This window comes from Siphateles boraxobius, unplaced genomic scaffold, assembly GCF_051911475.1.
Source record: "Siphateles boraxobius isolate OS27281-9 unplaced genomic scaffold, OSU_SipBor_1 66, whole genome shotgun sequence".
Classification (NCBI taxonomy): Eukaryota; Metazoa; Chordata; class Actinopteri; order Cypriniformes; family Leuciscidae; genus Siphateles; species Siphateles boraxobius.
The window spans coordinates 5,450,275-5,573,248 of NW_027509193.1; the positions used below are offsets into that span (position 1 = coordinate 5,450,275).

Consider the following 122,974-nt stretch of genomic DNA (forward strand, 5'->3'; position numbering starts at 1 on the left):
TCAATCAATCAGAGTTTGTCAACCGTGGAAAGAGGCCAATAAAACAGCCTAGAGAACAATGTCACATAACGTTACATTTACCTCAGGAAAGCCATTTGATAGCACGTTAGTTGGCTAGACAAATTATATATAGAGGAGTTTTTTGCTAAATATGTGCACTATATTAAATATGCATTATATTTGTACTTATATCATTAAAATATTGTAACATTGAAGCCTAGAAAAAAACACATATTTAATTTGAGTTGTGGTTTTTAACCTTCAATAATACCATCTGACAGGGCTCTCTGTATTTTTACAGCATTTCTTGAGAAAAATTAACATATCTATTGTACCTAATATTTATCCAAATGAATCGATATTGAATCAAGATCCGAATCAAATCATAAGATTTGAATTGAAATCGTGCAATGTGTGTCAAGCAATAATAAAAACAGTAGCCTACCAGTCATTGTACCAAACATTGTAACATGTCACTAAACTTAACAAAATTCTGTTTAGTTACCAAATGTTTTGACAATCACAATACACTTATTTATTGTTATATTTAGTTTATACTATTGTACTATTGAGACAATAACAAGTTTGCAGTAATGCAAAGATTACATTATTTAATTTAGTAAAAAATATTATTTTAATTTGAAAACACTGTGCATTTAGTTGTTGTTGCTAGTTTGAGTTGAGAAATACACATTTCAGCTTTATCACTAATCTGTGTGCATTTTCCTTGAGAACCAAGCAAATTTACTCATGAAACCATTTGTTTATTATATCGCAATCGCAATATTGACCTCAGTAATCGCAATATAACAATTTCCCCAAATCGTGCAGCCCTAGCTGAAACTAGCAAAAAACACGTGCGTCCGGATGTATGATAGGGCCAAAAGTTTCCGAAACCTGTGTTGCAATTTAAATTCACCCTTTTTCTCCCTCATGCATTCATACCCCCCCTCAAAATGTGGATATTGGTCAATGAGCTGCCAATCTATATTTGTTTTGGAGTATGGTCCCTCTGGATGTGTTTGAGTGATTTTTATGCTCCTGTTAATCTGTTTGCATTGTTTTTGATGGCTTTCCAAAAGCACTTGCCTCCAAATTCTGCTCCTGGTGGATGAGCACACATCTGTTTCTCAAGCAAACACCGTTCACGCAGAAACCAAAGAATCGCTGCATACCATACTTAATGGGCTTGTATGCTCACACAGCCCTTTTTATGATACGTGAGCATGGTGCACTTGTGTTGTTAGAATTGCATCTGTGCTATAGTAGAGGTGACTGGATCAATGTTATCGGCGTATCTATGCAATGAAGAGAACTCGTGTAAAAAAAAAAAAAAACACACTCGTTGGGACTCTATGGTGTTATCGACTGTAAAAGGCCCTTTCATACGACTACAACAAGCGCTTGGCCTTCACATGAAAAGCAATGCAGATAGAATCACAGAGAGGTGATTTTACAGGGTTGCTAGGTTGCAAGAACTTTACCAGAGATCAGTAATCTAAGCTAATCAATGGAATGTGAGATACAAAAACAGAGATAATATTTTATTTAGTTGAGTATTTTAGAATTTACAATTGTCAGTGGAAATCAACTTCCAACTTAGTTCTGCCAACGCTTTGTTGGGTTTAGACGCACGTTATATTTGTAGAAATGAAGCTGAGGGCTGTTTGCAGTCATGAAGACTCAAGTGGTCAGTCTCCAATGGCCATTGCGGCTTTAGAGTTTGGAGAGCCATCATGGAGTCCCCATTGTCTTCAATACACTTTTTGATTTTTGGCACAGCACATCTTTCTTTAGGGATGCGATTGTGTTACGCTGGGGAAATCTCTTACCAGCACTCTATGGTTTCGGCGAGATGCATTAAACGCCTGTTGTGTTCTCTCCAGACTGAGCCATTTTACACCACCCTCACACCCACAGGCAACTTATCTGTGTGTTTGTGTGTGTCTCTCTGTCTCACATGCACACAAACACTCGCTCTCTTTTCCTCATCGGTCCCTCGCCTCAACCCTCCACTTTTTCCCTCCATCACTTTAGTGACATTCAGCACTGGGCCGTGACGTTACAGAAAAACAGAGGGCAAATCGACAACGAAGGCAAGACAGAGGAGAGAAAGAGATGATGTGGGTGAAAGGGCTTCTGTGAAGGAAACGTTGAAGAGATGAACAACAACAAGGGGAGAGAGAGACAATGAACGAGTGAATTTTCAGTGAAAAAAAATCATTTTAGAAAAGGTTGTTAGCTACATCAAGCTACAAAAATTGTCCTGAAAATTACCATATTTACCGAAATGAATCAGACTTCCCAGCGCTCCATTTGAGAGAGAGGATACCAAAGACTTTAGATACGTTGACTTAGTGAACTTGACTATGAATGGTAGAAATGCAAAAAATGTGCGGAATAAGTCCCGCCTTCTAAATAAAAGAGCCTATAACCAGTAGTAAAGTCATTGCGTCACTGCAGCTGCCGTTAGAAGCTTCATTTGCTATAGAAACCATCAGTGTTCTGAGATGCGCGCTTAGCACTGCGCATGTGTATTAGCTGGTCCAGCCTGAAACATGCTTTTTTTTTTGTCAAGATTTGAACGTTTAGAAAGAAAATTTATGAGACAGCTGTTGTAGGCGATTTTAAATATGAAATTTAATCATAAGCTTGGTGAACACCCATTCAAAGAGATAGGAGCTGCACTTGCGTGACTGAAATGACTTGCCTTAAAGGCACTTTGGAGGGGACATAGGCACCGTGTATAATTATGTAGCATTTTGTCACAATATACTGGTACTTAATGGAAATAAAATGAGCCTGTTACTAGAAAAGCTACTGTTTTAAAAACAGCTGAGCTTTTGACCGGCTACTGAAAAATGTGGTTAAGTTAGTAGCATTGCAGATTTTATTTAATTACGGTCCTTGCCAGCACTGATGAAATGACTGTATGCCAAGAACAGGAAAAAGGTAAGAGAGTGTACACTGTGCGTGTGTGTGTGCACGGGCCGTGTTATGAGCGATTTCATGTCTGTCAGGAGGTGACGTTGCGAGTGTTGGTGCTTGAGGTGAAAGAGCGGTGAAGCAGATGAGATGGCCTACAGATCTGATGAGAGACGGATTCCCTCCGAAAGAATGACAGAGCTTAATAATTCAGAGAGTGATGCAACGGAGGAGGGAAAACGAGAGACGGAGAGAGAGCGATAAAAAGAGAGAAGGGCGATAGGTGATGGCCTGGGGTGCAATAGTGTGAAATCACCAGCGTTTGGTTTTTAGGGCAATAAAAGAGTCGCATTTCTTACAGACTCTACACTGCATGTAAGCGGCACAGCATGATGCAAATAAACTAGATTGCTCTTATTATAGTAATCAAGTACAACCTCATTGTTAATACTGGGGACAATCCAGATGCATTGCATATACTTACTATAACATTCAGGGGGGTCAATGTTTAGCTAGTAGCTGGCCCCTGCTGGTAGACACTTTACATTTAGAAGTTCAGTTAAAAATCGATCTATGACAGGGTTGTGTATTCAAGCTAAAGCGTAGTTTTCATTTGCTGCGGTTCATATGAATACTCCTTTTGTGTGATCACATCCAGTTTGGCCAAGCCAACTAAAGAGAGACACACAGCCTGCTCTAATAATTATCACGTTTTACTACCAGCCCCTCATTATGTTTAAGTATCAGGGCTCTCCATATACTATAATACCCATAATCCCAATTCCTTTCAAATAAATAGCAGCATTGCCATTTTGACTGTAACAAGTTTTCTTTAAACTCATTAATTTCATGCATGGAGCCTAATTAGGAAGGTCCTGCCGAAGCATATGCACTGCCAAAATGCAGCCAGTGAATTAGTAGCATAAGAAAATCATGTTTGTTTGTCATATACCACTGAATAGCAACAGAGAGTCAGTGTTATTGCTGAAGTTGTACATTGAAGTGTAATAAACAGAAGTTATTCCCTTGTGTTTGGAAACACATCATGTTCATTTCAGCCCAGTTGTTGCGGTCTAATGCTGAGAGGATGGGGGCACAGCAGCACCAAGTGGTTACTTATAACAACAGACAATTTAATTCTCTCTGCTTGTCTTTGTGTTAAGTAGTGGTATTTAGAATTAGGACAGTATGCTATGGCCAGATTATACTACCATGTTACATGGCAGTTCAGTTCAAGTTTTGTTCTCTCTCTCTCTCTCTCATCTAACTCCACTGTTACCTTCAAATGATTGCTTTATTTTTTTTTTGTATTTTCAAATGACAAATTACTTGTATTTTAATTAAATACATTTTTCACAGCAGTATTTTGTATTTTATTTAAATACATTTAATAAGTAAGTATTTGTAAATTGTAATTAAATACTTTTTGATGTATTTGTGCCCATCTCTGACTTTACTACTGTGTTTAACTTGGTCGATTGTTTTGTAGGTTGTAGTGAGATCAGATCAAGGAGCTTTTCGATATGTTTTTCGATGATTCGCTATTTCAAAACGTTCGAAACTCCACGCACTGGCGACACCTACTGGCCAAGAAATGCAGCCAAACATGTAAAATGACAATTAATTTACAACCCAATTGCAAATTATTTGATGAAATCATGCGATCAATTAAACGCTTTATGTCTAAACGTCATTAAATGCCATTAAATGTGAAGTGTGTAAATTAGTTATTTTATTAATTTGTAGTTTTGTGTGTTTTTAGTGTTGATTAGGGCCAAGACAATTAACAAAACAAATTCTCCTTTTTTTATACACACTTTATGTTTGTCCTGCATTACCTAAAAGAGTTTAAGGGATCATAACATGAGAAATCAGATTTGCCTTTATCTTTTGAATAAAGTTAAATAAATCCTGAAAAGTGAAGCCAAAACTTTTCGATCGCCTCCATGTCGCTGGATGCAGTACATGTCATAAACCCAGCACTCTCCATGTTTATTTTTTCATTAGACATTAAGACAAACATGAAACATTTACAGCTATATCAAGACATCCAAAAAGATAGCAACTAAAAAGGTTTACAATACATACAAAAAGAAAAGAAAGAGGAAAAATAGGCAATATATACAATACTATTGGTTTAAAAATCAAGAAAATAAACAAATAAATCATGAATTAGTACTTAACATAGCATATACAATTTCAAATTTCCTGCCATCTCCATGTAATTTAATAGAGTGGTGCAGGTATGACATCTCTTTGTAGGGCAAAACGCGGAAATGAGTTAGCATTTTAGCACTTCTGGTTCAATCCTCCTGAAGACAATGGTTTTTTTTTAATGGGGTTATGGTTAAATGGCTGAACTACGTTCTATGGTGTACACAAGCTCAAGACTTTCACCTTTTATTCTGCAACATAAAATACATCCGTATTCCCCCACTCCTAATTTTTTAAGCTGTTACATGTCTAAATGGGACTACCTAGGCTGTCGAGGACATTAGACGTCATCACGCCGAACAGGAAAATTGTGCTCTTATAAACTATTCTAACTCAAACTCTCTGGGAAAATGTTTTATATAAAAAATGAAAGAGTTGTGAAGATTAGTGACGTTAAATGGGACTGTGGTGTAGTTTGTTTATACCCATCTTTTTACTTCTGGCGACAGCAAAATTCACAAAAGTTGTGTTCATTAGTAAAACAATAAATAAATAAAAAGTAGCTTTTTTGCGAAACCAAAAGCCTATGGAGCAATCCTATTGTGTTTTTGTTAAGGAACCAGTGTGACGCTAACTGCCAGTTGGCCTACAAAGTGACGTCATACCTGCACCAATCTATTGGGCGTAAGACAAACCAAACAATCAAATTACACTTAAACATTTTTTTCCAAAGATGGTTTGTCAAGTCATTTTTTTCACACTCTTTTTTTTTAATATAAATAATTTTGGTTTTAGTTATTTATTTATTTGATGCTATAACAAAACGGGGGAGGTCTCTCGTCCCACCTGTTGCTAAAGCACTCCACCTGCTGGCGGTCACCACTCCTTCCTCGAGGAAGGAGTCCCTTTGGGGTCATAATTCGAATTTTGTTCCCCACGCACACTAAATTGTCCAGTGGTAAACATACAACACTAGACTGGCAATTAGCGATTTAGCATTGTAATAGTTCAAAATGCTGCTCTTTATCATTTATTAAACGTTACTGTCTATATAGTCGGCCTACAAAAGTTTTTTAAGATTTAGGGTAAAATAAAAAATACATTTAAATTCTGTTTCCTGTACACTCATTGACTTGACTTGGCAGAGTGAAAAACTGGCAAAAAGTGACTTCCGTTCTTGGCTCCCTCTTACTTTTCCTGATTTTCCCTTGCTTTTTTTAAGATTATATATATATATATATATTACTTAGACTTTCAAAAAAATAGCTAACATTGAGTTTGTTAATGAATCAGAATTAGTAAATATACAAACTATGATGAGTTTAAGAGAGTTTTAGGACCATGGCTACTGTAATCCCTCACTGGTGAGGATTCTTGAACACTTATGAACTCTGTGTCTCCTGATGTAATCACAGCTGTACTGTTAGCAAGCATGCTCAGCCGGGAATGAACTGATTTTCACTTCAAAATGTCACCCTCAGTTGAAGTACCGGCTGTACAGTGCCTCATTTCTGCTCAAAAGGAGTTACTTCGCAAGAGCTCTCACAGAGGGGAAGTCATTGACGTAGATGAATGCATCTCAGGGATGAAACACTCATAGTTCGGTCTAGATGAGCCCGGTACCACTGGCATCGCACCAAGTTGTAGTGCATTGTAAAGTTTCTTGGTAATGTTGTCTTTGTGCTGTATATTTGCAAAGGTAAGAAAAATCTATAGCTATAGACAATTTCCTGATAACTCTCTTCAGAAACAGGCAAGTTAAAGGAGGTGCCAGTGAGTGGATAAATTGCTCTTGCATGTCTCATAACAAATGGGATGCAACCAATTTGAATATGTGGAAGTAAATAATGTATTCATTCATCTATTCATTACATATGTAACATTTAAAAAAAAAGCTTAAATCATTAAACTTCACAGACATGCTTGTCTATGGCTACGTTTACACAACAACGATATGCTTAAAACTGAGAAGTTTTTCCTTTGAGTTCTCCACGTACAGACGACACCATTGTCAAAACGATCCCCATTCAAAAGGATCCGCGAAAACGACAAAAAACGCTTTATTCTGCTATCAGGCCATTAGATGGCGATGAAACACTAGACTGAACACGTAATATGCATGTGCATGACGTCATCGTCTTCAGAGATTCACGTTTTCGTTGTTTATACGGAGACTGATTTCAAAAGCTTGCACTTTGAAATCCATTTTCAAAACTTTGCGTTTTCAGGCACCCAAAACACCGTTGTCGTGTACACGAAGGGCCAAAACGCAACGCAAAAAAACGCAAGTTTTAAGTTTTCAGTTGAAAACGGTGTCGTGTAAACAGCAAGACAGGGGTTTCCAAACCTGCTCTTTGAGGGCCACTGCCCAGCAGAGTTTAGCTCCAACCTGTAAGCCCGTCTATAGGTCCAATGTCTGTACCAGCACTGAGACATTTCAAATGATACCAAACATGTATAATACTGTATGATAATTTTTCACATTAAATTCACACCCCTGGTCCAAGAGAATGGCTGCCTTCCACTCCAAATTTGTATGCCCTTCACTCACAAACTTCCCTACATCTTGGGGACTCGGATGGGCGTCATTGCTTACGTTGCACGAGTGCCCACTACTGGAGGAACTTTTGTGTTTAAATGAAGTCACTAAGGGCCATATCATACATCTGGCACAATGTGGCGCCAGGCGCGAAACAAGTGTTTTTTGCTAGTTTCAGCCCGACACAGTTATCATTTTCACATCCTGCGCCACATTGTTTAAATAGCAAATGCATTTGCGCCAATTTGTGCGCCCATGGGTGTTCTGGTCTGAAAACGAGGTGTGTTCAGGCGCATTGTTGGCACATTGCTATTTTGAGGCAACTGAAATAGACTGCGCCATTGACCAACTGAAACCTGAAACCCCAATGCGTACACTTTGTACCGTAGATGCTCTGCGCGCGCGCTTTAACCTCGCACATGAGCAGATCCGTTTCCTTACTAGAGAAGCGTTCCGTTTTTCTGTCTATGTAAACTTCCCTCATCCACTTCATGAAGTAGTTTGCACTTCAAAATGGCGGCGGGGATTCACCCGAGGGGAAGTGCTTAGGGAAGTTTGCGAGTGCGTGTCTAAAAGTGGAGTAGAACGCAGCCAGTGTCTAAGTGCTTCTCCTGATCCCCCAGATCAGATTAGCATTATTCTGAACTAGAAATTGAGGCATTGAGAAAGGTCACATGTGACCGAAACATTTGCCACTTTTTCATTAACCCATAAGAACCCGCTGTGACGTGGGTGTCACAAACACTGGTGATTATCTGGAAAGGTCTTTTTAAAGCATTATACCTCACTTTCAACCCAGGAAGTCCCTGAGGGACATTTAAGGAACACCCAGGTTCAGTCATGTGACAATGTGTGCACTGTTGTTGCCATGGTAACATTTCCAAAATGGTGGCCTGTCCGGTGTGCACATGTTGCAGTGTCAGCAATTTTTTAAAACACTTTTTTTGGTTATTGAAGGTATGTTTCAACCCATGCAACAATTATAATGTTTTAATAACATATCCTAGATTACACTTGACCTGATTTTAAAACATGTTTTGAACAAATTGATATAAAACAAGTTTTGAAAATGTTGTGGTGACATTTGTGTCACATCAGGCTTTTAACCTTAAAACAGTAGGTGGAATTTTGATTTGACGTATGTGTCACATTAAGAAAAATGGTAATGAGCTGCTCAAATAATTTAGCTGATTCAATTATTTTAGTGTTATATATATTCTGCTGCTCAATTCAAAGCATATTTTAACATATGTAAACAAAAAAATGTCAAATTAATAACATTGTTAAAGGGTAACTAAACACCTGGTCAGAGCCTGACTCCACCCACTCGCAATATTTGAAAAATGCTGTAAAAGTGGGCAGAGCCCAGCGGAGGGGGGGCGTGCACCTGCGACACATCTCTCTGTAGGCAAGGGTGTGATTAGCTGGTACCCTCTGACGTCAGAGGGTACCACAACTTCCAATTGGAAAATTCAACTGCAGTAGCCACCGTTCAACCTGAAGAGGGCAGCACTCAGACGTTTTTACACCATATATTGTAGAATTAAAACACTTTATACCCACATGTCCAAAAATTACTTGAATCAATGAACAGCAATAATAAAGCCCCAGTCTTACAGATCATTAACTAAAATAAGTTGGTTTAGGGTTTACCCTTTAATGAAATGTATTTTGAAAATATTTTGCATACCTGTAAATAAAACAGGTATGCAACATCTGGTATAAAACACCATATTTATTTTTATTCAGTTTGCACATTTTCGAATTGTGAAAAAATAATAAAAAAATGTATTTCTGGTTAAACCGTATACCTGAAAAGGTAGAATTTTGCAATGGTATTGCACTACTTGCATGTTCAACATGTTGACCTCCAGTGTGAGGTAGTTATTTATTTTTATTCAGTTTGCACATTTTCGAGTTGTGAAAAAATAATCTAAAAATGTATTTCTAATTAAACCGTATACCTGAAAAGGTCACAGTTATGTGTTTTTGAAATATATGGCAAAGCAAATAAAATGCAAAAACTATTGCTTCTCATAACCTTCTGAAAAAAGGTTTTATTTTTATTTATCTTCCCAGAAAAGTTATAATTTGAAAATGTTGTGGAAAAGAAAATAAACAGAAAAAAATGTTATTTAGCAAGAAAACTGACAAAAAATGTTTTTTTCCAAATGAGAAATAAAAGCCCAATGTGACATATATGTAACATTAAAAATGTATCATAAATGCCCAATGTGACATATATGTAACAGATCTTTGACAAGGAGTGGTTGTATTTAAAAAACAACGGCAGAAACATGTTTTAAGTGGTCCATTTAGTCTGTTTTATATGCCCCATAATTTTCCTATAAGGGGAAATTGGTCTGGGTTCTTATGGGTTAAAGCTGTGTTTTTTATCTTGCATTTGTTGTTTCACTTTCATTGTTACTTTTCATTGAGTGTGCAATATTCGTTTGAAGTGTTTCCCTAATTTGAGGTTTTGGTCTATGCACCTCATTTGGAATAATTTTTAAGTTATGGTGAGTTCCTGGATTTTCGTCATTCTGAACTCAAATTACCTCATCATACTTAATGCACTATACCTTTACACACTTCTCTGCCACCTCCTTTCTAATTGTACATTTCCCTCTCCCACAGCAGAACTGAAGAAAACCCATTTCTCTATATAGGGAGTCTGTCAGTGTGAAGTCTTACTTTCTCTCTCTACAGGGAGCAGGAAACATGTAATTGTGTTCCTCCCTTGATAATGACACTGCAGTAGTCTACTTTAATGCATACATCACTGTCATAATAACAATCAGGATCAAATCATGCTTAGAAGGTGAATGAATGTCTTTAATGCTGCTTTTTAATTCAATAGTTCTCAACCTTTGTAACACCAAGGCTCAATTATTTAAGACATATCAAAGGCTCCTCTTTTATTTCATGTTGTGCTTCAGCTGCAAAGATGACAAATGTGCTTTTTTTTCAATCTACAATGAATAAATAAATAAACGTAATCTGGATGTTTTTAATATTTAACTCATTCAGTTCATTGTGGAGAGAGGAAACAAAAATAATATATAATATATATATATATAATTTGTTGCTTGAAATAAAGTGTCAGAGATCTGAAAACTCTTAGATGTCATCCTAGCAAAAGCAGCTACCTTTTGCTATAGCATGGCTAAACCAAATGAATATTTCATATTTATAGTCTGTACAAAGGAATCATCGGATATCTGTATCTATATATTTTGACATTTTTGTATGTGCTCTCAATATTTCTGGCCTTTTTATGCATACGGGACTGGTGTTTATTGCAGTAAATCATTCACATAAAAAATTTAATCTAATAATGTGAAATATTTGATGAGAGTGTATCCGCTCCAAAATTCAGATGGCCTGGTACTTGTAGTGACAGTCAGCAGGTGAGCCCCATCCCAGAAATGAAACATCTGATGGTCAGTTTCCAGTGTTGCGCAAGTCAGTTAGATAAAGAGTAAGCCAGTGCAAAGAATTAACCCAGGTTGACCCAACATCGCAAAGGCCTGTTTAGTAACAACAAAAGAATGACCACAGCTTATGGATCATTTGTGAGGGAATGAGTGCTTTGAACAATGAGATTGCTGCAGTGAAGCACAGGGCTTGCACCTGGTAATTGAAAAAAAAAATCATACAAGTTTAAAACTGCAAAAACCGGTATGTAAATGTTCACAGTTTACATTTTAGGATGAACTTTTTTTTTTATCTGAATTTGTGTAAGTTTAATAAAAATAAAAAAAAGCAAAATTTTGAAGAAAAAGCCGAGAAAATCATGGAAGATTCCAAAATCGCCCCCTAAACCCGCAATCACTATTCTGGGAATAGTAGCTATTCCCTTTGTTAGTCCACTAATAGGCCTACAGTTGAATGAAAATGAGTTAGCGAATTCGGACAGCGGTTGAACGCATATCGGCTATACAGTCGTTACGATGCAAGGATAGAATGATTAAATAGCCTACTCAATAATGTCCACTATGGTTTCGGACACCACTACAAATGGCTGTAGCCTACAATGCCCTATTTGAGGGTATATGGGGTGGGAAAGGACAAAACAGGAATGGTTCTTGGGTTGAAGTAGGTAGACATAATAGAAGACTCTTTGGATGATGGTAATCAAGATATGGAGTTCCAAGAAGTACGATATAATAAAAGGAAAAACAACTGTAACGCCGATTATTACGTTTGTACCATATTCTCATAGCCTGGTCCTAACAGACTCTCGTACATTTCATTTGTACAGAGAGTCTGGCCACTCTCTATTGACAAGTGTTAACTTCCTTGAAGGCGGGTACTCTGTTGAACTATTGGATCTGCCATAATCAATCACTAACGTGTGGTCGTAGCGCACAACCTCAACATCATTGTTCTCAGCCACTCCCTCTGTTCGCTAATTTGGACCGGTAAAAAATTGACCGGAGAAAACCCACAAATAGACCGCAAACCCAGACGTAGTCTAAAGGAAAATGAAAAATTGTGCGGAAGTACGTAGGAGGGCGCAGCCAGGCTAATATTCTCAGGCATACACTCTAAATTGAGAATTAATCATTCCTTAGACAAATCATTGTTTCATTACAAAATTAAACTTTGCATGTTGATAGAACAACAAACTGTTTATTTAATGCACCCTTGAGCATGGCAGAGAAAGGCTGCACTGAAAAATTCCCTAAAAAAATGAGTGCAGAATTGTTAGAATATGCTCAAAATTTGGATTGTGTTTTGTGTATCAAGCCTTCCCAGACAGCAACATAGTCTTGGCCCAGATCTGGGCCTGGTACATGTGGATTCAAGGCGTATCAGATATGTGTCGATCTGTGACGAAACTATATTGCTGTCTGAGTTTGTATTTAGTTGATGTGTTTACATCAGTATACTTGTAATGTTGTTACAACAGGGCTAAAGGCACAGCCTAAGAAAAAAAATGTCACAACCCCAAGAGGGTATGAATGCAGAACAATATATATATATATATATATATATATATATATATATATATATATATATGTTTTTATTGAACATTGATGGAGCAACAGATTTTGTGTGAAAATAAATCAACTTTGCATTGCTGTCCGTGATCGCGTCAAGGGTCAGTCATATTTCCATGTGTAGCATCAAAAGCGTTTGTTAAGCAAAGTGCTAAGCTGAATTTTTGTGCCATAGTGGTTTAAAAGAGAATTCACTTGCAAGGACCACGCCACAACTATGCAGACAAAAGACTTTATTAGAATGAAGATGAGTTTAAGGGACAGGTAGGGAAAGGATGTTATTGTTCTCCAGTCTGGCTGATGGGAAAGCCTTGTCCGGGGAGACTCAGTGGGCCCCCAAACACCCCCCACCCCCTCGAATAATGCCTGTGGAGATAAATAGTGGATATTAGAGGTTTGAAGAGAGGAGAGGTTTAGAGAGGGGGGCGGGATAAATGGATGAGTTAGAAGGGAAGGGGTGGGTTGGATCAAGAAACTGAGACAAACGGTGCTGTAAAGGTTGGTTCGGTATAAGTATACAGACGGGACTTTTACTCTGGTGCCACTTTAGCCCCGTTGTACCTATTCTGCAGACACCTCTTCGACAGCCAGCCATTGAGTGGTGACAGTCTGTTGAAGTTGGACATCATTAGTGCCGACATGAATAATAATCTTAGGGTGGGTTGCACCAATAAGGATTAAATTTAGCAAAGTTAAGAGCTAATCAAGGATTTGTTAAAAAAAGGTGAAAAACATGAGGTGAAACATCAAGACACGCAAACAGTTTCTGAACATCCATTTATTTTTATTCTTCCCTATACAACTCTCTCTACAACCTTTACTCAACTAGAGTCAAGTCAAGTCACCTTCATTTATATAGCGCTTTTAACAATATGGACTGTTTCAAAGCAGTTTTACAGTGATAATAGGAAATTAATGTAACAGAGATTGTTTAGGCTTTAAAACAGCTCTAGAATAAAGTTATTGTCCAGCTAAAGTTAGTTTTGATTGATTCACTTCCGTCGCAACGATCACTAGTTATTACCTTAGGGGCCACTAACACGACACCGTTCTAACAGAAAATTATTTCATGCGATCCGGGCCACTCATTTGCATAAAATAGTCCCTGGTGGCTCTGAGAATTTTTTTTATCATTTCGGCGTAGCCACGTGAATCGGAATTATCCTGACAACGTTTTATCAGTACAGAGGTAAAATGAAGGAGGCCTTCACAAGGGAGAGACTAGTTGACACTTCAAGACTGCGTTGTCGTTGTGTCCAGGCGCAGGTCCTTCATCAGATCCGGATACGGCCTGGATCTGGCGGACTGCAGTAGACCTCAGGATAAACAGAGAGACAAATATTAGCGTAGACGCCATCCTTCTTATGATGTACAAAGTACATCAGGATTTATGGGTCATGTTCCCGGTTGTGACTGATCTAAACTATGCAGCCTAACATTGAATTATAGAAGTCTATAATGTGTTATGTGTATGCTAAGCCAAAGAGATGTGTTTTTAGTCTAGATTTGATCTGACAGACTGTGTCTGCTTCCCGGACAATGTTAGGAAGATTGTTCCAAAGTTTTGGTGCTAAATAGGAAAAGAATCTACCGCCAGCAGTCGATTTTGATATTCTAGGTCAGTGGTTCTCAACTCCAGTCCTCGGGACCCACTGCTCTGCACATTTTTTATGTCTCCTTATTTAACACACCTGATTCAGATCACCAGCTCGTTAGGAGAGACTCCTTGATCTGAACTGAGTGTGTCAGATAAGAGATGCATACATAATGTGCAGAGCAGTGGGTCCCGAGGACTGGAGTTGAGAACCGCTGTTATAGGTATTTTCAAACTGGGCGGAATTTTGAGATCGCAATAGACGTGAAGGAGTATAATGCGGTAATAGATTGCTCAAGTACTGCGGAGCTAAACCATTTAGTGCTTTGTAAGTAATCAGCAATATTTTAAAATGTATACGATGTTTAATAGGGAGCCAATGCAGTGTTGACAGAACCGGGCTAATATGGTCATACTTCCTGGTTCTGGTAAGAACTCTAGCTGCTGCATTCTGGACCAGCTGTAATTTGTTTATTAAGCATGCAGGGCAACCACCCATAAGAGCATTACAATAATCTACTGTAGCCTTGATGTCATGAACGCATGAACTAATTGTTCTGCATTTGTTATTGAGAGCATATGACGTAATTTAGATATATTTTTTAGATGGATTAATGCGGTTTTACAGATACTTATTCACGTGACTATTAAATGAAAGATTGCTATCAAAGAGCACACCCAGGTTCCTAACCGACAACGAAGACTTGACAGAGCAGCCATCAAGTGTTAGACAGTATTCTAGGTTATTACGTGAGGAAGTTTTTTGTCCAATAATTAGAATCTCTGTTTTTTCAGAATTAAGTAGTAGGAAATTACTAGTCATAATTTTTTGTATATCAGCTAGGCATTCCGTTAATTTGGTGAATTGGTAAGTTTCGTCAGGGCTTGAAGAAATATAGAGCTGAGTATCATCAGCATAACAGTGAAAAAGGGTAAGGGTAGCATGTACAGAGTGAACAGCAACAGTCCTAGTTATGAGCCTTGTGGTACGCCATATTGAACTTTTGATCAATAAGACATCTCTTCATTTACTGCTACAAACTGATAACGGTCACAGAAGTATGATTTAAACCATGCTAATGCAATTCCACTAATGCCAACATAATTTTCAAGTCTATTTAAAAGAATGTTGTTGTCAATAGTATCAAATGCAACACTAAGATTGAGTAACACCAATGGCGAGATACAGCCACGATCGGAGGATAAGAGCAAATCATTTGTGACTCTAATGAGAGCGGTCTCAGTACTATGATACGGTCTAAATCCGGACTGAAAATCCTTGCAGATACCATTTCTTTCTAAAAAGGAACAGTTGTGAGGATACTGCCTTTTCTAGTATCTTTGACAGAAAAGGTAGATTTGAGATCGGCCTGTAATTGACTAATTCTGTAGGATCAAGTTGCGTTTTTTTAACTAGTAGTTTAATCATAGCCAGATTAAACGTTTTCGGTACGTATCCTAGTGACAAAGATGAATTAATGATATTGAGAAGAGGATCTATGACCTCTGGAAGCATCTCTTTCAATAGTTTAGTCGGTATAGGGTCTAACATGTTGTCGATTTAGATTATTTGACGAGTTTGGAAAATTTTTCCTCTCCTATAGCAATGAATGAATCGAATTTTTCATCAGTGAGACTACAATGCACTGATGCGATACTGTAGTAGACGGTTGCATAGTTATAATTTTGTCCCTGATATTATCAATCTTATAAGTGAAGAAGGTCATAAAGCCATTACTGTTGTGCTGCTTGCAAACTTCTGGGCTTGAAACTTTATTTTTCATCAGTTTAGCAACTGTTTCGAATAAATACCTAGGGTTTTATTTAAATTTCTTCTAATAGGGTTGAAAAATAAGCAGATCTAGCAGTTTTTAAGGACTCTCTGTATGCAACCGAGCTATCCTTCCATGAAATGCGAAATACCTCTAGTTTTGTTTTCTTCCAGTTTCACTCCATTTTTCTGGCTGCTCTCTTAAGGGCCTGAGTGTGCTCGTTGTACCACGGCGTTGGAATATTTTCTTTGATCTTCTTCAAGCGCAACGGAGCAACTATGTCTAAAGTGCTGGAAAAGAGAGAGTTAAAAGTTTCTGTCGCAATATCAAGTTCTTCTAAGCCAGAGGTCTTCAATCCTGCTCCTGGAGGGCCACTGTCCTGGAGAGTTTAGTTCCAACCTGCTTCAGCACACCTGCCTTTGTATATTCAAGCGATCCTGAAGAGCTTGATGAGCTGATTCAGGTGTGTTTGATTAGGGTTGGAACTAAACTCTGCAGGACAGCGGCCCTCCAGGAGCAGGATTGAAGATCTCCGTTCTAAGCTATCTGGGATGCTGAGATGACGAAACTGATCAAGACGATTATTAATAAAGCAATCTTCAGCGGCAGAAGTGATAGGTCTAACATATTTGTAACACGGAGTCGGCCGTGTTGGCTAAATTAAGTTTACACGAGACTAAATAATGATCTGAGATGTCATCACTCTTCTGCAGAATTTCAACAGCATCAACATTGTTTCCATGTGATAATATTAGATCTAGACTATGAGTACGACAATGATTAACTCCAATAGAGTTTCAAGATCTTTTTTATTATCTACATGTATATTAAAATCACCAACAATTAGGACTTTATCTGCAGCCAGTACTAACTCTGATAGAAAGTCAACAAATTCTTTGATAAAGTCTGTATGGTGGCCTGGTGGCCTGTATACAGTAGCCAGCACAAATCTTAAATGTGATTTATCATTTGCACTATATATTGTTACATTAAGCACCAACACTTCAAAAGAATTATATTTGAATCTAGACTTCTTAGTAATTTTGAAAATATTACTATAAATTACAGCAACACCTCCCCTTTGCCTTTCAGACGAGGTTCATGTTTATAACAGTAATCTTGCGGGGTGCACTCCTTTAAAGTAATGTAATCGTTTGGTTTTAGCCAGGTTTCTGTCATACACAGCACATCTAGGTTATAGTCTGTAATCATATCATTAACAATAAGTGCTTTTGAAGTAAGGGATTGAATATTCAGCAACCCAAGCTGTATCATTTGTTCATTTGTATGATTTCTGTTTTTTTATTTGTTGAACTTCAATTAAATTTTTACCCTTAGATGGGTTTGGAAGTTTTTTGTATTTCCTAATTCGGGGAACAGACACAGTCTCTATATGATGATATCTAGGTGAAAGAGCATCTATGTGATGGGATTTATCTGACCTTGGTGACGTGAGACAGCTGGCAGACGGTCGGTTTAGCCAGTTTGTCTGCTTCCTGACCCGAGCCCCAGATTGACATGTTTGAGCTCTAAGACTATGTGCCATATTACTAGAGAGAAGAGCAGCACCATCCCAGGAGGGATGAATACCATCTCTTTTCAACAGGTCAGGTCTGCCCCAAAAACTTCCAATTGTCTATGAATTCTATATTATTTTGCAGACACCACTTAGACAACCAGCCATTGAGTGATGATAATCTTCTAACTATCTCATCACTCCTTTGAACAGGAAGGGGGCCAGAGCAAATTACAGTGCCTGACATCGTACTTGCGAGTTCACACACCTGTTTAACATTAATTTTAGTGATCTCCGATTGGCGAAGTCAAACATCATTAGTTCCGACGTGAATAATAATCTTAGAGAATTTACGATTAGCATTAGCCAGCACTTTTAAATTTGCTTTGATGTCAGGCGCTCTGCCTCCCGGCAAACATGTGACTATGGTGGCTGGTGTCTCCATTTTCACGTTCCGTGTAACAGAATCGCCAATAACTAGGGCACATTCAACAGGATTCTCAGTGGGTGTTTCACTGAGTGGGGAGAATCTATTTGATGCTGTAATCGGAACGGAAGAGCTGTGTTTTGTCCCGCGACTACAGCGCCTCACCGTCACCCAATTGCCCTGCTGCACAGGCTCTAGCCGGAACCGAACAATGTTCTCTAAGCTAGTCGCATTCAAAGCAGTCTCTAAAGCCCTTGCACTCTTACAATTAACCTCAATTAAATTTGGATGCATGTATCTAGTTCTGAAATCTTCTCCGCCAGCCTGACTATCTCCCTGCATTTATCACATGTAAATGCTGTGCAAACGGAGAAGGCTATACTATACATGTTACATGAAGTGCAAGTGACAATAAGAGGAGAAGATGACATGACTTACCGTGTTTGTTGACTGATTCTACTTACCACAGCTTTGATGGATTTGTAAAAGGCGCGAGGGGGCGAGCTAAATAAATAAATAAAGAGCGCACGGATGGCACGCTAAAAGGCTAGCGAATTAGTAGCTTGTTGTGCTAGCAACGATTTAGATTTAAGCTAGCGATGTCAAGTTAATATGTGATGTTGAGTAAGTTGTATTCAGCAGTATGAACAACAGGGAATGGTAGTAAATAATGCCCTCTAGTGTCCAGTTGGTTACACTACATCCCCCCTTTTAGTCCAACATCTCTTATTATTATTCGGCATAATTATATTCCCATGGTTGCATATTTTCTTTTGTCAGGGAACAAACATCTCAATAACATATGACATTTAACTTTCTTTCCTAAGCTGGAAGCCAGGGTAGACTGCCTGGACATTCCTGATTCTGATTAAGGGATTATTCTGCCCTTTTCTTGACAGCAGGTCTTCCTATGCTGATTCAGCTTATACGTCCATTCTTTCTGGTGGTCGGGAAATCCTACCCGACCTTGTCACTGTACCATTGATAACTTGCTGAGTTGGTTCTGTTAGAACTGTAAGATGAGCTCTATTCCTTCTCAGTGTTCCCATCTCAGTTTTTACCTGATACGATCTGGGCGTTGATGCTTCTCCCAGACCATTCCAGTGGTCTTCGATATCCTGATCCACACTCTCTGTCCAGGTATGATGACTGGTAGATTATTCGCTCTGTGTCTAAATCTGAATGTTTCCTGTTGTTTCTCTTTTAACATCCTATCTTTCCTTCTGAACACTTTCAGGTCAGGCCATCTTGGCGTGAGAGATTTAGGTGGAACTTGGACTGTTGACCTTATTCTCCTCCCCATCAGGAGTTCAGGTGAGATCCCTCTCAGTTGCTCTGAGGGTATCGTGGACTGCTTGTGACGTGTTCAAAGTCATAGTCTTGAGAAAACTCTGCAAACTCACAAGATGCAAACAGTGGACCGTTATCTGTCACCAGTGTTTCAGGGATTCCAAACCTGGCAAAAATGACCTTCAGCTTCTCCTCTATTGTTGCTGTTATGGGTTTTGGCAAGAAATAGTCAACCACCACCAGATAATGGCCTCCTTCCCATTGTAAGATATCAGCTGCGCCTCGTTGCCAGGGTCTCGCTGTTAAAGGTGTTGGCATCAATTGCTCCGTTTTCTGCTGTGAATGCTGACAGCAGATGTCGCATCTCTCCACTAACTCTCTTACGTCTCTTATTACACCTGGCCACCATATAGATTGCTGTGCTCTTGCAATGCACTTCGTCATTCCTTGATGACCTTGATGAAGTCTTTCGAGCATCTCTCTCTGCATGGGTTTTGGAATCAGAATCTGTTCTCCTTTCAGTAGAATCCCATTCGCTACGTGGATATCTGCTCTATGAGACCAGTATGGCATGAAATGTTCCGACACCATTTTCTGATGTTCTGGCCAGACATTTTTTAGTTGTTGGCAGGTTAGATCCTCATTCTGCATTTCCTGAATTTGTTTCAGTTTTGTTCAATTTGTTGAACTACGAGATCCACGAAACTCTGCACATCCTCCAATGTTTAGTTTTCTGTTGATTTTTCAGGTCCCGATAGCAGTTGTTTTCCTGGGACATAGGGTCAAGTTGTACTTGAAACTGAACAGCCTCAGTCTGAACCGAAGAATTCTTGGAGGTAAATCATCAATTGGTCTGTTGCCCAACAGTGATATTTGTGGTTTATGGTCAGTATGCACCGTAAATTCCAATCCAAGCAAAGTTGGTCACATGCCCATGTTGTCGCAAGAGCTTCTTTTTCGATCTGTGCATATCGTGTCTCTGTGGGTGTTTGATGTCTTGAGATATATATGACCGGCCCCCAATAACTGTTTTTTTTTGTTTCTGCATGAGCACCCCGCCAAGACCATAGGATGAAGCATCGGCTGAAACTACAGTCTAATTGTTCGGACTATACTGTGCCAGTATAGCTGGTGAGCTGAGTTCTTTCTTTACTTTTGCAAATGCTTCATTCTGCTGTGCATCCCATGTCCAGGTGTTGTCATTCCTTAATAGGTCTCTCAGTGGATTTATGAGAGTCGGCAGATGAGGTTAAATCTTCCCCGACGTAGTTAACCATTCTCATGAAACGTCTCACTCCTTCCACATTCTGTGGCTCAGGCATGTTGAGAATGGCTTTAATCTTGTCCTGGTCTGCTTCAATCCCTTGAGCGCTTATTGTATGACCTAGGAACTTCACTCGATCGACAGTGAAGACACACTTATCATTCAGCATCAGTCCTGCTTTTTCAAATTTCTTCAGCACTTCACACAGTCTCTCATTGTGTTCTTTTTTTTCTTTTCCTAACACTTCTGCATGGAAAAGAGCTCCAGTTGTTCCTGCAATGATCTGCGAGATTCTAGCCTGGAAATGCTCCGGGGCCGAAGATATCCCAAAAGGAAGACGCCGGAAGCAGTATCTCCCAAAGGGTGTAATGGATCTTGTTAGTGGCTCGGAGTCTTCATGTAAGGGTATTTGCCAGAATCCAGATGTGGCATCTAATTTCGAGAACACAGCTGCTCCCTCTAGCTGCACTAAAGTCTCATCCAGAGCTGGCAGTATTTGTCTTTCTCTGCACACATTCTCGTTCAATCAGTTACTTTAGGCTTTGGATTGCAGGCATCCCAACAGCGGCATCACTAAATCTGTTGCAACATATATATCCTGCCGGATTCTCCTTTTGTCCTTCTGCAGGCATGCGCTGAACGTACCCATCACTTTCAAAGAAGTACCGTTAGGTCCCAAGATCATCTTTTTGGAATCTTTGAGTTTTCCTTGCTTTTCAGCTGAATACACAGATGCTGGAATCACTGTGACTGCTGCACTTGTATCTATTTTAAAGGTTGTTGGTTATTTATTGATCAGGATTTTCTGTTGCCACATATTCTCTTGGTTTTGAAACTGGATTGTTCCCAAGAAAGCAGACTCATATGAACTATCGCTTCAAGTCTTTGAACTGACTGGCATACTGCAGCAAAATTACCTTTCTTTCTACATTTTCTGCATTCCGATTCTCTGGCTGGACACGTTTTCCAAGGTTGCTGTGGACTTTTCCCGCATCTCTTGCAGGAATCCATCTGTTTTATTTTATGAGCTGTGTAGATTTGAAAATCATGCTTTCCCCATTATTGTTGAATCATGGAAGCAACACAAGTAACTTTTGCCAAGAGATTTCTATTTATTATGTATCATGTGTGAGACAGAGAAACAGGCATATAAAAATATGCCTATAGGTGAGGAGGTCTTCATTCCAGATTTCTCTGTTCCCCATTTCTCTGTCAGTCTTGGTCAGTTCTCCGTTGTAGTAAGTGTGTGTGAAACTTCTGCCCATCTGCAATGTACCTTTATGATTTGTATTGTAAGTAAAAGTTTGCATTGGAAGTTCGGACTCCTCTTCGTCTTCTTCTGCCTGCACCACACCGTGACAGCGCCATAGGCCAACAGGCTATGCCATTTGGGGAGGTGCCGCTCCCTGATCCCCCTATATTTTTGAAAATCCTAGACATGGTTGGACCTGCACTTTGTTAGTGCTTTCTGACTAGCCTGTGTTTCTATTGAAATAAGAGGCTGCTGCAGCCCGCCCTACGGTTGAGCAGAGAGGCTGCACAGTTTGACCAGCAGGCAGCGGCCGCACACCAGGCTATCTATCTACATTAAAAAGGCAAAGAAAACAACAATGTACCATGGGAGAGGTAGAGCTGTAGAATGTAAAAATGAAAAATCAAGCCAGATTCTTGTTTTGTTTTTTTAGAATTTTAGAAATTTTTCTAATTATTCTGATTTCTATAAAAAAACGAATGATCGGAAGATACCCTGATTATGGATATAAAGTATTTTTTTTTTCTTGTCATAAGGAATTTGGGCTACAAGTGAGCAGCAGTCAGGTTAGAATAGAACAAGGGCCTCTGAAGTTGGCCTATATATATATTTATCACCATCATTTTATCACCCCCCTAATATTGAAATCCTAGAATCGCCCCTGTTTGTATAGCCTACATGTTATAACTTAATTGTAACAACAATTTTAGAATGATAACGTTACTTTTAATCTTACAATTCAAAAATATTCTCATATTTGTTCATTGTTAAAATTACTACAGGCATGGAATCAAAGCCCATGGAAGTGGCAGCACTAGGAAGACCGCTGTTTCCTGGTATGCTTTATGACTGTCGCAACGATTGCTTCATTCCAGGTAGTGTACCCAATGAATTTTTTTTTTTAGAATGTTTGTTGTTCCCCTAAAAAACAGTACATGTGGGGTACAATAAGATGAAGCACACACATTTTTTATTAGTTTAAAACTGTCCTGGAGATACTAAATCTGTACATTTACTTCAGTTCATTGTGTCCTTATTCAGTAACTGTTAAAGCCACTTCTCATTTCAGGTGTTACTCTGTGGGATAAGAAATCACTGAGTGAAGATTTGGACACCCATCCAAAGCCCCAGACAGACTTGAAGTTCTGTACCTCTGACTCTCTCTCTAGTAAGTCCAGTCTCATGGATATAAGTGCTTCCCTGAAGGCCAGTTTCTTGGGGGGGGGCTGGTGGAGGGTGAAGGATCTGCCAAGTTCCTGCATTATTCCAAATCCTCAAACCAACAGTCCAGAGTAGGGGAGAGCCGGGACGGTTGAAACACTTTTCAGATAAACGTCGTTTTCTAATATAAGGTTACAGATAGATTTTTTTTTGTGTATGTGATCAACAACTCACATATGTGTTCTCTTAGTATAATGTGTTATTCGGTAGAAACATAGAATGATTTACGTAAAAATTTACTTTGAACGGGAGTTGGGTTTTGTTTCAATCGTCCCCCCACAGCGGGACGATTTAAACACAGGGGTGGGAAGGATTGAAACATAACAGTTTAAACGGTAACTATTCATCTAATTCTTGTTTTTATGAACAGTACCTGACAAGTAACTTATGTACATATTGTTACAAACATATTTTGTCATTTATTTTCATTTTAAAGTTCATATTAACATTTTTGTTCTGTCGCCCAATAAACAATCGGCGATAAGGCTTTGTGCATTTTGCGTAATCTTTCTAATAGGCTATTTTGAAGAAGACAGACAAATCCGTTTACAATTAATTCTTACATTTATTCCTTGAGTCATATTGAGTGATTTAGTCATATTGAGTGTTTTCCTATGACCAGGTTTAACTGGCACGAGTTGCTGTTTCAACCGTCCCGACAGCGCCTCCAGCCATTTAAACCTGTTTTGTCCGTAAACTAAAAAACTCTGATATTATACACTTAAGGGTGTGATGCAGTACTAATACACCAGCCATATTATTATTACAATGGCACATGAAACAATAAATACAACTTGTCAGTCAAAAAAAAGTACCGCACAAAAGATTTCACTAACCACAATCAAAAACAGCTTTCCGGCTCTAACCTTAAAACGGCAAGACGTAAAGAAGAAATGTTTTCGCGGGTCTGATAGGCATTGCGTGCTGTACGTGCTGACGAAATTTGACGTACATAACATGAGTGGTTTTCAAGGAAATCTCAATGTTTCATCCGTCCCGCGTTTCAATCGTCCCGGCTCTCCCCTAACAATGTATTGTGGTGAAACCCCCAGATTTGAACAGCTCACTATGACTCAGCTGGGCAAGATCACCTACCCTCAGGTGTTTGACTAGAAACTCATGTAGTCACAGCTGTACTGTACGGAGCTCAGGCTTTAATGGTGTTTGATCGGACATTTTCAGAAGATGAAAACAAACAGAAGATTGAGGGGGATCTGAATGTCATGGTCAAGAACATTCCTAAATTTTCAATTGAAGGAAAGGGTGCTGTACAAATGATAGATGGTGAAAAGGCAATGTCTGAGAAGATTTCCTGCTCATTCCATGGTGACTTCCATCTTGAGCAAAACGCCACTACATACATGGAGGACCTTGATTTGTACAAGAAGCTCCCCTCTATGCTGAAGGAGAAACCCAAGAATGCAGTTCCAGTAAAAGTCTCGCTATATCCTCTTCATCTCCTGAATACAAAAGCAGCTCAGTTAAGCCCCTTTCACACAGAGATTCCGGAAAATACTCGGATAAAGTGACCTGGAATTTGACCCGGGTTCGTTTGACTTTGGTTCATTCACACTGCCAGTGATTTTCTGGAATCAGAGAGTGCGTTCACACACAACCCGTAAAAATCCCGTAAAGACACGTGACATTGATGTGACGTAATGTCTCAGCAGCGTCTATAGTTTGCTTATGAGCTGCGATTTCTCTCTAACAAACCACGCTTGTGCATTTTTTTCTCTGATTTGAACATAAACTAGCGCATTACGTACCGTTTCATGCTGGCGAACGATCCCGGCTTCATCGCCATCATTAGGACACGGCATTGATTACGACTTTTGTTCACACAACGCACGTTCCGGGGCTGAACACGGCAATGTTACTAGGTCCCCAACCCGGCATCGATTCCGGCATCAATCCCGGGTCGTGTTTGCGTTCACACAGAAGGTGTTCTGGCAATTTCCTGGCAATTTCCCTGGATCAACACGCTGTGTGAAAGGGGCTTTAGTGAGAGAAATCAGCACAATCTGCTTTCCACAACTGAAGGTATAATGGAGGGACTGGAGAAGGCAGAGAGGATATGCAATGACCTCATCGGAAATCGTCATGTTAATGATTTCAGTGACGTCAAAGAGAGGCTGCGCTCATTTCAGGAATCATTTAACATTTACAAGACAGTGTTTCAGAAAGCTGTCAGCAAGGTCTTGCCTGCTATTCAAGGAGAGGAAGGAAACAAGGAGAAGTCACTAGCAGACATCCTGAAGATTCACCATGACTCCCCTTTTACAGTTTTTCTCAGTCAATTTGGTGCATTTGTCCGATCAGAAATAATTCTCAAAAGTACTTGTTCAACCACATCATCTAATCACTTGTGAACATCATAAAAGCAGGTTTTCATTCTTTTGAACAAGTTGCGATTGCTTTAGTACATTCATGCAATTGATTATGTACAATTGTCTGCGGTTTCCTACATTATCAGTTGCTAATGCCATGTTGCTCAAAATGTATTAAATAGTCCTCTGTGCAATAGTCTTACCCTTCAAAACATCTGGTCATTAGTTCATTGTATAAGTCATTAAATGCAAAATGGTTGATCTAGTTGTCATAAACTGTCAAGCATATTTTCTACATATTTCTATTAGACTTTTTGTAAGTGTGCCATGAATTTATGAATTGTGCAGGATAATCTTGACTTTCTTGAGAATGTAGATCAAACAATGAGAAACCAGTTCTCTGAAATAGCTCAAAGTTGCATCTCATGAACCTTCAATTGGCAAGCATAGCCTATATACAGTGTTGCGTGCAAAAGCAAAGTTCTGTCAAAGGGGTCTTTCCTTTACCTTCCTAATGTTGTATTGTTTAACAGCTGACAGCTATTCAACCTAATTCATTTTTGAGACACTCTAACAGAAGGATGGCCCTGCATGACATATCAACTGATTTGATAACTCTGAGTTCTTGTCATATTTTATCACCATTATCTATAGCGAATAAACTGTGATAACGTGAGAAATGTTATAGGTGTCTGAATAAATTTTTAATAAATATAGTAGTATTAATACATATAGTAATTAACTTTGAGCTATTGAAAGCTGGAGATTCAATTCAACCTTTGTTGGAATGCATCAGGGACATTAAAGTAACACTATGTAGTTTTTCAACCTTCATAATATATTTCCAAGACCCTTGTGATGGTACATCGACTTACAATAGGTTAAAGGGTTAGTTCGCCCATTTAAGACATGAAGTTGTATGGAATCCTTACCAGCACTATAGTGCATACACACTGACCCACTCTGTAGTCACCTCCCTGGTCAGAGTTTTGGCCGCTGGAAGTTTTTCAAGAAAGTATTCCCGGGTATTTTAGTATTTTAGTATTTTAGTCTCCGGGGCCTCAAAACTGTGCGTTTTTACGTGAAAAAATTATTTGCGTTTCAAAGCTTGATTAATTAAACACACAAAAAACACGCCGGTCAAAATTCATACCTCAGTTTTAATCGGCACTATTTTCTTTCCATTTCTATCAATCAGCGCTGCTGTCAACGTCAACGTTCCGATCATATAGTTTTCTCAGCAAATTGTACCTATATCCCTATATACTGTTTTTATATTAGACATCTTTTCACGTGTTTTCCACTGGAGTCTAAACATCAGCTTGTTAAACGGTACAGTTTAGACATGGGATCATAAAGTTAGTAAATAGAGCGTACCCGTGGTACTGGTACAGCAAAACTCTTTAAAATCAGTTTTTTTTCTTGGTTGGGGATGTAATCGTCTTCGCTGTAGTGAGCACTACACACACGATAATCCTTGATTCTGGATATTTTAGCTCCCGCAGAGTAGCCGATGGCAACCAGCCAAAGATGTCTCGTAGCTATATCCGAAACAGGAAAACGATGGGATCTGAACGGTGATCCCGGTACATTCTTGTGGTCACAGCCTGGAAATTTACAAGTTCGCACCATCGTTCATTTTCTACTTTGTACGTCGTTTCGTAATCGATTGTGTAAACACTATGGAACAGCTGATCGGAACGTGCGCACTGTTGACGTTACAGCAGCGCGGATTGATAGAAATGGAAAGAAAATATTGCCGATTAAAACTGAGATATGAATTTTGACCGGCGTGTTTTTTGTGTGTTAAATTAATCAAGCTTTGAAACGCAAATAATTTTTTCACGTAAAAACGCACAGTTTTGAGGCCCCGGAGACTAACCGGGAGTACTTTCTTGAAAAACTTCCAGCGGCCAGAACTCTGACCAGGGAGGTGACTACAGAGTGGGTCAGTGTGTATGCACTATAGTGCTGGTAAGGATTCCATACAACTTCATGTCTTAAATGGGCGAACTAACCCTTTAAATGATACGTCTGCCATAGCCTGACGTGGTCTGTATCGCTTTTACTGGCACTATGTAACTTCGGGTTTCGGGTAGTAACCGGAGCACAAAGAGAACTACAAAATTCTACTGCTTTACGGCATACATAGTTTTTCTTTGTTTGTGATGTCTTTCATAAAATCATACATCATACTTTACCTTGTCTGTGGCCATTGTTGATTCCAAAGCCGGTGCTGGATAAACATCGTAGGCTAAATTATTTACGACAGCGGTAATGGACAATTCCGCTTCCAACCTGTAGGGCGACCGCAGAGGATAAGTTCCTTGGTGTTGCTTTAAGAATTGGTTAGCGCTTAACTTTCTCCAAATTAATGATGACAAAACGGAAACTATTGTTTTTGGTTCCCCAAAATTAAGGAATAGTACTATTAGGGAGCTAAGCAATTATTTTCCCTCTGTTTCTTCCCAGGTTAGGAACCTTGGCGTTATCATGGACTCAGAATTGTGCTTAACTAAACAAATTAATTCTGTTGCTAGGAATAGTTTTTATCAATTGCAGATTATTTCAAATATTAAATTAAAATTCTTCAGTCATCACTTGGTCGCCTCCAGTTGGTACAAAATGCAGCTGCAAGGCTGCTGACTGGGACAAATAAATTTGATCATGTCACCCCAATTTTAGCGTCCCTTCATTGGCTTCCGATTCATTTTAGAATTCCGTTTAAGATCTTGTTGTTTGTTTTTAAGAGCTTTAATGATCAAGATCTATTTTACCTAACAGATCTTAGTTAAAGCCACCTTCCAGATTAAGATCTTCAGACAAGGCTCTATTATCTATCCCCCTCTCCCGTTTAAAAACTAAGGGAGATAGAGCTTTCTCAGTTGCCGCCCCCCCGTCTATGAAATCAATTGCCTTTGGACATAGGCTACGCCTTGCACCTTCCATTTACATTTTTAAATCAAAATAGAAAACATATCTCTATTCTCTGGCATTTTGATACTTAATATCCCTGTTTCAATGTTTGTTTTTGTTTGGTTTTATGTTTCTGTGTTTTTATTTTTTATTACTATGTTCAACACTTTGGATAGCTGCTATGTTTAAATGTGTTTTATAAATAAAATGTACTTACTTACTTGCTAATTAAACTGCACTACATTATATTTGCTCTATGTGTATTTTAACCCTACAAATCTGAAACGCGCTTTATTGTATTAGGACAATGCAGATGCGATTGAAAAGAAAACCGGGGAGCATCTGACCTACACGGACCCAAGACTTTTATTTTGACATCTCAACAGTGAGTAATCCTGCTCACCAGGGCTCTGCTGCTCACGCATTACCAACTCAATGAGCAAATGTAATCATCCAGAGATATTTACTCAGCACTTGTAAGTAGGCTAGAGCAATATGAACCAGTTTTGAAGAAACGCATTGTTTTTGTATTTATTTTATGGTTGTGCAGTGAGATGGAGGTGTTGTTGAAGAAAGAGCTGGCCACATCTGTTTTGAAGAGCACGGGTCATTCAGGAGGAGGATGCATCAGTGAAGGCCAGAGCTTTGACACTGACTCTGGCAGAGTGTTCGTCAAGATCAACCACAAGACGGAGGTGCGCGCGCACACATACACAACTCGACGCTTTGGATTTGCTTTGCAATCTTGTATGTGTCCGTGTCATCGAATTTGGAATAATAATGTGATTTGGTATAGTAAAGTAAATGCTTTCACAGACATCTTAAGGCTAGTTTTAACTGTTTAACTGGCTAGTTTTAAAGAATATCTTAGTGCCATTGTTTTGTCTCAAGATAAATAAATATGAACATGCAGGATAAACCAAACTGTTTTTGAGTAAATATTTGCAACATTTTCTAATTGTCTTTAGTATTTTAATTGGTAACACTTTATTTTACAGTGTCCATATATATATATATACGTTACATGGACTTACTACTAGTAATGACAGTAAATTGTGCATAATTACATGCAACTAACCCTCAACCAAACCCTAATCCTACCCTAACCCTATGTTATTAATTAATATTTCTCGGTACTTAAATATATCATTACACTGTAACAATGACACCTTAAAATAAAGTGTAACCTTTTTATTTTCACAAATTGTGAATAGCAATACTGCTTCCATTCGTTACAACTTTGTCTGACAGTCTTTATTTTGGAAGTACATCAACTAATGATCTTTATGCATTGTAATTATACATGTTAATATGTAGCTTATAAATATATTACTGATTCTTTACCTTTATGATGTTATTTCTGTTTTATATTTGAAAGTACATTATCAGTTAATGATCAGTTGCACATTATGCAATGGCATTTTATATAAAATATTTATAACGGTAACTCTTTACAACCAGGTTTAATTAGCTAACATTAGTTAACTACATTCGTTAACAAGTTACCAATGAACAACACTTAAACTTATGAAACCTTATTGTAAAGTTTTAGCTTTATAACTATTTGAAAGTCCACAAATCAATGATTTGTTTAGCATTATATCATGTAATAGTATATGACTGCATTATAAAGTATCAATATATAATGTAAACGGTCTCTCTTTCTTTAGGCTAGGAGGATGTTTGATGGAGAGATGGCAAGCTTGGAAGCGATCCTGTCCACGAACACAGTGAAAGTGCCCAGGCCTGTGAAGGTCTTGGACCTCGAGAGAAGTGGAGCTCTTCTCGTAATGGAACATGTGGATATGAGGAGCTTAAATAAGTAATCATGTGAACACATAGAGCTTGTTTAGGATCATGTAATAGGACTGAGAATTGGGTCAATGTCACATTAACATTATGGGCATTGTTGGAAAGTGCTTCTTTTAAAATATTTAATGTTTATGTAGATACTCATCACAACTGGGGGAACAACTAGCTGACCTGCATCTTTACAACAAGAGACAGATAGAGACAAAAAACAAGGAGCAGCAGACTGTTGGTAATGTTTTTTTTAAATATTGCATTGATAGAGACTTTTCAGTGCCATTATTATTTATCATAATTTCTGTATTTAAAAAAGGGAAAGGACCAGGACAGTGTGAGGTTGAAACAGCAAACAGGTTTGGGTTTCACGTGAACACATGCTGTGGTTATATCCCTCAGGTCAGCATCTCTGCTCTGTATGCTGTCTGATCATAATAAATGGAGTGATTTATATTCAAACATACTTTGCTATCTCTCCTTTCGGTTTTCAGGTAAATGACTGGCAGGATGATTGGGTGTCCTTTTACTCCCAGCAAAGGTTGCAGCATCAACTCGGCTTGGTGGAGCAGTCGTACGGAGACAGAGAGGCCAGGGAATTGTGGTCCAAACTCCAAGTAAACCAAACAGCTCAGATTTTTATTCCAGCAAAATATCATGCAAACACAAAAAAGATATTGGGTCTCATTTACTAATAATTGCGTACACTATTCGTATATATAAGCACATTTGAACTTCTCACAAAAACTTTTACGCACATTCATTCGTTCTTAACCTCGTTCTAATGTTGTTGAATTCGGAGTATTCCTTTTATTCCTTCCACACATCCTTTTCCCTCACATCAACACGACACTCTCTACAGACGCGTTCTCGCGTTCCCAGAGCAATGCCAAGAGTGCCATCCTCAAAACAAGTTCAAATGCATTAAACGGCTTCTATACAGACATTACAGACGTCTGTTTTTCCAGCTGTACGTACGTGTACCTGCGTCTTTATGCAGAGCTACCACAAAGCATGAGCTATAACGCACCTTTTCTTAATCTCTTACTGATAGGTTTATATGATATCTATATATCTATCTATGTTGAAGATTTAATCTTAATATGTTTATAAGGCCACCAAGACTATGTAGTTTTTGTGTACAAGTGGTTTCAGTTGTTCCTATATTTTTTTCGTAATTTAGAATATACATTTTAGAATGAAAGTTGATGAATCGTGATTTGTTCATTAAAATGTTTGTACGCAGATTTCACGCACACATTTGTTCGTACACATGCTTAGTGAATAAGACCCATTGTCTCCAGTTTTTTTAAACGGAATAAAGATGGGTAAAACTATTTTTAATGTAAACATTAAAATATACATTAATGTAATATAATAGACTAGACATTATATTAATTATATAAAAATCTAACTATTTTGGTCCTATTGTGAATAACTTATTAGTGCATGTTATTCCAAAAACAAACAAACAAACAAACAAAAAACTTCTTTGTATTCATAATCTTTCCTTGAGGTGTTATAACTTTCTGTGCCTCTAAAACGACTTTCCAACCCTTCCACTCCAGTCACCTGACTACATTCTGGTATAAAATGACCACTTTTCAAATCAAATCAATTTCTGATTGAATCCCAAATCATCATTATCATTTTAAATAGTATATTGTTCTTTTTATGTTTGATATATGATGTAATTTAACGGTACAGTAGTAAAATGAAGTGTAAAAGTACACAACTTAAATTAGAAATTTGATATGCATCAATAATGTTTATCCAACATTTGCTCAAATATATTTCAAAACAGAAAGTTCACATTATCAATAGACAGGGACAAACAAAATAATGTTTTTCTTAATGTAACTTTATCTTAAAGGCGATGTAGTTACATGTTACGTCATGTACTTAATACTGCAATAACAGTAAATTATGCATAATTACTAAACCAAACCCTAACCGTAACTCTATTGTAAGTACATTAGGTTAATTAATATTCCCCAGTACTAATTTGAGCAAGTATCATATAACTACAGCACCTTAAAATAAAGTGTAAACGGAAATTATTATAAAGCATCTTTTATTTATAAAAATATTTTTTTTCCAATTTGGTCTTTGTCTCAAAAGTGTAAATGTTCACCCACAAATGACAATTCTTTCATCATTTACTCCCCCTCATGTTGATCCAAACATGTAGGACTTTCTTTCTTCTGTGGAACATAAAAGAATACATTTTAAAGAACGTTGGTAACCATGGAGTTTCGGTTCCCATTGAATTGAATTGTATGGACAAAAAGTCAATGGATGCCAAAACTGTTTGGTTACCAACATTCTTCAAATTGTCTTTGATGTTTTATAGAAGAAAGAATTGCAAACATGTTTGGATCAGCATGAGGGTGCGTAATTAATGACAGGATTTTCATTTGTGGGTGAACTAGATTTTATTTAAAGAATGACAAGCTAATGGTGCAGTCTATAAGTCTTCATACAGTGCTGCATATGTACTTTTCTTTGTTTAGCTGAAGATCCCTCAGCTGTTCACAGATGTAGATGTGGTTCCAGCTCTGCTGCATGGAGACCTCTGGGGAGGAAATGTGGCCGAATGCACTGATGGTCCCATCATCTTTGACCCAGCATCGTTTTATGGCCATTCGGAGTTTGACCTGGCTATTGGCGGCATATTTTCTGGTTTTGGGAGCTCGTTTTACAACGCTTACCATGAGAAGATCCCCAAGACAGCTCGGTTTGCAAAGAGGCAGCAACTATACCAGCTGTTCCACTATCTGAACCACTGGAATCATTTTGGTGGGGGTTACAGGGGCTCTTCTCTACGGATCATGAAGGATCTAACAAAGTAGATGCTCTTCATTATAGGATCCTTCTCAAGTCTTCATTTATGAAGGTGGATGATAAACTAACTTGAAGTTAGTCACGCACTTTGAATTGAACATTACCTGTCTGATGGAAATGCATTGACAAGATGAAAATAATTTGCACAGATTGAAAATATCTTATATATAATATATATATATGTTAAAATTTAAAACCATGAATACATGTGTTTCCATGCAGTGGCTAAGAAATAAATTGTCTAAAATGCATCATTCCCATTTTGCAAATTGCACTTTAACTTGACTTGAGTTGGAAACGTCTCGAAAAAAAAAAAAAAAATCCACAAATTTTGTATGTAATATTCAAATTGTATAATGTCCAAAGTACACATTTCTAGTAATTTTGCAGTTAATTATCATATTGTATTTTCAGAAAGTTTTGGAATATTTTTCCTCTCCCCAAATTTGTCACTACCGAAACACAATAATAAATTATTAAATAAGAAGGCTTATATTGACCTATTGATATTTTGTTTACATCTACCTTCTAAATATATATTTTTTTGCTATTTAAAAAAAAGTTTTCACAAGTAAATCAATAACAATTAAAATTAACAATATTTCGGGTGTAGTTCTTTGTTAAAGGCATTAAGTTAATCACTGATTTCCAAGTTAACGATTCATTATTTTGAATATACATTGAACCAAACACTATAATAACATCTTAGTTGATAATTCAATATATTTCATTTTATCGGTCGTGATGGCACATTTTCGCTAGTGACAGTAATGTTTTTGTAGCTATCACATTACAGAATTTTAGGTCACATACTAAAACACTACTAAAACATACTAAGATACAGATGATTTGCTTAACTGTACTAAAATTTTGTTTATTTCATCCAGATAAATGATTATATGTTCCCTTTTGTCACTACCAAAACAATGATGACATGTTTCGGTAGTGACAATTTTAGATACGTTTGAGCCTAGTTCAAAGATGCTAATCAGCACATGGTTAATTAGCACAGTTAAAAACTCAATTTTTATTGAATAACACTCAAAAAAACATGATGTCACAACCGAAACTTCTCCACATGTTTCGGTAGTGACTGTTTCGGTAGTGACACTTTTATGGAATAACACCCAAAAAAGTTTGCTTAATTGCAGAAAAAAGGTGTTTGGTAGTGAAAGTTACACAGATTTTCAGACTTTCTAAGACATTTCCCTCAAAATGATGGTACCTATCTACAATGAAAGAGAGGCTATGAGAGAGAGAGGGACACAGGAATATTTCCTAATAAAAAATGTGGCTAAAATCAGTCTCAGTCAATGGACTAAAACCACATCTGAATAAGGTTTATTTTAACTGCTAGTGATCTTGCTATACTGCTTGCAGGAGTAACAGGATGCTTAATGGATGTATGGACATTCAAATAAAGCTTTAAAAATAACTTTGTGTTGTGTTTTTGATTGCCATGTAGTTTCGGAACTATGTATGCATTTACAAATATGACCATAGTTTATATGCTTTAAACATTGCCAATCTGTTCAAAGAGAGAACACAAAAAACATGGATTTGAATAACAATAATGATGTTGGTGTCGTTATTATTATTTTATAAATTAATACAAAATCCTGCGACCTCACATTTTGATTTTGAAAGTTGGGTGGATGATAAAACTTAATCATTAAGTCTTTTTTAAAATGTATTTATTTATTTTATTACTGCTGGCTATCAAGATAAATTAGGACAAGTTTTCTTATTAACTGATATTTTGGCTGGGGGGGGGTGGGAACTATGAAAGGGAATATTAAGCTTTAAAACATATGCGAAATAAATGAAAAGGTGCGAATTTATCGCATATAAAATTGAATAATGAGTTTCTTTGCAAAATTCCCTTCAAGTTGTAAAGACTTTAAACTTGAAGTAAAAAAATAAACGCGTTTTTGATTTATTTTGATCCTCGCGACGTGCCGTTAACATGCAGCCAGGGCGAGCATCATAATAATACGCGGGGTGCATTTATAAGCCTTTACTGTCTTTTCTGATTGTGTCATATGTTAGACGATTTGTAAGTCTTTTGAAGAAGACAACAGCCGTTGCTTTTAATGCATGTTTTGCCGCGTATTAAAGAAATTGAGAAGTGATGAGCTGGAGTTTGAAGAGACTTGAGTGCGTCATTGTGAGGAGCGGTTGAGACTTCATCTTGGATCAGTCAGATCCTCTAGTCTGAGAAACTCTAAACAAACCTTTAGCGCATCTCTAGTCTGGTCGGTCAGATACAGCAGTGATAGATGATGTCGGGGATGGAGGGAGTGAGTAACGTTAATGGAGATCCTGAGGAGCCGGAGGTGACGGCTCAGGCGTGTGTGCTGTCCGAGTTCAGTGAGGGAGCAGAGGCTCGAGCTCTCATCAGCAGCTTGCCGGACATCCATCACGACACGGTTGGCAGAGAGACCACCATCGAGAAATTTGTGGGTAAGAATGATTTTCATGTACACTATGTCTTGCTAGTGTACATGAGTTACATGTACATGTTACATGAGTTACATGAGCTAGCTAGCTAGCACTCTCTCTCTCTCTCTCTCTCTCTCTCTCTCTCTCTCTCTCTCTCTCTGTGTGTCTTATTTGTGGTATCTAGCTGTCTGTCTGGCTGTTTGTTTACCTGTCTGTATGTCTCTCTCTTTAAGTTATTAGCATATCTATCTATCTAGCAGTATCTATGTATTTATCGATCTGACTACAGTAACGTTTAACGTTAGTTAACATTTGAAGTGGATCAAAACCTTTCATCAAAGTTTTACAGTGCGTGCAGAATTATTAGGCTCATCGATTTTCTGATCATTTTTTCGGTCACTTTTTACCAATTCCAAACCACATTAATCTTAATAACTACTATTTATTTTATATTTAATAATTTATAAGTGATATATAATTGTTAATATAGGCTGGAAATTAAAAACGCCTTATATTCAGGTGTGCATAATTATTAAGCACGTTTTCTTTTACAGATACAATATGCCACGAAAGAGATAACTTAGACTGAAATGCAAAAATTATTAAATGCAAATGAGAAGGATGCAATACTAGAAATTGCAGTTAAACAAAATCAGTTGGTAAAGAATAGAGGTAAGAATCACAAGCTGAAGTGTAGTAAAATACATGAAAAATACTTTTTAAAAAAATTTTTTATAGGCTTTATAGACAGGCAGATGCGTGACTCTTGAAGAACCAGCACCACATCCTCTTGTACTATATATATATATATATATATATATGTATAAATAAATAAATAAAAAACAGTCCTTGTGTATTTTACTACTCTTCAGCTTGTGATTCTTACCTCTATTCTGTACCACCTGTTTTTGTCTGACCCTCAGATATCTATCTATCTATCTATCTATCTATCTATCTATCTATCTATCTATCTATCTATCTATCTATCTATCTATCTATCTATCTATCTATCATCGGCCTGTTTACCTGTCTGCGTCGGTCTATCTCTTTAAACATATCTGTCTGTCTATGCTAGTATTGCATCCTTCTCATGGGCATTTCATATTTTTTGACTTTTCAGTCTGAGTTAAATCTCTTTTGTGGCTTATTTTATCTGAAAAAGAAAACATGCCTAATAATTATGCACACCTGAATATAAGGCGTTTTTAATTTCCAGCCTTCATGAACAATTATATATCACTTATAAATGATTAAATACAAAATGAATAGTAGTTATTTAAATTAATGTGGTTTGGAATTGGTAAAATGTGAATGGAAAAAAAAATATGATCAGAAAATGATCATGCCTAATAATTCTGCACACAGTAGTCTATATTAATTTTTTAACAATATCCGTTCTTGTCTTAGGACAACTTCGATTAACTTTTTTTGATCCACTTCAAATGTTGACTATCTATCTATCTATCTATCTATCTATCTATCTATCTATCTATCTATCTATCATCGGCCTGTTTACCTGTCTGCGTCAGTCTATCTCTTTAAACATATCTGTCTGTCTATGCTATTGTGTATTGTAATGCAAAGGTGAAGTATAACATAAAATATATGACAAAAATGTCAAGTCATGCTTTGGGTTGCTGTTGCAGTTATGATGGATCGGTACCAGGAGCAGCCACATCTTCTGGACCCTCACCTGGGTAAGAGGAAGTATGATGGATGTGTTGGACATTATGATTTTGTTCTGTGTTTGAAGGCTGTTAGTAACGCTGTATTTTCCGTTGTTCAGAGTGGATGCTGACTATGCTGTTAGAGATGATCCGCAATGAGAAGTCACCACCTCTTCTGGTCCATCTGTGTTTCAAATTCCTCTATATCATATCAAAGGTAAGATGGTTCTCTAAGTTGGACTGATCATCTCTATAAAAAGTAGATTTGTGACTGAATTTCTGGTGCTTTCGTAGGTCAGAGGCTACAAGATTTTCATGCAGCTGTTCCCCCACGAGGTGTCGGACGTTCAGCCAGTTCTGGACCTTTTATGCAGACAGGACCAAAAAGACACTGAGGTGAGCTGATCCCACAGTTTATAGCATGAGTCTGCATGTAACTTTGGCATCGGGCCCAAAAATTTTTTTGCCACTAGATGGCGGGCCAGAACATAGTCAAATGAATTGATGAAAAATGCAACTAGAATTGCCAGTGACGGACTGTTACAGTGTCTTTTGTAAATGGTAGTGAGCTGTTACTCTATATTAAATCCTTTAGTAGGACAGTCATTAACAAAAAGCCACATTTGTGTGGCAGTGTCAGGGTTTTACCCTGGATAAGTTAATAGAGCAGTAGTGACACGTAACCTGGCAAGTATCTTCATTCTCTAACTTGCAACACAGACTGCCTTGCTAAAAAACACATATGTTTATAGACACGGAACTCAAAAAATAAAAGAGGCATTAATGGCATGTTTGAGTCATGCACTTCACAAACTATATTTTATTTCCTCTTTCCATATTGTGAATAATAAATGTCTAATTTGAATTTGCTTGTTACACAATGGAGTCTAACTTATTGTAATAATTATTTGACACAGCCTACTTTTACACTCAAAATTATTCCTTGGCATCCTCACGTACTAAAGTGCATTTTTTAAGTTGTTTGCGTGATGGTGGTACGCTATTACGTCGTGTGCAGAGTGATGTTAATATTTAAGCTGGCTGGTGAGAGAAAATGGTAGTATCAAAGTTGACTGTGAAAATAGGGCATTCAAAGAATGGGAAGACAACTATGCGTTCATCCTACCTAGTTTTGTGAATGCAAAGCCGGTGTGTCTTATCTGCAACGATCCACAGACTCTTTTGAATGTCTTTCAGAACTTTTCAAATTAAAAGCTCTCAATTCATCTGAAAATAAAACATTGCTGCAAAAATGTTCTTGTACTTTTATTTTGAAGGCAAAATGTGAGTATGACGGCATAATGTTTTGAAGATGAAGTGATTGTGAGTAACTGTTGCTGTCATGACAGATCTATTTCTTCAAAATAATTTGGCTGCGGGTTTTGGCCCACGGGCCGCCTGTTGCCGACCCCTGGTTTATAGGCTCTTTTTTTATTTTAATTTATACATTTCCTTTTTGTCTGTGTCCATTTTGCACATTCTCAATGATCCTTATAATTTCACAAGACATTATTTGCAACTGTGAATTAATGCAAACTACGTACACAAATTGTAGTAATTACACTACATACTTATCGATTGAAGAAGCTTTCTCAGCATCATGTTGTTCAGACATTTTGTTTGAAGACCATTTTAATATAAAATGTTTACTTTTTGTGCATTACCAAAGTTTATTACCAAAGATTGATAAATGTCGGTGGTTACTTGTAAAGTAATTGTAAAGTGGGGATTTTTTTTTTTTTGCCTAACAGAAATATGGTTAGATTCATCAGTAAGTAATAATGAAATTGGTGTTGAAAACTATAACATAATTAGGAAGGATAACATCAGACAACGAGGGGGGTGTTTGTATTTGTATTAGATCGTACATTCATTTTAAGGTGTTAGATATTGAACATGAGTTATTGTTTTTGGACTTGTTAATACCTGCGACTAAACCAATATTGTTTGGAGTTTTTCTTCCACCTAGGGGGGACTTTAAATAATCATAATGCTCTGACTAAAGAATGTATTATTATGGGGAATTTAATACTGATGTGCATGTGCGTAAAAGAATAGGGGATAATTATAATGCTCTGCAGTCATTATGTAAATTATTTAGTTTAACCTAAATTATTAACAAATCTACTAGTTTGGAAAGTTTGGGAAGCTGGGGAAAGTGCCATAAACCTGATTTTGATGTCTGATGTAAATAATATTTCTCAAAAAGGAGTAATATAATATGGAATTAGCGATCACTATATTATCTTCTGTACTAAGGAAGCGTAGTATAAAAGTATAGCATTGAAGTATTTAAAGACCAACTTAAAAGAGAGTTAAATTACATTTGTAATACCTCAATAGTTGATGATGCTTGGATACATAAAGCTTTATTTCTTAAAGTATTGGATGGAATTGCCCCCCTTAAGCAGGTGAGAGTGAAGCAGAGATCAAGTCCTTGGATTAATCAGGAAATATGGAAATTACTAAAAAGCAGAAATAAGGCTCTTTCAATTTATAGGAGAACTAAGAGACCAGATGGCTATGAGACATTTTAAGCACTTAGAAATTTAGGTCAGAAGTCTATAAAGGACGCAAAAAGGAATTTTATAAAGGAACAAATTCAAGTAAATAAGGAAGATCTGAAATCTTTGTGGAAGGTTCTGAGCAGGCTCCAATCGATTGGTAAATCAAAGTATACTGCATCAAAATTAGGATTAGATATAATGGTGAGATTGGATTTGATAAAAGTAGAGTTGCAAATACGTTTACGTTATTATTTTTTATCAATTACAAAGAGCTTAGTAGATAAGCTCCTTCCGTCTAAGGGGATGTATGGAAATGATTTTGTTAAGAAATTTTTATCAAAAAAAGGAGTGTTGCATAACTCTTTCGTTTTTACTAAAGAAACAGTAGATGAAATTACTAATATGTTATTCACGGGTGTCTGTCAACTGGGCTATATGGTATTCCAGCTAAATGTTTAAGAGATGCAGCAGATTATTATATCTCCAACTGTCACATTTATTGTGAATCTTCCTTTAGAAAAGGGTATAGTCCCATCTGACATGAAGATAGCCAAGGTTATTCCATTTTACAAGAAAGGAAATTGATATGATCCTGGAAATTACCATCCAATCTTCATTCTTAGTGTGGCTTCAACATTTTTAGAAAAGATTATGCATAAACAAATGTATCAGTATGTATGCAAGGACAGTTTAATTTATGATTTCCAATCAGGTTTTAGAAGATCTTATTCGACTGATGCTACTTTACTTTATTTAACAGATTTTATAAGGAAGAAAATTGATGGAGGTAAAATGTGTGGAGTGGTATACTTAGATCTTCAAAAATCTTTTGACACCTTGAATCATTCAATACTGTTAGAAGTACGGTGAAAGCCTGTTTGAACTCTTATTTAACTGGGAGAATTCAAAGGGTATAAATTAATGGGATTCTCTCTGAGGAAACAATTATTAATAATGGAGTTCCTCAGGGAAGTGTCTTAGGCCCTCTTTTATTCCTCCTATACATAAATGATATGCAAGCAGTTTGTGACTCTAATGCTGATGACTCTACTGGTTTCAGACTAGGATGTTGGTAAAATCCAAGTGATGTTAACTGAGGATTTATGTAAGTAAGAGAGTGGCTCACTGAAAATAAACTCTATTGCAATTAGGTAAAACAGAATCCATATTGTTTGGGTCTAAAAGTTCCTAAAATGTCTATCAAGGTAGGGGATTGTGTTATATGAAACAGAAATAGTGTTAATTATCTTGGCTGTGTCCTTGACATTGATTTAAGTGGTGCAACTTAACTATGGCTATGAAAACTTTAGGTAAGGTTAATGCTCGGACAAAATTTCTTCCTAGATATGTTAGTTTTATGGATAAACAAAATTTAAAACTACTTGCATCATGTTTAGTGCAATGCCATTTCGAGTATGCATGCATTTCTTGGATGTCAGATCTGTCTCGTGTATGGTTGGATAAGTTACACAAATCGCAGAATAATTTGATAAGGTTGGTTTTAGGTTTTAATCGTTTGCCACATGTTGATGTATCCCATTTTAGACATCTGGTTTGGTTACCTATAGAAAGCAGAGTAACACATTTTAAGATAAAAATGGTACACAAGATAATCAATAAAAGAGCTACATATTTTAAGATATTTCTCTAGGGTAAGTGAGAGACATCTTTATAATACTAGGCAAAGTCTCATGGATATTACATTATATCGTTATTCTACAGGGGCTCAATTGTGGAATTCCTTGCCTCTGGATATCAAAAGTAATTCTAATATGGTTGGTTTTAGTGTGAATGTTAAAAGTTGGTTATTAGACAGGTTGTTTTAGTGATCAATCTGTATTAGTGTATTGTGTGGAATGTGGATGTTTAATTATGAACTTTGTAAATGTGAAAACTTATTGTAGCTTTGTATTTATAATAGTATGCAATGCCAAAGTAACCTTTCACTATGAGTGAAGTCTGTGCTTTACATCAAGGACCGCAATGGAAACAAGTTTTTAGCTTTATTGCGTTATCCTTGACAATGAGTGTATTTCACTACTTTCTTTGTCTAATAAATCAGATCAAATCAAAATGCATTCATCTGTCTAAGGTTGAAATAAAGTTGCAGAATTCAGAAGGGTTTTTTTTTTTTTACAGCTCGGTTTCAGTAAATGCTCTTTTTGTCCTAGGAAGGAAGTTTTGAGTTCTAAAGTATATGCTTTCATAATGCTACAAGCTCTTTTATCTAAAAAAATAAATAAAGAAATGTAACTTTTTCTGTTATAACTACATGATTTCTTTATCTGCATTTTGGTCAAAGAGTCACATTTATCTGAGGAAATATTGTAGGTTAATGAGGTTATGAACTTAAGGTACTTGATGACAACAGACAAAAATTGTAATTTGTTTTCGGTGCACTTAGAAGAGCGTTCAGAAGTGCGGGTCCCAAGTTAAATCTGTGCTTGACACTACCGATACTACACGCATTTCTTAACTTTTGAGCCCACCACTTTTCTCTTATTTCATACTTTATGCCCTAACAATGATCAATCATGCAATTTATTTATTGTTATTTGCATTTATTAAGTAAGAAACGACCACTGAATAGCTTCAGGCAGTAACTAGTGGAGCAGGTCAACATTTGTCATGTCTGGAATAATGCAATCCATGTGTTTTTTTTGTAATTTATCCTTCTCAAAGCACAAAAGTTGTACATCATCTAGTTATTGACTGTATGTTTCTGTATTAGACCTGGGAAACGCGCTACATACTCCTCCTCTGGCTCTCCATGACGTGTCTCATTCCCTTTGACTTGTCCCGTCTGGACGGCCACATGTCTGCTGACCCCGGGCTGAACAGAGAGACCATAATGGATCGTATTCTGGCTGTTGCCAAGGTGACACCCACAATCACAGACCACCATAGACAACAACTGTATCATTAATTAATAATTGTACTATTAAATATATATATATTTCTATATTTGCAGTCCTTTCTCAGAGTCAGTGACAAATCTCGAGATGCTGCATCAGTCCTTGTATCAAAGTAAGTTGCATGTTATTTGTTATTCCTCTATATGTGTGTTTATTATCTGGGTAGAGCTGGGCTTACAGTGCTGGTCAGAATTATTTGCTCCTTGGTAAATAGTCAAAGATGGCTGTGAAAAATAAATCTGCATTGTTAATCCTTTTGATATTTTATTAAAAAAATAGCAAAAATCGAACCTTCCATTGAAGTAAAAGAATTGAAAGTGGGGGGGAAAATCACATTATGAAATAAATTTTTTCTCCAAAATACTTTGGGAACAATTATTTGCCCCCTTTTATTAAATACCTTGTTTGTATTTTATCTGTTGATTTTTTGAATACTTTCTTACCAGCACTGTAAATATTTAGATATCATTTTGATGAGTTTGTTTTTAATAGGCTTTTATTTTTTTTATTTTTTAAAGATTCTAATTATACAAAATTCACCATGCCTCTGTGTATGAGACAGTTAAGGCGGATTTAATCGTGACCCTCATTTACAATTTAGTACTCAGCCTTTGAGCTGGTAAGTTCATGTCAGACGGTTAATTTCAATGACTTTATTCCAAACACTGATTGCGCAATCCTTTCTAAGTGTCCATATATTAAAACATTTAAGTACACTATATAAGCATGTATATGTTGCTGTTTATTACTTTGGTCTAATAATGTACAATGTATTATGCATATTAATTAAAATTATTAAATATCATTCATTCTAGCATTCATTTACTGAAAAGAAGTCTGAAAACATGCTTTATTTAAAAAAAAAAAAAAATAATAATAATATATATATATTATATATATATATATATATATATATATATATATATATATATATATATATATATATATATATATATAATGTTATCTTTAAGCATTTTGAACCGCCTTGTGTAAATGGCTGTTTGGTTTAAATGATAATGTGTAGTAAAATAAGGTGTAATAAAAATGATTTCTTATGTCACTCTTATAATATCCAAAAGTAGCAAAATATTGCCAGCTACTCACTGAGCAGTAGAGGGCACTGTTTAAACACTTGTAGATGTTCTCTTTGCTTGAGCGATTTGTATTATCTGCACAGGTTTGTGACCCGTCCAGATGTGAAGCAGAAGCGTTTGGGTGATTTTCTGGACTGGTGTCTGACCACCATATCTCAGACCAGTGAAATGACCATGGAGGGAACTGTGGCCCTTGATGGAGCTTTGCAGTCCCTGGTGAGCCTCCAATCCACTGTTTATCTCACATACAGGACTGTTTACATCCACCACTTCCTCATAAAAAAAGAAGAGAGAGAAATAACTCTCTTTCTTTTCATGAGAATTAAACAATTATCAATTCATGAGAAATCGAACATGCAATTGTTTTTGTTGTAGTTATTGGTGTAAACGACCCTTAAAGCTTATACTGTAATTCCTGCAGTGGTTTAATAGCTGCTCATACTATGAAGCCGTTACCTGCCAGATGTCACATGCCCTCCTACCTGTATTTTTACAGTGCTCTATTAAAACACTCATTGCTCATTTTAGTGACTGATTGGTATCAGAATTTTTTTTTTGTTGTTCCTTGTTGCAATGGGACATCTTACATTGTTTAAAGTCCAGAGATCTGTGAAAACAATCCTGCAGTTGTTATTATTTTGTGAAGCATGTCTCTATTGCCCGAGGTGCTCAAAACTGGCTCTGTGTGTTGGGAATGCCTGAGGTACTAAAACTGCCATCAACGATTTGCATATAAGCTTCAAGTGCTACAAGGCAGGGAGCAGGAACATGTGCTGTGCACACTTGATAATTATAAGATACTGCTGCTGGCATTAAGCGTTACTATATTCAGCATTTTATAAGACATTTTGCAAATGGGTTTAGTTAATTTTAATAAATTTGACTCCACATCAACCTAATTATATAGCTAAAGTGTTGCTCAAAGATTTTTAATGAGTAGTTTGGTATTTCCCTACCAGGGGTAGACCTATGTGTACCACAAGACTTTAAGCAGACTTACTATGATTTTGTTTTGAAAAGTTAAATGCATGACAAAAAAATGTTAGGAAACACTGAATCCATCCTAATCAAGTAATAATTTCTCACCAGGCCCAGCTCTTCAAGCACGGGAAACGTGATGACTTCCTGCAGTATGGTGTGTATATGTCTTCTAGGTCTTTTCTTTGGTCTCTTTAAATCCAAAACATACAAATAGATAAATGTTCGCTAATCTTTACCTTACCCTTCGTTCACAGCCCCCACAGTGCTTCAGTGCCTAAACCAGAAGAGAATAGCTGAAAGTAACCAAGCCACGTTGCGTAAGCTGGGAGTAAAAGTTGTCCAGAGACTTGGCTTGACCTGTCTAAAACCACGTTTGGCCAAATGGAGGTAAAATGGACTGACCGACTGACAAAAACATAAAAATGAAACAATTCTCAAAAGTGTCAGCTTGTTTGTAAGCATTTTGTATGACTGCATCCAGATACCAGAGAGGAAGTCGATCACTCGCAGTGAACCTGGCCCTTTCTTCTGTCACCGGAAGTGTTGAGGATACAAAACCTGATCTAGAGTCTGTCAGTCAGGAGGAAGACTATGACATACCTCAGGAGGTAGAGAATGTCATTGGTAAGTATCCAGGCATATTTCCATTTCTGTTTGCTAAATATTTAAATGCTATCTTGTTACTACCAATTTTCTTAATCATTTTTGCAGAACAACTGTTGGTGGGACTGAAGGACAAAGAGACAATAGTGCGATGGTCTTCTGCAAAGGGGTGAGAACAGTCAAGTTGATCAAATACACTTTGTTTGATTTTGTCTGTCTTGGCTTGGCTTGGCAAAAATCTGCTGTTTGTTGACAGTGCCATATTTTAGTGCCACATTTCTCTGTAATAATCTCTAAAGTACTAAAAAATGTATTTATAACTGGTCTTTTTTTTAACCACCTGCAGGATTGGAAGGGTGACTGGTAGACTACCTAAAGAGCTCGCAGATGAAGTGGTTGAATCTGTTTTGGAGTGTTTCAGGTGTGACATTATATAACAGGAGGCGATTATGTGATGTGATTATGTGAATCTCATCAAATACTTAGTAAGGTATTTTTTCTGCATATTGCAGTTTCCAGGAAACAGATAATGCATGGCACGGGGGCTGCCTGGCTCTTGCGGAGCTAGGCCGGAGAGGACTCCTGCTTCCTTCGCGTCTTTCAGATGGTTGGTTTGTATTCTCTTTTTTATTCTCTATTGTATTAAATTTGAAAACTATTGTTTTTAAGTTTACGCACTGACATCGATTATTGCTATAATCTTAATCTAAACATTGTAACTCCCCATGATCGTACTCAGTACAAAACATTCATAAGCAAACATACTTCACTTTATGCAAACACTTTATTCAAATACTGCAAGTTCGACAAGCTTCTTTATTAAAAAAAAAAAGAAAAGAAATAAATGCCACCACCCAGCTCCCTTTAATGAATTGATACATACTTTTGTAAGTCTGTCAAAGAGCAGAAGATTTTCAGTATACAATCTGTGGTGCCTTCTTTTTCCAAATTAGTGCATAATGTTGTATTTTGGAAGTATTTACATTTGCATGCATTAGCCAGACGCTTTTATCCAAAGCAACTTGCATTGGATTAAATGTATACATTTTTACCAATTATGCAGTCTTTGAATTGATCCCATGATGGCTGAAAGATGTTGACCATCTCTTCCTGTAAAGTCTCTTCAGTATTGATCTTTTCACTGGAACTCCTTTCTATCAAATATTTGAATTGCAGCGGTCCATTCTTTGAAATCTCTGTATCAGCAGTTTTGCGACCTCTTTCTTTGAGTTCGGGACGGTTCTTTTACCTTTGCTCTTTTGGTATTGTGCCTCAGAGGTCTGTTGTTTGCCCGTTTTTGTCCCAGCACCTGTGTGTTCTGTTTGGGTATGTCTGGAGTGTCTTTTACTGGGCAGTTGTCTGAGGGAGGAAGGTGATTGCTGTTCTGGCCCTTGGCCATTTCTTGTTGATCAATAGAGGAGTCCTTGATAATGTCCCTTGAGCTAGCCAGCTGACACAGAGCAAAGGCTGCTGAGTGCCTCTGGTCACATGGGTCCAGGTCTTGTTTTTTGGGTGAAGCAATTGTAGATTCCTCAACGTTTATGATGGTTTGTCTTTCTGGAGTTTCAGAACCTGTGGTGTTGGGCGAGGCTTGGTTGTTGGACTGTCCCCTGAGGCAGAGGTTGAGCGGTGCCTCTTGACTATTTTCTGAATCATAATGGAGCTCTCGGTCAGAGTAGTGGTGTGTCATGTGACTGGATACAGCCTGGTCCCTCTTTGAAAGGTTAAGAGGACCTTGCTCCTCCTCAATTTCTTCGTCGTCTTCCTTTTCTGATGAAATCTCCCTACTTCTTGCAGAATCTGTGGTTTGTGGGTCATTCCTAGAAAGACAAAACAAGATACCAATGTTAAGATTAAGGAAACCATTAACTTGCTTTATTTGACTGTCATACAAAGTGTATTTGGGGTCTTTATGTCTCACATAGTTTACCTACCTCTCTCTCTTGTGTAACATGTTCTCTTGAGGTTGTCCATTTGATTTCTTGGTTAAGTTGTCGGTTGCTGTAGTTGCCCCTTGTAAGACATGCTGTGATTGACTGACTGGGAGTGACTCCCCATGGGAAGCGAGCCTAATTGTAACAGGGATACGCTGCATGACATCTGCGGTACTGGGCCTGTCTGGCGACCCAGAGGCGGCACATCCTGCTAAAGGACTCTGGCGAGTACCTTTGTCTCCTGGACTGTGCTCTTGGACAGCCCTGTCCTCAGGAAGTCTGCTGTAAGAATCCGGATGAGAAATGGGCACCGGGTGTCCTCCGTACTCTCGAGGATAAAATCTGTTGCTGTATACATCCAGAGGAAGATACCTAGTTCTCTGTAAGGACATGGATAGTTCAGGGTGTTGGTAGACGCTGTAGGGTAGAGGTGGACCTGGTATAATAGAATGAGCATATCTATAGTGATAAGGGTGGAGAAGAGAAGGACTAGGCGGGACCAAAGGTGATGGCACCAGAGGTCTCTGGGTCTCCCGAGGTGTGAGTTGGTAGGCAGAGGTGTTTGCTTGGTTGTGTGGGTAAGGCGTGTAGAGGGAGTGCAAGGGCCTCTCAGGTACCATGTATGAAGGATAGTCTTGTATTAAAGGAAGAAGAGGTGCTGTGGAAGCAGGTGGGACCCAAGGTGCCATTTGATTGTAGAACGGAGGAATGGATGAAGATGTTTGATCGTCTTTGCGTGGAGACCGAGTTTCCCTTTCACCTGTTCGTGCAACTGGTGAGAAAGCCGAAGATAATTTGTTCTGTGCAATGTCTATATCTGTACTTCTGTCCCTAATCTCACAGACTGCCTCTGGGACTTGCTTGCTGACCTCCTTGATGGGACTTTCAGGCTTTTGTCTTGTTTCTTTGACCATCTCCTCTTGTTCAACCTTTTCACTGACCCTTTCTATAGGTTTGCTGGCTTCAGCTTCCATGGGTGGCTCTTTACTGTTGTGGTTGAAAGGAAGATTATTCTGGGAAACTCTGTTTGTTTTTCCTGTCTGTTCCATGCGCTGAGATACCAGAGAGATGGAGTTCTTGCAAAGGTTGTACTTCATGTGGTTGAAGAGATGAGACTTGATGTTGCAGGTGAAGGGACATTGGAAGCACTGATACTTGAATGGTTTGCCAGGAGGGCGTGGAATGTAATGGGGTTTCTTCGGTTTTCTCCCCTGGAGAATGTCCATACTTGTGCAGTTGTTCCAATCCAACGCTGTGCGGTTTGTCAGCCTTATCTGGCAACAGAAGAAAAAGAAATCATTAACAGTTCTGCCACACACTGAACCAGAGCATCTGCTGTTTGTTGGGTCACTACTTAAGGTTTATATAAAGGGAGCTTGCATGTTACAGCCCCTTAATCTTTTCAACTAGTTTGTAGCAGTTCTGTATTGTTTGCTGGCCTGCGTTTTAGCATAGCATGCTCTATCTGCACTAGTGAAGCCAGGGTAGGCCTGTAGAAACATGCTCCCCTTCATCAAAACCTGATGGCGTGGGAAACCACATACACCTGTTTCCCATGACATTGCTTGCAAGATACAAACTCCAGACATTTAAAAGTTGATCTCACTTGCACTGTAAATGTAGAGAAGCTACCAGAAGTATTAGAATGGAATTGCATCTGTTATAACATTAGTAATCTATTGGACTGCTTCCGTGATTGAAAGAATTGGCTTCTACAATTCTTCACTACAATGAGGATACATAATGGTCTGGTAAGTGTGCTAAGATTTTGAGGCCTGAAGGTTTGTATTGGGAAGCAGAATATTGAAGAACGAGATTGCCAGGCAAGTTTTGCAGAAAATGACTCCGCCTTAAGGAACCTGTTTGTCACACGCTGTCGCAAGAAGTGGTGGCTCAGGTTTTGACTCCCGTGTTTCATATCAAGCCGCTCCCTCCTTAAGGCACAAATTAAAAGAACGTTTCTGTATTGTGAAATTTTATTTTGCTGTATTATGCGTTGTTTCCTGGTTCTTAATCACTCTTCTATGGGTACACCGAAATCTTGTGATATTAGCGTAAAACGATAATTGTTGTAAATTTTTGACTGTTTAGACACTTTGTATATGTGTACAACCACATGGCAAATACAAAAGAGTATTTTCTGCCAGATGTGGTCTAACAGGTGCATATGTAGTCAGCTATTTAGATCTACCCCTGAAACACCTGCTACAAAGAACATCCGTCTTAACAATTGCTAGAAGTACATACAAACAGCAGTAAGAACAGTTGCCATTAAAAATCTTAGTGATTTAGCTTTTACAGCCTTACCTGTTATCAGATTCCACGTGATGTTGGAAGTATCGTCAATGTATTTTGTCCACAGCAGACCTCTTGAAGTTTATGACAGTCCCACAGTAGAACAGTTTGGCTAATATGATTGTCCTTGAACGCAGGTGTCTGCTCTTTAGGTGTTCTGTCACGTTTCTGATGAGTCTGATGAGTCTCTTGCTTTCTGAGGTGTTGACTCTGTGGGGTGGAGTCTATGCCCAAGCAGTAGAGCCCTGAGGCAGCATCAATATGCCTAATATTAGGCAAGCCCCAAGCCACGATACATTGCAAGTTTGCCTCCTGTCTCACCTGTTAGTGAGCGTCCACATGGACTAGAAGCCAGACAAGACTGTTTTTTGCTTTTGTTTGGCTAAATGGTTGAATTAGCCCAGGAGTGGTAGAGTTAGGTGTGAAGCAGGTTTGAGGATGTTGTCAGAGGGGTGTGGAGATATTGAGGACAACCTGTGAGATTTGCATGGAGCCAAATGTGTGCTGCACCTGATGTGTCTTTACAGCATGATTATGAAAATTTTTGTTCTGAGCAGTTATTTACGCTGGATCTCAGTTTGTATAATGTTAATGGTAAAGCTTTGTGTTTTGAAAAAAAAATTTCATTGATTTGCGCATATAGCATGAATCATAAACTCTTAATACTTCAAATTCTGGCCCCACCTAAGTTTTAGGAAGAGAGTTCCTTGTAATATGGGACCTTCCAAAAGTCAACTATCAATACTCTCTTCTTCGTTGGTGTGTGTCTGTGTATATTTATGCATCACACACATTATATTATGAATATGTTATATTCTAGTTATATAATTATATAAAAAAGTTCAAAAGTTTGTTGTCAGTAAGATTATTTTTAAGAATGTAATTCTTTTGTTCAGCAAAATGCTTTAAATTAATCAAAAGTTACTGTAAAGACATTTATAATGTTACAACATTTTTATATTTAAAAAATGCTGTTCTTTTGAACTTTCTATTTATCTAAGAAACCTTGTAAAAAGTATCAGTTTTCACAAAAATATTAAGCAGTAAACTGTTTTCAACATTGATAATAATGAGAAATTGTTATTGAGCAGCAGATTTTGTATTGCTGCTCAATAAAAATTTCTCATTATCAATGATTTCTGAAGGATCACGTGACACTGAAGACTGGAGTAATTATGCTGACAATTCAGCTTCACAGAAAACATTTATTAAAAATTATAACAGTATTTCACAATTTTATGTTATTGTTACTGTTTAAAGTTTGTGTGCGTGCGTGTGTGTGTGTGTGTGTGTGTGTGTGTGTGTGTGTGTGTATATGTATAATATATAAATAAATATAATATACATGTATTATATATATATATATATATGTATATATAATATTATATATATATATATATATTATTTATATGTATGTTAGAACAGTTGTCAACTGTTCAAATACAAGTTTAAAATTCACGTATAACTTTTATGAAAGGTTTTGATCCACTTCAAATGTTGACTACTGTATATGCATGTATGTAAATGTATTTAAATATGTTGGATTGCAAAATTAATGATTTTTGGGTACTAATGTTATGTCTCTGAATCCTACAGTGGTGCCTCTGGTTCTAAAAGCTCTGATATATGATGAAAAAAGGGGAGCGTGCAGTTTGGGATCAAATGTACGTGATGCAGCCTGCTACGTGTGCTGGGCTTTCGCCCGTGCCTATGAACCAAACGAACTAAAGCCTTATGTCAACCAGATTGCCAGGTACGATCCCAACACCACCACTGACTGAGAGATGCATGTTATTTATGCCATTCATTAAATTTGCTAATTAAGTTACGATTAAGTATCAAACTTTGGTTAATATCTCTTCCCATAACGTGTGCTACAGACCTACATTTCGCCCTGAAAAAAAATCGATTTAATAAATTACTCTTGGCTCTTAATTCACAGAGCTAACTTTACTATGTTATTTATTCTTTTAAATAATCCAACTCAATAGATTTCCTGCCTGGCAGGCATATGGATCAGATCTAGAGTAATTCATCTTAAATATGAATAAATGAAAATAAATTCTTTCTCAGCTCTGGATAGCAAACTAACTCCTTGTTCGCCCACTATTTTTACAAGCATTTGGCGTGACCTTTCTTAGATCTCTGTGAAGGTGTTTTTGGATGTTCTCCAGTATGAAAGCTCTTTGCACCACAACCAACTGTGATGAGAGCTGATCTGGTGTCAGTGACGGGTGAAAATGACAGCTCAACTTGGGTGGCTCTGTTGACAATAAGGTTACACTTTCTCTCCAATGAAAATATTTTTTTTGTAAGTGAGGTTAGGCTGTGGAATTTGATTAGTGAGGCTGGGCAGCAGATCTGCAGCACACATACTGAGGGCTATTTGTTCTTTAGTCAGCAAGCCCTACAGTGTGTGGCAAGATGAATGGGCATTTTTTTCACCTCACTACCTGATAATTATTTTCAGAAAATTCTGTCACAGCAAATTATTTTTGAAAGAAGTTTGCGGTTTGATATTCTATAAAAATGCTTAAAATTCTATTTTTTTATTCTATTCTATATATTGACATATATAGAGAAAGTTTTAGTGAGATTTGAAGGACAAGGATTATAAGAGCCTCCTCTCATACCTGTTCTCCTGGCTGTAGTTATTTACCGCCTTAAAACCAGTTTATACACCTATTACAGCTAAAAACCTCTCCCTACTGAGGAAGTACAGTTCAATCGTTTGGTCTATACATCTGCTAGAACATTAAAGTACTCAGTATGAGGAGCAACGACAATGAACTGTAACGTACAATTAGCTTTTTCAGCAATTATGATATAAGAAAATTTTTTTTAGCAAGGCCATGCTGCTACTTAAATCTGTTTCGTACCTTTATAATATACTGACAAACGGCATAATAATACGGGAGGTAAAGAGAAGTCCACATGATGAATCAAAATTCATCACAAGTAGCTTTTTTCACATGCTGAAGTAAATGCTAATCTATAGAAGGTGTGCTCAGTGTCATACGAAAAAAAAAAATCATGGTAACACTAAAATAATGCAAATAAACTATAATTTAATAACATAAGACCCTAATGTGCACAACTGATAACAAAAAAATGAAATATTAGAATGAAAAACCATCAATTGTAAAGTGTCACACAGCTATGATTATCAGATGATTTGTTCTTTTTTATTTCCAACAACTGTTAAACAGTATTTTACTGTAAAATTTAAGTCATTTTGGAATGTAAGGTTAGATATAGATCTATTACAGTTTGTTTCCTGTATATAGTAAGGCTTATAGTAAGCATTCAAACGGCCAAATACACACACAAGTTATGTCAGAAGGCCCATCTTTGCAAGTATCCTCATAAACCCTGTCCGGTAAGTGAACGTAAACAGTTGAGAAAGAAAACGTGCAACAGTATATTGGATTCATGCATTCGATCTTAAAGGGACAGCAGCCTAATAATCCTTCTGCCGTCTGTGTCATTAATGTTAATCAAACAAAAGACAAAGAAATTCACTCTGCTCTTGACTGAATACTATTTGTAAATTTAATTTTAAGGATTCATCTTTTTAATTTAGTTGATTCAATGTAGTATTTATGTACCTGAATACAACTTTCATTTGTTTCTTTATTCTGTTGTTTTTATTTGTGCTACTATTACTATATATTATCTATTTTTTTATTATTATTATTATTATTTTTATTGATAATGTTGGTTAAACAAATTACAATGCTTAGCACTCAGGCATTCAGTTATGTGACGTTATGTTCTCTGCATGGAGGAACGTCTGGCACACTCACAGCTTGTACTTTTTATTAAAACAAATAGCATTAATAGTCATTAATTTTAGTTAAGATATGCTATGATACATTTTAACATTTTATTCTTATTTTACATATGTATTGTACATAGACTTTTAATGGAACATTAGATCATAAATATTTGCCTCAAAAGTCCTGGATAAGTGATAAAAATGTAAAGGAAAAAATGTGATGAACCTGACAAAAGATGACAAACTTCCCAAAGTTGATCATTTAGACCAGTGTTTCTCAACCCGTCTCCAGAATGACCCCAACACTGCACGTTTTCTTTGTTTCCCTAATCAAACACATCTGATTCAACTCAACAGCTCATTATTACAGATATCCTCATGTGATAATGAGCTGATGAGTTGAATCAGGTGTGTTTGATTAGGGAGACAAGGAAAACGTGCAGTGTTGGGGGTCCTTCAGGAGCAGGGTTGGAAACACTGATTTAGACAGACAATTACAGGAATATTTCACCCTACGCTGTCATATTACAAACAGGGATGCAAACCTGAAATGAAAACCATTAACCAATGACAACCACTCCCTTTGATTTGTCAAAAAACAAAAGAACACAAAGTTACCAAAAGAATTTGAAGAATCTTCATATGGCTTTTTTACAGTTTAAGCTCCAAAAATTACAACAACAACAAAGTCTTCTGAAGTCATATGGTTGTTTTGTGTGACAGTGAAACCAAAATAATTACTTAAAAGTCTTCACTTCTGCCAAAGCTCTAAAATGGACTACAAGTTTTTGTGGACTACAACAGTTGCACACCTGCTTCAAGATTCTTCAGAAATGAAGTAATGCTTCGATACGCATGATTGATGAGATGGTTTTATACGGCTTTTCAGAGAAAATCTGCAGAATGAATTTAGTAATGGTAAAATGTGTTAACCAATGCTGAGGGTACTGAATAAATACTGAATAAAAGAACAAGGAAGGGGTCGAGGCTGTGTAGACCTAGTTGATTCTTTGGAAATCTGCACAGATTCCATGTGGTTGACGTATGAAAGAAAATTTGTTTGTGTTGTTCTTTCATATTTCACTGTCGCATTAGATGTGATTGATCATTGTATTCTGAAATGAAATGTCATGGTTTTTGGACCAGGTTCAGATCTTTCTTAGAAAAAAAAAAAAAAGTTTGTGACCTCATGTTTATGATTTTTGTTTTGTAGCTTTAGGTTCAGTGTTAAAATTGACATCAAAGCAGCCAGTGTTTCATTTTTGGTTTGGACCAAAAGAACCAAGAGAACCGAACTACAAGTGTGAACACACCCTTAGGGCTAACAATTATTGTGGGAATCGCATAATCTGTAAAAAAAAAATATATATATTGAAACACGAACTCAGTGTTAACAGATTAGAGGAATGTTCTGCAGGAACACACACATTCACTCTGGACACAGTAACCTGTTACTGTCATTTCTTTATCCTGTAAATGTAAGAAACGTCTTACATATACAGGTGCTGGTCATATAATTAGAATATCATCAAAAAGTTGATTTTATTTCAGTAATTCCATTCAAAAAGTGAAATTTGGATATTATATTCATTCATTACACACATACTGATATATTTCAAATGTTTATTTCATTTAATTGTGATGATTAACACTGACAATGAATGAAAATTCCAAATTCAGTATCTCCGAAAATTAGAATATTACTTAAGACCAATAAAAAAATTATGAAAAGTATGAGGATGTACAGCACTCAATACTTAGTTGGGGCTCCTTTTGCCTGAATAACTGCAGCGTGGCATGGCACGGTGTGGCATGGAGTCGATCAGTCTGTGGCACTGCTCAGGTGTTATGAGAGCCCAGGTTGCTCTGATAGTGGCCTTCAGCTCTTCTGTATTGTTGGGTCTGGCGTATCGCATCTTCCTCTTCACAATACCCCATAGATTTTCTATAGGGTTAAGGTCAGGCGAGTTTGCTGGCCAATTAAGAACAGGGATACCATGGTCCTTAAACCAGGTACTGGTAGCTTTGGCACTGTGTGCAGGTGCCAAGTCCTGTTGGAAAATAAAATCTGCATCTCCATAAAGTTGGTCAGCAGCAGGAAGCATGAAGTGCTCTAAAACTTCCTGGTAGACGGCTGCGTTAACCTTGGACCTCAGAAAACACAGTGGAACAACACCAGCAGATGACATGGCACCCCAAACCATCACTGACTGTGGAAACCTTACACTGGACTTCAAGCAACGTGGATTCTGTGCCTCTCCTCTCTTCCTCCAGACTCTGGGACCTTGATTTCCAAAGGAAATGCAAAATGTACTTTCATCAGCGAACATAACTTTGGACCACTCAGCAGCAGTCCTGTCCTTTTTGTCTTTAGACTCTTCTGATGCCGTGTCTTGTTCAAGAGTGGCTTGACACAAGGAATGCGACAGCTGAAACCCATGTCTTGCATACGTCTGTGCGTGGTGGTTCTTGAAGCACTGACTCCAGCTGCAGTCCACTCTTTGTGAATATCCCCCACATTTTTTAATGGGTTTTGTTTCACAATCCTCTCCAGGGTGCGGTTATCCCTATTGCTTGTACACCTTTTTTCTACCAGGTGTCTTCAATATTGAACCTTTTCACAATATTCAAAATTTCGGAGATACTGATTTTGGGGTTTTCATTAATGTCAGTTATAATCATCAAAATTAAAAGGAATAAACACTTGAAATATATCAGTATGTGTGTAATGAATGAATATAATATCCAAATTTCACTTTTTGAATGGAATTACTGAAATAAATCAACCTTTTGATGATATTCTAATTATATGACCAGCACCTGTATATTAAATTGCATGCTGTTATTCCTTTACAGTTACTACTCTCATAAAATACTTGAATTACTAGTAGACTTTTAAACCTACATTTTACGTCCAACAATAGCTATTTCAGCAAAATTACTTTTTTTGCGCTGTATATGAATTGTCTCTTTCTTTAATACGTCGGCGCTCATTCGGTAAAGTCTGAAGTTTTACGCAGAAGTTTTTTTCAGAAAGCTAAGGTTTTTTTCTGCGGTGACCCACAAGGAAGTTGTGTATTTGCTTTAACTGTGGTGCTTGCTATTATTACTCAGACTTATGGTTAGGGGTTTGCTGTGTAACTGTATTCTTTAATTCTTCTAGCCATTCTGCCATGTTCGGTTTGTGTGGTGATGTAGTGGTGAATCAGCTCAGCGAAACAGTTTCATCAGCAGAAAGCATATTTTTTTCCCTCCCAAGGTTCAACAGTAAGCCTTTCAGTCACCGTAAAAACATAATGATATTACGAGAATGACAGCTGAAAGATGCTCCGCTACTCCCCCTCTCAGTGTTTAGGACAAGTGCGGGCCTGCATGTAACTGACTGTGCTTTTTCATTGCTCCTTCAGTTTGTTGGCCCTCCCCGCAACTTCCCTCCTCCCTACCACCAACGGTACTGCCAGGTTTCGTCTGTTGTCGTGGGTTTCGGTCACCATTTGGCACCCAGTCTGAAGGCCTGTCGAGTCCTGTTCTAATTTCATCAGCAGTCATAGGCTGTTTCCTTGAGCTTACTGACGCTTTCAGAAACTGTGTCATTGCTTGAAACTACGCTATTTTTATTTTTTCCTCAAATCTTTTTTTCTATATATACATTACCATACAAAAGTTTGGGGTTTTTCCTAAAAGAAAACTACTGCAAACTTTTGAACAGTAGTGTGTGTGTATATATACAAAAATGTTTTCTTTTTTAAAAACCAAACAGATTTAAAACGATCTATGGTCGTCTCTGTTTTTCACAGCATGTACATTTTTATTTTTTGGACACTTAATTTAAAGGAAACGTTCACTCAGATATGATAAGTCTATCTTTATTTATTCTAACTAAATCTTGTTCCAAATATTTATGACTTTCTTCAGGGGAATAAAAGGAGAAATTGGAAGCAGTTGTACTGGTCGCTCTGGTTTGTTCTTCACACAAACATATATTGTATGGCTTAGAAAGATTTGAAATATAAAATTTTTTTTATAGAAATATAGAAAAAGTTGTATGAAGCACATTAACGTAGGAAGCACATTAAAGTCCTGTTTGAATTTTAAAAGCATCAGTCTCCATTCACTGTAAGTGCATTTTTGTAGTGTGACCAGCACAATTATTCTTCCTTTTTGTGTTCCTTTTTTTGGAAGAAAATAAGGAAGAAGTATCTCTTAAAGTCAACTACACTGCACATTGCACAAGCAGAAGTTTTCAATGGTTTCCGTAAGGCGTTATAATAAAACAATAGCAGTGACGCGTCTAGCTCTGCAAGCATGTTCAGTCCCTGTCCATTTTATGCTGCTCCAGGCCACTATCAGTTGTTCACCGAAACCAGCACGGCCGCGTTAAGCCCGTAGGCTTGTGCGTGTGTACTGTGTATGTTTGTGTACTTCATTCTCCCGGGCTGTGAGTGACGGTGGGAATACCTCGCGGGCACGTTCACACAGCTCGATTGAGGAGGAGGAGTGGTGGAATAAAGGGAAAAGAGCGCAACAGGTTTATGGGGGCACTGAAATGATAGATGAGTTTTGAGATGAGAACTACACGCTTGTTTTTTAATAATATGCCTCATCACTAGGGGTGAAAGATGTGAAGGTTAAGAAGAGCTGTACGTGTTTGAGTGAAAGCGGTAAATGTGCGTCACCTCAGGCTGCCAAACTAACAAAATCAAGAGATAGGATGCATGATATATAATAACAGTTGTCCTAGTTTATATAGATGGATAGATAGATGTCATTCTATCTATGATGTTTCATTTGTTTCTGCCTTTACAGTGCGCTGGTCATCGCAACTTTGTTTGACAGGAACATCACCTGCAGAAAGGCCGCATCTGTGAGTTTATCCTGAAATTCTTTTTAAAGCTGCTTTAAAAACAATTCCACAATAAAAAAAAAAAGCTAATACAGATAAGAGATGAACATAAAGGGGTATATTCAATTCTAATATGCATTCCCTTTTTTGTAACTGGAAGTGTTTCTGAAGTATTAGCGTTTTTGACAAGGAGTTTGGTAAATGACCGAAAATGTTTGCTTAATGTAACACCTGGATAGGAGAAATTATTGTAACAGGGGGAAAAAATACACACTTTTGCATACAATAAGACATTTTTGAAAATGTAATGTTTGCTTCCTTTTCTTTTAGGCTGCTTTCCAAGAGAATGTGGGCAGACAGGTACAACAAAAAGAAAATACACTTACACTAAGACTATTCAGATCCATTACACTTACACTAAGACTATTCAGATCCATTATTAACACCTGCACTGATTTGTAGTGCATCTGTGAAGCCTGCTGAATCTGTGTGTCTAATCTGATCCCGTGAGATATCCTGTCTCCACAGGGCACTTTCCCCCATGGCATAGACATTGTCACAGCGGCGGACTACTTCACGGTCGGTAACCTGAATAACTGCTACTTGACTATTAGGTAAGGATTAAGGAGGTGACAATGTGTGACTAAGAGCTGTTTTGGTGTGTTTAATTGAGCTCCATTGTTCCTCAGTGTACATGCCTCAGGTAGATCAATCATACACCCCATTTTTCAAAACATTCAGACAAATCAAAACATAATCACGGTATGTATTGAATGCATCTATGAGGGAAGCAGTGGTTACGCTGTCGTCTCTGTCTTGTCCCTTTCTTGTGTCCCACCCTTCCAAAAAATGCCACCATTTGACTGTCATCTCAATGTAGTGAAAAAGCAATGTGAAAAATGCTAGCCTTAGGGAGCAAAGAGCCATACTCGAGCCTTACCGCTGAAAAGATGTCCTCTTTCCAACGAACTCTGGTGCAGTGACATATGAAAGCAACAAAAACAGGACATGATGTCACAAGATGCAACCCTAAAAAGGACAGAATTCTCAAGCATACCTGTTTTTTCTCGTCATAGTCACGATGTTGCCCATCACAGTTGGGTACAGGCATCAGAACTAAGTGTCCTCGCACCAGATCTTTGTGTGTGTGTGACGGGGATTCCTGCTGCTGTTTTGACTCCTTTACACATTTTATAAGCTCTTCACAAGTTCTCAAAAACCATCTTATTTAGGCTATGCACACTCAACGAGCGCATTTAGCCCAGAACACAGCATTGTTTCCAATGTTCGCAAAATATACATCATAAAAGCCTTTTTTTGCTTTGTATCTTGTGTGTAAGGTTGTGTGTTAAAAATGACAGTAATGAACGCAAAGCGAACCAGAAATAAATGTGTTTTCTTTTTTGGTCTTGACCAAAGGAACCGAGAGAACCAAACTACAAGTGTTAACACAACCTTAAAGGCGACATATCATGGAAAACAGGATTTTCGTGGCCCCCTAGCAGTCTGGACAAACCTTTTTTTAGTAAACATATGCTACATATGTTTATATAACGTACATGCATACATAGTACATGCATACATAGTAAACAGTAAAACTAGGCCGTTCAGAAACTGTTGACATCAGAACAATAAGCATGCTAAAGGTCTTTTCAGACCTACTGTAAAGATCTTTTGTTTTGGGACTTATTTTCTTGGTTCGATTTACTTTCACAAAGCAACTTTTCAAAACATTCCAAAATGTGTTTATGGAAGTCACATGCTAGTGAATCTGACCTCTCAACGCACCTGTTTGTTCTACATAGCTTCATTCATCAAGATGGATTGACGTGTTTGTTTTGTTGAGTAGCTGTCCTTGCACACACACATATACAAATGCATATACGCTATTATTCTTCCTCAAACTGATACATTTTATCAGTTAGAGAGGGAATCGAGGCTTCGTCACACACACATGCATATAAACAAATCATAATCCTGGTCATTTACATTTGTGGCCTTAAGTACAGTAGCAAAATTCACCTCTTGAATACTAACAGTCAAAAATGTCTGTGTAAAACTAATTTACGATTTTTTTCAGTGTCTACATTGCTGGTTTTGAGGAATACACCAAACCCTTAATTGACCACTTGGTGGCTCTGAAAATCAATCACTGGGACGGGTACGTAATTGTACTGTTTCATTTGGATTTTTTTGGTTTTTATAATTTTAACTAAAGCTGTATTCGCATTTATTAGGGTGATCAGAGAGCTGGCCACGAAAGCACTGCACAATCTAACGGCCCAGGCTCCTGAATACATGGCCAACACAGGTGAGAAGAGTGTTCATTTTGTCAGCTATTTTTGTTTAGTCAAGTGCTAGTTGTCTAAATGTCTAGGCATTTTAGCCAAGTTTTAGTCAATGAAAACTGTTCACATTTTCTCCATGCTGCATAATGGTTAAACTGATAATAACAATTAGTTTGCCCAAGCTCATAATCGCAACGATTGTTGTCATTTGCAAAATGTATTTTTACATGTCATCAGAATATATGTACTTTCCCCTATAAGTACAAATCAAGAGAATGGCATGGTTTACCATGGTTTTCCTTATTTTAATTTCTGATTTATCATAGGTCATTTATCATATAAATGAACACACTCTCTACATTATGAAAACTGGTAAAACACGAAACGTCTCTCAAAAATTAAAACAATGAAATTCCTAATAGTAATTCCAATAATTCCAGATTACTCTCATGTTTTTATATTATATTTTATTGTTGGGTTTAAAACAACAGCTAAGAAAGCGTTTTCAATTAATTCATATGGAAGTTGAGCAACCGCCGCGTAAAGCTCAGCTCACTGCTCCGCACCAGTGGACACTCATTTTACTTTTCGAATTAGCGGCAATTCGGGGAAGGCAATTGCCTAATTGGTGGGTTCATTATTATTCATACTGAAAACCACATTTTCAGGTTCCTATTAGCATTGGGTTTAATCCAAAATATTGCCGAATAGGCACTTTTTCATTTTGCTTTGAAACCAAATCTTCCGCCATTGTCTTGTTAGTCAACTGAGCTCGCCTCACTCTTGTCGCGTGATAAATTAAATGTTACTCCTGCTGCTGATCTGTGCTACGACTCGTTCGGCTCACGCTGAATTGAGCAGACATGTTCAGTTTTTAATTGTAGCGACTGATCTCTAACTGAACTAAATGAGTTTTATTACTATAAAAAATCAAAACGACCGGTGATGTAATCGGTGTTCGACTGAACACCGCATTACATGGGTAACATTGACTATATCAACAGGCTTGCTGCTATAGTCAGTTATCATTTAATTACCTTGGTGTCATCTCGTCTTAGTCATGGGAATAAAGCTTGTTGATGAACATTTTCCGCCATAGTTTTCGTCTGTACACATACAGCAAACCCAATCCTTCAACAAATCTTTTTCACCTCTATGCAGATGCCTGAAATTTTGTGCCATCTTACCTTTATTTTTGATTTCAGTTTTACCCCAGCTGCTGCCCATGGCGACAGGAATGGATTTACACCGCCGACACGGCGCTATCCTGGCGTGTGCTGAGATCACTCATGCTCTCTATGAGCTGGCCACCCAGAACAATAGGTTACACCTGCTTTTCTTTATTACAGCTTCGCCTAACCATACGTTTATTTTATTTAATGCATTTGTTTTCTTTTGTAGGTCAGTGACTGACTTCCTGTCGACTGACACCATTGAAGGCCTTAAAGACATTCATCAAAAGGTCTGCAGAATTAGTCTCTTGTGTTATTTCGTGAAATAAAAAGCAGTTTTTTTGCAACTGATCCTCCATATGTTTGTTCACTTTAGCTCTCTGACAGAAAGCAGTACAGGTAAGCACTTGACATCAAGCTTTTCAGGGGCACTCATTTTTCTGTAGCTTGTAACTGATATTTTATTTTGGTTTTACCCTAGGGGATTTGGTGGAGAGCTAATGAGACCAGCTGGTAAGAAATAATATTTCTGTAGAATTGATTGACGTGTTGAAATTATAAACGAATGTATAAGTGTGTGTGACATAAAGAAAGCCTCATTACTATTATATAGCTCATACAAATGGTTAGTGGTTTGAACAAATCATTAGCTTTCTGATACAGACATGAATAATACCTCAAATTAAGGAGAGGTGTGTACCACTTATAATTTTGCTCTGGCAGACCATGAACAGGGTGCAGAAATTTCTTGAAGGTGGAAGGCGGGACCTACGCCATATAGGAGCCAGAATATCAATAAGACTTAGGGTGGGCTATTTTGACTTTGGCTAGTACAAAAATCCCCTAGCAAACCACCAGAACATTTTCTTTAGAAGAAAATTACAGGCTTTAGTGTCATCCGATTATATGGTGGTTTTAATGAAGACTCCGATCAACTCAATGAAAAACACCTTAAAAATCATCTTTATGCGCCGCCTACAAGTTATCGTAATAATCATAAAAAGCATACGCTGATTTTCAATCATGATAGGCTTGACAGGTGTTCAGCACTTGGATTTACTTTTTTTTTTTTTTAAGTGCTGCATGTTTTTAGGTCTGCAACTAACGATTATTTTGATAATCGATTAATCGGACTATTATTTTTCCGATTAATCGGATAGAAATTAAATTAGATTTTTTTTTATTATAACTAAATAAAACCGTAAATCAGGGTATTTATGTGTAAAAGTGTACTTTAAAAAGTGCAAAAGCCACACATTGAGTTTTACTAATATCAATATTTGCATTGTTTTTAATGATAATTGCTGATGGCAAGTTGCATAAACTGCCTTTATATTTAGTGCTTCGCTTTGTAAAGACCGTTTTAATTTAACCTATTTCTGCGGTAGCGCTATTTTAATCCATCACTTACGTTGCGAGCGAACTGATTGCGCAACCTGATGCTCGAGACAAAATACAGACATCCCAAGATCCCGGAAGTCCCGGGAGTCTCCCGCATATTGATTGCGGCTCCCTGATGCCCGCGAATTAGTTCAAACTCCCGAAATCTAGAGCGCGCAAGCAAGAGCGCGCAAGCGAGACAGAAGAGACTGCTCCAAACCGTGTAGCGCGCGCGCTCGGCAGAGCGCCTGAGGGAGAGAGACCTTGCGTGTGTGTGCGTACCAGTAAACGCTCCCCGTGACGTAAGCAGACCAACTAATCGATAATGACATTCGTTGACAACGATTTTCATAATCGATTATAATCGATTTTATCGATTAGTTGTTGCAGCCCTACATGTTTTAAATAGTTAAAGTCCCTGTAAAGTCAAAATTAAGTATGTGTTTCTGAGTTTGTCACACCACAGAAAAATGTGTTATTAGCCACCCAGCCAAATTTGAATGAAAAAAAAAGCCGGCAAGTACATAAAATAAGCTATCAAAATCTTGAAAAAATGAGCAGTAGTCTCTGCTCTCAAACGGTGGGGGCGTGTCCGCTGGCTGCGCTGAAACCACGCCCACTCGCGGCAAGTATAACACTCACCAGTTGTCGGAGCGACGGGAGGATGAAGGCCGAGGCGGGAGATAGTCGGTTCGGCCCTATTCACCAGTACAAGCGGATTATCAGTGAATCCCAGTTGTCTCCGACGAAAGTTTATAAAACTATCCCGTGTAAAATGATCACTACAGAGGCGGGTGTTAGCGGTGATCCTCAGCTCTCCATCAAGAATTAATCCACCTCTTCTTGATGTGATCGTTTTTTGGAAATGTAAATAAGGACACCGATCTGTTTTGATTGATGATTGTTTGAGCTGTTTTTGAAGCTGTTGTAAATTACTCTACAAACATACATCTGTGACCGGATAACATAAGTATTACTGCGCCACTGCGCCTGTGGGCTGTGTACAAAATCGCCCCATATACCCTTAAATATCGCTCTATTTGAAGGGACAGCCATTTGTAGTGGTGTCCGAAACCATAGTGGACGTTATCGAGTGCACTCATTCAATCCCATAATGCACCCAGAGAACGAGTGTACAACCGATGTACACTTAGCGGCTAGAGAATACCCATAATGTATTGTGAGGGTCTCGCCGAATGAATTACCGCGTCTGCCAGAATATGTCGCCCGCAGCTGAATCATCCATCCATCCATCAATTTTCCAAATCGCTGGTCCAATGTGGGCACAGCTTAATATCATACAGGTATAAAATCATTTTTAATCGATTATTGTATTGTTTAATTAAGGTTTATACATGCCAGTTTATCTTTTCATCTTACTACTGGAGCTGCCAGCTTGTTAAGTTTCAAATGATTATTAAACAAGAAGCACAAACGATGCAAAAGCGGCAGCCTTTCCTGCACTCGTTTTCAATCACTCCTTCAAATGGACTATAAAAATAGAGTAATGTAGGGAATAGTGAATGAGGGTATAGAGGACGGTTTCAAACACAGTTTATGTGTTGCAGCGTCTGTGTGTTGCTTGGCAAGGATTCCGCTTCTAAAGAACTACATTGCTTGGTGGGAGGATAACATTTTTTTAGCAATAGCATTACATTTTTGTGTTTTTGTGTTTATTTATGAAACCTTGACAGGTATGTGGAAAAACTGTTTTATAAAAGCAATAATCCCAGTGGAGCTGTGATTTACAGTGAATTTAGTACAGCTAAAGGGGCTTTTAGGCACTGTAAAAAAAAATCAAGCAAATTCTGGTATGATAACAGGCGGTTTAAGGGGATGTGCATGAGATTTTGATCAAATTAAAGATAAAATCAAGTTAAATGTTACACAGCATTTATGTAACACATTTCATTGGAAAAAGTCATTTGATTCAAAGTGGAATTGCTGCCAAAAATCAATGGCACATAAAGTTGAGGGACGTGTTTTGTCCCATATCTTAAGAATGTTGTATCTTAAATGTATCTTAAAGTGATTAACAGTTCAGAAAATAGAAGTGTTAGACATTGCAGATGGCCCAGTTACTTTAAAAAAAAATGTACACCCTTTTCCTTTGTCTTTTTTTCTTTCAGTCTGTGGCCTCATTGAAAAGCTCTCTCTCTCCAAGATGCCTTTTAAAGATGACCCAGTTATCAGTGAGTCAACCACACCTCTTTACAGTTGCATTATTTAAATATGTTTGACCACAAATATCTCACGGAGGAGTAATTGTTTGATGGATTTGTTGTTGACTTGTTGGTGATTGTGAGTTAATGTGTATTCTGATTTCTTTCAGCTGGTTGGCAATGGCTAATAGACGACTGCTTGAAGAACCTTCACCTGTTCTCCAGCGGTGCCAGACGGGGTATACAGGTACAGGCCCCACCTCAACACCCAGAAGGCCTTACAACTTTACCGAATGTGGTCGTTATGAGACTATAATCTGTTTTCTGTAGGATGCCGCAGTCTCAGCATTGGCAGCGTTGTGTCGGCAGTGTTATCAGGTTGAACCCGGGGTAGCCGACCTGAAAATGCAAGGTACAGGAAACTAATTGTATTAAAACAATAGCAGGTTGTGGTTATGAATATGATATTAACTCTTTCCCTGCCAATGTCCTATACCTTTACTTGGGTCGACATTTCATTCGGTAACGTTAGGCAGTTTAGAATTATATCCTGTTGAATATTTGGTGATCACATTAGCTTACTTGTGTGTAAGCAATGCTTCTACCTCTCTTTCTGGTTTACGCATATCATCTTCGTCGCTTGTTTTTGGATCCGGAGACGCTTTACTATTTCAGAAGATCTGTAACAGCGCCCCCTACCATATAACAGTGAAAAGACAGAATGCCAGAAAAACGTGTAAATGGCGGGAAAGTTGTTGTGTCAAAAATGATGGAAAATCTCGTCAATTGCGGGGAACGAGTTAGATGTTGAACGAGTACTTATGGGTGTGGTTATTGGGTGTCCACATAGTTTTGTCCATTTATTGTTTGTTTACATCCATTTGTTGCCACACAGATCAGTTGGTTAGTCAATACCTGTCAGCCCTGGAGAGTCCCGAGGTTCTGACACGCTGTGGCTGCGCTCTCGCCTTGGGCTCACTGCCTCCGTTCATGATCCATGGCAAACTACAGCAGGTCGCACCTCATAACGCCTCTTGTTTTCAGCTCAAGTGTGAATCTGAGCCATTAGGCTGAGTATGCATACTCTTACGTGTTCCCTAGATCTTGCCTGGGCTCCAGGCTGCCTGCAGAGTTGCTCAGAAACAGGAGAGTCGAACTGAAGCCAGGAGGGATGCGGCCACAGCCATGTCTCAGTGAGTAACACCTTCTCCTGTCTCCTCTGCGCTTGAAGAACCAGTCTGCCAGAGTTTAGCGTGAGCCAGCTTGGTCAACGCCTGCTCCTTCCTGCAGGACCTGAAATTCATGTCTAGTTTCACTGCTTTGTCCCGTCTTGCATTGCATGTCCATGTGTCCTGTGCTTTCTTGTCTTCTCAGGGTGTGTGCAGCTGTAGGAGTGTGTGCACAAGGAAGCCCGGACCGCTTCCTGTGTGAGGGCAACATAAGGCCTGTGTATGAAGCCTTGCTGGGCTGTATGAACGACTACAGCACGGACAGCAGGGGGGATGTAGGGGCCTGGTAAGTTCACATGCTGCTTTGTGTTGCACAGTATACAAGTGCAACAATAAAGGTACTGCCTCGGGTCACAGTAAATGCTCCTCCCCATGAACTACATCTGCTACATCTCCCTGCGGTTTTCTGCCAAAAATAAAAGTTCTATGGTTTAACGTTTACAAGCAAGCTATTGTTAGCTATTAGTCTTGTAATTTTACTGTTGCTCTATTAAATAAATGTATTATTTATTTAAAATCTACTTTTATTTTACAGTGCCATAGCATTACTGTAGTAATACATGTCTTTGTTAGTTTGTTAAATTATTATAATTTAGTGAAATTAAAATATTTTAATGATAGTAACAACTATTATTATTATGTATTATTATTATTATTAAAAAACTATTTTACAGTAAAATTGTATTAATCTAGTAATACATTTTTGTATTGGTTTAATTATTATTTAGTGAAATAAAAATATTCAAAAAATAATAACATCAGTACAATACAGCAGTATTGTATTGCTACGCAATGTGTTTTATTTTTATAATTTAATAAAATAAAAAATAACTATTATAAAAAATAAAAAGTTTTAAAAAATAGAGACTCTTGGGTGAGTTTTTCCTTATATCCTCATTATATAACAATGATCAGTTGAATCATTTAATGTAGTCATTTAGTTTGAATAAAATAATGCAATAAAATTTAAGCAATTAGATCATTTGAATTCAATTTTTTGAATCCTTTATTTAAATCATTATTTGTCATTTAATGTAAATAATTGTGTATAGCCCTGGTGTATTAATTTAATTAATTTTGCTTTTAAATTTAAAAATTTTAGCTTTCACTTAATTTGGCCAATTTAAAATTTTACTTAATTTGACCAGAACTTAAACTTAAAGTAGCAGCTATTGCAATTCTACACTATATTGTCTAAAAATATAACGCTGAACATATGTATTGTGCTTCTCTGTCCCCGGCCTGCATTCCTCAAAATCCCCACAGGTGCCTCCAGGGATAGCAAAACCTCAATGTGACGCTGAAAATGTCAACAATCAACATGTACAATTGTCATAATGCCTTCATGACTAACAAAGCATCAACAAATATTTGAAGCATCTCATGTGTAGTTGCGGTTCTCTGACAGTCACAGTGTAACTCAGATTCTTCACTCTCGTTCTGTTTCAGGGTGAGGGCGGCAGCTATGAGCAGTCTCATGGACGTGACCCTGCTGGTGGTGGCGTCTGCTCCAGAGCTCCTCTCCTCTGACCTGTGAGGCACTATCAGTATCCCTTAACTTCAGTCATAGCTAACCAAGTGCACATTGCAGACTGCTCACAGACATTTTTCGCATTTTTTGTAGTGTTCAGCGTATGATGTGTTGCCTGGCCCAGCAGGCAGCAGAGAAGATCGACCGCTACCGAGCCCATGCTGGCACCGTTTTCCTGCGGCTGCTCCATAGCACAGAGCCTGCAGTACCACACATTCCACACCGGGTGGAGCTATTGAGCATCTTCCCTCCGTGAGTGCCACACATGCTCGGGAACATTAATATAGTCCAGTTGTACAAACAGACCTACTGCTTGCTCACAAATCGCCATATTTGTGATGTGCGAAAAATGTATACGAAAACACTTGAACCCAGATAATTGCTGCTTGCAGCTATATTTATTATTATTTTATTTTTTTTCGCTACACTGATCGTGTAGACAAAACCGTAAGGTCTCAAGATGTGAAACTTGGCCAAATGGTAATACTATTGCCCGCTACTCAGGTGCAAAGTCACCCTGATCGGCCTATAGGGGGCGCTACAGTGATGAAAAATGCTAAATGGCTCATAACTCCTAGACTGTTCGTCTCAAGTGTCGTATGTCATTGGAATCCTTGGGTCAAGACAAACAAAATGAAGATCACCAATTTCGTTTCCGTCATTAACTATTCCACCATATTGGATTTTGGTCAAAACTTACTTTTCGGAACATAGCAAACAAATTAATCCGATCTGATCAAAAGATGGTTTACACTTGATGCATCCACAAAAGCATGAGGGCGCACTCTCTAAAAAAATTCTGCAAATTCTCAATCTCCGTTCCTTGCAGTTTTGCACTGACCGCTTTATTACCAACGTTTCAATTGGATGATATGAGGAAAATAGCCTTTATACCAAATACTTTCTGCGGCAGGCAATCACAGGTAATGTTTTTTGCCTAAATTGTTTGCTAAAGCTTATCAGTTTCATTGAAAAACTTGACTGAGCTGTGATGCACTGAAATTTTGGCAGCAGAAAATTTTTGGCTGAACATTTTCAGATTAGACTGAAACAGGACGAGATAATTGATTAAACTATGACATTTTACAAACTATGATTGTTTTAATAAGGTAAGTTAAAAATGTCTATTGATTTGAAGAAGATAAAATTAAAAAAAAAAATGACAATCAACCAATATTTTCAATTTAATCAGTCTTTTCAATGATGAACCAAGAACTTTTAGCCTATACTGTTTTCAGTTGAAACATTATTTGTAGCATTCGTACCATTCAATAATTGCAACAAGTTTTGTACTTTGACAGAATTGAAAGCCCAGACTTTCTTTCATATCAAAAGTTACAATGTCATTTTGACAGTCAATAATTTGGTTTGACGGATTGCTGTAGTGCCTCACTTCAAGCGGCACCTGAACCGATCATCTCTTCTACTTTACTACTAGTTATAGCACCAAATAAACATGAAACACTGATGAGTGGTCACATGAGACATGACATGTTCATTCAATTGTGGAGAGATGTCAATAAAATTTCTGTTTCCATAAACTCGATATTCAGATAGAACAAAAATAGTATTAAAGAGGAGCTTTTTGCTGATTATACGCACGGTATTACATATTCAACTATTTTATTTAACCTCGTCTTCATTATTTAATGTATGTTCGAATAAATCTGTCATAAAAATAATTTTTTATTACAACCACCATTTAAATGTTTGTGTCAACAACAAATCATTAAAATGTTGGTATAAAAACTGCCTTATGTGCAATAAAGATTTTTATATACATAATTTGCGGGTTGATTATTATATAAATGTGCTTAATTAGTAGATTTTTAAATAAAAAAATCAACTAATTTTTAATAAATTAATATTTAATATTTTTAATAAACTTTAGTTTTCGCTGTATCACCACTTAATAGTGCAAGAGGAATGAGGAAGTTTATGTTTATCTTTGGGTCAATTGTAGCTATAATTTCATAATATTTTTAGGTCACTTGTATTTTTGGTGCATATACTACATTATATAGTATTTTAGTGTGTATGGTCTTTATTACAAACACTACATTGAACTAGTGAAACAAATATCCTAGTTTAAAGTAGAATTAAGGGCTTTAAATCTTGGTTCTCCATGACTTTGGCTCAAACTGTCCGTTTTCTTTATTGTATTCTCTCTGATTGTAGAAAAAACTTGTCTGCCTTCAGATATTGCTAGACATGCGTTCAATTATTAAGAGCTGTTCTAGTTTATGGCATTGAGCAAAAATAAATGCTTTTTTTTTGGCCTCGATACTGGCTTAGCTGTCTTAGTTTTCTACCTGCACTTTTTTGTACCTCTGATTTGCATGCAACGGATGCGTCAGGCATTAACACAGCTTACATTATGTCATTAAATTTGGGAGGTGCACTTTTGCATTGAAGTTTCTGGGAAGCACATCTTTTTATTTTCATTGCTTACAATTTTCGCTGAAGCTCAATTAAAAAGTCCCATCCCAAATGCTTTATTCATGTTTATCTCTGACCTCTGGTGTTTTTTTTTACATGTACCCTAGAGAGGCAGGAAACTCCCTCAACTGGAACGCCGCGGCACAGGCCTTTCCTCACATCACGCAGCTGCTGCGTCTGCCTCAGTACCAGTACCACACACTCCTGGGCCTCTCTGTGTCTGTGGGTGGCCTCACCGAATCTACAGTAGGTCACCACATAAACACAACCATTAAAACACAATTCACTCTCAGCCACCTCTTTTTCCCTTGTGAGGCGGCTGAGTATAATTTGTTAAAAAACAGGGGATTTTAACCTTTCTAAAGGTTAAAACACAGAGTATAAAAAAGGTTCACAGCAAAGAATGCAAGAGAAGTGCTACACAGGGTGTGAAATCTCAGTGCTCTTTGGTTGCTTGGGATAATTATGCTCAAAAACAAAAAATACTCCAAGGTACTCGAATAGTGTAGAAAAAAGTATAAAAAGCCTTCATTGAATCATGGCTTTTAACAATAAAATTGGTGACAGATACACCTACGCGCTTCGTCAGGGTGTGTGTAACAAACAGAGTCACAGGTACATTTTAAGTAGCAGTTAATTAATCAAATAGCAAACACCTGGTCACACTATGCAAGGCAACCTGAAGGGAGAAAAGTTCAAAGAATGAAATAGTATCTCACACATTATGAAGTTAAATCTTTCATAATGTGTGAGATACTATTTCATTCTTTGAACTTTATATATCACATAGCCCCAACGCGTAGGTGTATCTGTCACCAATTTTATTGTTAAAAGCCATGATTCAATAAAGGCTTTTTATACTTTTTTCTACACTATTAGAGTCCCTTGGAGTATTTTTTGTTTTCGAGTACAAAAACGGTTGTTTTTTTTCAGTCATACTTTCATCATTTTAGTTCTGTAGATTAATAAGGTAACACTTTACAATGAGGTTTAATTAGTTAACATTAGTTCACTACATTAGACTTCTTCAGCATTTATTATTCTTGTTAAATTTATATCTTAACATGTACTAATACATTTTTAAGATCAAAATATGTATCTGTTATACAGTTTATACAACACAGTTATATAGTTAATGCACTGTAAACTTACATAAACATTTCATTAACTAACAGTAACTAAGGTTAATAAAAGTAGTAAAAATGGGTTGCTCATTGTTAGTTCACTTTAGTTAATGCATTTTCTAATAGTAAAAAATGAGAACTTATTGTAAAGTGTTACCATTAATACTTAACTAGGTTAGTTAATTCAGATTACATTTTTAATCAATTGACTGTATTTCAAGTATTTTTAGAACGATAACCAACATTACCATATTGCATTATGCTTATGAGTTAATAAATAACTAGTTCTTTGTTCTAAAAAGTGCAAATGGAAGTTGGTAAGATTTGTGTGTAAGTTGGTAAAATATTTGAAACAAGTCTCTTATGCTTATCAAGGCTGCATTTATTTGATCAGTAATATTGTGAAATATTACAATTTAAACGAACTAATTTAATCCTGTGATTCAAAGCTGATTTTTCAGCATCATTACTTCAGTCTTCAGTGTCACGTGATCCTTCAGAAATCATTATAATATACTGATTTGATGCTCAGGAAACATTTCTGATCATTATTAATGATGAAAACAGTTGTGCTGCTTAATATTTTAGTGGAAACCATGATACTTTTTTTCAGGATTGTTTGTTAAATATAACATTTAAAAGATCAGCATTTATTTCAAATATAATCTTTGTAACATTTTAAATGTATTTACTGTCAATTTTGATCAATTTAATGCATCCTTGCTGAATATGATAATAAATATTATATTTACAATAAATGATATTTAATATAAAAATATCACTCTAACTACTCCTCTGACCCCATGTAATGGGTTCACTGACCCCTGATTGAAAACCTTAATTGAAAATAAATCTACCATATAACCAGACCACAGCCATCAGAATAAGCATGTGAGGAAAAACACTATGGGTATGGTAGTTAGAATAAATTGGGTGGTGAGAAAAGACACAAAAGCGACCAACAGAGGGAGCCACCAACACTCTGTTCTCCAGAGAGTCTGTCTATGGCCAGGAGTGTGAATAGTTTCAGGGAAATTGAGACTATTAGACCATGTAGTTTTACTTAGCGTTGCTTCATTTCTGATTTGCAAGAATTGCAACACCAAAGTGGTCCGTTATTTTGGGTTTTCAAAAATAAGCTGGTGTTGAAACGCTTTGGTGCTTTAAGAAAATTTCTGACATGTGTTTGAATAAACTGAAATTTTGCCACAAATGCAAGTCTGTGCCCGTCCTGGCCTCAAAGTGCACTGGGTGTAAACGGCTTAGAGGTGAAACCACAGCTCCTCCAGTGGGCCAGGATTCGTACAAAACAAATTTAGCTGGAACGGAGCGAGTGGGATTGGCACCATGTCCCTTCGCATTTGCACTCATGCTTTCGGTGGTGACTTAGGCCCCCTGGAGAGATCTTCAGCTCATCAGCTCTCATACACTTGATCTTTTTCTTTCTCCTTTTTGTTATAATGATGTTTTTCTTAGCATTTTCTTTCTTCCTATACTTATTTTCCTATGATGCAAAGCTGAATTAATTTTTTTTTTTTACTCCAGTCACATGTTCCTTCAGGAATCATTCTATGATGATTTAAGAAACATTTCTTATTATTATCACAAACATTTACTCGTTGCTGCTTCATATTTTTGTGGAAACTGAACAAAACATCTTATTGACAATCTTGTTTTTGAATGGTAGCGTATGTTTTTCTAAAGAACATCACTGTTATTCTTGTTCATTTTGGGATTAGAGATTGAACATTAGGAATTTGATTTAACATTTGATAACAGTTAATAACAAATGAATGTAATTGAATGAAAATGCAATTCAAACATACAGATGTAATTGAAATTAATCGAACCCCATTGCAAATCAGGTTTATTGGCAAAATTTACAGACTTTTAGCTGTTTGCAATGAACAAATCAAACAAAAGTAATTGAAATAGCTTAAATAAGTGGTTCCCCCCAATTCTTTTAATGACTTCTGCGGTTTAAAAATTATTGAACCCCTTCATGGCAAGCATCTTTAGTACTGAGAAGAACACCCTTTTGCTATTATAACCTGCTGCATACGAGATGTCTAACCAGACACCAGCTTCTGACTGTGTTTCTGAGGAATCTTAGCCCAATCCTCATGAGCAATGGCCTCCAGATCAGTAATATTATTGGGTTTGTGTGCTGTAACCGCCCTTTTCAAATCCAACCAGAGATTTTCTATGGGTTTCAAGTCAGGTGACTGATGGCCACTGTAGAATCTTCCAGGACTACTTCTGCAACCATGCCTTGGTAGAATTTGAGGTATGCTTAGGATCATTCTCCTGTTGGAATGATGCCCAAGCTTCAGCTTCCTTACTGATGGCATGACATTTTCTCCTAGGATTAGGACAAAAATGAATCCATCTTGCCTTCCACATGCTTCAGGTTTCCAGTGCCAAAGGAAGCAAAGCAGCCCCAGAGCATCACTGAGCCCCACCATGCTTAACTGTAGGCAGGGTGTTTTTTAGCATATGGTTCATTCTTCTTCCTCCAGACATACCGCTGATCCAGAGGGCCGAAAAGTTACAGTTTTGTGTAATCGCTCCACAGAATAGAATCCCAAATCTTCTGTGGCTTATTTATATGATTTTTAACACTTTTCTTGTGCTTTTGTGTCAGTAGTGGTGTACATCTTGGAGTTCTGGCATGGAAACCACATGCAATGAGTGCGTGCTTTAATGTGCAAGCTGAACTTCAGTGTCTGTTGCCACTAAGTCTTGCTGCAGGTCTTTTGCAGTCACTCAAGGGTTTTTCTGAACCTGCCTTCTCAAAAATCTGGTTGCAGCCATTAATAGCTTCCTTTTTCTGCCCCGTCTAGATAGTGTAACCACTGTTCTTTTAACTTTGAACTTGCGAACTATGCTTCCAACGGTGTCTCTAGGGACATTTATTGCCTTTGCAATCTGTTTGTATCCTTGTTTGTGAAGGCCGATGATATCTTCTCTTAAGTTTTTGGATAATTTTTTGACTTAGACAGATTTTTAACATGCAGTCAAACGTGACACTCAACAAACCTAGCCAGTTCAGATATTTCATGTGTTCTAGCTCAAGCACACCCGGTGTAACTAATGTAGCCCTTGATTAGTTGCATCAGGTGTGCTTGAGACAACACCTGTTTTGCAGATTTCTGCTGTTGTGAGGGATTTTATTCAGGGGGTTGAATAATTTTGAGACTGCGGAAAGTCATTCAAGTTGCATTTTCAGTTGAATTTGGGGAAACCACTAGAAACATTTGTTGTGTTGAGCTATTTTAATTACTTTTGTTTGATTTGTTCATTGCAAACAGCTGAAAGTCTGTACGTTTTGCCAAGAAACATGATTTGCAATTTAAGTTGATTAATTTTGATTACAACTGTACATATGAAGTCATGTAGTGCAACTAATATGTCAATGCATGCAGGTAGTTATCTAATAAAAATAAAATGGCAAGGTTAGTTCAGGCTAACAATCTTATTTCTATATATAAAGTCTGGTAGATGCATTATCCCACTTTCTTAGTGTTTTAGGCTCAGTGCCTCTGTTCCAGTGGCTGTTGGGACATCAGCATGATTTTAAGTATTTTTGTTATTTATAGCCACCAGTGTTTGTTGATGAAGAAACAACAATGTAAAGGCCTTTAATGGGAGCTTTGAGCATAGTAAATGTCAACTCATCTGCCAACTGGACCTATAAATGAGTCCCCCATTAGAAGCGGCAGTTTTCCACCCCCTCTTATTTGATTAGAGCCATGGTAGAGGTTACGCTCTCACCTTCAGCCTGGAACTGGGTGATCTCTCTAAGCCAAAACTGCTGGATAAATGAGCGGTTCTCACAGACTCAGCACTGAATGATCAAGCTTCTCTCTGAAGCTCCCTCTGGACAGCTGAGTCCATACTGATACCTTACATAATCATGCACCAACTGACCCCTCACACACATTAGCACACTGCTGCATGGGAGAAGTTTGCATTCAGTGTGAGTGTAGTGGGTAAATGTTCAAGATGTTGAGGGAAAGTGCTGCTTTCTTTGCTTATTATTTCATGTTTTCTCTATGAAAATATAGCAACATTCTGCCTCGTACCATTACTTCATATGACTTACACTGAATCGGACTGCCTTGATTAAAGTTGAAATGCAATTAAAATCTATTTTCTATCTATTTATAAATCTATTTTCTAAATGCATGTTATAGATCTTATTGTGAATGATTCATCTGTACATGTTTCATTTTTTAAAGAATGCTTTGACCTTGTCATTTTTAATCATAATATAAAAACTGGGCCTTCCGGTGAAATGCCGGTCTTCTCCAATCTCCAATCATTTTCCCATTTTGTCTTTCTTAAATTTAAATTTAAACCCATTAAAATGATTGGAGGTTAAACCTGATTAAACCAGTCCCTGCGAGCTCATGCTCCTCTTACTCCACTTTTGTGTGCAAAATCCAAAAGCCTATCAACAATCGATAGATAAATCCAAGTCCCTTCCCTTTTATCTTTTTAATCTGTTACTCTTGGATTAGTCTCACGTAGCCAGACCTTCAGACTGATGGTAGAAGGTCTGGTCTCCATCGCAGCTTTCATTAGCCAAGGACCGCCCAAAATGAAACCTGACCTACATGCAAAGCAACCAATCACATTTGGTTTTGTTCTGTATCATGTTTAGGGGCGTGGAAATATAAAGTTGATCCCCCTACAAAACAGAACAGCGTGCATCTAATAAATTATTCATTCAAGAATGTTTTGCCAAGTTTACTGCAACAATGACGCTGTGAACTTCACATACTTAAATCCAGCATTTAGTTTATCCTGATAAGCACTCATTGTCACAGTAGTAAACACCACAGCTTTCTTCTTCCATGAGGGGGTTTGGCATCAGACGGCTTTGTTTCCAGGCAGACCGTTAAAGAACGCGGAATCCTGTAGAATACAACCAATCCGTTGACGACTTCAAAACTCCCGGAGGTTTTCCCATTTTGTGTGCCTTATGCATCAGACATTCATCCATCAGTCCTTGGGCTTGACATTTGAGGTGGATGCTACACTTGGATGTATATCACAATATGGAAGAAAAGATCAGCCTTTACTTCTGTTTCATTGCGACTTTAAATAACGCCGGCTCCCCCTTCATGTCTCTTTCACAATTTATTATTTGTCTTCAAACTGTGATGTGATCGCAATTTATGGATCAATCCACAAAAATTTACAAAAAATAATAAAGCTGAAGTGTGTATTAATAGAAAAAAATCAAAACAAAACATTACACTCTTCAGCTATTAAAAATGTGTATTTATTACTATTCATGAACTAATATGTGTATTTATCAAAGTATATGCAAGACTCGGTCCAATTCCCACTATTAACTATGACTTTTACCTCAATAAACCCCTAATTACTGCTTATTAATAGTTAGTAAGGTAGTTAAGTTTAGGTATTAGTTAAGGGATGTATAATATGGTCATGCAGAATAAGGCATTGATATGCTTTATAAGTACTAATAAACAGCCAATATCCTAGTGATAAGCATGCTAATAAGCAACTAGTTAATAGTGAGAATTAGACCCTAAACTAAAGTATTACCAACTTTACCTATACATACCACTGAACAAAAATTATAAACGCAACACTTTTTGTGCATCTTGATATGCCACACATGGATTATCTCGCCAAAGGAGAAGTGCTCACTAACACAGATTTAGCCAGATTTGTGAACAATATTTGAGAGAAATAGGTATTTTGTGTACATAGAAAAAGTCTTATATCTTTGAGTTCAGCTCATGAAAAATGGGGGCAAAAACAAAAGTGTTGCGTTTATAATTTTGTTCAGTGTATAAATGTGGTTTGCAACAGCGTAAAAGTGGCACGGAGAGGAGAGCACATATTCAGCCCCATATATACTGCGAAAATGTAAGTTTAAACAATTACAAATAGTTTCAGTAAGAACTTCAGATAAGTGTAACAGCCAAGGACAAAAAGGCTGAAAAATCTTGTTTTTTTACAATATCTTAAAGATATTGTACCAACGTTCTTCCCTTTGTGTGCTAAATGCCACAACACAGTTGAGAAGTACAATGTATCACATACTTTAAAATTTATCATGATCTCATTCACAGTCACATAAAACAATATGCTTTTTGAGGGGGCACTAGTGGCATTCCTGAATCATTTGGTGCCTTAAGTAATTTAAAGCACTTACCCTCGGTTTCACAGACGAGGCTTAAGCTAGTCCCAGACTAAAATGCATGTTTGGGCTATTGTAACTGAAAGAAGTATGTCTTCAAAAATGTGTCACTCCACACCAATAATGTTTTTTCTAAGGCACGTTTATAAAAGCTACTTAAATGTCCTAATTGAAGTTCTATAAATGCAAGACCAACTAGTTTAGCTTTTTAAATACACTTTTGTTTTACTCAAAATAGTTTTGTGGAATACAATCGTGATGTGGGCTTAAATTTTGACCTAATTATTGTAATAATCCAAAAGCAAGCAAAACATTAACTGTACTAGACAGCCAGTGATCATGATGTGATTTCATTGTATGGAAAAAAATTATATAATAAATAAATATAGTTCATATATTATATGAATAATTACCAAATATTATTTTAACCATTAATATATTAGTCTCTCACAAGTGAAAACTTTTTTGTGTGTCTGCAGGTGCGTTTTTCCTCTCAGTCTTTATTCGAGTACTTGAAGGGCATTCAGCAGGATGACTCAGCGCTTCAGCAGTTTGGAGACACTTTGTTGCGCATCTTCAGAGATAACCTGCGCATTGACAGGTACAACTGCACTGCAAAACACAAAACAGCTGCATGTGTCATACAGATGCAGTGAGGAAAATCTTAAAACTTAGTATCAGTAATTTGACATCATGGTAATGGTGTATATGCTTGAAAGTTCTACAACAACAACAACAACACAAAGGCTTTATTTAACCTTTATTTATTTAACGCTTTATTTTTTGGAACTTGGTGGCTGTGAACAAAATAAGGTTTTATTTTGTATTTATACTATATATTTTGATCTGCTCACAGGGTTTCTGTACCTTTGCTGAAGATGGTGGACCAACTTCTCGCTAACGGCTGTTTTGAACTCTTCACCAGCGAGGAGAGGTGAGCGTGGGAAAGCCCGGCGTACATTACTGCCTCCCTTGGCTCAGATACACAAACCATCCAGAGCTCGGCAGGAGAAATGATATCATGACAGAAATACACAGAAAGGACTCACACAGGGAACCTTTGGGCGAAACTTAAGATGAGCCTGGCCAAGTCATATGTTCAAACAGAGGCAGAGGGTGAATGTGTGTGTTGGTTTGTTTTAATCTGTACATTTTTTTGTTTTGTTTTCAGTCATCCTTTTTGCGTAGAGCTGCTGTCCCTCTGTAAGGAGGAAATCAAGAAGTCCAAGGATGTCCAGAAGTTGTTTTCATGTATAGCTGTGTAAGTGCAGTTGCATTTCCAACACTCTGTGGATACATGGGGCAAATAAAGGCCAATTCACACTGCACCGACAGACGCAGATCAGCACCGATAGTCACCAGATTACAGCAAGCCACTTTTCACACATTCTATCTGTGATTCAGCATGTTCAATCGGAGAAAACAAGCTCTGACGGACGCCAACGGTGGTATCACACTGAACCAACAAAACACGACAAAGTGTCTGTTGCCGTCTGTCGATGCAGTGTGAATTTGCCTTAAGGATGTGGAAATTGAGAAATCTAGTTCTTGGAATGTAGATCCAATGTTCCAAATTCTTGATATGTAATCTTTTGACAAACGTTATACTGTTTCCAATGTTTAATTTGTGCCATTTCAGGTGTGACTTCCCATTTTAGTGTGATCTCTCTTATGATTGGTCATTGTTTCTGAGCACGCTCTCTCTGATAGGGATATTTCATTAAAAAAACTGCTGGATGGAAACACCAAAATCTGCATAAATTCTAAAAATGTGCATAAAAACCAATGCGCTCGTTTGAGTTGGATATTTTTTTTTCCCCGATAAGAAAACATGCGCATAAACTACGTCGGAAATACCTTCGCAGAATAAATTCCTCGATGTGTATCAATGTCACTGTGCACGATGGGACGGAATAACTGGACTAACCAGTGGGTCAGTCTTTTTGTACAGCATCTGAAAAGCTGTTTTGGTTGTTCTATAATGCCTGAGCAAAGTCTGTCGTCAAAGTGGTTCGTTATAATTACCTCCCAGAACTCTCTTGCACGACTGCGTTCCCGAACAGCAGGCATCCGTCTCCGAAAGCAAGATAACGTGTTTATTGAGTTTCTTCTTCGAATTTGTATTGTGGCACAGAAGTTGCATTTATTTATTTATTTATTTACCAACAATCAACCACAATCTCAAACAAATGCAAGATTCATGTTCAGATTTATTAGTTCATCACTGAGGTTTGTTCTCTTATGTAGCTGTAGCAAACTGACAGTGTGAAAGAACTACACTTTCATTTGGACAAAATGTTGCAGTGGAGATCGCTAATCTTCAACTTTACATGTGTGCTCTCAGAGCAGAGAGACCCCATACACATGTTGATATTCAACATTAATGTAAATTATTGATGTCAGCCTGTACATTTTTTTTTTTTTCTGGACGAAATTTATTTTGACAGTGCAGAGACTTTTATTATCTTCACTAGATTCAATTTATTAAAAAAAACAAAAAACAGACAGAATATTAGAAAATACAATTCCCAGTGAGCACAGACTTACCAGTGCACTGTTTGTTTGTGTTTTTCTGTTTTTTAACTATTTCCTGATCTGTGAAAAATACTGTAAGATTGAAGTATGTTTGTTTTAACAAATGTATTTTTATGGAGTTCAAATAATTTTTTGCATATTGATATATTTTCCAATTAATTATTTCTAACTTTTTAATTATGCAAAACAAACTTAATTGCTGCAATTGTTATGCATGTGTTATTTACCATCTTAAAAATTGTGTAATATCACACATAAGCTACGGTCAGACTGCAGGCAAATGCGGTGCAAATCAGATTTTTTTTCTCATGTGTGACTCATGTGTGATCTGTTTCTCTCATGACAGTGTGAACAGCACAAACCATATGGAATCTAATCCTTTCAATTCTGATTTGGGCCACTTCCATATGTGGTCCTAAATCCGATACAGGTCAGATGTTTTGCAATGCGACCACAGTCTGAAATGTCATATCGGAATCCATGCGACTTGTCCATCACAATTCTGCGCTCATGAGAGACCCTTCAAAGATTTTACATACTCAATTTTATCAAGGCAGACAGTGAAGGAAAGTATTGTGTCAGAACTCACAAGTATGATATGATATTTCCGTTTCCTGGTCTTTTTATATATATATATATATATATATATATATACATTGCCTGCGCATAAATTCGCTGGCTTCCGTGGCAGTAAATAAATAACTATAAATAAACACGTAATCACTTACTTTAATGTCATCTGTGTTTACTTCCTTATGACATAGTGCTGCGTGACGTCTTTTTATCATTCTTTTGCGCATGTGGGTCAGTTCAGGACCATGATCTGTTCACACTGGAATCTAATATTGGCCACATTTAAAACAACAAAATGTGAACAGCTGCACAAAAAAAATCTGAATTGAGCAGTAAGGCTCACAGTGTGAACGTAGTTACAGCCAATCAGCTTTATATCACTCCTACCTAAGATATTGGCATCGGCCAATCTGTCGATCACTGATTAAAATGGGCTCTATCGTGCAACCCTTCTGATTGACTCCCACTCTTTCACCACAGGTTCTGTGGAATGGTGCAGTTCCAGGGTGATGTGAGGAGGAATGTCTTAGTGCAGCTGTTGATGTTGCTCTGTCACCCCTTCCCTGTGGTGAGACCATTAGCAGACCACTTCAGCCCAGACTTAGTCTAGGCACTTCTGATGTAATTCTGACTCCATTGTCTCTCTTGGGTCTGTAGATCAGGAAGACGACTGCCAGCCAGGTATACGAGATGCTCTTGACCTACGATGATGTCATAGACGATGATCAAGTGCTGGCTGATGTCATGGCCTTGCTTAGTGACACTAATTGGTGAGTGTTGACACGGGGCTTATTGGAGGATTATGATGAAGAACTTCAGCTCAGCTACTGATTTAATGCTCGTTTCTCTTTTTTTGTCTTAGGGAAAGTGACATTGCGACTGTGCGAACCCACAGGAATCAGCTCTGCGATTGGTTGGGAGTGCCAAGGCCGACTCTGGTAGCCAAGGTGACACATTTAGGCATCTAAAGAGGTTTTATGGGAGAACATTTTGTAGTGTGGGGGATGTTGCATCATACGGCATCTGACATCCAGATGCTGCCTTCAGTATTACGCAACGACTGTTGGGAGAACAAGGTGTTTTTATGCGTTAGTGGGTGTTCAGTTCTCCTAATCGGACACAGAAACCATTAGGTTTCAGTTACAAGAACATTTGCAATTAAAGGGGACAGATCATGAAAATCTGATGTTTTCCATGTTTAAATGCTATAATCGGGTCAGCGGTGCATATACCAACCCAGAAAACATGAAATGTGACAACCCAGTAACTTTGTTTTGGAAAGCCTTTCTCTGCCAGCCGATCTGATTTCTACGTCAGAAGGGAATCTTATTATAATATTACCGCCCCTTAATCTGCACGTTTCCACCTGTGGCACCACCATTTGGTTTTCGCAAGCGACAACAGTGTAACCAGTTCCAGGGATTAAAGTTCTCCGTCGCTACGACGGATTTCCGTTAATTGCAGCGAGTCTATGACGGATTTCCGTCAATTGCAGGGTTCCCGTCTGTCCTTAATGTCTTAAATTCACTTTTCATAATGTTAAGGCCATAAATAGGCTTTCATTTCTCAAATAGTGTGATAAATGTCTTAATTTTAGTTTGAATCGGTCTTAAATTAAGGAAAGACGAGGTGTATTCACCCTGCTGAGGGAGATGTGATAAAGCCTGGATTGGAGCGAAAGCACGTTCCTCTCTCCACTCTAACATTCTGTAATCACTTCGCTTATGGTCCAGTCCGGGTTTTCAATTCCCACTCACGGAAAAACTGCTCCGTGTTCACTCAATTAATCTAAGTTTTGGAGAAGTGCATGTCAGGCTACAGCTGGTTTGCTGCGGTCCGAATCCGAGCGCGTTTGTTCCCTGTGCCCCCCGCAGCGTTGGTCTTGTTTCACATTCAACTTAATTCTATTGAACCCTGGTGCGTTTGCGTGCATATTACGTCATCGCAAACGTGCACGGCGCATGATAGAAAACAGAACGCGGGTAAATATTGGCCGTTTCTCAAACCAATATTCCGGTTATTCTGCAAGTCCGGTTATTCTGCAAACGGAACCGCGGCGTTCTTGATCGCGTCACTCAGCTCGCTCTGGCTACTCCGGTTATCTCTTTATGTATATTTTAGGCAACAATAAAACGAAATATGGTATAAAATACAACTCAGCCTCTTTTCATCAACAATAAAACGAAATATATACAAAACACCTCTTTTCATTTATAAATGAACATATTATCATAAACATATTAGGCCTATATGGCCACACAAATGTGGTTCAGACAACGCACATTGATTATCTTCACAACAACACAAAATATAAAACACAAACTGCTTCTTTTTGTTTTCATTTTAAAAATATGAAACATTATTGATCATTAAAACTGACATTTAACAAACAGAGACAGGGTTGTTTCGTTTTATTTTATGCATGTACACACACAAGAGAATGCATAGTAAAATATATAAAGAATATTTTATATATTTTAGAATATATAACATTACACAACCCTGTCTCTTTTTGTTAAATGTCAGTTTTAATGATCAATAATATCCAGTATAAAAGTATAAGTAGCCTAATAGGTAGGCTATAAGAAGCTATACAATGAGAAATAAAGCAAACAATTCAGTCAAACATTAGTCAGCTCTCTAATAGGCTACAAAGTTAAATAGCCTAAATATATAAAGTTATGAAACTTAACTTTGCCCGCAGCCAAAACGATTTGCCATGAAACAAACTATATATTAATATAATTTAGCATTGTTTGGTTTTATAAGATAAATAAAAACATGCACTGAAAAGTTATGTAGATGGTTGATTATTTGTCTAGCTAAGTCATTTTTTTCATAGATTGAAATAGCTTTTAAAATATGCAAACTGGCAATATTAAAGCGGTTTAAAACATCTCCCCTTAAAACGCTATTGGTCTCGACTATTTAAATAAAGTTAAAGGAATATGACTTGGCCTGAATAATTTTTTTCACTTTAATCCCTGCAGTTCTAAAGCAATTGCAAAAGTTTGAGCAAAGCATGCAGACTGTTCTGTCGTCGCTGCACAGACTATTCGACCAAATAAAGTCACAGCTGTCTTATAAAGACCTCAGGGAACTGTCAACTTTGTGTAAAAGTGAAACATGATGTTACATGCAAGCCGATGATGTGAATCAATGTAACTCCACAACTACTACATACGTTTATCCACTAACCATTCAGAAACGTCTAAATGTTGCAACCTCTTCCTGAGTCTCTCTGTAAAGCTGCACTCCATTATCTGGGGGGTATTTTGAGCTGATTTTTCACAGACATTTTGAGGACTCCATAGATATATATTATATATTGTGAAAAGGGGCATAATATGTCAACTTTAATCTGTGATGAATATGCCTTTCTCCATCAATACGAAGACTTTCTGTCTGCACAATACTGCCCATTGCTACCATGAAATAGATGAGCTGTCACTCAATGGAATAACCGTTAGTAATAAAATGGTACGCATGTGTACATAATGTGTGTGTGCACCGTCAATGTGTGAGGTCAGTAAGATTTTTCAGTAAGGAACCTTATTGTAAAGTGTTACCAAAATAACAAATACATTTTATTGGGAATATATGTCCACATCAAACAACTACTGTACCTCTGGGGAAAAAAAGTCTGATTTGATTTTAAAGTGGTGCATCTATATTGATTTTAGTGCATTTCTCATCTCGTTTGTTTGTTTGTTTCAGACTTCACTTCAATAGATTCCTTTAGTCTCACCTGGACAGAAGCTCACCTGTCGGCCTCTCTGCACTGCGTTCTGTCTGGCCATCAGGGACAGTGTCCTTATGTCTTCTCTCCTGTCTAATAAAGTTGTCCATCTAATAGTGTATTACCTGTCATCATTAAATTCTTAAGGAAAATGTCTTTGAGCTCAGTGCTTAATTTTTATTATTATGATTTCCCAGTTAACCAAGTTAACCTTACCTTACTACACAATATAGTTTTCTCTTTGTATTTTTTTTTTTATATGAAAATATATTGCAAATTATTCATAGCATTTCATTCAGAGGCATATGAGGTGAAGGATCCATTTCCATATTTGACTTGTTCCAACACAAATTCAAGAAATCGTTCACCGGAAAATGAAAATTCATAATTGACGCACTTTCATGATTCCAAAACCAAATCAGTGCACAGATCAGTTTTTTTTTTTTTTTTTTTTTTTTGAGGCTATGCTTTTCAATAAACCATTTGAAACGGTTCACTAATCTGATTAATTATTTAATTCTTTCATTTTACTGACTTCGTTCATTTAGACTGCTTTTAAGGTGATACTTTGAAAGCCTTCTGATACTTTAATGCTATTTCTTTGTTCCTATTTGGAAATTAATAGCAGCTGTGTTACGGAAAGAGCTGCATCAAAATTATTTGAAATATTCTTGTTCCACAGAAGTCATGTGGGTTTGAAATGAATTAATTTAATAATTGACTATCTTTCCAACGTAACTGAATCAACACTGACCTGACTTCAGCTGACCAATGACACTGTCATATTTTTTTAGAGCTGCTTTACAGTCGAATGGAACTGTTGCATCATTATTTTCCTATTGATCGCTGTAAAGTGGCTTTGAAACAATCTGTATTATATAAAGAGCTATAAAAATAAAGGTGACTTGACTTGACATGACATGATGACATGAGGGTGAGTAAAACTTTGTTGGCACAACCATATCTTTAAGCCCAGCCTATGTGGTGTTTGTTTCACTAATAATAACAACATTGGTGCCTTTTGGCCCCTCTTTTCTTTCTTTTTTTACCACCTTCAAATTGATAATTGGGTTTTGAGGGAACATGGGTGCCCTGGGACCTGAAGGTAGATTACTTCCTTCTCTCACACCCTCAAACAATTAGTTCCCCCCTCTTCATTCTCTTCCATCACAGCCAACACAACAGCTTTCCAGACAAGCATTATAGCAATGAAACTCAATCTAATCCACCTCATTATACTCCAGGGAAAGTGTTAACATTTACAGGAGAGGAAGCCCTGGCAGTGGACAGATGCAGCTTGGCAAGCTCATTCCCGACCTGGCTTCCTATCCGTGTGGCTGATGTCTGACTGTGGGCCGGACGAGGAAGCCTGGTGCTCTCTCACACGCAGCCCAACCCAACTCGGCTCTCACTGTGGGCACAGGCTTTACTGGAGCTTAAAGAACCCACATGGTCTCAAAATACACAACAGCACTCCTGGCTAAAACAAAGGTCTGATTGTTGAGTTGGAGCCCTTAGATGGAAGGTGTCTCATTCTTTTAGAGAGGCACAGTAGATGAAGTAGTTCGATTTTGATTACTGCCTGTTGGGTAATCAGGATTTGGGCTTAATTATGTCCTTGCCTTCCCCCTGAACTTTCAATAGTTTCTTTAGTTTGAATAGGACATATAAGTTTGTTTGTTTTTACTTAAAGGTATAATAATCTCCAAAAGAAATATTTTGGCATCATTTATTTACATTTTGTTTTTGTTTTTTTCTTACATTAAACAATTTAGATTTTGGCAAGAATGTCCAAGTTCTTTTCCATACAATGGAAATAGATGATTTATACAGAAAAATAGAAATACTGCTCACTTTAGTATGTACACCTTACTAATATTGGGTTTTGCCTTCAGAACTGCTTTAATTATTCATGGCATAGATTCAACAGCAGCCTGAACCATTGATACAAGGCGGGATGGATTCATGTTGTTAATGCCAAACTCTGACCCTACCATCTGAATGTCGCAGCAGAAATTGAGATTCATCAGACCAGGCAACATTTTTACAATCTTCTATTGTCCAGTTTTGGTGAGCCTCGACAGGAGTGGACCGCTGTGTGTCTTCTGCTGCTGTATCTGCTTCAAGGTTCGATGTGTGCGTTCAGAGGTGCTCTTCTGCAGACCTCGGTTGTAACAAGTGCTTATATGAGTTACTGTTGCCCTTTATCCCGCTTGAATCAGTCTGACCATTCTCCTCTGACCTCAAAATGGCATTTTCCCCCACAGAACTGCCACTCGTTGAATATTTTCTCTTTTTTGGACCATTCTCTGTAAACCCTAGAGATGATTGTGCGTGAAAATCCCATTAGATCAGCAGTTTCTGCGATACTTAGACCAGCCCGTATAGCACCATGTTCAAAGTAACCTAATCACCTTGTTCCCCATCCTGATGCTCAGTTTGAACTTCAGCAGATTGTCTTGACCATGTCTACATGCCTAAATGCCATTTAGGTGTTGCTGCCATGTGATTGACTGATTAGATATTTGTGTTAACAAGCAGTTGAATAGGAAATAACGTGGCCCGTGAGTTATTCATATTACGTGTGCTTAATTCTGTGTCTTAGAGTTGGTAGAGCATGGCACCATCAACACCAAGGTCATGGGTTCCATTACCAGGGAATGCATTAATTGACAAAAATGTATACTGTACCGTAAATGCATGAATACAGATGTTCCTATATTCCGTTGTGTTTTATAAAAAAAAAAAAAAAAAAAAAGAATATGGGTTTGGAACAAAATGGATCAGTAAATGGCTATTAAAGTGAAAATTCACCCAAAAATAATAATTCTGTCATCATTTACCCTCATGTTGTTCCAAAACGATATGACTTGCTTTCCTCTGCAGAACACACAAAATGAAGAATGTAGGTAACCAAACAATATTGGTGAAAAACAGAACAAAAACAAAAAAACGTCATATGGGGTTGGAATGACATGGAAGATTGTTTTACTTTATTCCCTTCAACTTTTAGTAATAACCTGGTTTACACTAATTTGTTGTGTTTAAAGGGTTGGTAAGGCTTACTGGAATCTTAATGGAGAAGCAGTTAAAAAATTACACAGTTATTAAGGCTACGCAGTTGTGCTGGATTAATAATAGGTTCTAGAAAAAACACTGGGCATTTTCCAATTAAAAAAGGCAGATTGAGTTTTCATGCAATAATGTCAGGCTATATGAAGACATTTTAGAAATAGCTTTATAAATATAACCAGTTAAGCCGATTATGTTTTTCGAAAGTGTCCCCTATGCACAGGGGGTCTCCATAGTCATAGTCTCCACAGAAGTAACTAAACCAGCCTGTCCTCTTAAAATTGGGCTTAACTATTGAGCTTAAATTGTCTGGGTGGAGACCAAGAACACAATTACATAGTGTCCTTAATGAGTGTCTCCATCTAAATTACATCTTTTACGTTGAATCCACATTTACTGGATCTGGGCCGACACTATGTTGCTGTCTGCGATAGGCGTACCTGTTCGTAGCTGGTTAAGCAGACTGGTTTTAGAGGGGTTTTGGCCACTTCTTTAGATGGTCAGGCTGGTAGACTAAAACCAGCTGAACACCAGCTTGTCCAATCTTGGAGACCAGATACATCCAGAAAAGACCAGCCAACCAGCCTTGCCATGCTATATCCCAGCAAACAAATTTAGGTTCTGGGAACGTAGTTTTTGTTTCCCAGAACGTTCCTAGAACTTTCCCTTAACGTTAGGGGAACGTTCCCGGAACGTTTTCCTTACGTTATAAAAATGGAACCTAAAAATAACCTACATGGAACGTTCCTATAACGTTCTTGTTTGGTTCCCAAAAAAATAACCTCATGGGACCATTCGGGAACGTTAGGGGAACGTTCTGTCCACCATTATCTGATAATAGTAATTATGCCTAATATGACCATTGCCAAACGTTAGACATTATTTCATAACAATAATAAACAGGAGAAAACTGCCTGTCGCAGTTGTTCAAATTCTGGAATCAGAATTTTAGTTATAATTATTACATAAATTTCAACTATAAAACAGCTTTCCAGCGTATTCATGAATGTTCTGACATCTGTCTAAGCTGAAGCTGGTTAAGACTAAATTTAAGGGATTTATAATGGCTTCCTTTATCAAATTTCATCTGGTTAGAACATCTCACAAAAACATGTTCCAAGAACATTTTGCTAACATTCCTATTACAGTAAGTAATTAAAATTGTATTTCCGAATGTTCTCTGAGCATTTCTTCTTGGTCATATGAACGTTAGGGGAACATTTTTATAATTATGGGAACGTTACTTTTAAGCGTTCTCTGAACATTCTGAAACAAAACGTTCCATATGTACAAGTAATGTTTTTATGTTAACGTTTTGAGAATATTGTTAAAGCCCAGTTAACTGTCAATGAACATTCTATTAATGTTACTGGAAGAAGATTTGTTCATATATTTGAGAGAATCTTGTTCGACAAAGTTCTGAGAACATTCTCTGTTAGCTGGAACAGTGCTACGCAATGCTGTTTTTTATTAAACGCAGTCAGTCGTTTTTTAAAAGTTTCTTCCATCACTGCTGTGCAAAAGAAACACCACAGTCTTCATACACCTCACACAAACCCTGGGTGTTTAGTTAGTATGAGGTTTCACCTTCTCCACTTCAACCTTTTTGTAATTCGAATTTAATTAATTTTGAGGGGAGAGAGATGGAAAGTTCAGTTCGTTTTTATCTGGCTGATATTCTAGAATAGCGAGGGTCTCTGCTACAGTGCAGAGAGTCAGGAAGAATGCTAATAATTCTGAAAGGCTTACAGTTGGCCGACAGTAGCCATGGCGATGGCTCCTGTACAATGGAGGCCTTTTAAAGAGCCCGATGGGGAGGGGGGCCGTTTTCATCCCCTCAGCGGTGTGGTGATATTGTGGCCGGGCATTTTCCACTCTCCCCTGAGCTGTTTGTTATGGGATTAGGTGCCGCCTGTAGTGATCTGCACCATTCTGAGGTTAAAGTCTCTCTTTTAATAGTGCTTTAATAAAGTGCAAACTATGAACCCACTGTCTTTACGAGAAGGGAGCTTTATTAGCTTAGATTAATGTTGACTATAGGACTATAAGTATGTAGATACCCATACATTGTTGAGCTGCTTTAACTCTTCTGGGAAAGCTTTTTTTTATTAAGCTTGGTTGTTCTCTTCATATGAAAAAGTGCATCCCATGTTGCACTGCATCATGGTAACTAACCCTCTGAGAGTGAGGTGCAAGTATGAATGAATAAGCTTTCATCTCTACACCATCGGGTCAATTCAGATGTCACTTCACACAAAGACCATAGCGAGTACTAGCACACAGAAATATGTATAGCTTAACACATTTCTCCTCTACTCTGCTCCTCCTGACCTTTTTAATTTGATTATTGTAGTTTTCATTCAGTTATGTTTTTGGAGAGAACAATGTGTGCTCTTGTAGGGAGCAGCATATGTCTCGGAAACGTCATTCTAAGAAGAGGCCTAGTCGAGTTTCTTCTTACAGCTGTCTTGTTCAGGAAAAGAAACGGGTGTCTAATTAAACCTCATTATCTCACTTATCCATCATATTCAATTACATCATCAAATGAGCCCAGTAATCATGCTGGTAAGTATCTTATCTGAAGGTATGAGAAATGTTATATCATGCCAACAGTATCACAACATAGTAATTTTTGATGAAATTCCTGAAAATGTTTTGTGTGGTATAAGCACTCACGGATGGGTTCACAAATAGCACTGCGCTGGAGATTCCAAGAAACAAACAGTCTTTAATTATAAATCCAACAGGGAAGATGTAAGAGAAATATAAAACACAACCACTTAAACAAACTAACAAATTGAAACTGACTAGTAAATACATCTGCAAATACAGATGCTCTGTGTGCCATAGTAAATAGGCACACAGGGCAAATTAAAACAAACAAGCTGAACATTGACCTGATATTACAACCCCTCCCCCCACACAGAGGTGGAGACCCAGGCGGCGCTGAAGAGCCAAAGGGACGAAATGACACAGTAGTTCCTGGAGGCCGAGGCGGAGCCGTGGTGATGAGCGGCCGAAGTGGAACCAGGGTGCCGGAGGTGCATCCGGTGGGACCAAGAACCAAGGCGGAGCCCGACGGAGCCAAAGGGGTGAAGGGACAAGGTGCCGCTGAAGGCCTGAAAGTCTGTGGTACAGGCAACGCGACGACTGACCAAGTTGGAGATAGAGGGACAAAGGAGTCAGGTGGAGCCAAGGGGGCGAGGAGCCAAGGTGGAGTAACGGCTGGACGGCTAGAGGCAGAGCTAGGGGACCTGCGCACCAAAGGGTAGCTGGCGAACGGAAGACTCGAGCCGGATCCGAGCAGCAGAGTGGAGTTAACGGAGGAGAAGACAAGGGACTGAAGGGAGCCAGCGGAGGCATAGGCAGACAAGGCGGGAGAGGGAGGCTGGGAGGGACCAGCGTAGATTAAGGAGACTCGGACAGGAGAGTACAGGGAAATCCCTCTTCTATTTCCTCATGCCATTTTACTGGAACCTAGCGAAGCTCCCCCTTAATGGTGGAAGTAAGGGGGAGCTCCAGTCCATGCCGTCAAACTCCACAAGGATGCCCTCCTTGACGGACGTTGTTGCCCAGCTCACACACCTGGTCCGACTCTCTGTGGGCCTCAAACTCCAGGGTGATTTTGGGCTCTGGTATAGACTGATGCTGGCATTGCGACGACTCGGGGTCTGTGTTGCGGTAGGGCCCAGGCTCTTGGCCCTTGGGGGCATGGCTAATGTCTGGCTTGGCTCTGGGTCAGGAGTGGGGCTGGTTTTGGCCTTGTCCACAAGGCAGATGGAGGTGACTCGCAGGTAACCAACACCCACTTCTCAGTTTGTTCATTAAGGTTAGGCCGAAAAAACATACAAAGGCAGAGTGATCCGGGAAGTGTGTTAGGCACGCCAGTTCTAAAAAGTCTCTTGTGTGGTCCTCGAGGGAACTATGCTCCTGCTCCGGGCAAAGAAGGCGGGCCGCTGGTAAGTCCATCTTTTTTTCCAAAAATTATATTTTAGGGGTTCAGTGTTCTGTCATGGGTGGGTTGCACAAATAGCTTTAATAATAAATCCAACTGAGAACGCGTATGAGAAACTCAGGAAATATAAAACTCGACCACGTAAACAGAGACGAAAACAACACCAAACAAAAACTGTGAGAACTCAAGGCTTAAATATACGCAAGGGATGCTAATTAACAGGAACTGAAACAGGAACTAGTGAATATAGACAGGCAGGCAATAGGGCATATTAAACTAAAACACAAACAAGCTGAACATAAGCCTGACACTGTAATTCATTTTTTTTTAAATGCACTTTTTATATAATTTTTGTTGCATTGTATTTCCCTTTAGTTAAAAAATAAAATACTCGTATAATGTGTTATACATTTTTTTTTAAAAAGTTTTTGAGCAACATTATGATATAAAGTAGTATCTTGGCTCAATGTCACTCTTTTTTATTTTCTATTTATCAATGCACATTTTCGATCATGAAGGTCACGCTGGCTGTAGTCGCATTGGCTTTGCAGACTTACCACTGCATTGTGATATTAATGTTCAATAAAAAAAATATATTACCTTATCCTTAGTTGGACTAACAAATCTGTTTTCTATTATTCTGTAAATTTTTTTGCCTTTACAAGTTAAGTTCAGCTGAATTTGCATTTCAAAGTGGATCAAGACAACCAAAAAGTTATATAAATAACAATACTGTAAGGAATATATTTACACGTGCACACACAATGGATAATGTTGTATGAAGAAAGAGCACATGTCCCACTTTTGTGGTTCGTCCTGTGTGTAATGATATTCTTGTACATACCCAAATGATGGTTTCCACATGGTACATTAATTTTTAATTTGCTATGTTTATTTCAGCAGTTTCTTAAAGGAAACCAACTCTTCTGTATCTCATTAGGTAGAAGGGTTGGACAGTGAGTCATAAATTCAGCTCTGTTGGACACAGCCCTTGGTGACTATGTTGGGGCCCTTTATAAAATCGTTATAAATATGTGGGATGTTTAATTACGCCCAGGTGGAACTACAGCACACAAGTCCTGGAGCTCCTAACACCTGGTGAGAGAGAAATGACACCCTGTGCTCATTAACGTCTCCTGGCCACAGACTGGTTGCCGAGTCCTTTGTGATAATGGCCAGGATTTTATGAAGAGAAGCTGTGGTGGGTCTGCATTTAACGGACCTTGAGTCTTATCAAAGTAGCTGCTTTTTTGAGACAACATTAAGAGGGATAAGGCACATCCAAAATGTGCAGACATTTTAGAAAAATGTTTACTGAATCAAAGTTTTGCTTGAGATCATTGTTAACATGGCAGCTGCCTGCACTAATAACTTTCAAAGGATAGTAAAAGAGGAAAATAACATTTTATCTCACACAGAGTTAAGGACCACTTTATTAAAGAGATATATTTCCTAAAACATGAAAAACTAGCTGAGACAACTGTGAGAGAATTGTGATTTCAATGCTGTTAAAAAAACGAATGAGCCATTGTTTGTTCTCAGATAGGGATTCCTGCTTCAAAAAAAGAAATCATGTTTTCAGATTTTATTCCCTGTGTGTGGCCGGATGACAATCTACAGGAAATGTTTTTGACAAAATAGATGAAATTCTTGCCCGTTCATCGTCATGTTATCATCTATCAGAGCTAGTGGATTCAAACAAGAGGTCCCGACGCCAAACACGTGGCTCGCTCATGGATAAATATCTGTGGACATCCACAGATATTTCATTTTCGAAAATATAGAGGCCTAAGAGAGGGTATCTTTCTGTGAGGATGGCCAAATAATGTAATTATATGATTGAAATACCAGATATGTTGTAATTATATGATTACAGTAGAAATAGCAGAGATGCTATAATTATGATTATGACAGCTGATGCGGTCATTCTCCAGGAAACCACACTTCTTATATCTTTCCAAAAGCCTTAATGAACAGTTTGAGAGGCATACTGCCTTAGAAATTGCCACGTTGTTGTTAGGAATTATAGTAATTTGGGGAAGGAGGCTGCTGGATCTTGACGGGAATGTGGGCTAATTGCTAAGTCTTGTGCTTTTATAGACCACAGGTTAATGGGCAGGTCGTTTTTATATAGCGCGTGCAGAAGGACACCTATAGATTATCTCGCTAATTGACTTGAGAGGTCAGATTTGGTTGCTGACATGCGGTTGATGTCAAATCTATAGCTAATGAGGTCATAGATTACCTTAATTGGCATGTTTTTAGCTTTATATATTTTTTTAGGTTAGGAATGTGCTGTTGTTCACATATATTTTTTGTTTGTTTGTTGCTGTTTTTTTGCTTCTGTTTGCATTTGAAATGAAGCAATCTGCTGTGCTCACATCATATTTCCCCCTTTGCTTTTGTTTAAATCCGATATGAAGTATAAACATATAAACTTAAAGGGACAGTTCACCATGCCATGAGGTATTGAAGCTTAAAAAATGCACTATAAAAGTATCATACAAGTACTCCAGTAATTGCATGGAAAAGAATGCAATTTGGTAACACTTTACCACTTTTAGTTCTCAAACAATCTAAACCATTTGTTAGTAAATGTCAATTTTAGCTATTAATGATACATCACTAAAATCAAAATCTACTGTTAATATTACTTAAAGGTGCAATGTGTAATATTTCTGAGGATCTATTGACAGAAATGCAATATAAGATCCATAACTGTGTTTTCAGTGGTGTATAAAGACCTTGCATAATGAACTGTTATGTTTTTATTACCTTAGAATTAGACATTTATATCTCCATAACCGCGGACACCCCCTTCTATGGAGGTCGACATATTGTGTCGTCATGTTTCTACCGTAGCCCTAAACAGACAAGCGCGTTTCATTACTATGTTGCTCTTCGTGCAAGGAAGCAAGCTTAGTTAAGCAAATAAAACACTGACACAATGATGAACAAGTAACAATAATATTCGCAATTACATATAGTTTTACTGAATAATTAAGTAAACATTCTTTAATCTATCCTTGTAAAGAAACCTCATTGCTGAACTGGCTACTCTCTGCAGTCTCAGACGATGACATATTTTCCTGTCGGCCATCGTATCTTTTGTTGGTTCCAATTCATAACCTCACAACTAGATGCCGCTAAAAATCACACACTGCACCTTTAAAGGTTCGGTAGGCAATTTCGGAGAGTCTAGCAATAGCAAGCTAGCTTTGAAAGCATAAGATCCCACCCTCCCTTCACATCGTCTCCAAAGACAAGCTTCCTTCAAAATACATGAACACACACGTCAGAGCAGAGTCTGCAAAGCGTTATGAGAGACAGCGTTAAATTGCCTTGTGTCTGAGTATTTTTGGTGCTCGGTGACTGTCTGTCTAAAACTCTGCTTAGCCTTATGATGATGTGTGATTGTCTACACAAGAAGGTGCGCGGAGATATAGAAATACATATGTTGACGGGCAGGTAGGACATCGTATCATTGCATTCGGACTGAATGCAATGATCGGACAAACATTTATTGGCCCTGAGACTTCCACACAAGATATATGTTAAAAGAAATTATATTTAGACAACTTCTTTTTGATTACTATCAGGATGTGAAGAGAGTTTCAACCAGAATGACAAAAAGTTTTTTATGAAAAGAAAAATGCATTCTTCAAAATATCTTCCTTTGTGTTCAGCAGAAGAAAGAAATTCATACAGGTTTGAAACAACTTGAGGGTGAGTAAATGATGACAGAATTTTCATTTTTAAGTGAACTATACCTTTAAGTAACGGGACATTATTGTAAAGTGTAACCTGTGATTATTTACGCAAGTCATATAGGTTTGACTTAACATTTACTCAACGACATGAAGCTGAGTAAATATTAACAAAACTTTTAGTTTTGGGTGAACTTTTCCTTTAAAATCAGTGTCATTATGCCTGGTGTCATAACACTCAAGCTGTTGGTGTTTGAAAGTGCAGGGATGTTTTTGTTTGCATTATAGCACATATGTTCTGACTTATGTTAAAATAGATTAGCTACTGAGTTCTGTGCTAGTCTATGAATACTGTGGCTTCCTGTGTCTTTGTCCTCTTTGAATCTGTGGACTTGCCTTCAGATAAAGTAGACTGCCCCCAATTAGCCTCTCATTTCCTTGTCACTTTCTGTCTGAAGTTACCAGATTCCTCTCAGAAGACTGTGTGTGTGTGTGTGTGCGTGCGTGCGTGCGTGTGTGTTTATGTGTCAGTCAGTCAGTCAGATGTTCCAGGAAGAGTAAGACAAGAAACATACTTTACACAATAGTTAAATGCTGACACCAGTGCATTGCAAGCATTGAGTCCCTTGTATTGTGTGTTCTTGTGATACTACAGCAGTAACAATCCTCAATACTCAAGGTACCCATAAAGTTACTTTCAAATGCCTGTGTCATCCGCTTGTTAAGTTGTGACATCAAATAAGCCTACTGTTGCTGGGTCCAAGCCTTTACTCCATTTCAAGTGAGAAAACAGCCGTTTATGAGCACTCTTTCATTTTTAGCACACCTTTAAGAACTCACAACTACACTAATCTCTGGGCTTGTTAAATATTTTAATGATTCAGAAAAGATTAATCACTGTCTGGACAACTAAGAGTACTGAGATAAATCATGATTTTTGTCAGACTTAACAACTGGATTAAACAAACTACATGTGAAGGAGGCTATTTTTACACTAATACCTGCTCTAGGAAAGCACTGACAGTGTGTGCTTCACTGATATATACTTTCCCGCATCACTGCTGAGTCAAACTACAGTTGCCAAACAAACAGTGCAACTAAATCAATAACTCTTACTATCCAGTTCTTTTTAAATGAAGGAGAAACACAAACACTTATGAATCAAACAAAGTGCTTACATAATCTCACTAATTTACTAAACAAGAAGTTATCATTTACATCCTGGCTGACCAGAAAATAAACCAAAAACTGAGTTAAATTGCATTGTGATAGTTTGTTGTACTGTGTAGGTACTGACTGACTGGCTGTTTATTTGATTGTGTAGATAAATTGCACACATTATGAGTTTTGCTGTTTATATATATATATTGATGTAGCCTATACTTAGAGCCAATTTTAAAGGACTGCATGTATGGTGCTTCCAAAAAGTGTAAGACAAGTTTTGTTGATCTGATTTTGTTATTTTTGTTATTTTGAAATCCAAAATGATCTCACCATTTGGCAACAGAATTCTGAAGGAAGAAAATGCATTAAGAACTGCATTTCTTTTTTTCAAAATATTTTTTCCTCAGAAGTAAATTAACAAATAGTTAATAGCACCGTTAAGGATCTACAACCATTAGGAGAAATCAAAACATTTCTGTTCCTTCCAATCCCCATCCATAACTGTATGATTGGGGTCTGGGTTAATTCGGAAACACAATGGCGAATGCAATCGAGGTTGCATAGCTAAGAAGCTTCTGTGAAATATGCTTTGGCTGCTCTTCTCTTTCACTACATCCCAAAGATGCCTTGTTGGATTTAGATGTGTTAGCTGCGGAGGCCATTGCGTACACTGAACTGAACTCATTGTCATGTTCTGATGTTTGACTTCAACAACAACGGAATCTAGTTCATAAGGATGACCGTTCCTGATCTGCATGCTTCTGAGTTGCTCTTGAGGACTGGGTTGCTGATGATTAGCTAGTTGCATATTTGCAATTGTACAGGTGCACTTACTAAAGAGAACCACGTTCGAATAAACACTCAATGGGCAATTATCTTTAAATTCAAAACCGCTTGTCCATCGGACCACATAATCTTCATGCTTGCAACCTGAAAATAGCCGGCTTTTCTTGGCACTTTTCTTGAATCTTTTGGCAGCTGCCTACAGAGCCAAAAATGCCGAGATTGACCTCCCTTATCCCGTGCCAGCCTGCCATGACCTCAGCCTGTGATTGACACAGAATTTTTATTCAGTACTGTTTGTTCTTTACCAAACAGGACCTTCGTCATTGGTGTAACATGACCGGTGTGTCCGTCATTGCTCGACCCCTTTTGTGACGGTGTTTGGCTCGGCAGGGTTACAGTGTTTTTTAGTGGTGACCTCATAAGGATAGCTAAAGCTTCAGGGCCTGTCTGGCTCTTGTCCAGAATGAGCTCATCACCGAAAGAGCAGCCAGCTGGTCCCCTGACCCTTGTCTGCTCTGTGCATCCTCTGGTGTGTTTTGAGCCTTATTGGGAGTACGGTGTCAGCCTTCACGCTCTTTCCAATCCCTTCTAGAGTTTGTTTCCTTTCTTAGCCAACGGCTGCCGAATGGTCCTCCGGCGCCTGGCTGAACAGCAGTAGAGCCAGTTCATTGCGATGCGTCCCGTGGAGGGAGGAAAACTAGTTTGGTCTGGCCTAACTCCAGAACTGAGCAGCCAGAGACACAGAGGTCAGTCCGACTTTTGGGGTGGTCCACTGAGAACTCACTGAGAGTGTGTTGTCCTCAGATGCAAGTGATAAGAGGATGTTGTACTTTGCTTTTGTGGTGTTTTTCTAGTTACAGTGAAGCGCCTTTCATGGTAAGTCCACTCTATCTTTCCAGACTTCCCTTGCGTCTTGGGAGTAGGAACACAGATGGAATGCCATGCATCATAATCGTGATTGTGTGTCACGTTGAATGAAGATGAATGAGGCTGCTCCGGTATTATGTTGTATGCGTATTTGACAGTGTGATGTGGTATGTCTGCTGCATAACGCTATTGAATTACTACTATTAGATCTCAACCCGCAACAGGCGTCTAAGGTTGGACTTTTGGCTTTATACATGGCTCTTTTCGCATGAAGCCAATCAGTGTGAGTTTAAAGGTTGCTGCACTCCAGATCCTTGCACTGCATCATGGAGAGATGGTCCCTTGTGGTGTCAGTGGATAAAGTAGTTAGGACCAGTGTGATCCCATTAGTCAGAATGTTATTCAGGATTTTTGTCCCAGCTCACAGTAACCCACTCAACCTGGTGTCAATCTACTGGAGGCCATACACGTGTGGGGCCAGCCAAGGGTCAGCACTAGCCACAGAGCAATATCTCCTTTCTCCCTTGTACCCTCTCCTGCCCGCACCCTGCATTTGGATTTCATTATTCAATTCCTTTAGAATTCTTCAATAATTAAAAAGACGTTTTTCTGTAGATTAACGGCAATTCCCTGGGATCTTTTTGAGCCAATCCAAACACGTACAGGGAGGCCAGGAGGGGTCAGTGGCAGGGCTCCTCACACTCTGGGCCTGTTGGCCAACCCTGGACTCCTCTGGATCTCAGGCACAGCTGGATCCAGGGACTTTGTTGCTCTAGGGTTAAGCTGAAACCTTGGCTGAATGTCAAATGGGAGTCACCAACTCTTGCACAGCTTGTCTGATTCGTTTAGCAGCACTCCATAAAATCTCCTTTGACAAGGCTTATTTTTTACTATACTTTTCATGGCAGAAGTCTTTGTTTACATACTTTTCTGTTTCATTTTGTTAGAATTGCTTCAGTGTAGACTTTCATTAGAAAGATGGAAATTACAACACACTCTTCAGAAGTCATTAGTTTAATAGTTCCACCCATAAATCATTGAAAGAGAGCTCCAGGTGGTAAAGGCTTTGCTTCAAGGAAAATTAGTTAAGGAAAGGTTTTCCTCCCTATAAACCCTTTTCGTTTACAGACTGTAGTTAGCATTGTTTTGTTAAGGTTATAAAATGTCTACCTGCTGCTTTTCTCTTGGAGAAACTCTTCATAGGCCTTCTCCAAGATTTCAGTGCGACGTCTGTTATATCAGTATGAGTTTTCCGCTTTACTGTGTTACTAGATTAAGTAAATGCTTTAGCAGCGACACTGGTCTATGCTCTTATTGTGCAATCACCAGTGTCTTCTTGTATAAGACAGCAACAATGCTAATGTTGATATGTTCTCATTTAGTTGACAGTTTTAGCCAAAACTGCCAGATCTCCAACCGCTAGTCTTCACCACCCATTATTCACTAAAGTGAGAGAACCTGCACCACAGGGCAGCATACTGTAGTCAGAAGATGCCTTGTATACAAAAGATTATAATCTGTGCTGCAAAAGCATGTGATGAAGCTGTGACTGGCAAATAGGTGCAAACAAAGGACACAACGTTGAACGTGTGGGGGGGGGGTCTTAGGTCTTAAGTCTTAGGCCTTAAACTTGTGATCAAAAACAAATGGAAATGCATACCCTCAAGGGTCCCAGGACAGAGAGAGGGATTCAAATGCATGTCACAGGACACCCAAATTAGATTATCTCCCTTGTGTTTCACTCTTTGACTGTGTGTTTGGTTATAATTTTCTGTCATATGATGCAGGGGGAGGGTTTGGGCTTATTTTATTCAATGCCTGTGCATTTCCTGCTCATATGAGCTCTTCAATACAACACAAAAGGACACTGTCACTCTGTGTCATTTTGGTTTTGACATTCACCTGATTATTATTGTCGACTGCTACTGACAGCAGGAGAATATGTCAGTGTATCTGTGGAACCATACAGATTAGGCCTCTTTTGTAAGGTATATGCCCTTCCAATTTAGTTTTGTGTAGGTGGAAAGGCAGTTACATTTAAAATAATTGAAAGCTAAGAATGTGTCTATTCTTGACCTAACCCTGCTTTTAGAATTAGGGATTGATTTGAGCTCTCTGCTGAATCGCTTTGATTGTATGTGTTCCTGGTGGGCATTTAGTCGTGCCTGCCTGGTTAACCTCATGGATATGGCTGGATGTGTGTCAAAGACACTGATTATTACCTGACCTGACTCTGGTTTGAGTTGGCTGCCTGCACTACTGGTCTTTATAAAGCGTTTCTTGTGTTCTTTAACAGGAGCCTAAATTACAGACCGCGTACATTTATTTTCAGGTAGTGGAACAAGGCACAATGGTCCCAATCTATCATTTTGTAGAGACTACTGCTGTTAGTCTCAGTTTTAGATGAGGGCTTTTGAGGCTAAAGTAGTTGATGGATTTACCAAAGTGTGCTGGGTTTGCAATACAATTCTAGATGTTCAGAAGATTTAGATGTTCAAAGTTTGGTTTGATGCACTTAGTAGCAAGTAAACCAAATGTGCTTGAGCGTAACTATATTTAATTACTGTGAAGTAAAAAAATGTTTTATAATTCTGACTAAAGCGTGACACATTTTCCAAGTTCTTTTGTGTTAAACACTCAACAATTTTAAAAGCAATGTTTTTAACCTCTTCAGACCTGATTTTTTCCCACAGAGCATTTTTTTACTTGCTTGATATTTGCTCTTCTTCAATGTAGAAATGAATCTAAAAAACAAAAGAGTTGCAAACTAAGTTTTTTATTCTTGCTTGATATTTGCTCTTCTTTAGTGTAGAAATGAATCTAAAAAAACAAAAGTTCTGCCAACTAATTATTTTATTAGAATTTTTTTGTTCCACAACGATGGACATCACGAAAAAAAAAAATCCTCATATTTTAACCATACTTACAAACTAGAGTTTGTGAATTAGTGTTGAAATAGTGTTGAAAAGAACATTGTAAGAACGAGCAATGCAATAAGAATGTAGAAAAAAAGGTAAGATGATATAAGTTGGTTGCCGTGGGTGAATCTGAGTATATGTGTATGTCTTTGTGTGTATGTGTTTTTTATTACTTGCTGATTGTTTTAATGAATATATTATTGTCTGCATTATAGCGTCAATACATCAGTGTGTGTGTGTGGAGGGTGTGTGAGTGTGTTGCTGTGTATTCATTGATCTCACATCCATCCACTGTGGCTATTTCTCACTGAAACCAATGAAAAATTGATGGACAATTTATGGTCACTTTGAAGACATAATTAAAATCATATTAATCATGTTTAATAAATTAACTTTAATGTTCATAAAACATCAACATTAGAATTTGCAGCTCTGTGTTTTAGCTTTGAAAGGCTTGCACGAATTTCACAACTTGGCACACAACCAATTCATGATAACTTTTAACACCTGATGTCCATTGCGATGGACATTAAACAAAAAAATTCCTATGTTCTGCAACTCTGAAAGATCTTAAAAATAACTTTGAATATTATAACTTGATACTATTAATGTTATAATAGGTGCAAGTTGATGAAGCTACCATGAACATAAATCGGCATATAAAAGATAAAAAAGGGGCTTCCTCCTCTCCCTGTCGTGTTGGTTAGCCATGTCTGTCTTATGTGACGCCTAAGTTAGGGGTCATACCTTCATTGTGATGCATGTAAAACCTCCCCTGTACATCTAGCAAAATAAAAAATAAAAAAATTTGTGAATGAATGATTACTTTACTAGCTTCGCCTGAATTAGCTTTAAAAGTGGAAGCTTTCCAGTCTGGCTACACATCTGCTGCTACTGCTACATTACAGTACAATGTTAGCCCAGTGTTTGGTGTTAAGAGGTGCCTCCATTTCAAAAATCTTTGCAGGTCTCCTTATTTGAGCCGGATGACATGTGCGTATCGCCTCCCCAGGGGGTGGGCATGCCGCCATATACTCGTGTGGTCCCAGCCCCCACATCAGAGCACAGGAACCCCCACATCCGTTCTACCCGTAGCCCACTCCATCACGCTATTTTAAGAACCAAGTCCGAGGGGAGATGAATTACGCCCAGACGCCTATAATCACTTCCATCAGCCCTCCACTTCAGAGGATGGCCTCCATCTTTGAAACATTTCTTAGTTAGTACAAAACATTTTCCACAGAGCAATGGACAGCACCAGCTGAGCTGAGTCAGATCTTGAGTCACCATCATGGGTTGATGCTATTGCATAGGTGTTGTAGCTGTTTTCTGAATGCTGCCATTGTTCTGTCATTAAGCCAGGCTGCAAGCAAGGCGTTCCTTTTGTTGGCTGTCAGCGAGAATTGATGTTGAGCATGTCAGCAGGGTTGTGGATGTGGTTTCTGTGGATGAATCCATGCTCGGTTATTGTTGTGGAAAGTAACAATCCCTCCTCAGAAGTCATGTGACACATATTGTACCAATAGATATTCATGTTTATACCAGTATTGTGCCTGTTATGTGCTATTCACTTTCACACTGTTGCTAAAATATGTTACTTTGCACACTCTTCATATCACAGTCCTGCAAAGATGACAGACAATTTACTCACATTTCTTGTCATGTGACAAAACCTGAGAGAATGGTGAGATATTTTGTTGAATAAAATTCTGCCAGAAGAATTGCGCGACAACTTTATTATTTATTTTTTGCGTCTGTGTCATCTCAGTGAGCTTTTGTAAGGTTTTACACATGCGCAGTAAGGTGAATTCAGCGAATTTAGCCTGAAAACGCTAGTGTGGATGGAGAACGTTTTTAAACAAAAACGCCGTTTTCAAATGTATCCGGATTAATGTAAACGCAGCCAAAATGGACTGCATTTTTTCTCCTGCAGATGTGTGTCACAACAGTTAAGCGATTCAATAATAAGCTTGCCGCTACAACAGCCTGACATTGTCTCGCTAAGTCCTGTGCCCGCCGCAGCATGTTTTATGTGGTTTAGACAAAGGAAGGAAGGACAGGGTGAGAAGGGCTCAAATCAGAGATTGTGTACATTTAGAGAGTTGCAGTCTAGTGTAAAGGAAAGCCGGAGTTGTGTGTGATGTGGTTAGCCTCATGCACATGGAGCTCATCTTTTGTTCGCTGGCTGCTGAGATCAGAGGAGCGCTAGCCGGAAATGGGCCTGTCCCGCTTTGCCCGCCACAAAGGGGCTTTGAATTCTGTGGTTATCTGCTCCAGTGGGCCTGCTGTGGGCCTGTGAAACAGCTCCATTATGAGCCTCCTGTCTCTGCTCTATTGCGAACATTTCTCAATGGAGTGACTGCTGCCTGCATTAGCATAATCAGAGGGGATAGTTAGTCAAAGTTCTGATTACTAATTGTAACTGTACAATAAGTTATTAAAATTGTAATCAGATTAGTTCATATAGCAGTGGAAACTTCTTAAATATAATAAACAAATCTCAGAAAATCTGAATCATTTAATGCCTATAAATCTTTCAATTTCAAGGGTTTTAAACTTTTTTTTTTCTAAAATGGCAAATATGACTTTCTCAAGGCAATATTCAAAGTCTTGACAACCTTTGCTTTTCTACTTAAAATGACATTATTATATTGAATTTATGAATTTAATTCACTGGAATTTAAGTGGCATTATCAATTCTATTTCTGCATTCTTGTTACTGTAAAAGGTAAACTATTTAAAGAAAAAGAAAAAACAGCTGAACTACTATTGGAAATTTTGTGAAATACATATGCATGAATGTATTTGGCAGACTTTTTTATCCAAAGCGATTACATTGCATTCAATGATTTTTTTTTTAATCATGCTTTCCTTGGGAATTAAACCCATGACCTTGGCGTTGCTAGCGCCATGCTCTATGGCTTGAGCTACAAGAATTAGTAGCTAGTTATAGTTACTCTATTTTTTTCTCTACTTTTTTTCCAAAGCTTGTGTCTAATTTTCTTTTTTGTCATATAATTACGTCATCACTTGATCAGTCATAGTCATAGTAGTCATAGTATTCAAAGAACTAAAAACAATTTTAACCATTGTCTGTGTTGATAAAATGGTCATAGAATGACCATTCAATCAAGTAAACATATTTATAGTTCTTCATTTTGTATGTCTGCATTACATTTTCGGCTCATCGTCAAATCCTTGGTACATTCCAAATGCCAGTATCAGCTCAGTCATTGGCTCTCAGCTCATCAAAAGTGTCCAAAAAAGGTGCTTCCTGGTTCAACTATTTGCTGACTCATTCATATCATTTTTGTGAACCGGTTCAACCATTTCAATGAAACTGTAAAACTCAAAGGATTGATTTTATTATGGTGTGTGACTATAGCTAAACTAGCTTATTTGAATCTTAGCAAGCTATCTAGTACATAATTATATGTGTTATAAATCATCTAGACAGACAGATGCTACTTTTAGTCAATTCATGAAGCAAAACGTCATGTTTACCACGGACCTTATTTTACTCATAAATTGAAAACCCCCATTATAAAACCTATAGGAAAATCTCAAGGGAACCAGTGGGGAATTACCATCCCTTCAGCACTCCATATGCAGTATATGATAGTAGGAAAAGCTACACCTTGTGCATACTTGTACAGTACATATACAATAGCAGCACGCTTACTCTTGAAATAGGACTATATACACAAAGGCAGATGGTTACAGTTTCTTATTCAACATAAGTGAATAGCAAAGAAGTGATAACTGTAATCCTGATCAGCTCCCTCGACAAACACACACACACACACACTTACTCCCTCATGTTTACTAAGAAGGCGTGGACAATGTGTAGGAACAATGACATGTGCAAATGTTGTGTTGGGCAAAGATCCATGGTGATAAACAGTGTCACAATGGCTCAGGCCACGGGCAGGGTGCTCTTCCCTCCGAGCCTGCCTGACCTGTTGTTTCAGGACCAGGATGTGTGTCTGTCCCTGCCAGCCCCATATGCCTGTGTGGCCCTCAGGGGTCAGCGTGGCCCCACTGTGCGCTTTGGAAACAGGATGTATACCTAGGGCTTACGGCCCTACGCAAGGACAAAAGAGACGAAAAACACTCACCGTCTCTTAAAACAGATGCAGGTTCATACAGGTATGCCGTAGTAACAGTTAGCAAGATTACGGCGAAGCAGGTGTGGGGATGACGATCTGTCAGTCATGAGGTGAATAGAGTTCAGTATCTTACTGAGGGTTCGTGTTTTTAATAGCAGACGCCTTGGCCGAAACCCAGCCTCGTCTGCGCCATTTTTTTCCCCAAGATTTGAGTTTGTTGACAGGTCACATCACTCCCCAGCAGAGATAAACTGTGAGCATGGCTACTCAAAGCTAGCATAGACAAAACATAATCCTGTGTTATCTATGTCACCCAATGAATACAAAGCCACGCTTGTTTACATTTTGAAAGCCAGCTCTGATACTATACAGCTAGCTAGCTTGAAATTAGCTACCAGTTTAGTCTTTCCCTAGACTGTTCTTACACTGAGACTTAATTAAGAGCATAACAATAGGTTTTCGGATGTAAAAAAACCCAAAAAACAGGCTTATTGATAAAATGTTTGACACTTGCAAATGAAATTTTAGTGAGTGTTTCAGAAATCATGTCCAGTCTGCGAAACCGATGAATGTGAATCTGGCAGCATTTTATTACATTGGTTGTACGTTTTGCAACTGTGTATATGAGATGACAGATTAGTGGCACTAAAAGGTTAATGTTCATTGTTTGTAAAAGTTTGGTTCTTAATAATCGTGATAAAAAATGATGCACCACCTAGACTAAACCCTACCCTAAACCTATCTGACAGTGTTTATCAAAGCATATGTGAGAGAAAAATGCATTTTCTACAAGTCTTTGAGCTCTTTTTTGTGTGTGTGTGTGTGTGTGGGTGGGGGGGGGGGGGCGCGTAGGAATTATGCCCAGTCACAAAAAGAATATCCTGCTGCATTTTTATCATTGTATATTTTTATTGCACTTTTTTGAACTTGGATTGCTTTCGTACATGATGAATAAATTAATTAATGACTTCACCTTGGAATTGGTTCTACCTGACATTTTTTGTCAAAATTGTGTTATTCACATACTGAGACATCTTATTTACATTATGGGATGTTTTTTTTTGTTTTTTGTTTTTTGGAGTTGTGTACATTTTGGGACTTTATTTAGAAAACGAAAATGTTCTATCCACCAATGAAAGAATGGAATGCAAAAACTTTGAAGCTCAATATCTCTAAACCGCTCAGAATGCAGATAAAATTCCAAAAAATTCCTAAAACCTTATAATTCCAAGGTAGTGAGTGAGTGAGTCTTTTTCTAAAGGAATAGTTCACTTAAAAAGGAAAATTCATTGCTGAATTTTGTGCATCTTGAGACAAAACAATGGCTATAACATATTCAAATATGTTGGTTTCAGTTAAAACTGCTCAAACAGCTCAAAATGCATTTTACTCTGGGACTAGCTTAAGCCTTGTCTGTGAAACTGGGGGTAAATGTTCTAGAACTGACTTTATTTATTTGCCTTTAACTTCATTGCTCATGATAGTCACTACTGAAGGGTTTGGGACTCTGTGTATTCTTGCGGTGTCATTAGCCAAACGCTGTTGTGATGACATCAAAAATAGTCATTCTGTAGTCTTGCGGCAGCCGAAGAGCTGCCATTGAAATGAATGCTGTAACAGATAGTTTTATCCAGATATTATAACCCTCTTGTGTTTAGCTACCATGGTCGTTTGAGGACAAATCATCAAATTCAGGCCAATACCCTGAGAGATCTATAGTTAGCAGTGAACGATCGCTCCTTAGTGGAACAGTAGTTATGTTATGACTGGCAGCATAATCAGTGTTAACAATAAGCGTCAGCCTCAGACTCTGTCTCTTTCAGTCTCTCTTGCTCAAGCCATTTATTTATTAAACACTTCAGCACCTGTCTCTGGGGATGGACAGTATAGTTGCTCATTTCCTCAGTTGCCTCCTCGACCCACAATGACTTTAAGCTGGGGGTACTGGAGACAAAGGTCACATGACTTGGCTTTGTGGTTGGTCTTTGTCAGCAATACTTTACAAGAGTAGCTTGGCGTTATCACCATTATTGAAGTCACAATTTCAATATGTTCCTGAGGAGTTTGCATTTTATCTTATTCTCCAATTACTTTGTTAGATCCAGTCAAAATTCCCATTTAAGCCACAGCTGGCCCAGGAATGTCCCTTTCCTCTCACCCAGCTCTATTTGCACTTCAGTTCACCCCTCTCGCACACACACACTTTTCCCTTTTCACTGGCTCTTTTTCTTTCTTTAAGTCCATTGCTTTTTTACCCTGTTTTTCTAACATCAATCTTTCTCCTCAAATCATCAAATCTCTCGCCCTACTTCTATTCTAAAACTCATCTAAAACTCCCCCAAATCCTCTCTCCATGTTCTTTTTCTTTTCCCCCCTCTACTCTTTGTCTTAAAGCGTCATCTTATGTGGAAAAAAAGGGAAGTTTTATCAAGGGTAGGAATCGGCGTGTGCCAAAGCCCACAGTCTTATTCCACAGCACATAAAAAGTTGCTGTGGAGATTGGATTACAGCATCACATACAGCTAAAATTAAGTTTGCTCTCCCGCCTCTTTTTCCTCTGAGTGCCTCTCCTCCCTCTGTCTGCTTGTATTTTTGGCCCCAGATTTGTTTTTATACTTCCACAAAAATACAGATTTGCTTGTAGCTATTTTATTGTTCTTTTCTTTTGATTAGTTGTCAAGTAACCAATGTGGCAATGGTCTGGTGTGTTTACCAGAATCGTTTGCCTGCAGCCTAAAAACTGACCCCAGATAATATTACCAAATCACACTCATTAAGAGCAGCATTAAATAATAACAATTGAATCTGGAGTAAAAAGTTCCGCAGTTTTCCACAACTGAAACCCCAGTCATTCACAGTTATAGAGGCTGATTTGATGACACTTATAGGTCTCAATTTGAGTGCAGTATGATGTTTAAACCCATTTTCCTCCAAAATCAGCAAAGAAATTGTGAAGGTTTTCCATCATCAAAACACAATGCTTTATGGTCATCCTCCAATGACATTAAATTGATAGTACAATATGCCTCAGATTGATGTTAACGAATCATTCACTATCCGTCTGATACATATTATATACATAATAGCTGGAGCTATCCAAAATCATTAGTTTGAATGTTATTCTGTTATTCTGGTATCACCAGTTTCTGGAAGTTAATTGTTTGCTTTCCATGTCAATCAGACCAGTCCTTATTTCCTAAGAAGGATATTTTTGGAAAAATAAGGTACCATGTGCAACAATCTGATTGTGTTCAGGCACAATCTTTGCTGTTTACAGTCAGACTTGGGATATAAAAATGCCTGTGCTTCATCGCACGTAATATTTACCACTGTAAATATCTTGAGTCTTACAGAGAGGCAGGTTTCAGATTTATTTGCATTCCATATTGAAAAAAATGAGTTGAAATAGAAACTTGATGTGATCTGCAGCCCAGCTACTGTCCACACAGCACAGTCATTGGCTTCCCAAATTCATAAGAGCCCCAGGGACTGATATCCCATAAGTCCATGCGATAATAAAGTGCACCCATAGCTGTGACCCATCTACTTGGAGTGATTTACAGCATGGAACAGTATTACTGGCGTTTTTTCCTCTGTATTACCAGTGGAACAAAGAAATCTTTGTTCAGTTCAGGGAAATGGTACAGTGTAGTTTTATTAGAGGGGGACTGGTCTGCCTATGGGACTCCTTTAAAGGTACAGAGGTGAACCTCATTGTTTTACATGCGTTTGGAGGGGCTCCTTCTACATTGACATGGAACACACAGTCCTTGCATTCAGTGAGGGTTTGGCATCTCTCTACACTTTCTACTGCCTGGAGTTGAAGATTATACACTTTGGCTTTGACAGTCTTAACCGACTGTGACTATAAACACAATATGCATTCCTCTCCTGTTTTTCCTTTGCTCTGTTCCCCTCCCTCTCCTTCTATCCATCTCAATTGCTGGCAGAAATACTCATGCACACCTTTTTAAAACGGTTTCTTCCTGTAGTACCTCCTCCTCATCGCGTAATTGCCGCGAGGGTCTCATATCACGACCGGTTACTCTGCACTTAGTATTTCGGAGCTAAAAATGGCTCAAGCTGCACTTATGTAGAAAACATTCAAGAAAATTCTTCATCAGTTCCTCTTTTATTGCAAGCTTGGATCACAAACCACAACCCCGTATGGAAGAGCACTTGAGTGCATGGAAGGGAAACGAGCTGATGAGGTCCAACAAAGTGGAGTTGGACGCTCCTATTCCCTTCGGTTCTTCCTGTGAATATGGATGGCTCTTTCGAGCATAACACGGTAAAGTTATTGATAAATAAAACATTAGCCCTAAAACCTCAAGAAAATCCATGGAAACACATCACCCTGCGCACACACAAATCTTATATACTGTGTGTGTGCACCGTTTTGGAGGTGAAAGCTCCTTGGGATGCTGGAGCTAAAGTGAACCAGATGTCGTGAATAGTACATGCTGCGTTTTTGAGCGCTGAGGTAATTCTCTGGTTTATTGCAGGATGATATATCTATGCTCTTGCTCGTTCACATATGCAAAGAGGCGATCAGGCAATCATATGTCACGGTGCAGCCCCAGAGCAAAACATCATAGTTTAACAGTAGTCCAAATGAGCCCCTGGCAACATTACTACAACCCTGCTGCTAAAGACCGCCATCATTTCCATATGCAAAGCTCTCTCAAGGTTCCACATATATAAATGGCCTTTGGTTAAACAGATGCAACTGCTCTTTGGCACAAGTTGCTAGGTTTTAGGAACGGAATGAATCCAGCACTTCATTCTTCGACACCCGTTCTTATCCTTATGAACAACCTCTGCCATTCACCGCCATGTCACGATTTATGCACCAGATATAAATAACTAAATACTTTTAAATTATATGTTTACTTTGAGCTACGCTGACTCAAATTGCCCCGGGAAACAGTAATTGGGTAATGGAGATTAATTGCTTGTTAACGGAACATCTTATAAGGTCTCTATCTGCTGGCCTAAGAGAATGATTGAAGCCCAAATGAATAGTCCCCGAATTAGAACTACCCGTCCTGCTTTTCTTCCCCCGCTCTTTCTTTCCGTCGTTTTCTTCTTTAAGCCCTTCTCCAACAATGTACCAGTTGGCAGGATGGTGCTGTATCAGCTTCTCAGGATTTTAGGCCTGAAAATTTTCCGAGACTCGACAGTGAGTTTGTTTTGGCCATGGAACTGAGCCGAATGGTCTCGGAACAGATCAGCAGAAAAGCTGCGTTTTCCACACCTCTATTTTCTTCATCTGTGTAGGCCTGCCGGGGATAGAAGAGGTTGGTGGATAAATGCTTTGCGCCCACTGTACCGTACTTGATGGGTGGAGGGGTGAACAAAGAATCAAAGTAATCCCCTAGGTGCAGGAGGAGAGACGGTATTATGCCGGGACTATGTCATCCAGAGGGCATGGTTTCATTCAGCGCTCTCAAAACAAACACATGGGGAAGCCAGTGAAGGACTTAGGGGGCGAGCTGTTTGAACTTGTCTTGTTTCCTCGCGCGTACGTATTAGTGCCGTGAACACAGACACATTCCAGCGCTGTCACACTACAAAGCGACTTCTGCCCGCAACCTCACGGCCTCTAACCACATGCAAATCACGAGTGTTGCGGTTTTGCATATCCTAACGTTTCCGGGGAAAGAGAGAGAGGTCAGAGACTGGGGAGACGAGAGAATGTGTGCCTTTCAGCCCTGACACAGTTTGATTCAGATGTGTTTCCCAGACATTCTTTTGTTTTGTAGTTAGACACGTTCACTGTCATTGTGTCAGGCTGATGAATGCTCACTATGGCCAGTTTAATGGATAAAATGTTGATGCTGAGGGCACTTATTACCACAACACCCTTCTCTTGCTCTTTGCCCCTCTCTCCTTTTGACATTCAGTCTTTCGTTGAGCTTTAGCTAAACAGACCTCAACTGTAGGTCAGTGGTAAGTGGTATGAATGGGCCTTTCAATCGCCCATCCCTTCCCACTTCATGCCAACCACATCCTGGTTCTTCCCAATGTTCCATCACCAACAAGCAGGGCCTGTGCCCTGTAGGAAATTGTAAAACCACAGTTTTTATAGGACCACATCGTCGTACAGACCTTAGTCAGTAATACAGCATTGACAAAATTTAAACAACGAGACTGAGAATGAAGTACGCTCTGTATATAGCTATTTTTGTACTGATGCATATCATGTGGTGAGGTGTCAAAAAATCAACTATTAACACAGCCTATCTTCACACTATCTCAAAGCTTAACCTTTGTTCGAGTCGATGAAATGTTTTCTATTTGGAAAAGGATTATTGTCTATAATCTGTATTTGTACAGAAAAGCCAATTCGTTGCAGAAGGTGCCACTCAAATGTACACATACTGTAAAGTTTATCATGCAAATTAATTTGTATTCAATTAAAGTTGCATTGAAAAATCCCTTGGCTCAAAAAACTTAGGGGCTATCAGTTTGAATGGGCATGACGCTTCACACTTTTGGTGAGAGAGAAGTGAGAAGATGTGGTACAATAATTTTTGCATCAATTTCTTTCCATCACAATGCTTGCAATTTTGGCATGACCTAAGATTTCTTCGGAATTGGTTTACTCACTGACTCTAGATGGTAACGTAACTGTTGACGGAACAGCCTGCCATACCTGAATGAATATGGACATGGAGTTTAAAGTTGTTTTCACATTGTTTGTGTCTACATCTCTAAATGTTACGTTTGGAGTACTAGCAGCAACTGTGTTTTCATTGTAGCTATAATTACTCTTGTTATATTTAACTGTTAGAGTAGGTATATAACTTGAGTTATGCTTTGCAAAAAAATTTAAAGAATGCTAGTTGTTTGCCGAAGGATATTTTATTTGGTGACAACCAGCTCTGAGAAATGCATTATTGGGAGCATGCAAAGTTGCAAATTAGATAATCTGTAGCGGTTCGCTTCCACAAGTTGGAAAACATTTTGTTTCACTCCAATGAAATGAACCAAACTCTGACGTCAAACTGTCTCGGGTCTGCAGCAGAAGCTCCAGCGTGAAAGAGGTATTGTCTTTTTTCCAACCCTGTGTCAGCATAAGTGTCTCTGCTGGAGCGTCAGCCGTGGATCAGGCTGCTTTTGTTGGGTGGGCCCAGGTCCACAGCACCCATGGACTTCAAAGTGGGGGTGTCAGTCCACATTAGAGGAGACGAGAGACTGTGGGCCTAGAGAATAGCAGATTTTATACAGAGGAGCTCAGGAGAGAGGGCTGTTGTCTTAGCTGCCAAGTCAGTCATGCAGAACTAAGACGACATCTTGTATGTAGGATGGAGATACAGTGTAGTGAGAAATGAGAAGAGAGAAAAAGTGAGGACGTGGTCTGGCTGTAGGTAGAGAGGATGGACTGGGTCAGAAGTCGATTTGCACAGGAAGCATAACATCCTCCCAGTAATTCCCAAATATTACGTCCCTACTACTCTGAACAAAAAAAGAGGGCTTGATTGGTCATTTTAATGCTTCCATTCTGTTTGCACAGTTTAGCCATGAAGTTATGGGCTGCATTTCCTAAAAGAATCATAAGCCTAAGTAAATGATAGGAACCATTGGCACTGGTGGTCCCTCCATTAAGAAAAAGAAAGGTTCAAAAAAGATGATTTCACAGCAATGCCATGAGAGACTTTTGCACCATTATAGTTATAGTATAATGTTATAGTTCCTATAACTTTTTGCAAAAGTTCCCACTTTTTGGAGTTTTTGCACCACAGAAACTGGGAACAATCTTAGTTTTAGGAAAGCCTTTTGGGTTCTAATTCAGAGAAGGGTTTAACCAAGCACAAAAGAAACTTCCAGTGATGTAAATGCACACTGATTGGCCGAAACACTGGGAACCACCATTTTGAAAAATCTGTGTAAACACATAATTTACATATACTTACTCCCCAAACTAATGTATAGAAAGCTGATGCTGACGGCACATAAACAAATAGAATGCTAAAGTTAATGCAATTTACCTTTCGGTGTTTTGTTCTTAAATAACTATACGTCTATTCCATCTCAGTTATCCCGAAACCCACGACACACAACAAAAACACAGCTTCGATCACGGCTTCCTTCATCCTCAAGTTCTGCATGTGATCTACTGATGATTACTCGCAAATTAGCTCTTTCGACGCCATTGACCGAAATTAACGTAATTTACGAGAAAACGCGTTCCCGCCATTGATGGAATTTACCATCTTTCTATTCACTGTTATACGGTAGGGGGGGCTATTACGCATCTTCTAAAAGAGTGCAGAATTTCCAGATCCAAAGAAGCAAAAAACAAGTGATATCATATGAACAGTAAGCAGATGCAAACGCAATCAGCAACATTAAACAGCATATAAATCAAAACTGCCTAACGTTACTGAATGAAATGTCGACCCAGGACGAGGTATAGGACTGTGAAGCTTTGGGGTGTTGATGGACTCAATCTACTGCATCTATGTTTTGATCACCGTTCTGTATTTTATCCAGAATTTTTGTTTTAATTTTTATTTTGCTCAAAATGTTGCTTTTTTTATGAAATCCACATTCAAGTGTTGATAAAAAAAATGAATTCATGAAACTATAATAAAACGAGAAAATCAACTGTTTTTTAGGGTAAGTGCATCATGCAACCTTTCAACCTGTGTAACCTGAAAACTTGCTCCAAACTGAAGCACAGCCTTTGACCTTTTGACTTTTTTAGCCAATTTGTTTTGCTAAAATCAAAACTAAGCTATCTGCACATGTTTAGTTGCACTTTATTATTTATTATTCAAGGGTTTAAGAGCATCTCAAAGAAGAACAGATGTTGTTTTGACTTTTTCCAGCCCACTATTTGTCGGTTTCAATAAGGTACATCCATGTGGGAGAATTGTCTGTTCAGACAGCCGAATTATCAGCAGGTGCGACCTTTGACCCCATCTATCTCACCTCTGTCAACACACCGTACGGTTATTCTTCATTCAGACATGAGGATGAATGCTACAACTCTTCTTTGTCTCCTTCACCTGCCGGCTGGACAGACAGAGCGTGTTCCTCTTCAAAAACAACTCAACCTTTGTCTCTTCATGTCCAGGACTCAGCGTCAGTATATCTGTCTTCGGTGAAAGACGATGAGATGGAGACACCAGTGACGATTGATACGGAGGAATTCAATAAGTGTCACCTAGTCGAAAACAAACCAAGGTGTTTTTCAACCTGGAAGCAAGTTAACCACACTGGGTTAAGCATTACTATGTCTGTGATCATTGTCCTTAGTTACTAATAATCAATCTAACAGTGCACTCTTAAAAATAAGTTTTTCGCAGTAATGCCATAGAAGAACAATTTTTGCTTCCCCACAGGACCTTTCAGTGAACAGTTCTTAAAAGAACCCTTTTCTCTGTATGAAAAACATTTAAATAATAGAAATAACCTTTTGTGGAACAGAAACATTTCATGGATGTTAAAGGTTCTTTATGGAACCATCGATGCCAATTCATATCTTTCAAATAACATGACAAGACAAGGCTTTTCTTCACAGTTTGCCAGTTATTTTTACCAGGTTTGTAGTAAGCACTTATGTACAAACACAGTGATATAAAAAGACCAAATTCAGTATAATTCTGATTGACTAGGCATAATATAAAGGCAAGCAGATGCGCCAATAATATTAACAAAACATGCTAAATTTCATGTCTTTTAGCATTTTAGAATGTCCTCCTTTTTTTAGTAATTGAAAAACTGCGAGAACAGATGGTCTATGTGAATTATTGAAATGCCAAAAAACTTGCAGTTTGTTCACACACCTTTGTCATACTGTATCTTATTTTAATATTCATGGCTTGAAACAGATGGAAAATTGACAGACACGTGCCGCAGTTCTTTGGCAGGTCTCCGTGCCAGTCGCTTGACTGAAAACTTTAAATAAAGAGCCTTTATTTTTAAGAGTGTAAACCATTGTGAAGTAGATTTTTAAATTTTCTGAGGAAAGTGTGTGTGGTGCTTGCTCATGCAAAACTTACCACCACAATATTAGGGGATTGCTATGGTATTTTGAGGTTTTAGGGTCATTGCTATGATTTTTTGGGAGGTGGGGGGTGGGGTTGCTAGGTGTTAAGGTTTGTGTAGGAGCCCAATATGATCAAAATGAATAATGATGCTTGCCTTAGCATTCCTCTTACTGTCTCTATGTCCACATGCACACAGATCAGTCCGGGTCATTGGTGTCCAGATGTTTCCTTAACGGATGAAAGTTAGAGAAGCTCCCTCGACGGGTGGCTGGGGTCAGGCTGGACCCGCACCAGAAACCATCCACGCTTCCAAAGGGTTTCCGGCCACTCCACGCCACGCTCTGCCAATATTTTTTGATTTAGTCCCTCAGGATGTTGTGAGGGACACTGGGAGGAAGTGTGAGCTGACAGGCCTAGCATTAGGTGTGCTTGTTTCTGATAAGAGCTTGTGTGGAAAATAATAAATCTCAAAACACCACAATTTCACATTTGATGGATGGCAATGCACAAAAGATGTACAATATGTCGACAGCCTTTTGTGGCTGGGATGATTTGGAAATGTTCATGCTTAGATGTAGAACAGATTCCACCCCCCCCCCCCCCCCCCCCCCCCCCCCCCGCTTTAGTCCACTTTAAGCATTCTTTTAACTATAAATAACATGTCAACTAACTCTCATTAGAGTATTAGTAGACTGTAGTAGACTGTTAGGTATTGGGTTCAGGTTAGTATAAGTTGACATGTAGTTACTTATAGTCAGTATGTCTGTTGGAGGAGCATCAAAATAAAGTGTTAGCATATATTAAGCAGACAGTCGGTTACCCTTTATTTTACAGTATGTGTAGTTATCAAAGAAAGTCCTCTGATATAAACTACATGGGTTAGGGTTAGGTTTAGGAGCAGTTTCAGGGTTATTACTTAGTTATATCCAAGTTATTGTAATTGCTAAAATAAGTACATGGTATGCACACGCGGACTATAAAATAAAGTGCTACTGGCAGTCTAATACTCTAATGTGAGTTAGGTGACATGTTGTTGCAAAGTTAGTTATAGTATGTCTAAAGTGTACCATTGAAATAAAGTGGAACATACTACATTACCATATCCTTCAACTTGTAATGTTAGTCAAGGTTTTTTGGACCATCATCTGCCCTCTTTCTGGCCCTTAAAATTAAACTTGTGTTTTTGTTACTGTCCCTTTAAGATTTCTATGTAAATTGTTATAATTGGTTAACATTTTCACATAAGTAACAGCGCTTATGTATATATTGTGAGTTTGTTTTTTTTAGGTTCAGTATAATTGGCTCAGCCCCATCTTTTAATAAACAGACTCTATGTAAAACCAGCATCAAAATTGTGACATTCACAAAACACTACATGCTAAAAAAATCGTTTTAATGTAAAGTGTGTAGTTTTTGTTGTTGTTGTTGTTTAAAGTTAAAATACAGATTTTGTTTTAATATACATTAGATCTTGTTAAAAAATATTTCATCTGCTTGTTTCTAGCACTAGGATCTTTCGTGCAAATCTGCAGAGCGACACGATCAACACAAGGTTTGACAGACTTCACTCGGATCAATTCTTCCTCTCTTGTTTGGTAATAATAGTAACTCAGTATGTTAATATGTAATCTAATGAATTTGAGATTTCTGAATGTAAGTTTCTGTAAAAGGTCAGGGTGAACTTTTGAGCTCTCAAACGTAGAGCATGTCTACGTAGTAGCCTACAACGAAACCTTTTATTTCAAAGGAACAAGGACAATCCACTTTTCTGTGAAAAGACTCCTTTAAACAGCTTTAGCGGAAAGCAGGCACACGAGAGGATTGAACTGATCCCAGAGATGGAGGTCTGCTGGCGGTGCAAAAATCCTGCCTGCAGGTGTGATCTTGTTTTTCTTACGCAGCTGAGGGTTTCTTTTCCCGTCTCCTCAAGTTTTGCTGAAAATAAATCCAAAAAAACTATGTGGAAAGCTTCCCACCTGACAGGGAGAGAATCATTTTTAAAAACACAATTAGATCGTTGTGAACAAATAATCCCATTATTAACAGTATTTTGTTGGTTTGTGTAAGAGTGGCTTGCAGGGCGAGAAAGAGAGAGGGAAAGATCATGAAATGTGGGCCGTGTTGATGGTAGCGAGCAGCTCTGAATCATAGGCTTTGTTTGGAGACATGTCCTGGGATTTTGATCATACGCTTGAGATGGCGAGAGCAGAAATCCGCTTAGCGCTGCGCATGTGATGTTTGACTTGTTTTTACAAGACAGTCATCACAGACACCTAAATACAGCACACGTACAGAGCCTCTCGTGTTTTTCTTGTGTTGAAAAATGTAAAAAAAAAAAAATATATATATATTACAAATTAGTGTGCTACTGCTAGTAGTATCATAATCCCCATTACTGAAGGATTTGAACAAACTCCATTTGTGCCATAAAAGCATGAATGATCCCTTAAATTATGTGACTTCTTGGGGTGTAGGATTACTGTTTTTAGGTTAAAAATGATGAGAGAAACATTGGCAGCATCCAAAATCACATACGTCCCTGCTGTATAGTAGGCAAAAAACAGTATGTGACAAAATAAGTAAGTGACAAAAAAAAGTACCTGGATGACCTTCTTCTTCCGGCGAGATTCTGAGGTGTGGATACGATGGACACTTTACCATCCCATGAGGCCACGGGAGAGGATTTATGAATGGTAGTGATGTGACGTAACTGATGCTGTAGCTCATATGATAATGACAACAGGGCGGATGTAGTATATCTGGAATACATTCATACTATATAGAACATACTTTTTAGTGCTCGCAAAGTAGGTATTATTTAATATTAATGCTAAATATTTAATATATTTAAAATATATATATTTATAAATATATAAAATAAGTTCCTACTCTAGATTATGCGGTTTCGGACGCAACCGGGGAACCTGAGCCATTTCATTTAAATATGCAGCAACAAATCTGAACATATATATTTAAAGTAATAAAATAAAAAAAACCTTCAAATTTACACTACCGTTCAAATGGTCGGGGTCAGTAAGATTTTTTAAAATGTTTTTGAATGAAGGCTCTTATGTTCACCAAGGCTGCATTTATTTGAATGTATTTCAAAATACAGTAATGTTGTGAAATGTTTTTACAATTTAAAATAACTTTTTTTATATATATATTGTAAAATTTAATTTATCCCTGTGATCAAAGCTGAATTTTCAGCATCATTACTCCAGTCTTCAGTGTCACGTGATCCTTCAGAAATCATTCTAATATGATCATTTGATGTTCAAGAAACATTTATTATTATTATCAATGTTGAAAACAGTGGAAACGGATGTATTTTTGTGGAAACCCTATTACTTGTTTTCAGGATCAAAAGAACAGCATTTATTTTAAAATAGAAATTCTTTGTAACAAAATAAAATTGTCTTAATATTTATTTTGACTCAAAAGACAAAATGCCAATCCGTGTCTTTTGGAAATATAATTTAGAGATGATAAGAGTGAACAGTGACAGTATTTCATTGAAAATAACCATTTGATCCTAACCTTTTAAACCAATTTGAATGTCTTAATATGTTTGGTTGCATTGGGCCGTTCACACGTCTACAAGTATAGCTTTCACAAGTATAGCTTTATTGTTTCACTAATGTTAATGGTGCTTTTGAAAATCTAAATGACACGTAAAATGTCCTTCCATTTTGACAACAAAACAGATTTTTGCATTTCAAATGTCCATTCCGGATGGATGACAGTGTTTGTATATAAACTGCAGCAGTGTATAATGCATCATAACAATTTCTGACACTTTTCCACACACAATGTTTTTATTATTTCTCTGTATGTGGTCAGAGACCAATCATGCAGTGCAGTGCAAAACCTTCTAGCTAAATCACTGCATGTGTGAACGGCTATGCACTATGCAATGTAAAATAAACAACAATGTATTCTTTTGTCATGCTACACTGCTACTGCTGAAAAAAAAAAGTTTGGTTAAGGATAGTGTTACACTGTTCTGAAAACAACTGAGCTGCTTTCACACTACGGATTTCTTTTTCTTTTCTTTTTTTTCTATACTCACTACTAACTAGCTATTTCTAAAGCTTCTGAAAACAACCTGAATCCAGCCACTCACACTCCTTTAACACCTGTCAGCTGTCTCTCTCTCTCTCTTTCCTTTTCATTCTCAGTTCACCTGCACTGACTCAAGTCTGGTCTTGCATCGGTGTCTCTGGTGATTAATGCGATCCAACAGGTGTTGGCAAAGACAAACCTCTCCACACGTAGCAATAGAACTGAACCTCTTTTAGCCCTGCAGGCATTACGTGGCTCTATTCATCACTGTGTTTTAAACAAAAAATAATAATAATCACTGACAAGACTGGAAGAGTTGCTTCTTTTGTTCTTTTAATGAAGAGAGCTGTATTTCACCAACCATGTAAAATGAACTCTAACTGAATCCATACTTGAATTTTCGGTCTTTCTTTCGAGTTTTGGAGGGTTTCTTGTGGCTGACGACCCTGTGAACTCGGCCAAGAGTGTGTTTTTCCGCTCGCGGCTGCATGTGTCATGCGTGACTTGGAGCATGACGACGTGTGCCTGTAGGCGTGCGAGGAGTGTGACTTGGTGTGTACGGGGCGGTGCTGAGGCCTGCGGCGGTGCTGCTTACGAACTGGTCAAGCGGCCTTTTGATTCTCATTTTCAATGCCACGACTATAACGTTGCTGTTCCAGCTGGACTCATAATGCAGGACTCAACCAGAGCTGCTGTGGTCACTCTGTTCCACGTTGTCAGCACAGCGTTCATGAAACGAGATCTTAATAAGAAAAACCTCATTCGCATCCAAGTGCTTGTCTACACCGTTTACTTCCCTCGGCACCTGCTCAGGATTTCATTTTTAAAGAGGTCGTGTCATGGATTTTCCTATTTCATTTTTCTCCCTGAGGGAGAAAAGTTATTAAAGTCTTTTGAACCAAAATTTAAAAAAAAGTCATGTTTAGTTTTATATGACTGTTTTCTACTCTCTATCTGACCCTTAGAACTAATCAGGCTGTTTTATGCTGTTATGCCTTTAAAGGCCCCCTGAAATCAAAAGTTATGATTTTAAAAATTAAGATTTGTAGCTTTTAGTATGAATATGTTAGCTTTAAGGTTATGAATAAGCTGGTGTGTTCCAAAACAATGACAAAATTCGCATTTAGGAGATATACTGTAAGCATTCAAAACTTACAGTCTCTCTCTTCTGTTAAAATGGATCACAGAGTGACATTCTAACATGTTTTATGGCCAAGTCTCCATCATGGCTCCTTCATCCTTTGGCGGAGTCGCCATAGGCCATTGTCCTGGCTGGGCTCTGGATCTCATAACATCACCATGGACTTCAGCTTCTCATCACATCTTTTGTCCAAACAAATGCTCTCTAGAATCTAAAGCGTCCCGCCCCCTAAGCTATAAATACCACCTGGCCAAATCGACCGTTGACACGTCATTGAGTAATATGGGTTGGAGATGTGTGTTCGGTTGCTCAAACACTCGAGTTTTATTCCGTTTTCAGACTGTACTTTGGTTGAGAATGAAATGGCTTGAATATATTCACACCTCTACTGTTGAATCCAACGTATCGCCAGCGCTTGGATTCGCTTCCATGGTGCTGTCAAGTACGAATTGCAGTCTGTGAGGTACACTTAACGTTATTGGCTATTTGAAAAGGGGGAGGGGCCATTCAATGTGTCCCGCCTTATATAGCTTCCTGTTTCAGTGGAAATTATGTCGACGCATGTAAACACGTGAAATGAGATACAGCATTTTCCTGCTGTTCAGGCCAATAAAAGTTAAAATTGCCTTATTATTTAATAGCAGTCATTTTGTAACACTTGCATTATATTGTGACAGGATCGACAATGTGAGAATTAAACAGCTTGCACTGAAATGTGTCACAAAAATTGTGGATTGAAATGGCCTTGTGAAGCAATGTTGGTGAAATACACTCTTTTTTCGCACTGGTGAGGAAGTTTTGAGTTCTGTAAGTTATATTTTCATAGTGCAATGAAGGGTTTCAAGCAGTAAATATGATCTGTCTTGATATGACCTACTTTGTTATAACTAGTGTAAGTACATGAACTGCTTATGTAAATTTATTAAAAACATTTTTAGATAACAGAAGAGATCTTAGAGTCATGAAATATTGTGTGAAGCTAATTTGAATTTGTTTTAGATCATTAGACATGATTTGCCTTCAAAGCTGTCTAAAACCAATTTCCTTTGGAAGAAAGGCCAGGCTGCAGTTTTTGTGTGTGCTTGGAAGCCATTTTCCGCTCTTTTCTCTGTAAGCAGGGAACTCAAAATGTTTTTTATTTTTTATCAGTGGCTGTTTTGGCACATGTCCTCTCCATGACAAACCCTTTCCAGTAACCGTCTCTGCAGGTTATATGTTTGTCACTGTGATATGTAATGGCCCAGGCCTTGGCAAGTCCCACTTGTTTTTCTGTAGGACAATGACTACAAATGAAGTATTTTGCAAAAGCCTGGCAGCAAATGAGCCAACCTCTTCTGGGTATTTACTCACTCCATCTTCATCAGAAAGATGAACTCTCACACGGATGCCAAGACATAAAATGAATTGAAAATGTGGTCTGAAGCGTACCAGGTCTGAAGAATTCGGGAAAAACCTATAAAACTTGAGGAATGCCTTTTCTCAGCTCACTGCTGACTGATTCTGTCTCTGCATATTTATTCAGTACACTGTGTTCCAAATTATTATGCAAATGACATATCAGTAGGATTTCAGGTCAATAAACATACAGGTTTGAGTTTTTCAAAGAAAGTGTTTGTTTGTTTGTTTGTTTTATTCCTCATATATTTTAAGATAACTGGTGTCAATCTCAGACAGGTTTGTTAAGTAGTTCTCCAGGTTTTCGTAGGTAGATGGAAAACCTACTTAAAGAGGTTGTTCCACATTATTAAGCAAGTCACAGTTCTCTGTAATATGGGGAGGAAGTAAGATCTTTCTGAAGATGGAAAGAATAAAATTGTGCAATGTCTTGCAAAAGGCATGAAAACAACTAATATTCTGCGGAAACTAAATGGAAATTATCAGACTATCAAAAGATTTGTGGGTGATTTAGACCACAGAAGAACTCGGTCAGATAAAGGCTTATTAGGGAAAGTTTTTCCGTCAAACAAATTAATTGTATTTTATAATACATGTATTATAAGTTATCATGGCCAGACTCTGCAAAATGTCTGAAAATCTCAGGATGAGGTTGAATAAGGAGGACAAGAACGAATAAGGAGCAGTGTTAACGAAAAGCTGAATTAGCAATTCATTTCGAAAGCAGAAAGCTGAAGTAATTCTTTGAACTTAATTTAGTTGACCTTTGGTTGAGTAATAATGGTTGCTTCCTCCCCTTTCCCTCCAAGTAAAGTAATTCTGAAATTTCACATTGTGAGATCTAGTTTCATTGCGTAGACCACCGATCTGTACCACTGATATATACCAGCGCCAGGATATTTACTCCTGTTACTCCTTTACAGGTTTCCACCTGTAAAACAGCAACAGTCTTCAAGCAGTGAAGAACACAATCTTTGAAACAGGAGATCAATTGTTTGAATCCCAAGACTACACAAAAGCACAGCCGCATCACTGAATAATGATAACCTTTGACCCCAAACTCAATGTGCGCCTGTTAATGTCCCAGGAGAACAATGCCGAAGCTTTATGCCACATATCTGATGGTGTAGTTGATGAAAACAACTGGGTTAACATATTAACAATAGTTAATGTTTTACATGCTACTCCAGGAACTGAGCGTTCTGGATTTTGGATGCTAATAAAGTCATACATTTTTAAAGATAAGTTGACATACTTATCATGACAAACAATCTTGAAAGCTTTCTATGGAAAAACAAAGGGCCAGAGTCCTGGTTGTGATCTAAATCATTTGTTTACAGTTCCTCTGAGAGAAACATGTGCACAATGAAATCGCTGTTCTCCAGAAAGCGTTGTGTATGTGTGGGTTTATCTGTCATCCGCTCTAGACGAGGGCAGTGCGCAGTTACAGAAAGCATGCAAAAGCAGTTGAGAAGACACATGCAGTTGTTTATGCAGGTGTACATGTACGGTGGCCCCCAAAAGTATTTGGA

General features: G+C 38.0%; 4 protein-coding genes across 4 annotated transcripts; 3 read left to right on the plus strand and 1 right to left on the minus strand.

The window, feature by feature from the left end:
* Positions 1 to 22,523: 22,523 nt before the first annotated feature.
* LOC143722176 (neoverrucotoxin subunit beta) lies at positions 22,524 to 25,329 on the plus strand. Its single transcript, XM_077213423.1, is given in 6 exon segments — positions 22,524 to 22,614; positions 22,809 to 22,957; positions 22,960 to 23,032; positions 23,985 to 24,065; positions 24,068 to 24,440; positions 24,954 to 25,329. Coding segments are annotated over 6 exon segments (1,143 nt in total).
* A 3,302-nt stretch (positions 25,330 to 28,631) lies between these two features.
* On the plus strand, positions 28,632 to 33,104 carry fn3krp (fructosamine 3 kinase related protein). Its single transcript, XM_077211705.1, has 7 exons — positions 28,632 to 28,679; positions 28,754 to 28,898; positions 29,874 to 30,025; positions 30,153 to 30,244; positions 30,326 to 30,408; positions 30,501 to 30,623; positions 32,520 to 33,104. Exons 1-7 carry the CDS (start codon positions 28,639 to 28,641, stop codon positions 32,856 to 32,858), a joined length of 975 nt encoding a protein of 324 aa, XP_077067820.1. The 5' UTR covers positions 28,632 to 28,638; the 3' UTR covers positions 32,859 to 33,104.
* Positions 33,105 to 34,793: 1,689 nt separating this feature from the next.
* Positions 34,794 to 84,418, plus strand: tbcd (tubulin folding cofactor D). The gene is made up of 39 exons (XM_077211706.1): positions 34,794 to 35,313; positions 36,939 to 36,989; positions 37,079 to 37,176; positions 37,254 to 37,355; positions 42,198 to 42,344; positions 42,438 to 42,493; positions 43,559 to 43,691; positions 44,565 to 44,610; positions 44,711 to 44,843; positions 44,938 to 45,080; positions 45,168 to 45,228; positions 45,406 to 45,480; positions 45,572 to 45,666; positions 50,885 to 51,041; positions 57,873 to 57,930; positions 58,240 to 58,269; positions 58,438 to 58,523; positions 59,990 to 60,070; positions 60,147 to 60,220; positions 61,403 to 61,520; positions 61,599 to 61,659; positions 61,746 to 61,768; positions 61,851 to 61,882; positions 64,879 to 64,941; positions 65,082 to 65,158; positions 65,242 to 65,323; positions 65,807 to 65,925; positions 66,013 to 66,104; positions 66,286 to 66,426; positions 67,590 to 67,673; positions 67,765 to 67,923; positions 70,218 to 70,356; positions 77,895 to 78,016; positions 78,272 to 78,349; positions 78,587 to 78,676; positions 81,004 to 81,091; positions 81,181 to 81,293; positions 81,386 to 81,470; positions 84,241 to 84,418. Exons 1-39 carry the CDS (start codon positions 35,130 to 35,132, stop codon positions 84,253 to 84,255), a joined length of 3,591 nt encoding a protein of 1,196 aa, XP_077067821.1. The 5' UTR covers positions 34,794 to 35,129; the 3' UTR covers positions 84,256 to 84,418.
* znf750 (zinc finger protein 750) lies at positions 45,825 to 49,759 on the minus strand. The gene is made up of 3 exons (XM_077211708.1): positions 49,301 to 49,759; positions 46,994 to 48,267; positions 45,825 to 46,879 (listed from the first exon to the last, which is right to left on the minus strand). Exons 2-3 carry the CDS (start codon positions 48,217 to 48,219, stop codon positions 46,261 to 46,263), a joined length of 1,845 nt encoding a protein of 614 aa, XP_077067823.1. The 5' UTR covers positions 48,220 to 48,267; positions 49,301 to 49,759; the 3' UTR covers positions 45,825 to 46,260.
* Positions 84,419 to 122,974: the final 38,556 nt, after the last annotated feature.

Bases quoted from the DNA above. Each gene is read 5' to 3' on its own strand.
- fn3krp (XM_077211705.1), top strand. From the start codon at position 28,639: ATGAGCAAATGTAATCATCCAGAGATATTTACTCAGCACTT. The intron at 30,026-30,152 runs GTAATCATGTGA...ATGTTTATGTAG, and splicing joins GATATGAGGAGCTTAAATAA to ATACTCATCACAACTGGGGG. The intron at 30,409-30,500 runs GTCAGCATCTCT...TTCGGTTTTCAG, and splicing joins GCTGTGGTTATATCCCTCAG to GTAAATGACTGGCAGGATGA.
- tbcd (XM_077211706.1), top strand. From the start codon at position 35,130: ATGATGTCGGGGATGGAGGGAGTGAGTAACGTTAATGGAGATCCTGAG. The intron at 61,883-64,878 runs GTAAGAAATAAT...TTTTTCTTTCAG, and splicing joins AGAGCTAATGAGACCAGCTG to TCTGTGGCCTCATTGAAAAG. The intron at 67,674-67,764 runs GTGAGGCACTAT...CATTTTTTGTAG, and splicing joins GAGCTCCTCTCCTCTGACCT to TGTTCAGCGTATGATGTGTT.
- znf750 (XM_077211708.1), bottom strand. From the start codon at position 48,219: ATGGACATTCTCCAGGGGAGAAAACCGAAGAAACCCCATTACATTCCA. The intron at 46,880-46,993 runs GTAGGTAAACTA...TTGTCTTTCTAG, and splicing joins ATGTTACACAAGAGAGAGAG to GAATGACCCACAAACCACAG.